Below are 144,179 nucleotides of genomic sequence, written 5' to 3'. Positions count from 1 at the left end.
CAAGCTCAGATTCGAGCTCTTCATTTTCTTTGTTGATCCGGGTTCCGACTCGAGATCTCTTTATTCATTCGAGCTCAGATTCGAGCTCTTCATTTTTCTTTGTTGATCCGGGTTCCGACTCGAGATCTCTTTATTTGTTCAAGCTTTGATTCGAGCTCTTTATTTTTTGTTGATCCGGGTTCCGACTCGAGATCTCTTTGAGCTTGTCATTCTCTTTTGTTGATCCGGGTTCCGACTCATGATCTCATTACCTTACTCGAACCCTGAATCGAGTTTTTCATTTTCTTTTGTTGATCCGGGTTCCGACTCGAGATCTCCTTATCTTATCCAAGCTCTAATTCGAGTCCTTCATTTTCCTTTATTGATCCGGGTTCCGACTCGTGATCTCATTATCTTATTTGAGTTATGATTCGAGCCTTCCATTTTCCTTTGTTGATCCGAGTTCCGACTCATGATCTCTGTATTTTATTCGAGCTCTGACTCAAACTCATTATTCTCCTTTGTTAATCCAAGTAATTTCAATCATCAGGGTCCGTCAATTGCTCAAATTTGATATTTTGTCCTCCAAATTCCAATTTAAATCTTCGAATCATGCAATTCTTCAATTTCGACCTTCGGGTCAACCAATTTCCATGTTTCGACCTTCGGGTCATGCAATTTCCAATTTTTGACCTTCAAGTCAATCAATTTCCAATTTTGGACCTTCGGGTCATCCAATTTCCAATTCTCAATTTCAATTTCCAATTTTCGACCTTCGGGTCAATCAATTTCCAAATTTCGACCTCTAGTCAAATTAATTCTCAATTTCGACCTTCGGGTGACACAATTTCGACCTTTCGGTCAACCAATTCTCAATTTCGACCTTTTTGGTCAAATCAATTCTCAATTTCGACCGTCAGGTCATCCAATTTCGACCTTCGGGTCATTCAATTCTCAACAACCAATTTTCCAATTTCCCATTTCGACCTTTGGGTCAATCAATCTCAATATCCAATTTCAATCATTTTCTCTTGCGAGAGACCCTTTTAGGGAGAGTTCGAGGGAGCTCGTTCTTTTCGCATGCTATACAATTCGTTCACTTAGCCCTTTTTCAGGGAGAGTTTGAAGGGACTCGCGTCTTTGTGAACCGTTTGCAAAACAATTTCCAATTTCACACGAGGAACCCTTTTTAAGGGAGAGGCTCGACGGAGACTCGCTTTTCTTGTGACCCCCCAATTTCATACTAGGCCATTTTTCGTCATGAAAGACCCTCTTTGCAGGGAGAGTGTGATGGACTCGTTCCTTTCATAACCCAATTTTCAGACCTCACTATTATCGGCCCCCTTTCCATAAGAGAAGCCTAATATTAGGGAGCTTTGACGAAAGCTCAATTTCTCTTCGAAAGTTCGTTTTGCAAACACCTCCTCTTTAGGGAAGAGAGGAGTATTTCCCATTTCCCATTCAGGTAAGGGCTAAGCCTGAGTCTCTCTTTTTGGGGAAAAAGAGAGGAGAATTTTCGTCACGGATGCGTTGAGCCGGATTTCAAATACTCACTTTCACTAAGGATTTCAAGAAAATTTTGTCAATTTGTCAAATTATTTGCTGATTTCAGAATCTTTATTGCACTAGTCAGTTTACCCTCAGCATTACTTCCAAAAGAGCGAAGCTTTTGCGAAAAGGGATTCAAACTTCAAATTCTTTCTATTGGCCAACCAAAAGGATGAAGGATAAATCCTCGATATGGCCAGAAAAGAAGATTCAATGATAGTAAAAAGTCATAAATGATTGATATTGATCACAGTCAATGGCACATCTTTAAAGACTATTCTTGCAAAGACGAGGCAATGAAAATATCCTGAGCGCTAGAAAAGAGAGCATTTACCCAAGCCCCGTTTCCTCAAAATCACCTAAGCTGCAATTAAGTATCCGCAAAAGGGATCTCTCACATGTCGTCAAGATGAAGGCGAATTAGGCGAGTAGACCCCCGGGGCCAAAGAAGATTCGAAACATCTCCAAGATGACGGAGTTTGTGACGAATCCTTCCAGGGAAAGTCCAAAGCACTGTCGAGATGAAGGCAGATGTGATGAACCTCTCGACAATCCCTAAAAGATATTTAATTTCAGCTATCGCCCAAAGATTTCCAAACCCATCATCCAAGAAGGATCGAAACATCTCCAAGTTGAAGGAGTTTGTGACGTACCCTTCCCAAAAGAGAGAAAGAGAGGAAAAAGAAAGAGAGAAAGAGTCAGAACATCTCCAAAATAAAGGAGAATGTAGCAAAAACCCAGAGAACCAAAAGAGTGCAGAAAGATTATCATGAGAGAAGCCCTCAGGATATCAAACTGCCAAATTTATCAAGAATCCTCTTTAAATTTGTGAAATTCTATTATCAATACTCTTTCATTAATTGCTTTCATAACATCAAATTTTCTTTCCTACTCATATCAAGGAAATTGATAACTTCCTTGAAGAAGGTCAATTGTAAACAATTTGGGTTTTCAAGTCTCGATTCTACAAAGTGAACCTTGTGTGGAGGTAATGCTTTGGATAGAAAAGAAAGAATATCTTTGCAACAATGTGCAACATTTTCAAAAACTTTGAATCAACAGCAAAATTTCAACATTTTGACAATACTTTCTAGCTATCCTGACGTAAAGTGAGAGCTTGATGTCCGTCTTTGATACATCCAGACACCAATTTTAAATCCCTCCTAAGGACTTGATTCCTTCCCTTCTTTGAGAGCATGAACTCTCAGATTGCACACTTCCCTGTGTCCCCACTGTCCCACCATAGACAGTCCCATTTCGGTTCGAGGTCGAACCACCAATCATTTCCCGCAAAAGGCAATTTCAAAAGCTATTTAGTCTCAGCAATGAGACGCCCAAAATCAATTCTTTTTCAAGCTTTAGGGATCCCATTTTCTTCCTTTTGCAAAACCCCTGTCGGATTTATTGTGCAAAATCCGAAGGTTCCATCATACCAATTTCATCTTCCGCCCGATTAGGATAAGGGTACAAACCTGAGCCTCATTTGATGAGGTATTCCATTTTCCGCCCGATCAGGATAAGGGTACAAACCTGAGCCTCATTTGATGAGGTATTCCATTTTCCGCCCGATCAGGATAAGGGTACAAACCTGAGCCTCCATCGACGAGGTATTCCATTTTCCACCCGATCAGGATAAGGGTACAAACCTGAGCCTCAATCAAAGATGTACTTCATTTTCCACCCGATCAGGATAAGGGTATAAACCTGAGCCTCAATCAAAGAGGTACTTCATTTTCCACCCGATCAGGATAAGGGTATAAACCTGAGCCTCAATCAAAGAGGTACTTCATTTTCCACCCGATCAGGATAAGGGTACAAACCTGAGCCTCAATCAAAGAGGTACTTCATTTTCCACCCGATCAGGATAAGGGTATAAACCTGAGCCTCAATCAAAGAGGTACTTCATTTTCCGCCCGATCAGGATAAGGGTACAAACCTGAACCTCAATCAAAGAGGTATTCCATTTTCCGCCCGATCAGGATAAGGGTACAAACCTGAGCCTCAATCAAAGAGGTACTTCATTTTCCACCCGATCAGGATAAGGGTATAAACCTGAGCCTCAATCAAAGAGGTACTTCATTTTCCGCCCGATCAGGATAAGGGTACAAACCTGAGCCTCATTCAAAGAGGTATTTCATTTTCCGCCCGATCAGGATAAGGGTACAAACCTGAGCCTCATTCAAAGAGGTACTTCATTTTCCACCCGATCAGGATAAGGGTATAAACCTGAGCCTCAATCAAAGAGGTATTTCATTTTCCGCCCGATCAGGATAAGGGTACAAACCTGAGTCTCAATCAAAGAGATATTCCATTTTCCGCCCGATCAGGATAAGGGTATAAACCTGAGCCTCAATCAAAGAGGTATTTCATCTTCCGCCCAATCAGGTTAAGGGTACAAACCTGAGTCTCATTTCAATGAGGTATTTCCATTTTCTCCCCAATCAGGTCAAGGGTTCAAACCTGAACTTCGTTCCATGCGACGTATTTCAGTCACATCCAGGTCAAGGGCATAAACCTGAACTTCGCGCTCATAGAGCAAATCTTTCCTCTTCATTCTTCGTTCCATATCTACCATCTTCCTCGGGCTAATTTCTTCACGCCTAGTCAAATCCTTCTAACTGGGGCATTTTTTTATAGCCCAAATTTGGTGTGTTTTCTTTGCCACTAAGCTCGGCCACAAGCCGGCTTAGTAGCAAAGAGGGGCATCTGTAAACACCCCAAATTTTCACTCACCTCCCCGACATTTCCACCAAACACCATCATCCAGCCTTTGAAATCGCCGGAGGGCAAAATGGTCATTTTCTGAGCCCGGACCTTGCAAAAGTCTAAATTTCATCTGAAACTCTCAAAATTTCTCTATTTTTTTATCTCAGATGTTTAAAATTTTACTCCTGGCAGGAGACAGGCATCTCCAAGTCTTGGTTCAAGATTATATTGCATAAGACATGACATTGCATATAATTGCATGAGCATCTCATATCACTGCACTGCACAGCATGTCATTTCGAGGTCCAGAACTCTTGATTTCAAAATTTTCAATCCAGATTAGAATTTTAACTCTTTTCAAAATTGATTTCAAAACCCTGGGTCTTCAAAGTTATCAATTCTTCCCATTTTACCCCCAGGACTCTGAATTTCAAAACATTTCCTCAGGAAAACAATCTGGATAATTTTCAATAAAGTTCAACTCAGATTTTGCTTTTTGTCAGCTATTTCAACTATCATTCTTTTACAAAATCGCCCCTGTGGGGCCAACTCTTCCCAAAAATTCCTGTTTTACCCATTAGTCCAGATTTTATGAAAAGTCCAAAAAGAAGTTGTGGTTTTATCCTTATTTCAATAAAGAAGCAATGTGGGACCCACACTGAGGTGGCGTCACACAAGCTTTCCTTTTGAAAATTTGAATTTTGAAAAACCCAAAAAAATAGGAGCCTTGTCCCCTGGATTGGTGCCACTTGTCTTTTTCTCTCTCCTCCCATTTCCATGCCAAGTGTCAGTGTGGGGCTACCTTAAGAAGCCGCCACATGTCATCCCATTTTATCTGCCATGTGTCACCCTATCCATCTTGCGCCATGTGTCATTCCAAGACTGCCAGGAGATGCCAAGTGTCATAGGTTGTCCTGTCTAGAAAAGTGGAGCTTGTCTCCTCTGAGGTGGTGCCACTTGAAGTGTGTCTCCTGCAGAGGACACGTGTCAACCTCTCCCTCCTTCAGAAAAAAGTAGCCTGACACATGTCTCTCCGTACTTTTCTCAAAAAAGTAGGAGACATGTGTCACTCCTAAATTCCTACAGAAAAGGTAGGCTTGTCTCCTCTGAGGTGGCGCCATCTGGAGTGTCTCCTGCAGAGGACACATGGCAATCTCTCAGTTTCTCAGAAAAAGTAGATGCCATGTGTCGTTTTCTGCTTTCTTCAGAAAACTAGAATTCAAACATTCAAATCTCCTCATAGGTGGCGCAGATCCTGAACTCCTACCTTTTCCATATTGTCTGAGATGGCGCCACATGGCTTGGCCCTCCTTCTCACCCCTCTGCCACGTGTCATCTTCTGCTTCTTTCAGAAAAAGAAGGTGACACATGTCTCCTTCTCACTCCTTCAGAAAAAGTAGAGGACACATGTCTTTTCCCTACTCTCTTCAGAAAAGCAAGTGCCATATGTCACTCCTGGCTTTCTTCAGAAAAAGCAAACCATTCAAAAATTCAAACAAAGCCTAGGTGGCGCAAATCCTGAGCTGTGACTTTTCCAGATGGCCTAAGGTGGCGCCACATGTCCTTTCCCTCCTTTTCCTCCCTCTTGCCACATGGCATTGTAGGAGCCACCCTGAGGTGGCGCCACATGTCCACCCTCCATTCCTCCAGGGCCAACCTCCATTTGAATTTCAAACTTCCCCCTGAGGTGGCGCCATCTGAAGAACCTCTCCAGCAGGCTGACACTTGGAACCATCCTGGACTGCCACATGTCCAGATCTCCTTTCACCAAAAAAAGCACAATTCAAATTCCTCTGAGGTGGCGCCTTCTGAGCCCACTGCTCTGTCCTCCTGACATGTGTCAAACACCTTTTGAGGTGGCACCATTCCAGGACTCCACTTGGCTCCATTTTTTTTATTTTTTATTTTATTTTTAATAAAGGTAGCCCACCATGAGGTGGCGCCACCTGAGGACTCCCTACAAAAGGTGAGTTTGAATTTCAAATTCCAAGAGAGCACCCTCTGAGGTGGCGCCTTCTGGGAGTTCCCTGCAGAGAGAATCAAGCAAACTTTTGAAAAATTCTAAATCCCCCCTGCTGAGGTGTCTCACCCACAAAATTTCCATTTTTTTATTTTTCTCAAAAATTAAAACACCTTTTGAGGTGGCGCCACCTGAGGGCTCTCTGCAAAAGCCAAATTCGAATTTCAAAACCCTCAGATAGCACCCCCTGAGATGGCGCCACATGGAGGGCTCAGATCGAGCCTGTTTGAATTTCAAAATTTTTCAGAAAATTTATAAAAACAAGGGTTCACGCCCAGCCTGAGGGGATCATTTTTTTTAGCTCTTGTGAACTTGAAAAATCCGACCTAGCCTTCCTAACATCTGATTTTGAACCTTGAAAATCATGCTCCCTTTGGCGCATTGAAGAAGGTGGAGTAAAGTTCGTGCCGTGGCCAATCCGATTCCAACAGAGCTCGATTTTGGTGGACCATCCGAAGCTCGGAGCGAAGGACGAAGGAAGCTCGTGATAGCTGCTCCTTTCAAGAGCTCCTACGCTGCGTAACGAAGCATAGTGCACTTCTTTTCCCCTTGATGTGATTCTATAATCCGAATCGGGAGTCGTTTGAAGAAAGAGCTCATCCGAGGGATGGATTGAGCTATTCTCATAAAACGACATATATAAAAATGTTTTGTTATGCTTCCTTGATGATTTTTAACATTCATATAGTTAGCTAGGTTTAATTTGCATTTTATTTCATTCATTTAGCATATTTCATGAATTAATTAGGATTAATTTAGCCTTTATTTCAATTCTGCTTATTTTCAGTAGGTCTCTGGTTTTGTCAGTCAGTCCACACGTCATTTCATGCATTTGTTTTTTATTAAAAATCCCAAAAAAATCACGGAATGCGCCCTTAGGTGCTCCTAAAATGTTTCCAAAAATTAGGAGCCATTTGAATTTGTTTACTGCGGTAAACATTCAAAATGGCAAGTTGGGTTTTGTTACCCAGGATACGTTTTGAAAATCATTTGCCGACTTGTAAAATCGAGATATCCCTCATGGAAGATCCGATTTTCGATCCGAAAGATGTTATGAACTCGGGAGAATGTCTAGTTTTTAATATGATTTTTGCAGATTTTTATGATTTTGTTTTATGGCTGAAAAAAATCCGAGAGTTCGGGACACGTGTCAGAGCCTAATTTGGGCCTCTGAGATCTTGGATCGACTTAGTGCTATGGTTTCTCTTTGTGTGTTGCTCCAAATCCGAAACTGTAAAAAGTGAAAGTGGTGTCCGAGATGTCCTCTATATGAATCTGAAAGCCTGTAATTTTTAGAATAGTTTTGACCCCTGCTTCGAATTTTTCTTGTCAGCCCACTGTTTTGCTACATTTGTCTGTTCTGTTAGTTTAGGCAGAAATAGTTATATTTTTATCTGTGTTTCCGTTGATCAAATGCCGAAGTCATAAACATGAAAGTTGTTCATGTAGGTGTCGTTCATAACTTTGATAAATTTCATAAATGTCCATGGCCGTTTTGTATTTCTTTAGCATTTTTTATCAGATTAGTGTGATTTTTACCTCTGTCAGAACTAAATCTCTGTTATTGAACTCACCATGGCTCAAATCCCGAGGCTATAAAGACCAAAAATGTTCCATTTCGGGTCTTTTAGCAGTCTGCAAAATATCAGAAGTTTCCATGGTGTAAATCTTGCATTATCATATTAGGCATTGCATTTGGTTCGGATCCATAGGCAAAATCCATCATTTTTAGGACTTTCCTTGAATTTTAGCATTTAAATCATATATCATTTCGTGATTTTTAGCATTCTAGATTGTTTATCAGAGTGTTTAGATGCTTCATACCGAATTTGATGCAATTTGGAATCCATTTGAGGTTCGGATGATCCATAATACCAAAACAGGGTCCAGCAGGACCCGGATCCAAGCGAAAAACAAGCGAAAATCATTATTTTTAATAAATTGCAAAATACCAAATTCTGATTTTACAGTCTTAATGTGTCTATCAGCATGTCATCATATCTCTTACTGCATTTCATCATCATTTGATTCAATTTGAACTTCAAAATCTCAATTTTACCAAGTTTTCCTTCAAAAAACCCTGATTTTAAAGGTATAACTTTATAATTAGGGGTATTTTGGTCATTTTGACCACCAATTCCGAATTTCAAACTGTTTTCCACAGAATTCTCTGCATTTACATCATTTCAAAACATCAAGGAAGCATGAGAATAGGGTTTATATCCAATTAAATCCAATAATTTCATAATATTATTGGAAAATCTTGGAAAAACCCACATATTTGAGCTAACTTTATTTCAAGCTTGGCAGGGACATTCCAAAGAAGGAGCTGAAGTCTGCAAATTTCTTTTATTTCTTTTATTTAGTGATGTAATAATGTAAATTTTGGAATAAGAGATTTAATTTCCTGCTTAGACTATGATGCATATCATATAGTTTGAATTTATGCAATATCCTGTTTCTATGATTCATGCATTTTATTTCAAAAGCACTATGGATGTTCACGAATGGCACGTGCACCAACTCTTAGGGAGTTGATGGACTCGGTGGGATCCATATTTACGGCCCTAGTCGGAATATGGACGAGACCCAGATCCATCATCTTTCTACTAGTCACATTGAGCCTACACTCTTAGGCTATCTTAAAATGCACATCATATTTCCAAAGTTTTCAAAATCATGTGCATCAAATCAACTAAATTCTGAACATATTCATGGCCACAGTCAGGATATGTGAAGGATTTATCTTGACTTAATGCATATCTTTCCAACAAATCTCTTAGAAGATCTTTTCAAAGTGCATTCATTCACTTATGTCATTTGCATCATAAAATCATTGATTTTCTCAAGATTTTCTCAAGAAAACTTCATTCTCAAGAAATCGATTTCTCAAGAAATTCTAAGGATTTTTCAAAATCGGTTTTCCAAAGACAAGTTTTTCCACAGTTTTCCCAGGAAAATGATATTTTCTTAAGATATTCAAAAGAGTTTTCCAATCTTTCTTTAAGATCCAAAATCGATTTCCAAGTATTTCAAAAGGTAAAATTCCCAGGATTTCGATTCCCCAAGCTTTGAATTTCCTTCTCCAATGAGTTTTCCTATAAATTTTCCATCATTTTCCTAAGAAAACTCTCAAAGTCCAAGTTTTTCTAAGAAGTGTTTCCCTTTTCAAAAGGTTCATCTTTTCTCAAGAATCACTTCCATTTCCCAAGATTTTCAACTATTTCTTATGTTTTCACATCTTTATAAGCTTTCTCATGTTTTCAAAAACCCCTTTTTTATCTGAGTTTCCTGAGAAATTGACCTTTTTCCTGAGAGATTCTTTCCAACTCCAAATGTTTTTCTAAGCATACATCATGTTTTCCAACTGGCATTTTCCAAAATCTCATAGCACATGCCTGAATTCTCTGTGCATTTAGGATAGAACATAACTTTGATAATTTCGCTAAGTCAAGCATAGTTTTGGTCCTTGGTTCGATTACCCCTGTTAAAGGCGGCAGGAACGGTCGAACCTCGCACCGACAGGTCGAGCCCCATCCCATGGATTTTCCCGCAATTTTCAAAAACGGAGGCGAGTATTTCAAAACAATTTCCAAAATCCGGTCAAAGTTTGAAGCGCGAAAGCGTTTCCCCTCTCTCTCTTCCGCAAGGAAGGGAAGGCGGGGGAAAAATTTCGCGACGATGACATGTTTGGCGACCGTGATGGGACTTGTCCTTGTCTGATCAAAAGTATGCTTGACTTAGTTCAATTATGAAAATTGTGTTCACAAAATGTCAGCTCTTTTACTTTCAATATCATGTGAGCCTAGGAGCCTAGATTCTGACCTAGCTGACATTGATTGCATATAGCTTAGGCGTGGTTTGGTAGGACCATATTGAGGAGAAATTTTCATGCTCACATAGACTTAGGTCTAAATACAACTCTCCTCAATTTAGGATCTGAATGCAAACAATGTATGCTTCTTCAAAGTTTTTAAAGTCTATCTCTCTAGGACTTAGAGCCATCTATTTCTTGCATGTGATCATTTTTCAAAATCTCCAATTACCTATCATTACCCGGTCTTCACGTTGCTGGGCTCTCTTCCAGAACCATAGTTCGGGACAGAGCCCCACAACTGGGCCAACTATTTGGGTTAACACCCCCCTACCACGTACCGCGGGCCACAGTCCGAAGTATATCGGTAGGCGCTCAAGGATGTTGGAAAACCTTACCTTAGAACCGGAGTTGAAATTCTATGCCACGTACCTCGGATTTCAATTCGGGTATATCGGCATAACTGGATCGGACAAAGATGATTTGAACCTAGAGTTAGGATTAAGGTCCTACAGCTGTTTTCAAAATGATGCATCTAGAGTCAGCCTTTTAGGGAGTGCTAAATGTGCATAAATGTTTGTGCGGGATGTGATTGTATGTATGATTTTCTCCATTCTTTATATTTCCCAATGTTTTTTTTTTCTCATTAGGTCTTTTTCAAAATATCTTTATTTTCCACAAGATCTTTTTCTCAAACCCTGGATGATTCTTCCAAATATCCCATTTCTTCCAAAACTCCAGGCGATTTTACATTCTACCTTTCTACTGGATCTCGAATTTCTAGCTGCATTTTTATCCTGCCTGCAAAATTTTTCAAAATTTCTCACCTTTTCCTAAGTCTTATTCTTAGTCTTTCTCTGTTTTCAGTTCAATGGCATCCAGTCAAGTCGATCCTATCTTTCCTGAAGGTCACATCTCCTTCGAGGTGCGACAAGGTCATCCTGAACATCGAGCCCTTAGCACCGGAACTTTCATTCCCCGGTGGTATTATTCTTGGCTAAAGAGCTTTTTCCGAATGTTCTCGGACCATTTGAGCGAGTGCGGATTGGAGCTGGCATCAGCAGTCGGAAAACAAACCATCAATGGCAACCTGATCCATGCAATGGCAGAGCGATGGAATCCTCGAACGTGTACCTTCTGGTTCCCGTGGGAAGAGATGACCGTTTTAATGGATGAATTTTCAGAAATCATGGGGTTGCCAGAACCAGCTGGTCGACCAAGCGACCCATTAGAGCATCAATTCCTTATCAATGTCAAGGGTTTGGACCCCCGAGACTCCTTAGCTCGTATGACAGGCCGCCGATCTTGGCCTCTAATCCAGTTAGAAAGAAATGAATATGTTGACCTACTTGAGTTGTACCGCCAGTACGGGACCTTCGTCGAAGTCAGCTCGCTTTCAAGAACAGCCAAAGAAAAGATTCAGAATGCAATGGTTCTATGCACTGTAGGACTGTCCCTTTTCCCAGATGGACAGAACTACATGGACATCAGGATAATCCAACTTATGAGAAGATGGGGAAGTCGGCAAACCAATCGCCTCTCCATAGCCATGGCAGCGCTCGCCTTCCTATATCGAGGTCTGACTCGATTCTCACTTGGAGAGTCCATTTTAGTTGAAGGATGCATCTACGCACTTCAGTCCTGGTTTTTCCAACACGTTCCAGCCCGAGCAAGCTCTTTCAGATACAATGGTCAAGAACTCCTTCCAGTGGCGTAGTACCGGTCTATGATCAACAACATTCAAGAGGATGACGTTGTTTGGGACTATTTTGATCGGCAAATATCTCCTCCCAGATATACCTACGCTTATGGCAAGCGGTTCAAGTTGCTAGGACCATTCTTCTGCACTTACTACCAACCAGAGAGATGTGTTCGGCAGTTCTCCCAAAGGCAGCAGTATGTCGAAGCCCGACTGTTATCAGGAGTTATGGCAGAGTTCGATCTCACTTCCGCACAATGGTCCGGGGCATATCATTCTGCCCGTTACGGCTGGGATTCCTTTGTCTCTCTCAAAATCTTTCTAGGTTCTAGAGTGTCTGCCGACTATCGTAAATGGTGGCAAATTGTTTGTCCCCCACCTCTTTGTCAAGATCAATAAAGTCATGTTTTCCCCATTTCAATAAAATTTTCTTTCTCTTTCCATTGTGGTTTGACGACCTCGCCTAGGTAACAAGGCATATTCTCGTTGTTTATTTCTTTTGCAGAAGGAATGACAACACAATTGTCGTGATTCCTACGATGACTCAGTCCCTAGTAATGGGACATCTTTTCCAAATTGTCTACCATATTTTCAGCAAATATTTCTTCCAAAAGCTAATTCCTTCATAATCTAATCAGGTCTTTGCCCTGTAGAAAGCATCCATACCATTTGATGGTCGAGACAAGGTCAGGCAAAAGAACCACGGCATCCCAGTACTCGTCAGCCTCGGAAGAAGAGATGGGTTCCCCTCGATCTGAGAAGAGTCGAGAGCAGCAGCAAGAAGACGATGGCATAGACCCTCAAATGTATGCCATGTTCAGAAAAATGATGAACAAAATGATGAATGAGCAGCCCGGGACCAGCTCAGAAAGAAATCCATTCAGAGAAAGGTTCCATGGTCGCAGGGGTAAGAAGGCTCCCAAGAAACAGATCCAACCAGAAGAGATTTTAGATGAATCTGATTCCACTGAAAACACAGATGAAGAATATGAGGTGCCTCCGGCATTTCAGAAGCGTGGCCAAAGTAAAAGCCGCAGATCAAAGAGCAGAGATAAAGAAGAGCCTTTGCAAGCGCAGTTCAAAGAAATGGCCCGAGTTGTCAAAGATCTGCAAGCCCGCGACAAGGGCAAGAAAGTCTTCACCAGTGAGGACTTTTATGACGGCTTAGAAGGGGATGATGATCTGGAGAATCTCCCCCGAAAATTCATCAAATTTGATGGTTCTGGCGACCCAAAAGCGCACCTCGCCACTTTCTTTGCTGAATGCTCTCGGTTTAAGAGGGATAACCGAGCATTGTTTCTATGCTTCCCCCGCAGCTTGGAAGGAGTTGCAGCTAAGTGGTATGCTGAGCATATCAACCCCATCGAGCTCAAGAAGTTCGACAAAGTTGTGAATCTCTTTATTGAACGCTTCTTGTTCAACACAGAAGCGCTGCCTACACTAAGTCATCTCTGCAATTTAAGGCAGAACGAGAATGAAAAAGCACGGGACTTCATTCACAGATGGAGATCAGCCTGTAATAAGATGAGAGATCCTATCTCGGAAAGGCATGCATTGTCCTTAATCCTCAACAATTTCTCGCAGCCGTTAAGAGGATTAATCTCCACAGCGCCGTCCAGGACCTTCATTGAGCTGACTGAACGAGCCGAATGGCTCGAGCTGAGTGTGGAAAATGGAGTCTATGAAGGCTTTACCTTTTCCAAGATCAACTCCCATGGTGAGCAGAAAAAGAAAGCTCACTTCACTTATTCTGCTAGCAACAACAACAAAGGCCGAAATCAACACAAAGGGCAGAAGAAAGATTACTACTACGGCACCGGCAGTTCAAACAACAAGGACCAAAAGGCAAAGCCTGCTCCTAAGTACAGCAAGCCTCCTCAGCAGGATCAAGGGCCAAAACTGCGTGAGAAGACCAAACATGAAGGATGGAGCTATGACAGAAAGTTTACTCCTCTTGACCAATCACTCGAGGACGTGCTCGAGTACATGCTATCAAAAGAGATGGTTAAGTTGCCTAGATTGGCTGATCCCCCTGTGCCCATGGGAAAATGGAAAGATCAGTTCTGCAAGTTCCACAGGACAGTGGGACACAACACTGAGAACTGCTTTGTTCTCAAAAACATCGTGCAAGATCTCATTGAAAAGAATTTATTGGTAGAAGGAGAAGAAGAAGAGAAAATGGACATTCTCAATCACCCCTTCCCTTCACACACCACAGCAGTAGTGTCTGCACAACCCTTTCTACCGCATGAACATATCAAGCCATGTTCTGCGCAAGATCTCCAAGTTCAGCATCAGGTGACGGTGCTACGACAAGCAGCTCCAGATTCTAAGAAGATGAACTTAATTTCAGCATTCGGTAAAATGAAAGTTGCAGGAGCACCTGTGAAGTCAGTTCCCAAATCAAAAGGAACTCCTGACTTCTTCAAGCAAATCGTTAGACCAAGGCCAGAGAATTCAAGTCAGAAGCCTCTGACCGCTCTATCCAATGTCTCCATCCTTTACTTGGCCAAGAATTCTAGCAAGCACCGACAAGTACTGGACGATCTACTCAGGAAAATCAAAGTTAAGCCCAGTACCACTCCTGAAGACATGGCACAGATTGTGAACTCTGCCATGACCAATGCACCAATCACCTTCTCAGATGAGGACCTTCCAAAGCCTCATTCCTTTCATAATAATGCCTTATACATTGTCGTTCGAGTCAGAGGAATGACAGTTCCCCATGTGCTGGTCGATGGAGGCAGTAGCCTCAACATATGTCCCGAAATGACCGCAAAGGCATTAGGGATCAAGGACGATGAATACATTCCAGATCCCATCACTATCTATGTGTTTGACAATCATGGTCAAACGGCCAAGGGCAAGATATTCCTGGAGGTGTTCATCAACTATTCGGTGCACTCCGTCCTTTTCCACGTGGTTAATGTACCACCAACCTACAACTTGCTGCTCGGAAGGACATGGATTCACAACGCTAATGCAGTGCCTTCTACCCTCCATCAATGTGTGAAGTGGTCAAAAGGTGGAATGATTACCACAATACTGGGAGAAGACCCAGAAGAAAGGCTCCCGCAGCCCATGATTCCCCGGCCATCATTCAATGCAGATATTTCCAGCATCAGGGAAAGTGAAGAGATCAATCTCGGGGAGAATCGAGAAATACTTAAGGCACCATCAGAGTCATCTCTACACACAGTAGCCACGATACGATGGAAAGGCCCTCAATTTTTCAAGGTTGGAGGTCGAATCGACTACAGCACCATTAGGGATCATCCCTTGTTTCCTCAAATCATGAAGTCAAGAAAGGGATTTGATTTACTCCTGAAGCATGGCTATCAACCCTTCAAGGGACTCGGCAAGAATGAAGATGGCTGCATCGAGCCAATGATCCAGAAACATCGTCCCCACAGAGCAGGACTAGGGTTTGCCGGCGGAAGCTCGTCAAAGGAGACTGTTTTTGTCAAAGGGGCACAATGAAGACCATTTGTTATTTTCTTTCTATTCTTTTCCAAATAAATGTCTCATTTTACCAATGTCATTGATCAATTCAATCAATAAAATTCTAAGTTTCTTTGTCTATCCGGATGCCATCTACTCCCTTTCTGTCTATCTCATCATTTTATAATTCAATGCCATTTTATGCATGGTTCTCTTCAAATGATTGCTTGTCTTACTATAGGCCGATTTGTCTGAACCAGATTTCTTCTCCAAAATTTCAGAATGACTTCTCGGACAATCAAGAAGCTCGTTCTCAATCCCAAGGCCTTTCAGAAGTCGACAGCAATTCACAGAATCAAAGCAAGCACCGGAATTGATAAGATTGCAAAGCAGTCAGATGATTGTGCTGAATACGATCAGTCTCTTCAGGAATTACCAGAGTTTGTTGCAGTTTAGAAGCAAGATGAACCATCTCCTCTAGTACAAGATCCAACTGAAAGTGTCAATATCGGTTCAGAGGAAGATCCCAAAATTCTCCAGATCGGAACCAGTCTGAGTCCGGAAGAAAAGAAAAGGCTTACAGATTTTCTCAAACAGCATGAAGAAGTGTTCGCATGGACGTATGAAGACATGCCGGGCTTAGACCCCAAATTAGTCGAACATCGTCTTGTCTTAAAGTCGGATGCTAAGCCAGTCAAGCAGAAGCTGAGAAAAATGGATCCCAGAATAGAACAACAAGTCAAAGAAGGACTTGAAGATCTGCTCAAAGCAGGATTTATTCGAGCTATTGACTACCCAGATTGGTTAGCCAATATCGTCGTCGTCCCAAAGAAAAGCGGCAAAGTAAGGATCTGCATAGACTTCAGAGATCTCAACAAGGCAACTCTGAAGGATGACTATCCACTTCCAAGCATCGATCTTCTAGTCGATAGCACGGCAGGCCATGCCATGTTCTCTTTCATGGACGGATATTCCGGCTACAATCAGATTAAGTTGGCCGCCCGCGACCAATCAAAAACTTCCTTCACCACGCCTTGGGGCACTTTCTGCTATACAGTTATGCCTTTTGGGCTCAAGAATGCTGGAGCAACATATCAACGGGCAATGGCTGTCATCTTTCACGATCAGATGCGCAAAATTATGGATGCGTATGTTGATGATATTCTCGTGAAATCTAAAGAGGAAGAAGATCACCTCGAAGCTCTTGATCAAGTCTTTACGCGACTCATCCTTTACAAGTTACGGCTTAACCCGCAAAAGTGTGTCTTTGGAGTCGAATCAGGCAAACTGTTGGGTTTTCTGGTAAGCAAAAAGGGAATTGAAGTTGACCCGGCCAAAGCAAAGGCTATCATTGATATGCCTCCCCCGAAGAATCTCAAAGAACTACGTAGCCTTCAAGGACGTATGCAGTCAATCCGGCGATTCATTTCCAATTTGGCGATGAGATGTGAGCCCTTCAACCACTTACTCAGAAAAGGAGTGAAGTTCGAATGGGGGCCAGAATGCCAGCAATTGTTCGATCGAATCAAGAAGTATCTTCTTAATCCTCCCATCCTGAAGTCGCCAGAATTGGGAAAACCTCTTCTGTTATACATCTCAGTCAATCAAGTCGCATGCGGCGGATTCTTGGCACAATACAAAGAAGGCAGCCTGATAGAGCACGCCATTTATTACGTGAGCAAGACTTTCATAGATTATGAAAAGAGATACTCTCAAATAGAGAAGACCTGCCTAGCTCTGGTATGGATGTGTCAGAAGCTAAGACACTACCTGCTAGCATCAGAAGTCAAAATCTTGTCTAAACTCAATCCTCTCAAGTATATCTTAGAGCAACCTTTCCTAAGCGGACGAGTCGCAAAATGGCAAGTCTTACTGATGCAGTATGACTTAGAATATGTCTCGCAGCAATCAATCAAAGGCCAAGCAATCGCAGATCAATTGGCGGATTTTCCCCTGGCCGAAGAAGTGAAAGCCGAAGATGACTTCCCTGATGAGCAAATTTGCAATATCCAGCAATTTCCAGTCTGGAATTTATTTTTCGATGGTTCTAAGAATATGGCGGGAATAGGCATCGGAATCCTATTAATTACTCCTGAGAAGGAGATGATTCCATTTTCTCTCAAGTTAGATTTTCAATGTACTCACAATATGGCTGAATATGAAGCCCTGATTCAAGGTCTAAAGATTCTACTAGACTTTAATGTCAAGAGAGTACATGCCTACGGTGACTCACTACTCGTTGTCAATCAAGTTCGAGCCGAATGGCAGGTCAAAGATCAGAAGCTATTTCCCTATTAGAAAATTGTTTCAGCTCTTATCAACAAGTTTGAAGAATTTCAGCTTTTCCATATCAAGAGAGATTTTAATCAAGTGGCCGATAGCCTAGCCAGTTTAGGCTCCATTATGGCATTCAAGAATGGAGAATCTTGTCGCTCTTTTGAAATTGGCAGACTTGACCAACCTGCCTTCATTCCAGCGGAACAGGTAAACCAGGCTGAGCAAAGGAAGAAGCCTTGGTATTACAACATCAAAACTTTCATAGAAACTGGCGAGTTTCCTCCAGAACTCTCAAAGAAAGAGCAACGAGCAATCCAGCATATGTCTACTCGATACTTCATTTTGGCCAATGTCCTCTATCGTCGCGGATTCAGTTCAGAGTATTCCAGATGTTTAGATGAAGACGAAGCCAAAGAAGTCGTGCGAGAAGCACACGAAGGCATTTGTGGTGGCCACGTCGGTTACCAAACCCTTGTCAAGCAAATCATCAGAGCAGGGTACTACTGGAAGACTATGCAACAAGACTGTTATCATTATGTGAAGAAGTGTGTGCAATGCCAGATACACGCACCTTCTATTCATGCTCCGGCAACTTATTTACAGTCTATTGTCTCTCCATGGCCATTTTCTATGTGGGCCTTCGATGTCGTAGGTCCCATCACTCCTTCAGCTTCAAATGGCCACAAATACTTCCTTGCCGCAACAAAATATTTCACCAAGTGGGTAGAAGCCATCACTCTTCGCACAGTAGAAGGCCGACACGTGGTCTCTTTTATTCACAAGAACATCCTTTGCCGTTTCGGCATCCCGCATGACATTGTGTCAGACAACGGCAGTCATTTCAAGAATGAAAAGATGAAAACATTCTGCTCAAAATTCAAGATCTATCACCATTTTTCCGCTCCATATTATCCTCAAGGGAATGGTCAGGCAGAGGCCACCAACAAGATTTTAATTCGTATTTTGGAGTGAACTGTGGAAACAGGACGTGACTGGCATGAGAAAATCCACGACGCACTATGGGCCTATCGGACCACCATTCGTACACCAACGAATGCTACCCCATCAGAACTGGTCTATGGAACAGAAGTAGTATTACCGCTACATGTTCAGAAGCCCGCTTTGAAATTTGCTTCACTTCTGCAATTACCTCTTGATTAATACCAGCAGCAGCGACTAGTGCAGCTAGACTTACTCGACGAGAGAAGGCTAAAAGCAGCAGAGCATGCTCAATCCTATCGCCAGAGAGTAGCCAGGCAATATGCGAAATCTATCATCGAAAAAAGATTCAAAGTCAATGATTTAGTACTTCGATCCACAGCTTATTTCAAGCATCGTCCCGGCGGCAAATGGTCGCCAAATTGAGAAGGTCCCTATGTTGTCAAAGAAGCATTACCCCGCAACTCATATCGACTCATCAATACCGATGGGGTAGAATTGCCAGATCCTATCAATGCTCGACACTTGAAAAAGTTTTATACTTGAAACATTTATCCTTCTCTTGTAATCCTTCATGTTCTTTCAAATAATGATCCAACTTTCTTTCCCAGTTACACGGGGCATTTTAAAATTTTGTTCTATATGCAGGCAGGATAAACAAATTCTTCATTTCATGCACATGTGCATTCATATGCATCAATTCATATTCATTTGCATTCAATTGCATTAACAACAATCTGGTCAGTATTGGGATTTCAACAAACAGTCCCATCACGATTCCTAATGATTCAAAATCGAAAGGTCATCACCAATACTGAACCAAAACCCAGCGCTCGAACTGGTATTATTTCAAAATCCAGTACTCAAACTGGCACATTTTCAAAATCCCAATTTTTCAGAAAACCGAGTTCCGACTCGGGTTTTTTATTCAAATCATGTTCTTTTGTTGATCCGGGTTCCGACTCGTGATCTCATTACCTCGTTCAAGCTCAGATTCGAGCTCTTCATTTTCTTTGTTGATCCGGGTTCCGACTCGAGATCTCTTTATTCATTCGAGCTCAGATTCGAGCTCTTCATTTTTCTTTGTTGATCCGGGTTCCGACTCGAGATCTCTTTATTTGTTCAAGCTTTGATTCGAGCTCTTTATTTTTTGTTGATCCGGGTTCCGACTCGAGATCTCTTTGAGCTTGTCATTCTCTTTTGTTGATCCGGGTTCCGACTCATGATCTCATTACCTTACTCGAACCCTGAATCGAGTTTTTCATTTTCTTTTGTTGATCCGGGTTCCGACTCGAGATCTCCTTATCTTATCCAAGCTCTAATTCGAGTCCTTCATTTTTCTTTGTTGATCCGGGTTCCGACTCGTGATCTCATTATCTTATTTGAGTTATGATTCGAGCCTTCTATTTTCCTTTGTTGATCCGAGTTCCGACTCATGATCTCTGTATTTTATTCGAGCTCTGACTCAAACTCATTATTCTCCTTTGTTAATCCAAGTAATTTCAATCATCAGGGTCCGTCAATTGCTCAAATTTGATATTTTGTCCTCCAAATTCCAATTTAAATCTTTGAATCATGCAATTCTTCAATTTCGACCTTCGGGTCAACCAATTTCCATGTTTCGACCTTCGGGTCATGCAATTTCCAATTTTTGACCTTCAAGTCAATCAATTTCCAATTTTCGACCTTCGGGTCATCCAATTTCCAATTCTCAATTTCAATTTCCAATTTTCGACCTTCGGGTCAATCAATTTCCAAATTTCGACCTCTAGTCAAATTAATTCTCAATTTCGACCTTCGGGTGACACAATTTCGACCTTTCGGTCAACCAATTCTCAATTTCGACCTTTTTGGTCAAATCAATTCTCAATTTCGACCGTCAGGTCATCCAATTTCGACCTTCGGGTCATTCAATTCTCAACAACCAATTTTCCAATTTCCCATTTCGACCTTTGGGTCAATCAATCTCAATATCCAATTTCAATCATTTTCTCTTGCGAGAGACCCTTTTAGGGAGAGTTCGAGGGAGCTCGTTCTTTTCGCATGCTATCCAATTCGTTCACTTAGCCCTTTTTCAGGGAGAGTTTGAAGGGACTCGCGTCTTTGTGAACCGTTTGCAAAACAATTTCCAATTTCACACGAGGAACCCTTTTTAAGGGAGAGGCTCGACGGAGACCCGCTTTTCTTGTGACCCCCCAATTTCATACTAGGCCATTTTTCGTCATGAAAGACCCTCTTTGCAGGGAGAGTGTGATGGACTCGTTCCTTTCATAACCCAATTTTCAGACCTCACTATTATCGGCCCCCTTTCCATAAGAGAAGCCTAATATTAGGGAGCTTTGACGAAAGCTCAATTTCTCTTCGAAAGTTCGTTTTGCAAACACCTCCTCTTTAGGGAAGAGAGGAGTATTTCCCATTCAGGTAAGGGCTAAGCCTGAGTCTCTCTTTTTGGGGAAAAAGAGAGGAGAATTTTCGTCACGGATGCGTTGAGCCGGATTTCAAATACTCACTTTCACTAAGGATTTCAAGAAAATTTTGTCAATTTGTTAAATTATTTGTTGATTTCAGCATTACTTCCAAAAGAGCAAAGCTTTTGCGAAAAGGGATTCAAACTTCAAATTCTTTCTATTGGCCAACCAAAAGGATGAAGGATAAATCCTCGATATGGCCAGAAAAGAAGATTCAATGATAGTAAAAAGTCATAAATGATTGATATTGATCACAGTCAATGGCACATCTTTAAAGACTATTCTTGCAAAGACGAGGCAATGAAAATATCCTGAGCGCTAGAAAAGAGAGCATTTACCCAAGCCCCGTTTCCTCAAAATCACCTAAGCTGCAATTAAGTATCCGCAAAAGGGATCTCTCACCTGTCGTCAAGATGAAGGCGAATTAGGCGAGTAGACCCCCGGGGCCAAAGAAGATTCGAAACATCTCCAAGATGACGGAGTTTGTGACGAATCCTTCCAGGGAAAGTCCAAAGCACTGTCGAGATGAAGGCAGATGTGATGAACCTCTCGACAATCCCTAAAAGATATTTAATTTCAGCTATCGCCCAAAGATTTCCAAACCCATCATCCAAGAAGGATCGAAACATCTCCAAGTTGAAGGAGTTTGTGACGTACCCTTCCCAAAAGAGAGAAAGAGAGGAAAAAGAAAGAGAGAAAGAGTCAGAACATCTCCAAAATAAAGGAGAATGTAGCAAAAACCCAGAGAACCAAAAGAGTGCAGAAAGATTATCATGAGAGAAGCCCTCAGGATATCAAACTGCCAAATTTATCAAGAATCCTCTTTAAATTTGTGAAATTCTATTATCAATACTCTTTCATTAATTGCTTTCATAACATCAAATTTTCTTTCCTACTCATATCAAGGAAATTGATAACTTCCTTGAAGAAGGTCAATTGTAAACAATTTGGGTTTTCAAGTCTCGATTCTACAAAGTGAACCTTGTGTGGAGGTAATGCTTTGGATAGAAAAGAAAGAATATCTTTGCAACAATGTGCAACATTTTCAAAAACTTTGAATCAACAGCAAAATTTCAACATTTTGACAATACTTTCTAGCTATCCTGACGTAAAGTGAGAGCTTGATGTCCGTCTTTGATACATCCAGACACCAATTTTAAATCCCTCCTAAGGACTTGATTCCTTCCCTTCTTTGAGAGCATGAACTCTCAGATTGCACACTTCCCTGTGTCCCCACTGTCCCACCATAGACAGTCCCATTTCGGTTCGAGGTCGAACCACCAATCATTTCCCGCAAAAGGCAATTTCAAAAGCTATTTAGTCTCAGCAATGAGACGCCCAAAATCAATCCTTTTTCAAGCTTTAGGGACCCCATTTTCTTCCTTTTGCAAAACCTCTGTCGGATTTATTGTGCAAAATCTGAAGGTTCCATCATACCAATTTCATCTTCCGCCCGATTAGGATAAGGGTACAAACCTGAGCCTCATTTGATGAGGTATTCCATTTTCCGCCCGATCAGGATAAGGGTACAAACCTGAGCCTCATTTGATGAGGTATTCCATTTTCCGCCCGATCAGGATAAGGGTACAAACCTGAGCCTCATTTGATGAGGTATTCCATTTTCCGCCCGATCAGGATAAGGGTACAAACCTGAACCTCAATCAAAGAGGTATTCCATTTTGCGCCCGATCAGGATAAGGGTACAAACCTGAGCCTCAATCAAAGAGGTACTTCATTTTCCACCCGATGAGGATAAGGGTATAAACCTGAGCCTCAATCAAAGAGGTACTTCATTTTCCGCCCGATCAGGATAAGGGTACAAACCTGAGCCTCATTCAAAGAGGTATTTCATTTTCCGCCCGATCAGGATAAGGGTACAAACCTGAGCCTCATTCAAAGAGGTACTTCATTTTCCACCCGATCAGGATAAGGGTATAAACCTGAGCCTTAATCAAAGAGGTATTTCATTTTCCGCCCGATCAGGATAAGGGTACAAACCTGAGCCTCAATCAAAGAGATATTCCATTTTCCGCCCGATCAGGATAAGGGTATAAACCTGAGCCTCAATCAAAGAGGTATTTCATCTTCCGCCCAATCAGGTTAAGGGTACAAACCTGAGTCTCATTTTAATGAGGTATTTCCATTTTCTCCCCAATCAGGTCAAGGGTTCAAACCTGAACTTCGTTCCATGCGAGGTATTTCAGTCACATCCAGGTCAAGGGCATAAACCTGAACTTCGCGCTCATAGAGCAAATCTTTCCTCTTCATTCTTCGTTCCATATCTACCATCTTCCTCGGGCTAATTTCTTCACGCCTAGTCAAATCCTTCTAACTGGGGCATTTTTTTATAGCCCAAATTTGGTGTGTTTTCTTTGCCACTAAGCTCGGCCACAAGCCGGCTTAGTAGCAAAGAGGGGCATCTGTAAACACCCCAAATTTTCACTCACCTCCCCGACATTTCCACCAAACACCATCATCCAGCCTTTGAAATCGCCGGAGGGCAAAATGGTCATTTTCTGAGCCCGGACCTTGCAAAAGTCTAAATTTCATCTGAAACTCTCAAAATTTCTCTATTTTTTTATCTCAGATGTTTAAAATTTTACTCCTGACAGGAGACAGGCATCTCCAAGTCTTGGTTCAAGATTATATTGCATAAGACATGACATTGCATATAATTGCATGAGCATCTCATATCACTGCACTGCACAGCATGTCATTTCGAGGTCCAGAACTCTTGATTTCAAAATTTTCAATCCAGATTAGAATTTTAACTCTTTTCAAAATTGATTTCAAAACCCTGGGTCTTCAAAGTTATCAATTCTTCCCATTTTACCCCCAGGACTCTGAATTTCAAAACATTTCCTCAGGAAAACAATCTGGATAATTTTTAATAAAGTTCAACTCAGATTTTGCTTTTTGTCAGCTATTTCAACTATCATTCTTTTACAAAATCGCCCCTGTGGGGCCAACTCTTCCCAAAAAAATCCTGTTTTACCCATTAGTCCAGATTTTATGAAAATTCCAAAAAGAAGTTGTGGTTTTATCCTTATTTCAATAAAGAAGCAATGTGGGACCCACACTGAGGTGGCGTCACACAAGCTTTCCTTTTGAAAATTTGAATTTTGAAAAACCCAAAAAAATAGGAGCCTTGTCCCCTGGATTGGTGCCACTTGTCTTTTCTCTCTCCTCCCATTTCCATGCCAAGTGTCAGTGTGGGGCTACCTTAAGAAGCCGCCACATGTCATCCCATTTTATCTACCATGTGTCACCCTATCCATCCTGCGCCATGTGTCATTCCAAGACTGCCAGGAGATGCCAAGTGTCATAGGTTGTCCTGTCTAGAAAAGTGGAGCTTGTCTCCTCTGAGGTGGCGCCACTTGAAGTGTGTCTCCTGCAGAGGACACGTGTCAACCTCTCCCTCCTTCAGAAAAAAGTAGCCTGACACATGTCTCTCCCTACTTTTCTCAAAAAAGTAGGAGACATGTGTCACTCCTAAATTCCTACAGAAAAGGTAGGCTTGTCTCCTCTGAGGTGGCGCCATCTGGAGTGTCTCCTGCAGAGGACACATGGCAATCTCTCAGTTTCTCAGAAAAAGTAGATGCCATGTGTCGTTTTCTGCTTTCTTCAGAAAACTAGAATTCAAACATTCAAATCTCCTCATAGGTGGCGCAGATCCTGAACTCCTACCTTTTCCATATTGTCTGAGATGGCGCCACATGGCTTGGCCCTCCTTCTCACCCCTCTGCCACGTGTCATCTTCTGCTTCTTTCAGAAAAAGAAGGTGACACATGTCTCCTTCTCACTCCTTCAGAAAAAGTAGAGGACACATGTCTTTTCCCTACTCTCTTGAGAAAAGCAAGTGCCACATGTCACTCCTGGCTTTCTTCAGAAAAAGCAAACCATTCAAAAATTCAAACAAAGCCTAGGTGGCGCAAATCCTGAGCTGTGATTTTTCCAGATGGCCTAAGGTGGCGCCACATGTCCTTTCCCTCCTTTTCCTCCCTCTTGCCACATGGCATTGTAGGAGCCACCCTGAGGTGGCGCCACATGTCCACCCTCCAGGACCAACCTCCATTTGAATTTCAAACTTCCCCCTGAGGTGGCGCCATCTGAAGAACCTCTCCAGCAGACTGACACTTGGAACCATCCTAGACTGCCACATGTCCAGATCTCCTTTCACCAAAAAAAGCAAAATTAAAATTCCTCTGAGGTGGCTCCTTCTGAGCCCACTGCTCTGTCCTCCTGACATGTGTCAAACACCTTTTGAGGTGGCACCATTCCAGGACTCCACTTGGCTCCATTTTTTTTATTTTTTATTTTATTTTTAATAAAGGTAGCCCACCATGAGGTGGCGCCACCTGAGGACTCCCTACAAAAGGTGAGTTTGAATTTCAAATTCCAAGAGAGCACCCTCTGAGGTGGCGCCTTCTGGGAGTTCCCTGCAGAGAGAATCAAGCAAACTTTTGAAAAATTCCAAATCCCCCCTGCTGAGGTGTCTCACCCACAAAATTTCCATTTTTTTATTTTTCTCAAAAATTAAAACACCTTTTGAGGTGGCGCCACCTGAGGGCTCTCTGCAAAAGCCAAATTCGAATTTCAAAACCCCGAGATAGCACCCCCTGAGATGGCGCCACATGGAGGGCTCAGATCGAGCCTGTTTGAATTTCAAAATTTTTCAGAAAATTTATAAAAACAAGGGTTCACGCCCAGCCTGAGGGGATCATTTTTTTTAGCTCTTGTGAACTTGAAAAATCCGACCTAGCCTTCCTAACATCTGATTTTGAACCTTGAAAATCATGCTCCCTTTGGCGCATTGAAGAAGGTGGAGTAAAGTTCGTGCCGTGGCCAATCCGATTCCAACAGAGCTCGATTTTGGTGGACCATCCGAAGCTCGGAGCGAAGGACGAAGGAAGCTCGTGATAGCTGCTCCTTTCAAGAGCTCCTACGCTGCGTAACGAAGCAAGGTGCACTTCTTTTCCCCTTGATGTGATTCTATAATCCGAATCGGGAGTCGTTTGAAGAAAGAGCTCATCCGAGGGATGGATTGAGCTATTCTCATAAAACGACATATATAAAAATGTTTTGTTATGCTTCCTTGATGATTTTTAACATTCATATAGTTAGCTAGGTTTAATTTGCATTTTATTTCATTCATTTAGCATATTTCATGAATTAATTAGGATTAATTTAGCCTTTATTTCAATTCTGCTTATTTTCAGTAGGTCTCTGGTTTTGTCAGTCAGTACACACGTCATTTCATGCATTTGTTTTTTATTAAAAATCCCAAAAAAATCACGGAATGCGCCCTTAGGTGTCCCTAAAATGTTTCCAAAAATTAGGAGCCATTCAAATTTGTTTACTGTGGTAAACATTCAAAATGGCAAGTTGGGTTTTGTTACCCAGGATACGTTTTGAAAATCATTTGCCGACTTGTAAAATCAATATATCCCTCATGGGAGATCCGATTTTCGATCCGAAAGATGTTATGAACTCGGGAGAATGTCTAGTTTTTAATATGATTTTTGCAGATTTTTTTAATTTTTGTTTTATGTCTGAAAAAAATCCGAGAGTTCGGGACACGTGTCAGAGCCTAATTTAGGCCTCTGAGATCTTGGATCGACTTAGGGCTATGGTTTCTCTTTGTGTGTTGCTCCAAATCCAAAACTGTAAAAAGTGAAAGTGGTGTCCGAGATGTCCCATGTTTGAATCTGAAAGCCTGTAATTTTTAGAATAGTTTTGACCCCTGCTTCGGATTTTTATTGTCAGCCCCCTGTTTTGCTACATTTGTCTGTTCTGTTAGTTTAAGCAGAAATAGTTATATTTTTATCTGTGTTTACGTTGATCAAATGCCGAAGTCATAAACATGAAAGTTGTTCATGTAGGTGTCGTTCATAACTTTGATTAATTTAATAAATGTCCATGGCCGTTTTGTATTTCTTTAGCATTTTTTATCAGATTAGTGTGATTTTTACCTCTGTCAGAACTAAATCTCTGTTATTGAACTCACCATGGCTCAAATCCCGAGGCTATAAAGACCAAAAATGTTCCATTTCGGGTCTTTTAGCAGTCTGCAAAATATCAGAAGTTTCCATGGTGTAAATCTTGCATTATCATATTAGGCATTGCATTTGGTTCGGATCCATAGGCAAAATCCATCATTTTTAGGACTTTCCTTGAATTTTAGCATTTAAATCATATCATTTCGTGATTTTTAGCATTCTAGGTTGTTTATCAGAGTGTTTAGATGCTTCATACCGAATTTGATGCAATTTGGAATCCATTTGAGGTTCGGATCATCCATAATACCAAAACAGGGTCCCGCAGGACCCGGATCCAAGCGAAAAACAAGCGAAAATCGTTATTTTTAATAAATTGCAAAATACCAAATTCTGATTTTACAGTCTTAATGTGTCTAGCAGCATGTCATCATATCTCTTACTGCATTTCATCATCATTTGATTCAATTTGAACTTCAAAATCTCAATTTTACCAAGTTTTCCTTCAAAAAACCCTGATTTTAAAGGTATAACTTTATAATTAGGGGTATTTTGGTCATTTTGACCATCAATTCTGAATTTCAAACTGTTTTCCACTGAATTCTCTGCATTTACATCATTTCAAAACATCAAGGAAGCATGAAAATAGGGTTTATATCCAATTAAATCCAATAATTTCATAATATTATTGGAAAATCTTGGAAAAACCCACATATTTGAGCTAACTTTATTTCAAGCTTGGCAGGGACATTCCAAAGAAGGAGCTGAAGTCTGCAAATTTCTTTTATTTCTTTTATTTAGTGATGTAATAATGTAAATTTTGGAATAAGAGATTTAATTTCCTGCTTAGACTAGGATGCATATCATATAGTTTGAATTTATGCAATATCCTGTTTCTATGATTCATGCATTTTATTTCAAAAGCACTATGAATGTTCACGAATGGCACGTGCACCAACTCTTAGGGAGTTGATGGACTCGGTGGGATCCATATTTACGGCCCTAGTCGGAATATGGACGAGACCCAGATCCATCATCTTTCTACTAGTCACATTGAGCCTACACTCTTAGGCTATCTTAAAATGCACATCATATTTCCAAAGTTTTCAAAATCATGTGCATCAAATCAACTAAATTCTGAACATATTCATGGCCACAGTCAGGATATGTGAAGGATTTATCTTGACTTAATGCATATCTTTCCAACAAATCTCTTAGAAGATCTTTTCAAAGTGCATTCATTCACTTATGTCATTTGCATCATAAAATCATTGATTTTCTCAAGATTTTCTCAAGAAAACTTCATTCTCAAGAAATCGATTTCTCAAGAAATTCTAAGGATTTTTCAAAATCGGTTTTCCAAAGACAATTTTTTCCACAGTTTTCCCAGGAAAATGATATTTTCTTAAGATATTCAAAAGAGTTTTCCAATCTTTCTTCAAGATCCAAAATCGATTTCCAAGTATTTCAAAAGGTAAAATTCCCAGGATTTCGATTCCCCAAGCTTTGAATTTCCTTCTCCAATGAGTTTTCCTATAAATTTTCCATCATTTTCCTAAGAAAACTCTCAAAGTCCAAGTTTTTCTAAGAAGTGTTTCCCTTTTCAAAAGGTTCATCTTTTCTCAAGAATCACTTCCATTTCCCAAGATTTTCAACTATTTCTTATTTTTCCACATCTTTATAAGATTTCTCATGTTTTCAAAAACCCCTTTTTTATCTGAGTTTCCTGAGAAATTGACCTTTTTCCTGAGAGATTCTTTCCAACTCCAAATGTTTTTCTAAGCATACATCATGTTTTCCAACTGGCATTTTCCAAAATCTCATAGCACATGCCTGAATTCTCTGTGCATTTAGGATAGAACATAACTTTGATAATTTCGCTAAGTCAAGCATAGTTTTGGTCCTTGGTTCGATTACCCTTATTAAAGGCGGCAGGAACGGTCGAACCTCGTACCGACAGGTCGAGCCCCATCCCATGGACTTTCCCGCAATTTTCAAAAACGGAGGCGAGTATTTCAAAACAATTTCCAAAATCCGGTCAAAGTTTGAAGCGCGAAAGCGTTTCCCCTCTCTCTCTTCCGCAAGGAAGGGAAGACGGGGGAAAAATTTCGCGACGATGACATGTTTGGCGACCGTGATGGGACTTGTCCTTGTCTGATCAAAAGTATGCTTGACTTAGTTCAATTATGAAAATTGTGTTCACAAAATGTCAGCTCTTTTACTTTCAATATCATGTGAGCCTAGGAGCCTAGATTCTGACCTAGCTGACATTGATTGCATATAGCTTAGGCGTGGTTTGGTAGGACCATATTGAGGAGAAATTTTCATGCTCACATAGACTTAGGTCTAAATACAACTCTCCTCAATTTAGGATCTGAATGCAAACAATGTATGCTTCTTCAAAGTTTTTAAAGTCTATCTCTCTAGGACTTAGAGCCATCTATTTCTTGCATGTGATCATTTTTCAAAATCTCCAATTACCTATCATTACCCGGTCTTCACGTTGCTGGGCTCTCTTCCAGAACCATAGTTCGGGACAGAGCCCCACAACTGGGCCAACTATTTGGGTTAACACCCCCCTACCACGTACCGCGGGCCACAGTCCGAAGTATATCGGTAGGCGCTCAAGGATGTTGGAAAACCTTACCTTAGAACCGGAGTTGAAATTCTATGCCACGTACCTCGGATTTCGATTCGGGTATATCGGCATAACTGGATCGGACAAAGATGATTTGAACCTAGAGTTAGGATTAAGGTCCTACAGCTGTTTTCAAAATGATGCATCTAGAGTCAGCCTTTTAGGGAGTGCTAAATGTGCATAAATGTTTGTGCGGGATGTGATTGTATGTATGATTTTCTCCATTCTTTATATTTCCCAATGTTTTTTTTTTCTCATTAGGTCTTTTTCAAAATATCTTTATTTTCCACAAGATCTTTTTCTCAAACCCTGGATGATTCTTCCAAATATCCCATTTCTTCCAAAACTCCAGGCGATTTTACATTCTACCTTTCTACTGGATCTCGAATTTCTAGCTGCATTTTTATCCTGCCTGCAAAATTTTTCAAAATTGCTCACCTTTTCCTAAGTCTTATTCTTAGTCTTTCCCTGTTTTCAGTTCAATGGCATCCAGTCAAGTCGATCCTATCTTTCCTGAAGGTCACATCTCCTTCGAGGTGCGACAAGGTCGTCCTGAACATCGAGCCCTTAGCACCGGAACTTTCATTCCCCGGTGGTATTATTCTTGGCTAAAGAGCTTTTCCCGAATGTTCTCGGACCATTTGAGCGAGTGCGGATTGGAGCTGGCATCAGCAGTCGGAAAACAGACCATCAATGGCAACCTGATCCATGCAATGGCAGAGCGATGGAATCCTCGAACGTGTACCTTCTGGTTCCCGTGGGAAGAGATGACCGTTTTAATGGATGAATTTTCAGAAATCATGGGGTTGCCAGAACCAGCTGGTCGACCAAGCGACCCATTAGAGCATCAATTCCTTATCAATGTCAAGGGTTTGGACCCCCGAGACTCCTTAGCTCGTATGACAGGCCGCCGATCTTGGCCTCTAATCCAGTTAGAAAGAAATGAATATGTTGACCTACTTGAGTTGTACCGCCAGTACGGGACCTTCGTCGAAGTCAGCTCGCTTTCAAGAACAGCCAAAGAAAAGATTCAGAATGCAATGGTTCTATGCACTGTAGGACTGTCCCTTTTCCCAGATGGACAGAACTACATGGACATCAGGATAATCCAACTTATGAGAAGATGGGGAAGTCGGCAAACCAATCGCCTCTCCATAGCCATGGCAGCACTCGCCTTCCTATATCGAGGTCTGACTCGATTCTCACTTGGAGAGTCCATTTTAGTTGAAGGATGCATCTACGCACTTCAGTCCTGGTTTTTCCAACACGTTCCAGCCCGAGCAAGCTCTTTCAGATACAATGGTCAAGAACTCCTTCCAGTGGCGTAGTACCGGTCTATGATCAACAACATTCAAGAGGATGACGTTGTTTGGGACTATTTTGATCGGCAAATATCTCCTCCCAGATATACCTACGCTTATGGCAAGTGGTTCAAGTTGCTAGGACCATTCTTCTGCACTTACTACCAACCAGAGAGATGTGTTCGGCAGTTCTCCCAGAGGCAGCAGTATGTCGAAGCCCGACTGTTATCAGGAGTTATGGCAGAGTTCGATCTCACTTCCGCACAATGGTCCGGGGCATATCATTCTGCCCGTTACGGCTGGGATTCCTTTGTCTCTCTCAAAATCTTTCCAGGTTCTAGAGTGTCTGTCGACTATCGTGAATGGTGGCAAATTGTTTGTCCCCCACCTCTTTGTCAAGATCAATAAAGTCATGTTTTCCCCATTTCAATAAAATTTTCTTTCTCTTTCCATTGTGGTTTGACGACCTCGCCTAGGTAACAAGGCATATTCTCGTTGTTTATTTCTTTTGCAGAAGGAATGACAACACAATTGTCGTGATTCCTACGATGACTCAGTCCCTAGTAATGGGACATCTTTTCCAAATTGTCTACCATATTTTCAGCAAATATTTCTTCCAAAAGCTAATTCCTTCATAATCTAATCAGGTCTTTGCCCTGTAGAAAGCATCCATACCATTTGATGGTCGAGACAAGGTCAGGCAAAAGAACCACGGCATCCCAGTACTCGTCAGCCTCGGAAGAAGAGATGGGTTCCCCTCGATCTGAGAAGAGTCGAGAGCAGCAGCAAGAAGACGATGGCATAGACCCTCAAATGTATGCCATGTTCAGAAAAATGATGAACAAAATGATGAATGAGCAGCCCGAGACCAGCTCAGAAAGAAATCCATTCAGAGAAAGGTTCCATGGTCGCAGGGGTAAGAAGGCTCCCAAGAAACAGATCCAACCAGAAGAGATTTCAGATGAATCTGATTCCACTGAAAACACAGATGAAGAATATGAGGTGCCTCCGGCATTTCAGAAGCGTGGCCAAAGTAAAAGCCGCAGATCAAAGAGCAGAGATAAAGAAGAGCCTTTGCAAGCGCAGTTCAAAGAAATGGCCCGAGTTGTCAAAGATCTGCAAGCCCGCGACAAGGGCAAGAAAGTCTTCACCAGTGAGGACTTTTATGACGGCTTAGAAGGGGATGATGATCTGGAGAATCTCCCCCGAAAATTCATCAAATTTGATGGTTCTGGCGACCCAAAAGCGCACCTCGCCACTTTCTTTGCTGAATGCTCTCGGTTTAAGAGGGATAACCGAGCATTGTTTCTATGCTTCCCCCGCAGCTTGGAAGGAGTTGCAGCTAAGTGGTATGCTGAGCATATCAACCCCATCGAGCTCAAGAAGTTCGACAAAGTTGTGAATCTCTTTATTGAACGCTTCTTGTTCAACACAGAAGCGCTGCCTACACTAAGTCATCTCTGCAATTTAAGGCAGAACGAGAATGAAAAAGCACGGGACTTCATTCACAGATGGAGATCAGCCTGTAATAAGATGAGAGATCCTATCTCGGAAAGGCATGCATTGTCCTTAATCCTCAACAATTTCTCGCAGCCGTTAAGAGGATTAATCTCTACAGCGCCGTCCAGGACCTTCATTGAGCTGACTGAATGAGCCGAATGGCTCGAGCTGAGTGTGGAAAATGGAGTCTATGAAGGCTTTACCTTTTCCAAGATCAACTCCCATGGTGAGCAGAAAAAGAAAGCTCACTTCACTTATTCTGCTAGCAACAACAACAAAGGCCGAAATCAACACAAAGGGCAGAAGAAAGATTACTACTACGGCACCGGCAGTTCAAACAACAAGGACCAAAAGGCAAAGCCTGCTCCTAAGTACAGCAAGCCTCCTCAGCAGGATCAAGGGCCAAAACTGCGTGAGAAGACCAAACATGAAGGATGGAGCTATGACAGAAAGTTTATTCCTCTTGACCAATCACTCGAGGACGTGCTCGAGTACATGCTATCAAAAGAGATGGTTAAGTTGCCTAGATTGGCTGATCCCCCTGTGCCCATGGGAAAATGGAAAGATCAGTTCTGCAAGTTCCACAGGACAGTGGGACACAACACCGAGAACTGCTTTGTTCTCAAAAACATCGTGCAAGATCTCATTGAAAAGAATTTATTGGTAGAAGGAGAAGAAGAAGAGAAAATGGACATTCTCAATCACCCCTTCCTTTCACACACCACAGCAGTAGTGTCTGCACAACCCTTTCTACCGCATGAACATATCAAGCCATGTTCTGCGCAAGATCTCCAAGTTCAGCATCAGGTGACGGTGCTACGACAAGCAGCTCCAGATTCTAAGAAGATGAACTTAATTTCAGCATTCGGTAAAATGAAAGTTGCAGGAGCACCTGTGAAGTCAGTTCCCAAATCAAAAGGAACTCCTGACTTCTTCAAGCAAATCGTTAGACCAAGGCCAGAGAATTCAAGTCAGAAGCCTCTGACCGCTCTATCCAATGTCTCCATCCTTTACTTGGCCAAGAATTCTAGCAAGCACCGACAAGTACTGGACAATCTGCTCAGGAAAATCAAAGTTAAGCCCAGTACCACTCCTGAAGACATGGCACAGATTGTGAACTCTGCCATGACCAATGCACCAATCACCTTCTCAGATGAGGACCTTCCAAAGCCTCATTCCTTTCATAATAATGCCTTATACATTGTCGTTCGAGTCAGAGGAATGACAGTTCCCCATGTGCTGGTCGATGGAGGCAGTAGCCTCAACATATGTCCCGAAATGACCGCAAAGGCATTAGGGATCAAGGACGAGGAATACATTCCAGATCCCATCACTATCTATGTGTTTGACAATCATGGTCAAACGGCCAAGGGCAAGATATTCCTGGAGGTGTTCATCAACTATTCGGTGCACTCCGTCCTTTTCCACGTGGTTAATGTACCACCAACCTACAACTTGCTGCTCGGAAGGACATGGATTCACAATGCTAATGCAGTGCCTTCTACCCTCCATCAATGTGTGAAGTGGTCAAAAGGTGGAATGATTACCACAATACTGGGAGAAGACCCAGAAGAAAGGCTCCCGCAGCCCATGATTCCCCGGCCATCATTCAATGCAGATATTCCCAGCATCAGGGAAAGTGAAGAGATCAATCTCGGGGAGAATCGAGAAATACTTTAGGCACCATCAGAGCCATCTCTGCACACAGTAGCCACGACACGATGGAAAGGCCCTCAATTTTTTAAGGTTGGAGGTCGAATCGACTACAGCACCATTAGGGATCATCCCTTGTTTCCTCAATTCATGAAGTCAAGAAAGGGATTTGATTTACTCTTGAAGCATGGCTATCAACCCTTCAAGGGACTCGGCAAGAATGAAGATGGCTGCATCGAGCCAATGATCCAGAAACATCGTCCCCACAGAGCAGGACTAGGGTTTGCCGGCGGAAGCTCGTCAAAGGTAGGCTTGTCTCCTCTGAGGTGGCGCCATCTGGAGTGTCTCCTGCAGAGGACACATGGCAATCTCTCAGTTTCTCAGAAAAAGTAGATGCCATGTGTCGTTTTCTGCTTTCTTCAGAAAACTAGAATTCAAACATTCAAATCTCCTCATAGGTGGCGGCGCAGATCCTGAACTCCTACCTTTTCCATATTGTCTGAGATGGCGCCACATGGCTTGGCCCTCCTTCTCACCCCTCTGCCACGTGTCATCTTCTGCTTCTTTCAGAAAAAGAAGGTGACACATGTCTCCTTCTCACTCCTTCAGAAAAAGTAGAGGACACATGTCTTCTCCCTACTCTCTTCAGAAAAGCAAGTGCCACATGTCACTCCTGGCTTTCTTCAGAAAAAGCAAACCATTCAAAAATTCAAACAGAGCCTAGGTGGCGCAAATCCTGAGCTGTGATTTTTCCAGATGGCCTAAGGTGGCGCCACATGTCCTTTCCCTCCTTTTCCTCCCTCTTGCCACATGGCATTGTAGGAGCCACCCTGAGGTGGCGCCACATGTCCACCCTCCATTCCTCCAGGACCAACCTCCATTTGAATTTCAAACTTCCCCCTGAGGTGGCGCCATCTGAAGAACCTCTCCAGCAGGCTGACACTTGGAACCATCCTGGACTGCCACATGTCCAGATCTCCTTTCACCAAAAAAAGCAAAATTCAAATTCCTCTGAGGTGGCGCCTTCTGAGCCCACTGCTCTGTCCTCCTGACATGTGTCAAACACCTTTTGAGGTGGCACCATTCCAGGACTCCACTTGGCTCCATTTTTTTTATTTTTTATTTTATTTTTAATAAAGGTAGCCCACCATGAGGTGGCGCCACCTGAGGACTCCCTACAAAAGGTGAGTTTGAATTTCAAATTCCAAGAGAGCACCCTCTGAGGTGGCGCCTTCTGGGAGTTCCCTGCAGAGAGAATCAAGCAAACTTTTGAAAAATTCCAAATCCCCCCTGCTGAGGTGTCTCACCCACAAAATTTCCATTTTTTTATTTTTCTAAAAAATTAAAACACCTTTTGAGGTGGCGCCACCTGAGGGCTCTCTGCAAAAGCCAAATTCGAATTTCAAAACCCCCAGATAGCACCCCCTGAGATGGCGCCACATGGAGGGCTCAGATCGAGCCTGTTTGAATTTCAAAATTTTTTAAAAAATTTATAAAAACAAGGGTTCACGCCCAGCCTGAGGGGAACATTTTTTTTAGCTCTTGTGAACTTGAAAAATCCGACCTAGCCTTCCTAACATCTGATTTTGAACCTTGAAAATCATGCCCCCTTTGGCGCATTGAAGAAGGTGGAGTAAAGTTCGTGCCGTGGCCAATCCGATTCCAACAGAGCTCGATTTTGGTGGACCATCCGAAGCTCGGAGCGAAGGACGAAGGAAGCTCGTGATAGCTGCCCCTTTCAAGAGCTCCTACGCTGCGTAACGAAGCAAGGTGCACTTCTTTTCCCCTTGATGTGATTCTATAATCCGAATCGGGAGTCGTTTGAAGAAAGAGCTCATCCGAGGGATGGATTGAGCTATTCTCATAAAACGACATATATAAAAATGTTTTGTTATGCTTCCTTGATGATTTTTAACATTCATATAGTTAGCTAGGTTTAATTTGCATTTTATTTCATTCATTTAGCATATTTCATGAATTAATTAGGATTAATTTAGCCTTTATTTCAATTCTGCTTATTTTCAGTAGGTCTCTGGTTTTGTCAGTCAGTCCACACGTCATTTCATGCATTTGTTTTTTATTAAAAAACTCAAAAAAATCACGGAATGCGCCCTTAGGTGTCCCTAAAATTTTGCCAAAAATTAGGAGCCATTTGAATTTGTTTACTACGGTAAACATTCAAAATGGCAAGTTGGGTTTTGGTACCCGGAATACATTTTGAAAATCATTTTCCGACTTGTAAAATCGCGATATCCCTCATGGGAGATCCGATTTTCGATCCGAAAGATGTTATGAACTCGGGAGAATGTCTAGTTTTTAATATGATTTTTTAAGATTTTTCTGATTTTTTTTTTATGTCTGAAAAAAATCCGAGAGTTCGGGACACGTGTCAGAGCCTAATTTGGGCCTCTGAGATCTTGGATTGACTTAGGGCTATGGTTTCTCTTTGTGTGTTGCTCCAAATCTGAAACTGTAAAAAGTGAAAGTGGTGTCCGCGATGTCCTCTATTTGAATCTGAAAGCCTGTAATTTGTAGAACAGTTTTGACCCCTGCTTAGGATTTTTTTTGTCAGCCCCCTGTTTTGCTACATTTGTCTGTTCTGTTAGTTTAGGCAGAAATAGTTATATTTTTATCTGTGTTTCCGTTGATCAAATGCCGAAGTCATAAACATGAAAGTTGTTTATGTAGGTTTCGTTCATAACTCTGATTAATTTCATAAATGTCCATGGCCGTTTTGTATTTCTTTAGCATTTTTCATCAGATTAGTGTGATTTTTACCTCTGTCAGAACTAAATCGCTGTTATTGAACTCACCATGGCTCAAATCCCGAGGCTATAAAGACCAAAAATGTTCCATTTCGGGTCTTTTAGAAGTCTGCAAAATATCAGAAGTTTTCATGGTGTAAATCTTGCATTATCATATTAGGCATTGCATTTGGTTCGGATCCATAGGCAAAATCCATCATTTTTAGGACTTTCCTTGAATTTTAGCATTTAAATCATATCATTTCGTGATTTTTAGCATTCTAGGTTGTTTATCAGAGTGTTTAGATGCTTCATACCGAATTTGATGCAATTTGGAATCCATTTGAGGTTCGGATCATCCATAATACCAAAACAGGGTCCCGCAGGACCCGGATCCAAGCGAAAAACAAGCGAAAATCGTTATTTTTAATAAATTGCAAAATACCAAATTCTGATTTTACAGTCTTAATGTGTAGTCTTAATGTGTCTAGCAGCATGTCATCATATCTCTTACTGCATTTCATCATAATTTGATTCAATCTGAACTTCAAAATCTCAATTTTACCAAGTTTTCCTTCAAAAAACCCTGATTTTAAAGGTATAACTTTATAATTAGGGGTATTTTGGTCATTTTGACCACCAATTCCGAATTTCAAACTGTTTTCCACTGAATTCTCTGCATTTACATCATTTCAAAACATCAAGGAAGCATGAGAATAGGGTTTATATCCAATTAAATCCAATAATTTCATAATATTATTGGAAAATCTTGGAAAAACCCACATATTTGAGCTAACTTTATTTCAAGCTTGGCAGGGACATTCCAAAGAAGGAGCTGAAGTCTGCAAATTTCTTTTATTTCCTTTATTTAGTGATGTAATAATGTAAATTTTGGAATAAGAGATTTAATTTCCTGCTTAGACTAGGATGCATATCATATAGTTTGAATTTATGCAATATCCTGTTTCTATGATTCATGCATTTTATTTCAAAAGCACTATGAATGTTCACGAATGGCACGTGCACCAACTCTTAGGGAGTTGATGGACTCGGTGGGATCCATATTTACGGCCCTAGTCGGAATATGGACGAGACCCAGATCCATCATCTTTCTACTAGTCACATTGAGCCTACACTCTTAGGCTATCTTAAAATGCACATCATATTTCCAAAGTTTTCAAAATCATGTGCATCAAATCAACTAAATTCTGAACATATTCATGGCCACAGTCAGGATATGTGAAGGATTTATCTTGACTTAATGCATATCTTTCCAACAAATCTCTTAGAAGATCTTTTCAAAGTGCATTCATTCACTTATGTCATTTGCATCATAAAATCATTGATTTTCTCAAGATTTTCTCAAGAAAACTTCATTCTCAAGAAATCGATTTCTCAAGAAATTCTAAGGATTTTTCAAAATCGGTTTTCCAAAGACAAGTTTTTCCACAGTTTTCCCAGGAAAATGATATTTTCTTAAGATATTCAAAAGAGTTTTTCAATCTTTCTTCAAGATCCAAAATCGATTTCCAAGTATTTCAAAAGGTAAAATTCCCAGGATTTCGATTCCCCAAGCTTTGAATTTCCTTCTCCAATGAGTTTTCCTATAAATTTTCCATCATTTTCCTAAGAAAACTCTCAAAGTCCAAGTTTTCCTAAGAAGTGTTTCCCTTTTCAAAAGGTTCATCTTTTCTCAAGAATCACTTCCATTTCCCAAGATTTTCAACTATTTCTTATTTTTCCACATCTTTATAAGCTTTCTCATGTTTTCAAAAACCCCTTTTTTATCTGAGTTTCCTGAGAAATTGACCTTTTTCCTGAGAGATTCTTTCCAACTCCAAATGTTTTTCTAAGCATACATCATGTTTTCCAACTGGCATTTTCCAAAATCTCATAGCACATGCCTGAATTCTCTGTGCATTTAGGATAGAACATAACTTTGATAATTTCGCTAAGTCAAGCATAGTTTTGGTCCTTGGTTCGATTACCCCTGTTAAAGGCGGCAGGAACGGTCGAACCTCGTACCGACAGGTCGAGCCCCATCCCATGGATTTTCCCGCAATTTTCAAAAACGGAGGCGAGTATTTCAAAACAATTTCCAAAATCCGGTCAAAGTTTGAAGCGCGAAAGCGTTTCCCCTCTCTCTCTTCCGCAAGGAAGGGAAGACGGGGGAAAAATTTCGCGACGATGACAAGATGACAGCGAAAGCACTGGGATTAAAAGAGGAAGAATATGTGTCTGACCCCATTACCATCTACGGTTTTGACAATCACGGGCAGACTGCAAAAGGCAAAGTCTTTTTAGAGATTTTCATCAACTACTCAGTGCACACCGTCTTATTCCATGTCGTCAATGTGCCGCCAACTTACAATCTTTTGTTGGGACGAACATGGATCCACAATGCCAATGTTGTTCAATCAACTCTCCACTAGTGCATTAAGTGGTCCAAGGGTGGAATGATCACTACCATTTTGGGCGAAGATCCTGAAGAGAGGCTGCCACAGCCTATGATTCCTCGTCCAACATTCACAACTGATATTCCAAGCATCCGAGAAGCGAATGAGATCAACCTCAGTGACAGTCTAGAGATGCTGAAACTGAAAGATGTCATGGAAGAGGAAAATATTGCAGCTACGGTCCAATGGCAGGGACCTTGTTTCTTCAAGCTAGGAGGCCGCATTGATTATGCCTCCTTCAGAGATCATCCTTTATTCCCTCAGTTTTCCAAAACCAGAAAGGGGTTCGATCTGTTGATAAAACATGGATACCAGCCATTCCGAGGCATGGGGAAAGATGAAGACGGCATGATAGAGCCCATCATTCCAGTTCGGCATGCGGACAGTTCAGGGTTGGGGTTCACCGGCCAGGATTACAGCAAAAGGACAGTTTTCGTCAGGGGAAATAAGTGAAGATGATGCCTTAGTTTTCCTGCTTTCTTTTCTTCTCTTTTTGTAGGGACAATACAGTCCCATCTTTTGTTAAAGTCTTGTAAATACTTTACCTCAATCAATGAAAAATCAAAACTTCTCTTCAAGCGTCTATCATTTTCTTCTTATACTTTGTCTATGTCATTGTTCTTTACTTTATACAAGAATTTGATTTGGCTCGTACTTTCTCTTAAACAACCTTTCTTACATTTTCAGGACCATTAACTCCTGAGTCAATGACAAGATTTGTTATCAATCCCAAGTATCTAAAAATGGCAAGGTTTCCTGAGATGAAAGAAAGAGCAGAGGTCAGTCAGGCAGCAGAGCAGACTGAAGAGCCAACCGAATTTGATTCAACCATTCAGGATTTGCCAAAATTTGCCCACATTTTGAAGCAGGATGAACCCTCATCTTTGGTTCAAGATCCAACTGAGGATATCAACATTGGGTCGGAAGATGATCCAAAAATTCTCAAAATTGGGTCGAGTCTAAGCGAAATTGAAAAAGCTAGACTCATCCAATTCCTTGAAAAATATCAAGAAGTATTTGCCTGGACTTATGAAGATATGCTAGGATTGGATATCAAGCTGGTTGAGCATCGACTCAAGTTGAAACCAGAAGCCAGACCAATCAAGCAGAAATTGAGGAAATTAGACCCTCGAATTGAGCAACAAGTCAAGGAAGGACTTGAAGATTTACTGAAAGCGAGCTTCATCCGAGCCATTGATTATCCAGATTGGTTGGCAAATATCGTAGCAGTCCCTAAAAAGAACGGAAAAGTTCGAATTTGTATTGATTTCAGGGATCTCAATAAGGCCACCCCAAAAGATGATTATCCGCTTCCCAATATTAACCTGTTGATCGACAGCACAGCAGGTCATGCCATGTTTTCCTTCATGGACGGATATTCAGGTTATAATCAGATCAAGCTGGCCGTTCGTGATCAGTCCAAGACTTCATTTACTACCCCATGGGGAACTTTCTGCTACACAGTCATGCCATTTGGACTCAAAAATGCTGGGGCGACCTATTAAAGGGCAATGGCCGTTATTTTCCACGATCAAATGCACAAGAATATGGATGCATATGTGGATGATATTTTGGTTAAATCTAAAGAAGAAGAGGATCATCTCGATGCTCTTAGTCAAGTTTTTGAAAGACTTATTCTTTACAAATTAAGACTTAACCCTCAGAAATGTGTTTTCGGAGTTGAGTCCGGCAAATTACTCGGCTTCATTATCAGCAAGAAAGGGATTGAGGTGGATCCGGTCAAGGCAAAAGCCATTATTGACATGCCGCCTCCAACTAATCTCAGGGAACTGCGAAGCCTTCAAGGGCGTATTCAGTCTATTTGCAGATTCATCTCCAATTTGGCCATGAGATGCGAGCCTTTCAACCATTTGCTAAGAAAAGGAGTTAAATTTGAATGGGGATCAGAATGTCAGCTCTCGTTTGAGCGCATCAAGCAGTATCTCCTTAATCCACCAGTTTTGAAGCCGCCTAAGCTGGGAAAGCCTCTCTTGCTATATATTTCAGTCAATCAGAATGCTTGTGGTGGATTCCTCGCTCAGTATGAAGAAGGCAGCCTGATAGAGCACGCCATCTACTACGTGAGCAAAACTTTCATTGATTATGAAAAGAAGTATTCTCAGATGGAGAAAACTTGTCTAGCTCTGGTCTGGATGTGCCAGAAATTGATACATTACCTTTTGGCTTCTGAAATCAAATTTCTATCGAAGCTTAATCCCCTCAGATACATCTTGGAACAACCATTTCTCACTGGACGGATTGCAAAGTGGCAAGTCCTTCTGATGCAATATGACTTAGAGTATGTCTCTCAAAAGTCGATTAAAGGCCAAGCGATCGCAGATCAGTTGGCGGATTTCCCCCTAACTGAAGAAATTAAAGCAGAGGATGATTTTCCTGATGAGCACATCTGTAATATCCAACAGCCCCCATTTTGGAATATGTTCTTAGATGGCTCTAAAAATATGTCTGGCATCGGGATTGGAGTCTTGCTAATCACTCCAGAAAAAGAAATGATCCCTTATTCTCTTAAGTTGGGTTTCCAATGCACTCATAACATGGCCGAGTATGAAGCTTTAATACAAGGCCTCAAAATTCTGCAAAGCTTCAACGTCAAGAGAGTGCATGCTTTTGGCGATTCACTACTTGTTGTCAGTCAAGTTAACACTGAATGGCAAGTGAAAGATTCCAAATTGATCCCGTATCAGAAGATCGTCCTAGATCTTATGGACAGCTTCGAAGAATTTCAGCTCAATCATATCAGAAGGGAGCATAATCAGATAGCTGATGGTTTAGCCAGTCTGGGCTCCATTCTATCCTTTAAAGATGGTGAGTCATGTCGTTCTTTCAAAGTTGGCAGACTCGAGCAACTTGCTTTCGATTCAATTATGCAAGTAAACCAGGTCGATCAGAAGGAGAAGCCTTGGTACCAAAACATCAAAAAATTTATTGAGACGGGTAAATTTCCACCAGAAATGCCTAAAAGGGAGCAACGTGCGATTCAACGCATGTCTACCAGATATTTCATTTTTGCCAATGTCCTCTACCGCCGTGGGTTCAGTTCTGAGTATTCAAGGTGCTTAGACAAAGAAGAGGCTATGGAAGTTATCCAAGAGGCGCATGAAGGGATTTGTGGTGGCCATGTCGGCTATCAGACTCTCGTCAAGCAAATCGTTCGAGCAGGGTACTATTGGAATACCATGCAGCAGGACTGTCATAGATTTGTAAAGAAGTGCGTCAAGTGCCAATTACACGCACCTTACATTCATGCTCCGGCCGCATATCTACAATCAGTTGTTTCCCCTTGGCCATTTTCCATGTGGGCTTTTGACGTCGTCGGCCCAATTACCCCTTCTGCTTCCAACGGCCACAAATACTTCCTGGCCGCAACAAAGTATTTCACGAAATGGGTTGAAGTTGTTACTCTACGCACAGTAGAAGGCCGCCATGTGGTTTTTTTCATTCATAAGAACATTCTTTGCCGCTTCGGCATACCACATGACATTGTTTCAGACAATGGAACCCATTTCAAAAATGAGAGGATGAAAACCTTCTGTTCTAAATTTAGAATTTGCCATCATTTCTCAGCTCCCTATTATCCTCAAGGGAACGGCCAAGCAGAGGCTACCAATAAGATCTTGATTCGTATTTTGGAAAGGACTGTGAAGACAGGTCGAGATTGGCATGAGCAGATTCATGACGCACTTTGGGCATACCGGACCACCATTCGGACTCCGACTAATGCCACTCCTTCAGAACTTGTTTACGGAACTGAAGTGGTGTTACCTCTCCATTCCAGAAGCCCGCTCTCAAATTTGCTTCACTTATAGAGTTGCCACTTGATCAGTATCAGCAGCAAAGATTGGTGCAGCTAGATTTACTGGATGAAAAGAGGCTCAAAGCAGCAGAGCACGCTCAAGCTTATCGCCAGAGGATAGCTCGACATTATGCCAAGTTTGTCATTGAGAGAAAATTTTGAGTTAATGATTTGGTACTCAAATCAGCGGCTCATCTCAAGCATCGACCACGGGGCAAGTGGTCACCCAATTGGGAAGGCCCTTATGTGGTTAAGGAAGCACTTCCTCGCAATTCATATCGTCTAATCAATGCAGATGGAGTGGAAATGTCAGATCTCATTAATGCTTTGCATTTGAAGAAGTTCTATACCTGAAATGTTCATTCTAAGCCTTTTGTACTATTCAAAGAGTCATTTCAATAAAACAATAATCTTCTATCAATTCTTACATTCTTCTCCATGATACTGGGGCATTTTTATTTCATTTTTTATAATCGTCTTCTTCCATCATATGCAGGCAGGATTAGACGAAAGCTCTTTTCCTCAAATTTTGTTAAATCTTAATTAGTCTTACGGTCTTTATTTTTCGTTTCATTTAATTCATTTTGGTTTGATCAGATTTACATCAAGCTAATGCTCATCCCTGTCAAGTTTTGACAAATTTTTCAATCTTATTAAAATTTCATCTACCTTTATCTTTAAAATGTACCCTTTCAGGTTAAGGGATAAACCTGATACCTCCTCTCAATGAGGTATTTCTTTTTACTATTTTCCCCCGTTCAGGATAAGGGGATAAATCTTGAATTATCTTCTAAAAACTCATTTTGAAAATCTAGCTCATCTTCAAAACCCAGTTCTCGCACTGGTTATTTTTCAAACTTTTTCAATCATATATTGAGCTCATTTGAAAAACCCGGTTCTCACACCGGTAACCTTTTAAAATCAGTCTTCTGACCAAAGACCTTTCTCCTTCTAAATTCAAGTTATGACTTAAATCTCCCAAAACTTCATATATTTCCAAAAGATCCAACACTCGTTGGTCATGTATTTTCAAAAGATCCAGCATCTCGCTGATCATGTATTTCCAAAAGATCCAGCATCTCGCTGGTCATGTATTTCCAAAGAATCCAGCATCTCATTGGTCCTGTATTCCAAAGAATTCAGCTCCCGCTGGTCGTGTATTCCAAAAGATCAAACCCTTAGGGTGCGACTCCTCAATTCTATCATTTCCAAGATCTTCCACCTTTCAAATTCTATCAGTTTCCCAACCTTCGGTTGTAATATCTTCAAAATCTTATCATTTTCTCAACCCCCAAGTTATAATCTCCCAAATTCAATCACTTTCGAACCATCAGATTAAATCATTCATTTTTTAAATCCAGTTGTCATAACTAGTCGGGATTTGAAATCCAGTTTTCATAACTGGTCGGGATTTAAAATCCAGTTGTCATAACTGGTCGGGATTTAAAATCCAATATTTTTCACTGGTCGGGATTTGAAATCCAGTATTTTTCACTAGTCGGGATTTGAAATCCAGTTGTCATAACTGGTCGGGATTTAAAATCCAGTTTTCATCACTGGTCGGGATTTGAAATCCAATGTTTCACTGGTCGGGATTATCAAAAATCCAGTTTCTCATAAACTGGTGAGGATTTCCAAAACCTAATATATTTCATCAGTCCAGTTTTCTTAAGTCTGATTTCTTGCACCATTTCTTTAAATTATAGCTAAGTGTCTCATCAAAATCTATATTGAGTGATTATTTCACAAGAAATTCGTGAAAACTTTGACAATTTGCTAAAAGCATTAGCTGATTCCAAAAGTCTGACTACACAAAAAGAATTTCCTTAGATTACCTCTATTATTTCCTTCCAAAAGGTGAAACTTTTTGCGAAAAAAAGGTAAAATTTAAAACCTTTTCCTGTTGATCAACCAAAAGGATGTAAGAAATGTCCTCGATATGATCAATGAAAGAAATCTTCAATGATGTTGAAAAGCCGGAAGCGAATTGATATTGATCTTGGCTATGGCGCATGTTTAAAAAATGACTTTCTGGCAATCAGGCAGTGGAAATATCTTAAGCTACAAAAAGAATCCACCCAACCCATATCTTCTCATCCTAAAGCTGCAATCAAATATCCGCAAAAGGGATCTCTTAATTGTCGTCAAGATGAAGGCGAATTAAGCGAGTAGACCCCCGGGGCCAAAGAAGATTTGAAACATCTCCAAGATGACGGAGTTGTGACGGATCCTTCTAGGGAAAGTTCGGATCACTGTCAAGATGAAGGCAGATGCGATGAACCTACCGACAAACCCTAAAAGATATTTGATTTTTTGCTATCACCTGAAGACCTTTTTGAGCCAATATCATATAGAATCCCTGAGATAAAAGAAGAATCGGAGCATCTCCAAGATGAAGGAGTTTGTGACGTACCTTTCCCCGAAAAAGAGAGAAAAGTCAGAACACATCCAAATGAAGGATGATGAGAAAAACCGAGAAAGTTCAGTGACTCAAAAAGAGTGCAAAAAAAAGATCATCGTAGGGAAAACACTCAGATATCAAACTGCCAGAAGTTGTCTCTTCTCATGCAAAATTCTTTTATCAATATCTCTTTATTTTCTGCTTTTATGAAATTAAGAATATTTCTTCTATTCTCATATCAGGGAAATGGATAGCTTCCATGAAGAAAATCATCAGCATTAATCTTTTGAATTTGACTCTTAAAGTTGAGGAGTTAACCTCATTGGAGGAAATACTCTAGGTAAAAGAGGGAATATCTTTGCACATACGTGCACGTTCCCAAGCATTTGAATCAGCTATAATTTTATCTTGTTGGCAGAATTTTCTAGCTATTCCAAAAATGAAATAAACATTCAATATCCATTTTGATGCAACTTAACGTTGTCTATATCTTCCAGAAGAGTTGCCTCATTCAGTTGAAGTATCTCTTCCTGTCCCATCGCGGTTTCTTCAGTCAAGAATTCTGTATGGTAGATTTTTTTACCCACTCGGGATAAGGGTCAAACCTGAAATTTCTGCGAAAGATCATTTAATTTCAAAAGTTATTTCAGTCTCAGCAATGAGACGCCCAATTTCTTCCCCTTTTCAAAGCTTTTGGGACTCTATATTTCCTCCATTCGCAAAAAACCCTCTCGGATTTGTTCGTCCAAATTCTGAAAGTTCCATCATGCTTTCTCCATTTTCGAGAAACCTGTATGGTAGATTTCCCCACTCAGGATAAGGGTCACACCTGAATCATTTGCGAAAGATTCTTTGATTTCAAAAGCTATTTCAGTCTCAGCAATGAGACGCCCAATTTCTTCCTCTTTTCAAAGCTTTAGGGACTCTATATTTCCTCTTTTCGCAAAAACCCCTCTCGGATTTGTTCGTCCAAATTCCAAAGGTCCCATCGTGCTTTCTCCATTTTTGAGAAACCTGTATGGTAGATTTCCCCCACTCAGAATAAGGGTCAAACCTGAACCATTTGCGAAAGATCATTTAATTTCAAAAGCTATTTCAGTCTCAGCAAAGAGACGCCCAATTTCTTCCCCTTTTCAAAGCTTTAGGGACTTTATATTTCCTCCTTTCGCAAAAAACCCTCTTGGATTTGTTCGTCCAAATTCCGAAGGTCCCATCGTGCTTTCTCCATTTTTGAGAAACCCATATGGTAGATTTCCTATCCAGATTAAGAGTTAACCCGGAACCTCGCTTCGCGAGGTATCTTCCTTGCAGGTTTGGGTTAAACCTGAGTCACATTCCAATGAGATTCCTTATTTTTGACGAGATGTTTTCTTCCAGTCTCATCATGGCTCCTCTCATCAAGGAACCCATACTTCATACATTCATCCAAAGAAAGGATCATACTCGGGCTTCATTTCACAAAGTATTTTCCAAAATGTCCCATCAAGGTCCCCGTGTATCCCTTTCCTCAGTTCAAATTCATCTTGATATATTTTCGTCTCATCCAGGTTAAGGGCTAAGCCTGAATCATTCCGATAAGAGTATCTTGTCTCACCCATGAGACCTGATCAAAATTTTCATTTCCCACCATTTCAGAATTTTCATCTAAAGTCCCATCACGATTTCCTCATTTTCTACTCAATCATATCATCTTCGAGGATTTTGTCTCCCCAAAACCATTCAGGATAAGGTTTCAAAGCCTGAAAAATCAAATTTTCAAAATAATTCTTCCACACCCAGTTCAGACCTGCTGACTGGGGCATTTTTCAAAATTTAGAGTGTTGTCTTTGCCACTAAGCTCGGCTTTCAACCAGCTTAGTAGCAAAGAGGGGCATCTGTGAACACCCCAAATTTTTCAAAATTTTGTAAAAATGACCCTTTTGCCCCTAACCCCGTTTTCTGAGAAAATCAAGTCATTTCTTTAGATTCTCTGAATTAAAATCCATATTGGTATATTCAAAATTAATTCTGGATCTGAATCCAGTACTTTAAATACATATTTCCTCAAAATCCGGATCAAAAACCCATTTCTGAGGAAATTTTCTCGAAATAGTTTTTAAATTCTCAGAAAAATTCGTTTTTGTAAATATTTTTGCAAAAACACAAAAAATTAGTTTTAAACCTTTGATTTCTCGTAAAGCTTTAAGATTTTATTCTAAAAATACAAAAAAAAAATAAATTATATAGAAAAATAACATAAAGAACCAAAAAAATGAGAAAAACTACAAGGAAGACAAATAATCCTCAAGGTTTTAAAAAAAAAAGCTTTTTGCTGAAAACCTCAATTCTGAACTATTTTACAAAAATTTCTTTTTAAGGGGAGCCTCTTTTAGGAAATATTATAAAAATTCCAACAGAATCCTCCCGCGCGTTTTCCCCTCCTCTTTCCACCCTCCATCTGCAAACCGCATGCTCTCTTCTCCACCATCAATCCTCAACGGATTGCCCTTCTCGAGTATTCCATTTTTTTTCTGGAGATCGGTTTTTCACTTCAAGTACCCATCAATTCCCTCCATTGAAGCATCAAGCTCCCACCATCGATCACCTTCTTCCTCTAATATCAGCTTCATTTTGAGTACGATCGGCTTTTCTCCTGAACATAGTGAAGCAACGCCTCTTCCCTTTAAACCGAAAGCCTCCATCACGGGTTCCTATCCCACAAGCATCTGAAGAATAGGAGCCAGCGTCATCCTGGTGAAAGGAAGTCGACTTCATATAAAAGCAATTCCTCTTCCCCCTTTAAATCTGAATCTCCATCAAGTGAGTATTTCTTTTTTTTTTTCCTGTTCTCCAAATCTTCCAGCACACTTTTTTTATGAACGCAACCACGGTAACACTGGTTTGCATAGAGCAAATCGGATTACCTCAAATGCAACAGTGATGGAATAATCCAATTTCGATATTTTATTTTATTTTTATGCTTACCTCTATACTTTTTTTTTTATTATTTACAATCTATCCTTGGTATTATGTTAATTCCCCCTTTTCTTTTCTTTTAATTTCTGCTTTAATACCACAGCACCGCATTGCTTAGTTTCCCATATGTCATTATATTTTTCATATCTCTGATTACATTTTGTCATCTTCATTTTCATGACCGTGGCTTAGCACTTTCTCTCTCGCATTTTCCTCTCTGGTATCTCATGTTTATACTTTTCTTGCATTTCAATGGTGGGGATTTTGTATATCTATGATTAATTATTAAATTTACAGTATGTTGCGATTTCAATTGGTCATTTCCTCTACTACATTGCACCATGTCCTCTGCATTCCCGCTATACCCTTCATCTGACCTCAATTGGATCTACTGACCATTCGTCCAGTTTGTTAGAGAGGCGGCACAAGTTAGGAATTCCCTGCATAACAATATTCGAGATTCTGAGAATACAAATGGATCTCAGAAATTGAAATCTGAATCTGGGTGATGATCAGGAAACTAATATCACTTTTGATGAAGATTTAGCATCGGATGAGGTTCTGAACTTTCTTCAATCAGATGTTCAGTTTCTGCAACACAACTTGCTACAAAAATTTTCTTTCTTATCTTTCACTGCAGTAAGAACCATTGATTGCTAAATACAGGATGATCATAAATAGACTTTGCAAATGATGTCAAACATATTTAGCAAAAGGCTTTCTTCAAGATGATGTTACGTGATAGACCATGTCCAGATAGAGAGATTTGTAATTTTTCTTTTATTGATGATCTTGAGTGTCAAGGTGACATTGATTCAGTGGACGAATTCCCTGCAAAGGTGATTCAAAAAGAGTTTGGATCGATTCTTGGCATCATGATAAGCAAATGCTCGTGTGGCATGCTGTAGCAGAGTGTTCTTTTTTTTTACTTTTTGACTAACATCATCTAAACTAAGGATCTAAGTGGCTATCCAATGATGCTGTCAAGGGTTCACGATTCATGCTTTTTTTTTATGAAGATTATGTTTTGAAATGTTATATACACTGGTCAACAAGCAAGGAAACCTTGAGAGACAGCATGTTTAAAAGAGGGTTTCGTGTCAAAGTAATTGCAATCAGCAGTAAACCCTGAGCATTTCTGCAATCTCATGGCGGGAAGAAGTTTACTTGTTCTTATTAACTCACCTATTTGGCTCAGGTCTGTTAAAATCCTGAATAAAGGCTGGCCCAGGTCTATTTTTGAATGAGGTTACCATGATTAAGATAACCATCGTTGCTGTCTCAACAGTTCTGGCTGCTCCCCTTCCTATGATAGTTGTGTCCAAGTTCCTTTCCTAAACATCAACAAATTTCGACAGGTGGTTCTGTCACGATCTCCAGCCATTGCCTGCACTCTTCATTCATTCGTTATTCATTTTTTTTTTTTTGGATGCCCTGCATACATTATGATGTAATCTCTTTTCAGTACTATTATGGTTGTTATTTTTATTATTTCTCATTGACCAGGATTGTTAGTTCTGTTTAGTTTCCTCGCCCCCTGAACTGATTATGATGCCAAAATGAAGACTCAGGAGCGTGATCAGAGCTACTTACATTTCTAAATAGAGAAGACACGTAGATATCACTGTTTATCATGGATGGATTCTGAGTTTACTTTGAGACAAGATATCACGACCAACAACAGGATCGTGGAATGTAGCGTTCCAAATTGGGTTTATCCCCTGTTACTAAGGCTATTTCAAAGGCATAGGATTGAATTTTTTTTTTTTTTTGAGCCCTCAATGTTTCCTCGGTTGTGGGTAGATTGACAACCTATCTTGCTCTTTATGTCCAAGGTAGATGGGAGTTTTAAGGGTAGTTCTATAAGCATGAACTTCTAGATAGAAGCTGCAATAGTTATTTCTGCTACTCGTCTCAGGCTATGCATCAGAAAATGCAGGAAAGACCTCTTCTTTCCGACTCGAACTTTGGGCCAGCTGCCCATAGCAATGTCCTCCCTGTAGTGCCAGACTTCCTCTATGCCATCAATAAGTTGGCATACACTATCCACTTCCATATCACATTTCATTCATATCTGCCCATTTCTGTAATCATTTATAGTCACCTGGTTGTCAACTCAGATGAATGTCCATTCTGCATCATGTATACCCTCTCCAGTGACAATTTCCACTCAGCAGCAAGATCCGACCGAAGCTTCTGCTGACATTCACAGTATCTCTGCTGTCATTGGCAGCACAGCAGCCCCATCATGCTGTTCCCACAGCCTCCTGCTGCATTTAGGCTTAGCCCTTGTAGCACACACAATTGCCCACATTTTATCTCATCTTCAGTTTACAGCCCCCCCTGTGGCTATGTCCCTCCAGCACTATTGACCCATGTATATCTTTTCTGCAAACACCCACCTCACTTATCCATATCTTCAGCTCAGGTTGCAAACATATCATCACCTGCTGAAACCTCCACACCACTTTCTTCATCATCAACCATTATAAACCTCCTGGGTCAATCAGTTTGTTAAAATCAGAGCATATGTATATAGTTCAAATGATGGAATTGAATGAGGATGCCAAACTGTTACCTTTACCTTCGTGAGGTTTTGTGTATAACCTAAGGTAGGATATCTCCATTTCACAATGCCTATGAGCTACAGTGATCAAATATGCCTACTTACCAGTCACTTTAACTTGCTGCTTGTATATCTACTGTTGTTATATTTTCCAGTCACTTTTAGCTCCTCCATCAAACTTTAGATATCATATTTAGATAAATATGTGTGAGTTCAATCTTTGCAATGGGTTTTAAAATCTGGACATCATCATTAATCTGGGTATCTCCATCATAGAGTAAGCATGATCATGTGTCCTTCTTCATTAGGCCTAAAGTCTTGTCTTTCAGCATGTATGTTCCTCTTTGTATATACATATATCTTAAAAATCCATTTTACTACTTGCTTTCTTGATTCCATAAATCATCTTTCCTTGTGATTGTACTAACCCGTTTGTTTTGCAGGAAATATGTGGATAAAGTTCTTATTTAAAGTTGTAAATTTAATTTTATGAGTTGTAATAGCTAGACTTTAATGAGAATTTACATTTCCTGCTTTAGGTAGAATGAATGAGCATTGTAAATATCATAAATGACTTGTTTTTCATGCATTTTGGCTTTTATTTCTCAAATTCTCACAAAATGGGAACACGAATGCCACGTCCACCATTTCGTAAGAGGTAATTGATACTAAGTTGATGATCCACATCAATGGCCATAGTCAGGGTGTGGACAAAACTTAACATTTTTATCTTTTACAAAATAACATTGGAACCACACTGGATCCATTTTTCAAAATTCATCATATTTTCCTAAAATACTTTCTTCTTTTATCAGAATTTAATTTAAAATTAACTCAAAATATATACCAATGGCCATAGTCAGGGTATATTGAGGGTTAATTTCATTTTAAATTCTATAAAAGCACAAAAAATATATATTTTATTCCTCACTTGAATTTAAATGTGGTTATTATATAATATATCCAATGACCATAGTCAGGGATATATTATACCTTCAACCCCATTCTTAATTCACTTAATGAATGAAATAGCTTTTCAAAATCCAATTTCAAACTTATTCAAATTCATTCATCATATAGGATGGAATTGCATCATATTTTCAAAATTTATTTTTCAAAATTCCAAGTGATTCTTCTTCTTCATTTCTCAGATCAGATCTTATTCCAATCCAATTCTATTTCATTTCAAGATTCAAGAATCCAATTTCAAAGTCCAATTTGACTTTGAAATTCCAAAATCACTTTTATATTCAAATTTCCAACTCAAATCAAAATTCAAGTTCAAATTCAAAGTTCAATTTTAACTTTGAAGTTATCTTCTGATTTCAAAACCAAGTTCATCCCCTTATCTTCAATCAAGGTTTGGATTTGAGTCTCAAGTTTAAATTTGGGTTTCTAAAACCCAGATCCGTCTTTAAAGGTCCTATTCGGACTTCTCAAAACCCAAATCCAAAGACAAATCCTAGTCTCAACTTGGATCCAGATTTCCAAGTATAAACCCCATTCCATTATGGATCTCCCATCACAGATCCAAATTCCATTTAGGATCAAAATCCTTATCCCACCTTGGATCTCCCATCACGGATCCAAATTCCATTTAGGATCCAAATCCTTATTCCACTTTGGATTTCCCATCACAGATCCAAATTCCATTTAGGATCCAAACCCTTATTCCACTTTGGATCTCCAATCATAGATCCAAATTTCTTTTAGGATCCAGATCCTCATTCTACCATTGGATCTCAGATTCAGATCCAAATTCCAATTCTTAGGATCCAGAACCCAATTCTACATTGGATTTCAGACTTTAGATCCAAATCCATTCTAGGATCCAGAATCCAATTCTACTTTGGACCTCAGATCCAATTCCATCTTAGGATCCAGAGTTCAGCTCTATCTTGGATCTCAGATTTCAGATCCAAATACCATCTTGGATTCCAAGTCTTGAATCCAATTCCCCTCAAAATTCCAAATCCAAATCCCACTTTAAATTTCAAAACCAATTCCATTTCATTCCAGATTTCAAATCAAGTTCTCATCTTAAATTCAAAACTCAACTTTGAACTCTGTTCAGAATCTGGATCTTGGATTCAGATTTCATCTTGAAATTCCAACATTTGCAAATCTCATTTCTCAATTTCTTTAGATTTCCTGCATTTTCTTCTAATTTTAAAACTTCAAAATTAGAATTCAATTCCATTCCAAGTATTCATCTAAGTTCAAACTCCTAAATTCAAAGTCCATTTCTGACAATGAAACTTCATTTTCTTTCATTTCAAAGCTCCAAGTCATTCTTTCTCATTTATTTTTCCAAGCTCTTGATTATTCCCCAAAACTTAGAACTTTAAATCATAAGTTCTAAGTTAGAAACCATTTCTTCACTACTATCATCAATACTTGGGAATTTTTCAAATCATTTTTCGAAAAGAGCATACATCTTTGTATTTGCACAAGCATGATTCTTTGTGCATTTAGACTTAGGATAAATACTTAGATAAATTCTTTGCAAAGCAAAAGGCATAAAATTCGACCCTTGGTTCGATTACCCCTGGTAAAGGCGCCAGGAACGGTCGAACCTCGTACCGACGAGCGGATCCCGTCTTCCAGTTTTCCCGCAAATATTTCAAAAACGGAGGCGAGTTATTTCAAAATTCTTCAAAATTAAGGTCAAGTGAAACTCGCAAAAGAGTTCATCTTCTCTTCTCTTCTTTCTTTTCTCTTCTCTCTTTTTTTTTCGTCTTTTATCTTTCTCCCTTCAAAAAAAAGGAGGAAAATAAAAGGTTGGAAAGGAAAAGAGAAGGAAGAGAGAGAATATTACGAGAGGAAAAATTTTGCGATGATCACAGGCATGGAGATTGTTTGATACGTTAGCAGAAAATTCATTACATCATGTCTCTAGCTCTCGTATCGAGAGACCCACACCCAGCATTCCAAAGAAAGGTGGTGTTCTAGAGATTGGTCTGACTGTTGCACTGCAAAGCAAAGTAGATATGCTTTCGCAAAAGCTAGATCAACTTCTCGCGGGCCCCTCCCCCATTCAACAAGTGTGTGCTCTTTGTGTCTGTCCGGCACATTTTGTTACTGAGTGTCCTTCGGCATCTCAGTACCCTGAATTTGTTCATGAACAAGTTCAGGCTGCTCAGAGGTTTATCAATCCCTCGAATGACCCATTTTCTTCTTCATGCAATCCAAGTTAACGAAACCACCCTAATTTTTTATAGAAGAACCAGCAATCCCCAATCCCTGCCCCTCCATCTCACCAGGTTAGGCCTAGTAATTTCACTCAGACATTTGATAGGCCGAATTACCCCTAGCCCTCTCCTACATTTTCCATGGTTACCCCTCAGAACACAACTTCACAGTTGTCTTTTAAGGAGAAGATTCTTCAAGCATTGCAGGAGGTGAAAACCTTTAGTCACAATGGAGAAATGTAACCAAATGCTCAACTCCCATACCCATTATATAGCCAAGCTTGAAACGCAGATGGGTCAGTTAGCAGATGCATTTATGAGGAGAACCGAGGGTAGTCGTCTAAGCTAACCTGTGATTGTAAACACCCCAAATTTTCACCCTCATCTAGTGTTTACATTTCATATATCATTGCAATATCATTTCATCCAATTGACATGTCATTTCACTGCATTGCATGGCATTGCATGTCATTACATCTCATTTTCGAGATCCAGCACTCCTGTTTTTAAAATATTCAATCCAGATTCGGGTTTTTGAAACTTTTCTTTCAAAATCAATTGTTAAAACCTGAGTTTTTAATCAGCATTCTGTCATTTGCCAACCCCCAGGACCTTATATTTTGAAATGTTTTCTCAGAAAACAATCTGGATTTGTTTTAAACTCAATTTTCAATCGATTTCAATTCTCAGATGAGACCCATTTAGGTGGTGTCACTTCTGGATTTCTTTACTTTACAAAAATCTCCAAAAAATTCAGAGTCCTAGTTGGATCAGAACTCTTTTTTCAGAGTCCAGTTGGATCAGAACTCTACTTTTCACTACCTTTTTACCTGTTTTCGGAGAAAACCTTTGAAAATCTTCTATTTTGGCCAAAATTTTAAAGTCTTAGTTGGATCAGGACTCTTTTTCCAAGAGTCCAATCGGATCAGGACTCTTCTTCAGAGTTTTAATCGGATTAGGACTCTAATCTTTTACAGCTATTTTATCTATTTTTAATCAAATCTTTCAAAATCTTTCAAAATGAGTCAAAAACTCAGAGTTTTAGTCAAAACAGGACTCTGTTCAGAGAGTCCTAGTTGGATCAGGACTCTGATCCTGATTTCAATTTTGAAAGAATCTTTTAAAAATCTTTTCATCTATCAAAATTGTTATATTTTTATCAAAGAATTTCAAAATTCTGAGGTTTTATCCCAGAGTCTTGATCAAATCAGGACTTTGCCCCAGATTCCTAATCGAAGTAGGACTCTATTCAAAATTGATTTTCTCACTTCATTTTCACTAGTTTTCAAAAGCTTTGTTTAAAATTCATCATTTGCTTACCAGAAAACCCAAAATTCTTAGAGTTCTGATTGAATCAGGACTCTTTCTCAGAGTCATAATTAGATCAGGACTCTGAACCAAAACTTCAATTTCATCCTGTTTTCACTTGTTTTTCAAAATCCTCTCATTTGATTTCTCAGAAAATCCAAAAATTGGAGAGTCCTAGTGCAATTAGGACTCTATCCTCAGAGTCTCAGTTGAATCAGAACTTTGTTTTATTTCAATATTTGTTATTGCTTTCACTGTTTTCACAAGTTCATTCATCTGTTTTTCAGAAAAATACAAAAAAAAATCTAGAGTTTCAGTCCGATCAGGACTCTGTCCTAGAGTCCTAATCCAGTCAGGAGTCTGTTTTTACTTTCATTTTCATTTATTTCCAATTGTTTTAAAAAATTAGGTTATTTTGTAGAGTCCAGTTGATCCAGGACTCTATTTCAGAGTTCTGATCGAGTTAGGAGTCTAACCCTGACTGTATTTTCTGACTTGTTTCACCATTTTCGAATAAATCTTTTCAAAAACTCCTTCATTTGACTTTTAAAAACCAAAATCGCAGAGTCCTAAAAATCCAGGACTCTAACCCGGAGTTTCAGTTCGCTTGAGACTCTACTTTCAAAACTTTGAATTTCAACTATTGATTTTAACCCCTTTTCAAAGCCATTTTCAGTTTTTATTTCAAATTTTCAAAACTCTGATGTGGGGTTCACTAAGTTGAAGCCATATCTAGAGGAGTTCTGACCCAGTTGGAACTCTATGTCATTTCAAAACTTTTGATTTCAAGTCTACTTTTGAATCTCTTTTCAAAAACCTCTCATTTTCAAGTTTTAAAATCATTTTTGAAAATTCAAGTGGAGCCCACTCGGGGTGGTGCCACATTTGAAGAAGACAAGGTTAGACTAGGGTTAGTCATTGTCCTAGTTAGGTTAGGGGTTTAGATGATTCAAAATCGATTTTAAAAATCCATTTTATTTAAGTTTTAAACCATTGGTTTTTAAAGGTTTTAAATTCAAGTTTTAAAAACCAAATGTGGGTCCATACTAGGTGGTGCCACATTTGGATTTTCTAGGGTTTAATTAGGTGTTAATTAGGGATTAATTAGAGTCCTACCTAGGCTATAATTCTTCAAAAAATCGTTGCCCCTTTATTGGATTTATTAGAAAGAGTTCTAAAAAAATAAAACTCCTTAATTAACCCTAATTAAGGAGGTTTTGAAAACCTATAAAAGGGGGACTTCAAGAGGTCAAAAGGGGCTCTTTTTCTCTCAAATTTTCATGGTCTCCCTCCTCTCTCCAGCTCCTCTCCTTTCTCCATTGTTGCATCCCCAAGGTAAGGAGTTATTTAATATTATTTTATTATTTTTTATTGTTTTTTTTTTATTTTTCAATAGATTTCACCATGGAAACTCCCCTTTCATGGATTTAACCATGGATTCAACCTCAATAACCTCAAGTTCAATTCAAGAAGATGATCTAACCCTGTTCCATGTTGTTTTCCATGATTTTAATCCATTAGAATTGATTATTGCATTATTTTTTATATTCTTAACCAAGAAAACATGAGATTTATCCGATTAAATGGAATAAATTCATGGTTTCAAAGGTAAATGCAATTTCAGTCATGAATTCCCTGCTTTTATTTATTTTTTTTACTTATTTATGTTTATTACATGTGTTTTAGCATAGAAATTAATTTTGTTTTGTTGTTTGGTATTTTTTATTATTATTTTCATTAGTTAAAGCATGATTTATTAGGTTTTATCAAATTTTTGTGTGTTTTTAGTTTAAAACAATAAAGAGCATGTTATTTCGAATTGAAATACTCACTGTTAATTTTTTATTTTTTTATATGTGATACATGGATGTGTAGATAAACTACTGTAAAAAAATCAGAGGTTTTGGGATTCGGAAACCCTTGTCAGAAAAATCAGACATCAAATCGGGATTTTCAAGCTCTAAAATCGTTGTTAAAATCAAAAGGAAAACTTTCTGTTATGTTATTTTCCTCATTCGAAATCCGATTTGAGATCCGTAAAATGTTGTGGATTCATGTTGAATGATCTATTTACTGTGAAATTTTGGTAATTTTTGGCCTCTTTTTAATATTTTACCTCTGACAGAAAGTCTGATTTTAAATTTAAAACTCGTTAGGGTTTACCAAAACCCTAATCAGACTTGTAATGACCATAGATCTCAAACCACAGATCCGATTCACGACTTGTAAAAAAGGAGTTTCATTATTTTTCTGTACTATTCACTGATAAAATTTCAGAAATTTTTTATTAAGTTTGCTATTTATTTCTGTATTTTCAGTCCTAAGTAGTTGTTTTAACCCTTGTTAGATTTGTTATATTTTAGTTCAGATTACCGGAAGGGTTTCTTCCTAACCGGAGATGATTTTTCTGATCTGTAAATTTAAAAATCTCTGTTTTTCTTCCTAGTTTATCTCTGTAAAAATTCAGAAGTTTTCATGGATGATTGACCCCTGATTCGGGTCTAACTCTGAAACTGGTTTGTGGCCTAGGTTAAAAATAGCTTATTTTAGGGTTTTAATGCAATTTTCGGATTAAAATAATGTTAAAAAATTATTTTTATGATTTCAATCTGACTTCAAAGACATAACAAGTGCAGGTACCAATTTTTATGAAATTTGGAATCCGTTTGATGCCTAAATTGATCAAATTGCAAAACAGAGCCCCGCAGGATCCCGAAGTATTTTGGTCATTGTGACCCTAATTTCGAAATTTCAAACATCATTTTCATATTTCTTCTATTTTATTTCATATTTTATTAAGTTTATATCAGGGAATCATGAAAAATGGCTTATGTCTAGCAAAAACCAGTAATTTCTACATATTGTTGGATAAATCTAGAAAAGCCAACATATTTTCACTAACCAGTTTTTCTAGTTTTGCAGGAACATTGAAGACTTTATTTTCCTTTATTTCCTGTCTTTAAATTTGATTAGTGATGTAAATTGTAATTAATTTTGGAATACGAATTTCAATTCCTGCATAGAATAGGATGCATTGCATATAGTTTTAAACTTTGATATATAACTGTTATGTATGCCAATTCATGCATATTTTTACCAATTCACTATGGTCTACACGAATGGCACGTGCACTAGCTCTTATGGAGTTGACAAACTTGGTGGAATTTGTATTTATGGTCATAGTTAGAATACAAATGAGACCCAGATTTGTAATCTTCGTATTAGCCACATTCAACCTACACTCTTAGGCTAACTTCAAAATGCACTACATTTCTCAAAAATACAAAAAGGATTTCCTCAATTTCTCAAAATCAAGTCTTTCAAATCCATATTTATTCAATTCATTCATTTGCAAATTCCAATTTCAATTCAGAGAAATCAATTTTCTCAAAAATTTTCTAAGTCTTATTCTAAAATCGATTTTCCCAAAACTCTAAGTTTTCAAATGATATTTCAAGTATTTTTCAAAGTTCAAAATTTGATTTTCCAAGTTATAGCTTCAATTTCCAAGTTCTAATTCAAAGAAATCAAGTTTTCCAAGTTATTTAAAATTCCTTAGAAATCAATTTTCATAAAACCTCTCGATTCTTCAGAAATCGATTTTCATTTTCCTCAGAAATATTCTCTCACAAAGCTCACGATTTTCCAAGAATCTCCAAATATTTTCCAATATTCAAAGCAAACATCATGTTTTCAAATATGCATTTTTCGGAAAATTCATAGCATATGCCTGATTCTTTGTGCATTTAGGAAATAGAACATGATTTAGACAAGTTGAGCAAAGCTAATCACACTTTTGATCCTTGGTTCAATTACCCCTGATAAAGGCGTCAGGAACGGTTGAACCTGGTACCGACAGGCGAGTCCCATTCTTCGGAATTATCCCGCATTTTAAAACGGAGGCGAGTTATTTTCAAAAACTTTTTCAAAGGTCAGTTTGACTCGCAAAAAGTAAAAATTTTGCGATGATAACAGGTTTGGCGACCGAGATGGGACCTGTCTTCGCATGATCAATTATGTGCTTAACTTAGTTTAAATTGTCAAAATCGTGTTCCATGTAATGTCAGCTTTTATTTCATGATATCATGTGAACCTAAGAGCATAGACTTGAACCCAGCTGACATGGATTGCATGTAGACTAGGCATGGTTTGGTAGGACTATATTGAGGAGAATTATTCATGCTCACATACACTTAGGTCTAATATAACACTCCTCAATCTAGGAATTGTATGAAAACAATGTTTGCTTCTTCAAAAATTTTAAAATCTCTATCTCTTTAGGTTTTAGAGCCATCTGTTTGCTTGCATGTGATCATGTTTTCAAAAACCACCCCACCTATCTTTACCCGGTCTTCACGTTGCTGAGCTTTCTTCCAGAACCATAGTTCGGGACAAAGCCTCACAACTGGGCCACTTATTTGGGCTAACGTCCCTCTGCCACGTACCAAGGGCCATAGTCCAACGTATATCGGCAGGCGCTCAAGGATGTTGGAAAACTTGAACCTAGAACCGGAGAAATTGATTTTATGCCACGTACATTGAGCCTCGGCTCGAGTATATAGGCATAGCATGATTGGACACAGATGATATGAACCTTAGAGTTAGGATTAAGGTCCTAAAGCTATTTCAAAACTTGTGCAACTAGAGTCAGCTTTTAGAGAATGTTGTATGTGCATACTTGTTTGTACAGGATGTGATTGAATGTCAGTTTCTTTCATTACATTTTTTCACAAGTTTTTCCAAAAACATTGGACGATTTACAAAAATCCCAAATTTTCCCATTTGTTTCTATATACTGTCTAAAATTCTTGTTTTATTCAAACCCTGGACGATTTTCGGAAAATTTCTCTATTTCCTTCAAAACTCCAGGTGATTTTCATCCTTTCATTCTTCTGGATCTCAAATTTCCTGCTTTATTTTCATCCTGCCTGCATCTTTTTAAAATCCTTATATTTTCCCAAGTCTTATTCCAAAATTTCCATGTTTTCCAGTCTAATGGCATCCAGTCAACTTGATTCAGTCTTTCCTGAGGGTCACATCTCCTACAAGGTGCGACAAGGTCTTCCAGAACATCGAGTCCTCAACACCGGATCCTTCCTTCTCTGGTGGTATTATTCATGGCTCAAGAACTTTTCTCGTATGTTTCCAGACCATTTGGACGATTGTGGATTGGAACTGGCATCCACAGTGGGAAAGCAGACAGTTAACGACAATTTGATCCATGCACTCGCAGAGCGGTGGAATCCGAGCACTAGTACCTTCTGGTTCCCATGGGGGGAAATGACTTTGTTGATGGACGAATTCTCAGAGATTATGGGATTACCTGAACCAGTTGGTCAGCCTGAAAATCCATTGGAGAAACATTTTTTTATCAATGTCAAGGGTTTGGATCCCTGAGACGCTTTAGCCCGCATGACAAGACGCAAGTCTTGGCCATTGATCGAGGAGAATGGAAACAAATATGTGAACTTGCTCGAAATCTACAGACAGTATGGGACATTTGTGAAAGTCAGTTCCTTATCTCGAACAGCTCGAAAAAGAATCCAGCATGCAATGGTCTTATGCACTGTGGGATTAGCTCTCTTTCCAGATGGAAGGAACTACATGGATATCAGGATAGTTCAACTTCTACGAAGATGGGGAAGTCGATAGACCAGCCGCCTCTCCATAGCCATGGCTGCACTTGCTTTTCTATACCGAGGGTTGACTCATTTCACACTCGGAGAATCAATTCTAGTCGAAGGGTGCACCTATGCATTGCAATCTTGGTTTCTTTGGCATGCGCCAGTTCATTCAAATACAATGGTGAAAAGCTCCTTCCAGTTACACGATACCGGTTTTTTATCGACAATCTTCAGAAGGAAGAAGTCGTGTGAGACTACTTTGATCGTTAGGAATCACCTCCCAGATATACTTATGCATATGGCAAGCGATTCAGGCTACTTGGCCCATTCTTCTGCGCATACTACCATCCAGAGCGGTGTGTCAAGCAGTTCTCTCAGAGACAGAAGCGCATAGAAATTCGCCCACTATCAGAGATCTTGCCAGAGTTCGATCTCTCATCAGATCAGTGGTCCGGAGCATACCATTCTGCCAGACATGGTTGGGATTCTTTTGTTACCCTCACTATTTTTCCTGGTCCTCGAGTGTCCTCTGATTATCCGAAGTGGTGGAAAATTGTTCGACCCCCTCCCCTTTGTCAAGTTTATTATTAATGAAATCATGTTTTTTCTTCAATAAAATATCTTTAAATTTCATTCTATCTTGGTTTGACGACCTCGCCTATGTAACAAGGCATATTTTCAGTTGTTTATTTTGCAAAGAATAGCAGCGCAATTGTCGTAACTCCAGCGATGACTCAATCCCTAGTAATGGGATATTATTTCAATTGTCTATCAAAATTCGCAACAAATATTTTTCTCCAACCAAATTTCCTTCAAAAGCCTAATCATCAGTTTTGCCTTGCAGAGAGAGCATTCGTGATACACAATGATTCATACAAGGTCCGGAAAGAAAACCTCAGCAGTTGAAGGTGTTGCATACTCAATCGCTTCAGAAGAAGAAATGGACTCTCCCTGATCAGCCAAAAGTCAAGGACAGCAGGTTGAGGATGACATTGATCCTCAAATGTATGTTATTTTCAAGAAAATGATAACCAAGATGCTGGCAGAGCAAGCTGAGGCCAGTGCTGAGCAGTCTCAGATCAAGCAAAAGGTTAGGGGTCACACAGCCAAAAATGTGAAAATCAGTAAAAAGCAGAATCGCCACGAGGAAGTATCTGATGAGTCAGAATCAGCAGATGATACTGATAAAGAGTATGAAACCCATCAAGAATTCAAAAGGATGACTCAGGGGCAGGGGTCGGCTTACAAATCCAGAAATCAGTCCGTTGACGACCCTACTCAGTCACAACTCAAAGACATGATGAAAATGGTTAAAGATCTGCAGGCCCGACAAGGGCAAGAAAGTCTTCACCAGCGAAGACTTCTATGATGGTCTGGATGGGGATGATGATCTTGATAATCTCCCCAAGAAATTTATCAAGTTTGATGGTTCGGGCGATCCAAAAGCACATCTCGCCCTATTCTTTGCAGAGTGTTCTAGGTTCAAGAGGAATAACCGAGCCTTATTTATTTGCTTCCCTCGCAGTTTGGAGGGTATCGCAGCAAAGTGGTATTCAGAACATGTCAATCTGATTGAACTGAAAGAATTTGACAAGGTGGTAAACATGTTCATCGAGCGATTCCTTTTTAATGCTGAAGCACTTCCCACCCTCAGTCATCTTTGTGGCCTCAAACAGAAAGAAGATGAGAAGGCCCGAGATTTCATTCATCGATGGAGGTCAGCTTGCAACAAGATGAGAGACCCGTTATCAGAAGGGCATGCATTGTCACTAATCTTGAATAATTTTTCACAACCCTTGAAAGGTCTCATTTCCACGGCACCGTCAAAAACCTTCATCGAACTGACAGAACGAGCCAAGTGGCTCGAGCTAAGCATGGAAAATGGAGTTTATGAAGGCTTTATCTTTACACAAGGTAACAATCAGAGTGAGCAGAAGAAGAAGGCTCACTTCACTCTTTCTGCCAATGATAGCAAAAGCAACAAGAAAAATCATGATCACTATTTAGAGGGATCCAAGGGCCAAAAAAGAAAGTTCTCCAACAATGATAGGCCTCTTCAATCTAGTCCTCAGCATAAAGAGAAAGATCAAGAAAATCCAAAGCGCAAGGGTTGGAGTACGGATCGAAAGTTCACCCCTCTGGACCAAACACTAGAGGGTGTTCTGGAATACATGCTCGCAAAAGATATAATTTGTTTACCTAAAGCAACTGATCCCGCAACAATCATGGGCAGATTCAAAGAAAGATTTTGCAAATTTCATCAGGCAGTAGAACATGACACTGAGAATTGTTTCATCCTGAAAAATATCATTCAAGATTGCATCGACAAGAATATCCTTATTGAAGATGAGGAAGATACCAGTCGACCATCTTGAGCAAGTTTTCTAAAAAATTGACAATGTCGAGACTATGTTATTTTCATCATTTTGTCATTTTGAAGGGACAATGCAGTCCCAATTCTTTTATCAATTTGTTATTTCCTTCTTCAATGCATTAATAAAATTGTCAATCTTTCTTATGGCCTGGCGTCATCTTTTATATTCCTCATTTTTAAATGTTTAAATGTCTTCTTACAAGGGGTAACCTCTTTCAGAGTGCCTCTCTGATCAACCAAGAAGCTCATTGTCAGTTTTTTACCTCGTTATCTTCAGAGAATTCTCATCAAATATCAATTGCTTATCCTTTCATCCAGCATCTTATTCCCCAGTTACACTAGGGCATTTTTCTTGAAAATTTGTTTTTTTAAAAATATTCTATATGCAGGCAGGATCAAACAAATCTCCCATTTTGCACGCATGTGCACCCATTTATATCATTTTACATACATTTGCATTCATTTGCATTTGCATGCATTCATTTGCATTCATCTGCATTTGCATCAAGCTTCCTCGCTCAGGAGAAGGGGTTAATCCTGAAAATAGGCTTTGAAAAGCTAACTATGATGGTCCATTCAAATCATGAACTAAGAATTTTTATTTCCCAAATTCAAAACCCATAAGTTGAACTCTTTCTTCTTAAACTGTGATCCTTAGGTTAAATCTCTAGGAAATTGATAGTTTGTAGGCTGAATCCCTATTGAACCCATGTCGTTTCCAGTGAACCAATGTCGTTCTCAATTGAACCAATGTCGTTCTTAGGCTGAATCCCTATTGAACCCATGTCGTTCCCAGTGAACCAATGTCGTTCTCCATTGAACCAATGTCGTTCTTAGGCTGAATTCCTATTGAACCCATGTTGTTCCCAGTGAACCAATGTCGTTCTCAACTGAACCTATGTCGTTCTTAGGCTAAATCCCTATTGAACCCATGTCGTTCCCAGTGAACCAATGTCGTTCTCAACTGAACCTATGTCGTTCTTAGGCTGAATCCCTATTGAACCCATGTCGTTCCCAGTGAACCAATGTCGTTCTCAAATGAACCAATGTCGTTCTTAGGTTGAATCCCTATTGAACCCATGTCGTTCTATTGAACCCATGTCGTTCTCAGTGAACCAATGTCATTCTCAATTGAACCAATGTCGTTCTTAGGCTAAATCCCTATTGAACCCATGTCGTTCCCAGTGAACCAATGTCGTTCTTAGGCTGAATCCCAATTGAACCCATGTCGTTCTCAATTGAACCAATGTCGTTCTTAGGCTGAATCCCTATTGAACCTATGTCGTTCCTAGTGAACCAATGTCGTTCTCAATTGAACCAATGTCGTTCTCAATTGAACCAATGTCGTTCTTAGGTTGAATCCCTATTAAACCCATGTCGTTCCCAGTGATCTAATGTCGTTCTTAGGCTAAATCCCTATTGAACCCATGTCGTCCCCAGTGAACCAATGTTGTTCTCAATTGAACCAATGTCGTTCTTAGGCTGAATCCATATTGAACCCATGTCGTCCCCAGTAAACCAATGTCGTTCTCAATTGAACCAATGTCGTTCTTAGGCTGAATCCCTATCGAATTCATGTCATTCCCAATGAACCAATTCCCAATTTCAACCCTTTTGGGTCACCCAATACCAATTTCAATCATCTTCTCTTGCGAGGGACCCTTTTCCAGGGAGAGTTCGAGGGAGCTCGTTCTTTTCGCGCATCTTTATTGTTTGTTCTTTGAACCCCTTTTTCTAAGGAGAGTTTGAAGGGACTCGTGCTTCACGAACAGTTTGCAAAACAATCTTTATTGACATATAAAGAACCTTTTTTCCAGGGAGAGTTTCGACGGAAGCTCATCCTCCTTGTAACCCTAAATGTCTTTTGTTAGGCCACCCCCGTCGTTGAGGACCCTTTTTCCAGGGAGAGTGTGATGGACTCGTTCCTCTATGATATCCTTTCAATCTTTGTTAGCGGCCCCCTTTCCATAAGAGAAGCCTAGAAATAGGGAGTTTTGACGAAAACTTTATTTCTCTTCGAAAGTTCGTTTTGCAAACACCTCCTCTTTAGGGAAGAGAGGAGTATCTTTTTATTACCCGTTCAAGTAAGGGTCAAGCCTTAGTCTCTCCTTTGGGGAAAGGAGAGGAGAATCTAGCCACGGATGTGCCATTTAGATCTCAAGTGATTTCTTTCACCAAGGATTTCAGGAATATTTTGCCAATTTACCATGAAAAATAGTTGTTGATTTCAAAAGCTTTATCGCATAAAATTGTACCTCAGAATACCTTCAGCATTACTTCTAAAAGGACAAAGCTTTTGCGAAAAATTATTCAAAATTCAAAATCTTTCTATTGGCCAACCAAAAGGATGAAGAATAAATCCGCGATATGGCCAGTAAAGAAAATTCAATGTTGTTGCAAAGCCATGAGTGGTCGATATTGATCGCAGTCAATGGCACACTTTTAAAGATTATTCTTGGGAAATTAAAACAGTCGAAATATCCTGGGTGATACAAAAAAATCCACTCAATCTCCATATCTCCTCAATCACCTAAGCAACAATTAAATATCTGCAAAATGGATCTCTCAATTGTCGTCAAGATGAAGGCGAATTAAGCGAGTAGACCCCCGGGGCCAAAGAAAATTTGGATCATCTCCAAGATGACGGAGTTTGTGACGGATCCTTCCAGGGAAAGTCCAAAGCATTGTCGAGATGAAGGCATATGCGATGAACCTCCCGACAATCCCTAAAGGGTATTTAATTTCTGCTATCACCAAGAGATTTTCAACCAAAGAGCCAATAATCGTCAATATAATCCCTGAGAGAAAAGAAGGATCAGAACATCTCTGAGATGAAGGAGTTTGTGACGTACCCTTCCAAAAAAAAAAAGGAGAGAGAGAAAAGTCAAGACATCTTCAAAATGAAGGATGATGTAATTCCCGAAAAATCTAAGAGAGCTCCAATTCTGTTGAAAAGAGAGTGCAGAAAGATCATCATGAGAAAAGAATCACAGGATATCAGACTGTTGAATCTATCAAGAATCCCCTTTAATTTTGTGAAATTCTTTTATCAATATTCTTTCACCAATAGCTCTCGCACTATCAAGAATACATTCTTTTCCATCCATATCAAGGAAATTGATAGCTTCCTTAAAAGAAAGTCAATGAAAATGATATTTGAATTCGAATATTGATTCTACGGAGTTAAGCTTAGTCAGAGGTAATACTTCGGGTAGACAAGAGGGAATATTTTTCATATATATATGTGTTTATCATTCTTGAATCAACTAAAAATTTTTTTATCCTATTGGCAATCTTTTCAAGTTATCCTGACATGAAGTGAGAACTGGATGTCTATTTTGATGTATCCAGACATTGTTGTTATCCCTTTTAGGATCGGATGATGGGAGTTGTCCAAGATTCTTCCCTTTTTGTTTTAATCTGAGTGCCTGGGCTCTCAGATTCACACACTTCTCTGTGCTCCCCACTGTCCCACCATAGACAGTTCCCGTTCAAGTTAAACCTGAATTTTCTGCAAAAGGTCATATGTTTTAAAAGTCATTCAGTCTCAGCGATGAGACGTCCAAGATCAATCCCTTTTCAAGCTTTAGGGAACCCCCTTTCTTCCTTTTGCAAACCCCTCTCGGATTTATTGTGCAAAATTCGAAGGTCCCATCATAGTTTCTTCATTTGAGGATTTCGTTTATCGTCCCCTTTCAGGTTAAGGGTTAAGCCTGAGCCTCGTTTTTCCATGACGTATCGTCACCTTTCAGGTTAAGGGTTAAGCCTGAGCCTCGTTTTTCCATGAGGTATTGTTCCCTTTCAGGTTAAGGGTTAAGCTCGAGCCTCGTTTTTCCACGAGGTATCGTCCCCTTTCAGGTTAAGGGTTAAGCATGAGCCTCGTTTTTCCATGAGGTATCATCCCCTTTGAGGTTAAGGGTCAAGCCTGAGCCTCGTTTTTCCACGAGGTATCGTCCCCTTTCAGGTTAAGGGTTAAACCTGAACCTCATTTTTCCATGAGGTATTTCATTTCCCATCCCATCCAGGTTAAGGGCTAAGCCTGAGCCTCACTTCGATGAGGTGATTCTTTCTTCTTTATTCTCCATCCTATCATGATCATTGTCAGAGTTAATCCCTTCATACCCGGTCAGATTCTCCTAACTGGGGCATTTTTTTATATATATAGTCCAAATTTGGTGTGTTTTCTTTGCCACTAAGCTCGGCTTACAACCGACTTAGTAGCAAAGAGGGGCATCTGTAAACACCCCAAATTTTCACCCTCATCTAGTGTTTACATTTCATATATCATCGCAGTATCATTTCATCCATTTGACATGTCATTTCACTGCATTGCATGTCATTACATCTCATTTTCGAGATCCAGTACTCCTGTTTTTAAAATATTCAATCCAGATTCGGGTGTTTAAAACTTTCCTTTCAAAATCAATTGTTAGAATCTGGGTTTTTAATCAGCATTCTGTCATTTGCCAACCCCCAGGACCTTATATTTTGAAATGTTTTCTCAGAAAACAATATGGATTTGTTTTAAACTCAATTTTCAACCGATTTCAATTCTCAAATGAGACCCATTTAGGTGGTGTCGCTTCTGGATTCCTTTACTTTACAAAAATCTCCAAAAATTTCAGAGTCCTAGTTGGATCAGAACTCTTTTTCCAGAGTCCAGTCGGATCAGAACTCTACTTTTTACTACCTTTTTACCTGTTTTCGGAGAAAACCTTTGAAAATCTTTTGTTTTGGCCAAAATTTTAGAGTCTTAGTTGGATCAGGACTCTTTTTCCAAGAGTCCAATCGGATCAGGACTCTTCTTCAGAGTTTTAATCGGATTAGGACTCTAATCTTTTATAGCTATTTTATCTATTTTTAATCAAATCTTTCAAAATGAGTCAAAAACTCAGAGTTTTAGTCAAAACAAGACTCTGTTCAGAGTGTCTTAGTTGGATCAGGACTCTGATCCTGATTTCAATTTTGAAAGAATCTTTTAAAAATCTTTTCATCTATCAAAATTGTTATACTTTTATCAAAGAATTTCAAAATTCTGAGGTTTTATCCCAGAGTCCTGATCAAATCAGGACTCTGCCCCAGAGTCCTGTTCGAAGTAGGACTCTATCCAAAATTGATTTTTTCACTTCATTTTCACTGGTTTTCAAAAGCTTTACTTAAAATTCATCATTTGCTTACCAGAAAAAACAAAATTCTTAGAGTTCTGATTGAATCAGGACTCTTTCTCAGAGTCCTAATTAGATCAGGACTCTGAACCAAAACTTTAATTTCATCCTGTTTTCACTTGTTTTTCAAAATCCTCTCATTTGATTTCTCAGAAAATCCAAAAATTGGAGAGTCTAGTTCAATTAGGACTCTGTCCCCAGAGTCTCAGTTGAATCAGAACTCTGTTTTATTTCAATATTTGTTATTGCTTTCACTGTTTTCATAAGTTCTTTCATCTATTTTTCAGAAAAATACAAAAAAAATCTAGAGTTTCAGTCCGATCAGGACTATGTCCTAGAGTCCTAATCCAGTCAGAAGTCTATTTTTACTTTCATTTTCATTTATTTTCATTTGTTTTCAAAAATTTGGTCATTTTGTAGAGTCCAGTTGATCCAGGACTCTGTTTCAGAGTTCTGATCGAGTTAGGAGTCTAACCCTGACTGTATTTTCTGACTTGTTTCACCATTTTCGATTAAATCTTTTCAAAAACTCCTTCATTTGGCTTTTAAAAACCAAAATCACAGAGTCCTAAAAATCCAGGACTCTAACCCGGAGTTCCAGTTCGCTTGAGACTCTACTTTCAAAACTTTGAATTTCAACTATTGATTTTAACCCCTTTTCAAAGCCATTTTCAGTTTTTATTTCAAATTTTCAAAACTCTGATGTGGGGTCCTAGTTAGGTTAGGGGTTTAGAAGAGTCAAAATCAATTTTAAAAATCCATTTTATTTAAGTTTTAAACCATTGGTTTTTAAAGGTTTTAAATTCAAGTTTTAAAAACCAAATGTGGGTTCATACTAGGTGGTGCCACATTTGGACTTTCTAGGGTTTAATTAGGTGTTAATTAAAGATTAATTAGAGTCCCACCTAGGCTATAATTCTCCAAAAAATCATTGCCCCCTTTATTGGATTTATTAGAAAGAGTTCTAAAAAAATAAAACTTCTTAATTAAGGAGGTTTTGAAAACCTATAAAAGGGGGACTTCAAGAGGTCAAAAGGGGCTCTTTTTCTCTCAAATTTTCGTGGTCTCCCTCCTTTCTCCAGCTCCTCTCCTTCCTTCATTGTTGCAGCCCCAAGGTAAGGAGTTATTTAATATTATTTTATTATTTATTTATTGGTTTTTTTATGATTTTTCAATAGATTTCACCATGGAAACTCCCCTTTCATGGATTTAACCATGGATTCAACCTCAAGAACCTCAAGTTCAATTCAAGAAGATGATATAACCCTGTTCCATGTTGTTTTCCATGATTCTAATCCATTAGAATTGATTATTGCATTATTTTTTATATTCTTAACAAGGAAAACATGAGATTTATCCGATTAAATGGATTAAATTCATTGTTTCAAAGGTAAAAGCAATTTCAGTCATGGATTTCATGTTTTTATTTATTTTTTTTACTTATTTATGTTTATTACATGTGTTTTAGCATAGAAATTAATTTTGTTTTGCTGTTTGGTATTTTTTATTATTATTTTCATTAGTTAAAGCATGATTTATTAGGTTTTATCAAATTTATGTGTGTTTTTAGTTTAGAACAATAAAGAGCATGTTATTTCGAATTGAAATACTCACTGTTAATTTCTTATTTTTTTATATGTGATACATGGATATGTAGATAAACTACTATAAAAAATCAGAGGTTTTGGGATTCGGAAACCCTGTCAGAAAAATCAGACATCAAATCGGGATTTTCAAGCTTTAAAATCGTTGTTAAAATCAAAAGGGTAACTTTCTGTTATGTTATTTTCCTCATTCGATATCCGATTTGAGATCCGTAAAATGTTGTGAATTCATGTTGAGATGATCTATTTACTATGAAATTTTGGTAATTTTTGGCCTCTTCTTAATATTTTTCCTCTGACAGAAAGTCTGATTTTAAATTTAAAACTCGTTAGGGTTTACCAAAACCCTAATCAGACTTGTAATGACCATAGATCTCAAACCACAGATAAAATTGACGACTTGTAAAAAAGGAGTGTCATTATTTTTCTGTCTGCTATTCACTGATAAAATTTCAGAAATTTTTGATTAAGTTTGCTGTTTATTTTTGTATTTTCAATCCTAAGTAGCTGTTTTAACCCTTGTTAGATTTGTTATATTTTAGTTCAGATTGTCGGAAGGGTTTCTTCCTAACCGGAGATGCTTTTCCGATTTATAAATTTGGAAATCTCTGTTTTTCTTCCTAGTTTATCTCTGTGAAAATTCAGAAGTTTTCATGGAGGATTGACCCCTGATTCGGGTCTAACTCTGAAACTGGTTTGTGACCTAGGTTAAAAATAGCTTATTTTAGGGTTTTAATGCAATTTTCGGATTATAATAATGTCAAAAAATTATTTTTATGATTTCAATCTGACTTCAGAGACATAACAAGTGCAGGTACCAAGTTTTATGAAATTTGGAATCTGTTTGATGCCTAAATTGATCAAATTGAAAAACAGGGCCCAGCAGGATCCCGAAACACTGCCAAAATCACAATTTTTGTGATATTTCTTGATTTTTGTGCATAAGTGTGTGTTTTTAGCATATGTTCATGTTTATAATCATATTAGGATGTTTCATGTTTGATTTTATGTTTATTTTAATCATAAATCCCAAGTTTTTACCAAAATCTATTTCAGAAAACCCTGATTTCAAGGCCATAGTCTTGCCATCAGGGGCATTTTGGTCATTTGACCTAAATTTCGAAATTCTAAACCCTAATTTTCATATTTTTAATCATGTCACATCATATTTGGTTTAATTTATCTTCATTTTAATTTTAAAACTTGCATTTTACAAAATATCTTTCTGAAAACCTTGATTTCAATGCCATAGTCTTGCTATCAGGGGTATTTTGGTCATTTTGACCCTAATTTCGAAATTTCAAACATCATTTTCATATTTATTCTATTTTTTTCATATTTTATTAAGTTTATATCAGGGAATCATGAAAAATGCTTATGTCTAGCAAAATCCAGTAATTTTTAGATATTACTGAATAAATCTAGAAAAGCCAACATATTTTCACTAACCAGTTTTTCTAGTTTTGCAGGAACATTGAAGACTTTATTTTCCTTTATTTCCTGTCTTTATATTTGATTAGTGATGTAAATTGTAATTAATTTTGGAATAAGAATTTCAATTCCTGCATAGAATAGGATGCATTGCATATAGTTTTAAAATTTGATATATAACTGCTATGTATGTCAATTCATGCATATTTTTATCAATTCACTATGGTCTACACGAATGGCACGTGCACTAGCTCTTATGGAGTTGACAAATTTGGTAGAATTTGTATTTATGGCCATAGTCAGAATACGAATGAGACCCAGATTTGTAATCTTCGTATTAGCCACATTCAGCCTACACTTTTAGGCTAACTTCAAAATGCACTGCATTTCTCAAAAATACAAAAAGGATTTTCTCAATTCCTCAAAATCAAGTCTTTCAAATCCATATTCATTCAATTAATTCATTTGCAAATTCCAATTTCAATTTAGAGAAATCAATTTTCTCAAAAATTTTCTAAGTCTTATTCTAAAATCGATTTTCTCAAAACTCTAAGTTTTCAAATGATATTTCAAGTATTTTTCAAAGTTCAAAATTTGATTTTTCAAGTTATAGCTTCAATTTTCAAGTTCTAATTCAAAGAAATCAAGTTTTTCCAAGTTATTTAAAATTCCTCATAAATTGATTTTCATAAAACCTCTGGATTCTTCAGAATTCGATTTTCATTTTCCTTAGAAATATTCTCTCACAAAGCTCACGATTTTCCAAGAATCTCCAAATATTTTCCAATATTCAAAGCAAACATCATGTTTTCAAATATGCATTTTTCGGAAAATTCATAGCATATGCCTGATTCTTTGTGCATTTAGGAAATAGAACACGATTTAGACAAGTTGAGCAAAGCTAAGCACACTTTTGATCCTTGGTTCAATTACCCCTGGTAAACGCGCTAGGAACGGTTAAACCTCGTACCGACAGGCGAGTCCCATTCTTCAGAATTATCCTGCATTTTAAAACGGAGGCGAGTTATTTTCAAAAACTTTTTCAAAGGTCAGTTTGACTCGCAAAAGTAAAAAATTTGCGATGATAACAGTGATGAATCCCAAGGACAGGGAACTTTAGGATAGCATCTAAGCAGAGATAGTGTACCATATGTATATAGTAGGAATAGGATTTTATTTGTGTTGATTTCATTTTGACTTGGATTTTCTTTTTGTCATGCAGGTATGTGTATCATTTGGTGCTTCACTTTATGAGTTGTAGGTTAACGGACATAGAGTATGGCTTCAGGAACAGACCATTGGCCAGATCAGCAAAAAACTATGCATTCGTATATGCATAGTGGTGGTACAAAGTCAAGGCAATCATCAACTCAAGAGGCCTTGCACATATCAGGTTGTATCTATCTTTTCTCTCATATTTATTTTATTGTTCTTTAGTGTACATCTGCATTGCATGTTTATATTTTTTGTATGCCACTAGGGACAATGTCATTCAAGCATAGGAGATGGTTTAGATGCACACTATTTTTTTTTGTTCAGGTGGCTAAAAACTCATAAAATTAGGTCTTTAAGAAACAACTTTGTAGTATATATGAATGTTTTTGACATAATCTGACAATTTAGAAATTTTTTTAAGCCCCATGTGGAATTTTTTTTCTGAACCAATCTAAAAAATGAGTAGTTGTTTATGTAGATTTAAAAAAAAAAGATAGTATTTGAATGTTAAAATTGTTTTGAATCACTAAAGTATAAGTATGAACAATATGTTTTTGAAAAACTAAGCAAATGAAATAATATAAAGAAAATGAGCTTAAAAGAAAAAGAGCATGCGTTTAGTTTGTGATGTATTCGTGATCCTTAGTAGCTAAACTTAGACACAAGTTGAAGTGTTTGAGTCTCATGACGAAAAGGATAACGAAAGAGATCATCTTCTTGTCTAGTGGATATATGTGGCCTATTTTGTTAAAGTAAGTAGAGTCTGAGGAGTGTTTACACCTAGTGCCCTAAAGCCATCTGGTTTGGGAGCCACCGGCTTGAAAGCTCATTACATGGACTTCATAGAAAGCCTAATAGATATAGACATTACACATGACAAGAAGAAGACTATACGTAAATTATTAAAATAGAAAGTCTAGTGACTCGAGCAATTAAGTCTGAGGGATGTTCTATATCTGGTGCCCTAAGGTCGTCTGCTTTGGGAGTCACTGACCCAAAGCTCACTACACGGGTCACGAAACTGGATATTTGAAATAGTACTCAACTAAAAATTTGAAAAATGTGAAATTTGAAAATCGAAAGAAAAAGAATGAGCTTAAGAAAAAATTCATTGCTTAGAAGTAATTATGAAATACTGTGTAGAAAACATATAAGTGATGATAAATGAAATAACATGATAATACTTGACCTTCTGAGGAAAAATCATAGATAATTGCAATTTTTAGAAAAGTGAAAGGAAAAAAATTTTACTATAGAGGCATGAAATTCTAAATATATCAAGAGAATGTAAATTACATAAAATATTTACTTAAACTAATTTCTCAATTGCCTAATATTTTTGAAAATGAATTTTTATTTCTTGGATGACATCGATGTTTGTGGGTAGCATCTCTATAAACCCTCACGAGACTTTACTCGTCCACTGGGGTAACTCAGAGGTTTAAAGGACTTGTTGCATAAACTAATTGCAGTCGTGATTCCTACGAAAGTGAGTTAGGTCATTTAAGCATTTTATTTTCATATTTGTTTATTTTCTAGTTTCATAACTTAGATAGTTTAGTTTAGTTTAGTTTGTTAAGGAACTAACAAACATTCAAGCATGGAGGTATTTGATGATGCATGAAATGCAAATCATTTTTATAGGATATTAAAGCATTTTCACGTATTTTAAAGGCTTAGAACCCATGTATTGATGTAATTAGGTATAAAGAGGTCTCGGTTCAAAATTCACTCGAATCAGAGATAAAATGAGGAAAATAATGCATTTTTAAGGTTTTGGATCGGTTTTCGAGGACTGGATCCAGTTCTGACCCAAGAGCTCTAATTTGGATCTTGGACTGAACCCAAACCCTAAAGATCCACAATCCTACATACCCTAGTGTTGAACCTTTGATTATTTTCTGAAACCCACCTATTCATAATGCATCTAGGTACTTAGGTGTAAATAGTAAAGAGTTTTAATACTTAGCTAAAATTAAATAAGCTAATAGGTAGTTTTTGGAATTATGACACAATAATAGTTTAAATAGTATAATTTTGTTTAGGTCAACATTTTTTGAGGTCTAGAAAAAATGCTTCCCTTTAGACCACTTCTCTCTCTCCCTTCCACTTTCTTAGCTCTTCACACTTTTCTTTTTCTTTTCATCTAATTTCCCTTCTCCTTCTTCCTTTTCTTTCTTCCATTTTGTATTGTGTGTTTTCTTGTGTTGCTGTGTTTTATTTTGCAGGTGGTGCAAATCTGTTCGAAGAGCTTCCCAATCAGATTCGACGTGTCATCTACCAACACCGAGGCCTGATCGTGAACCCTCTTCAACCACGCCTCATTCTTTGCTTCCACCATCGAGCTCCCTCTCCGCAACTCGGTTCCTGGTAGATTGCAACAACTGGAAATAAGGTGCAGCCATCCCAAGACATGTTGGGCATATTTTCAATCTCTAAAGACCACTCGTGTTCTTCCTCCATTCGTCGGATGAGCCGAAAGGTTGATAAGTTCACTACAGGTCAACATGTGTATTCATATTGAGAGCGCGAATGCAGTTGTGGTGAAAAGATGAAAATGCCCTTGATGATCTGGAGAAGACTTTAGTAACTTGCTTAGGAGTTAATTTTTATTCTTAGTTGTCACTTAATTAGAGTTATAGTGTTTGACTTAGTTGTAAATATTTATGATATTAATAAATTAAATTTTTTAGATTTAATTTGAATATTCTTCTATTCCCTGAGGATTCGACCCGTACTCGCCACATTCGTGGAAAAACAATTTTTATACTTTTGGTTGACGATTTTCCAAATGTTTTATTGAAAAATATCTTTTAAAATATCACTGCAACAAAAACATAAAATAAAAATTAACATAGAAAAGTAGATCTACATTGCTATTTATGAAATTAGAAAATGAATGAAGGAAAAGAAAAGATCTAACTACAAAAATTGAAAAATTATAAAAGAAAAGAAAGAGAAAAGAGAAAAAAATCAAAAGGGAGAAGAAAGGACTTACCTTTGGCTGAAGAGGGAGGTCTTCTTCTCCTCAATTGGCACCAATCCCAAGGAGGAAGGAAGGAGAGAGAGAGGGAGAACATGAGAGAAAGAGAGAATTTTTTTTTATTCTCTCAATTTCTTTTTTATAGCACATCTTGGGGTCTTTTTAGAAACTTCAAAATGTAGATATTTTGGAGGCCTAGGGCTGAGGTGGCAAAGGGGGTTCAACATGGGGTTGGCGCCAACCCCATGTGGGTCTTTTCTTGGTTTTTCAAAATGCTAGTTTAGGTATTTTGCCAAAATATTGACATGTGGCACCACTTTGCAAGTGGTGCCCATGTGTGTTTTTTAAAAGTAAAGGGGATTTTGAAGACAACCTTTAAAAACAAGGGTTTTTTGAACTATAAAGAAGTTTTAAAATGAAAATCTATTTCAAAAATTAAAAATGACAAGTGGCACTTCTTTGAAAATATATATTTTTTGTCTTTTTTATTTTAAAATTAAGATGAAAAGTGAAATAAAATATGAGAAATAAAAGGGAGAATTTGGAAATAATTGGATTCAAGAATCCAATTTTGAATTTCGAAATCCAAATTGGGTTAAAACCGGATCCAGGTTGAATTTTTAGAATTTTTGCAAAAATATTGAATTTGAAATTCAGAGATTAGTTTTTGAAATTGAGATAAAAAATGGATTTTGATTTTGAATTTGAAATCCCCAAATTGATTTTGAAAAAGAATTGGATTTTGAAACTAGATTTAGATTCATTTTGATATTTCGAAATCCAGATTGAATTATGAATTGGATCTAGGGTATTTTTCAAAAGATGTTTGCAAAATGATGGATTTGAATTTGAAATCCAAAGATTGATTTTGAAATCAAGATAAAATTGAATTTTTAAAAAGGATCTGAATCCGAGGTTTTGAAAAAGATTGGATTTGGATCTCGATTTAATAGAAATTGGTTAAAAATGAGAATCAAACCTTGAATATGGATTTCTGAAGAATTGAAAATAAAAAACCCAAAATTCATAACAAAAATTGAGATTTTGGATTTGGATCTTGGATCTAGCTCAAAAAGTGAGATTGGATCTTGGATCTAGATCATAATCCAAGAAGTGAATATTGGATCTCAAATGTTAGATGAATCTAAGTTTAGAAATTGATTCAATTAACCTTTTGAGTGGATCAGAAGGTGGATCCAAACTTAAATGGATCCAAAATAATTAATTGGGTCCTGGATATTAAATGTGATATTCCAGGTTTAATGAATAAATTGGACTCTGAATATGGATTATAGAATGAATCAGATGAAAAATCTAGGTCCGGGATGAAAATTGAACACCAGATCTAGCATTGGATCCACTATCCAAATTAAGATAGATTGGATCTCAGATATTGATGAAATATCAGATGAAAGAATTGATCTGAGTCTCAATTTGGAACTTGTCTCAGTTCAAAAATTGTTAGAAACGATGTTCTGAAGAAATTTTTATTTTTTGGTTTTTGCCCTACAGGGGTAGAAACACGGTATTAGACTGGTTTGAACTAATTTGAACTGGATTGGAATGAACTAAATTTGAAGCCAGTTATACTCAGGTTAACTAAATCTAGAGCTAAGACACTAGCTCAGCCTGCTGGAGTTAGCTCAATTTGGACTGAATTGAGCTAAAATGAAGGTTCGAGTATATGAAAAGTGACTTTGAACTAGAACTGAACCATTCAAACTCTTAATGAACTCAGGTTAGACTCCTGGGGATAGGATCTAATGGATTTGGCTGACTCAGGGATAGTCTGGCTAAAATTCAAGCTAAAATAAGCTTATTTAATAAAAAAATAAACTAATTTTAGCTGAAATGGTCAGAAATGATCATGATTCGCTCATCGTGAGCTCAGAGGAGCTAGAAATGACAGACATTCTAACTATTTTGAACTTAAAAATAAACTTGGCTAGGTCTGACTGACAAAAGTCTAAGGGTGACTTAGGAGTAAAATGGTAAATTTATTGTCAAAACGGGGCAAACTGACCTCTGGACTGGGACAAACCTAGGGGCGAGACTCTACGTTGCCCTGCAGGGGTTTGGTATCTGCGAAAAGAATATCTTAAATAGACCTAAAAAATTGGGGTGTTTACAAATGCCCCTCTTTGCTGCTAAGCCGATTGAAAGTCGAGCTTAGTAACAAAGAAAAACAAACCAAATTTTCAAAATAAAATGCCCCAATTAGAGAAATCTGACAGGGTATGAAGGAATTGATTGTGAACATGATCCTCACGAAGTGAAGTTGTAAAACATGAGAAGAATTAAGATCCCTAAAGCTTTGAAAGGGAAAATTGATAAAGGTGAAGTCTCATGATTGAAACAAAATAAGCTTTTGCAAAAATTCAAGTTTTAGCCCTTAACCTGGATGGGACGAAAAATACCTCATGAAATGAGGCTCAAGTTTAACTTTTATCTGAATGGGGAAAAAATATACCTCATCAAAATGAGGCTTAGGTTTAACCCTTACCTAAACAGGAACAAAAAATATACCTCGTCAGAATGAAGCTCAGGTTTAATCTTTACCTGAACGGGGACAAAAAATATACCTCGTCAGAATGAGGCTCATGTTTAACACTTACCTGAACGAGAACGAAAAATATACCTCGTCAGAATGAGGTGCAGGTTTGACCCTTACCTGAACGAGGATGAAAAATATACCTCGTCAGAATGAGGCTCAGGTTTAACCCTTACCTGAACGAGGATGAAAAATATACCTCGTCAATGAGGCTCAGGTTTAACCCTTACCTGAACGGGGATGAAAAATATAGATTTCTCGAATAAAGAAACCATGATGGAGCTTTCGAATTTGCACAAAGAATCCGAAAGGGGTTGCAAAAGGTATGAAAAATGCGGGTCCCTAAAGCTTCGAAAAAGGGATGCAGAAATAGGGCGTCTCATGACTGAGACTAAAATGAGCTTTTGAAATGACCTTTTGCGAAACCAGACTAGATCTAAAACCTAAAAATAACTGTCTATGGTGGGAGAGTAGGGAAAGCAGGGAAATATGCGGATTTGAGAGCCTAGGCACTTAGACCAAACAGAAGGGAAGGATCTCAAAAATTCCTGTTACCAAGTCCTAAAGAGGGATAAATGAGGTACCAGGATATATCAAAAGAAAATCAAGTTTTTATTCCATGTCAGAATAGCCAAGAAATATTGCTAATAAGATAAAATTGTAGTTGGTTCAAATGATGGAAAATGTGCATGTGTGTGCGAAAGATATTTTCTCTTTTACCTAGAGTATTTCCTCCAACGAGGTTAACTCTATAGAGTCAAGAGTCAAATTCAAATTAGTTGTTTTTGAGTTTCTTTAAGGAAGCTACCCTTTCCTTAATATGGAAAGAGAGAAATTATTCTTAGTTTCATAAAAGCAAATGATGAAAAAACATTGATGAAAGAATTTTGCATAAGTAAAAATAATTTTTGGCAATTTTGGTAGTTTGATATCTGGAGTTTTCCCATGATGATCTTTTTGCCTTCTTTTTTAGACATAGAGATTGAGCTCTCTTGGGGTTTTGACAGGAAGTTCGATTTATCAACCTTCAACTTGGGGATATTTCAAGGCTTCTCTAGAAAAGTACGTCACATTCTCCTTCAACTCAGAGATGAACGAAGTCTTCCTTGTCCATGGGAATTAGATTGATGATATTGTCTCTTTGATTGGGAATCTTTTGATGGTAACATGAGTTAAATATCTTTTAAGGTTTGTTGGGAGGTTCGTCGCATCAACCTTCAACTTGGCGATGATCTGAATTTTTTCTTGAATGATACGTCACATGTTTCTTCAACTTGAAGATGATCTGAATCTTTTTTGTCCCTGGGGGTCTAACTCGCCTATCGATCTTCAACTTGACGATAGTAGAGAGATCCTTTTTGCAGATAATTAACTATGCTTGCATTATTGAGAAAATTGAGTGGATTCTTTATCGCTCAGGATATTTCTACTACCTTATTGCCAAAAAAATATTTAAAAAAAAAATGTGTCATGGCTATGTTCAATATCAATTCATCTCTCACTTTTCAACATCATTGAATTTTTCTTTATCGGTTATATCGAGGATTTTCCTTCATTCTTTTGGTTGACCAATAGAAAAGGTTGAATTTTTCCTTTTTCGCAGAAAGTTTTACCTTTTTGGAAAAGAATATTGGAGGCAATTTGAGGTGATTCTTTTGTGTAGTGAAATTTTGAAATCAACAAATAATTTTAATAATAAATTGGCAAAATGTCATGAAATCCTTGGTGAAAGAATTACCTGATCTCAAATTGATAAATCACGGTGGGAAATTATTTCTCTTTTCCCTAAGAAAAGTTCAGGTTTAACCCTTGGCCTGAATGGGGCGGCGAAAAATACTCTTTGTTTCCCTAAAGGGGAGGTGTTTTCAAAACAAAACTTTTGAAGAGAAATTAAGTTTTCGTCAAAACTTTCTAACCTTAGGCTTCTCTTATGAAAAGGCGGTCAGAAATGGGTCAAAAAATATATCATAAAGGAGCGAGTTCATCACACTCTTCTTGAAAAAGGATCCTCTATGACAGAGAGGCCAAAATGAAAATTTGGGGGGCTATAAAAGAAAATGAGCTTCCGTCGAAGCTCTCCCTGTAACAAAGGGTTTCTTTATGTAAAATAAGAAATTGTTGTTTTGCAAACAGTTCACGAAGAAACAAGTCCCTTCAAACTCTCCTTGGAAATAGGGTTCTTGTGAACGAAAAAAAAGAAATGGGTTGCCTGAGAGGAACGAGCTCCCTCAAACTCTCCCAGTAAGAAAGGGTCCTTCGCAAGCAAAATGATTGATTTGAGATGTTGGGCCAATTTGAAAAAAAAATGGGTTCAACTCGAAGGTTAAAAAAAACCATCATTGGCAAAATTACAACCCAAAGGTCAGAAAAATGATTAAAATTGATAAAATTGTAACCCGAAGGTCAGAGAATGATTGAAATTGATAAAATTGATGACCTGAAGGTCTGAAAAATGATTGAAATTGAGAAATTATAACCCGAAGGTTGAAAAATGATTGAAATTGAGAAATTATAACCCGAAGGTTTAGAAAATGATCAAAATTGAGAATTTATAACTCGAAGGTTTGGAAAATGATCAAAATTAAGAAATTATAACCTGAAGGTTGGAAAATGATTGAAATTGAGAAATTATAACCCAAAGGTTTAGAAAATGATTGATATTGATAAAATTGTGACCTGAAGGTTGAAAAAAATGATTTAAAATTGATAAAATTGGTGGACCCAAAGGTCTGTTTGTAAAAACATGGCATTAAGCACGAAGTTGAATTTGGGAGTTCGACTCGAAGGTCAGAACTCATTTTTTAGGGAAAGTCTGAGTCGAAACTCGGATTTCCGAAGGATAGCATTCAATCTAAAAATCGAATTTTTAAAAAATGCCAGTGCGAGGACTGTATTTTTTTTTTAAATAAGGGTTTGATTTAAGATCGAAGATTTTGAAAATGACCAGTGTTGGGACTGAGTTTTAGAAAATGATTCGATCTATGATCAAAAATTTTGAAAATGGCCAGTTCGAGGACTGGGTTTTAACTTGTAAGTTGAATTTTGGTGAAAATATTAGTGCTCTCAGAATTTTTGATGATTGTAATAATAATTTTGCAAAAATTCTGCGCCCAAAAAGATTCGCAATTTGAATGAACCATTATAGAGAGTTGTGTTGCTTCTATGAATGGTCTCAGGATTATCCCTTATCCTGAATGAGAAAAAAAAAGGAGATTGATGAAAATTGTTGGAAATTGATGAAGAATTGTTGACAAAAGATTTTGTTTGATCACGCCTGCATATGAAATCTTTGAAGTAAAATGAGAATGTTCAGTTTGAAAACCAGTAAAAATTCATTTTTGAGAAGAGGATCAACCCAAAGATTGATTTTGAAAAAGACCAGTAAAATATAATTTTTGAAAAGAACGATCAAACCAGGGGCTGATTTTGAGAAGATTATCAACATGAGGGTCGATTTTGAAAATTGATCAATACGAGAGTTGAAAAAAAATGATCAACACGAGAGTTGATTTTGAAAAATGATCAACATGAGGGTTGATTTTGGAAAATGATCAACATGAGGGTTGATTTCGAAAAATGATCAACATGAGGGTTGATTTCGAAAAATGATCAACACGAGGGTTGATTTTAGAAAATGATTGCAAAGAGGAATAAGGAGAATTCAAAATTTTCTAATTGAATGGGACAATGAAGGAGAAGCATCCGCCACTTGGGAATGGGATTATAACATGAAGAATAAATATCCAGATTTTCATCCTAGAGGACTAGGAAAGTTTCAAGAGGGAGGGATTGATACGAGCTACATTGAAAATGTTGATAGTGAAGTGGCCGAATCAAGTAGAATGGGACAGAATCAAGCCAAATGTATTCAAGAGTCAGGATGATTACACCGAGCAGTAGGATACAGGTTACAAGGGTAGCAAGCAACAGGGTTATACGGATTAAGTAGAGCAACTTATCAGATGGACATGTGCAGCAAGCAGCCATGGTTGTATGGTTTCAGCAGTATTCTTAAGATTGACATCAGTAGGGCTTGAAGCTTGGGTTGCCTGTCTCTTTTGGCGCCATTCACTTATTCAGCTTATAAATAGCTGAGTCTTTTGTAACTTCAGCATTCAGTCATTTTGTAATATGAAGATTAGATCAATAAAGCTATTCTCTTTTGGCTCCATCTATCAGCCTCCTTGTGAGGAATAGGCTCTTCCTATATCATTCATGATCTAGGCGAGATAATCACATCATCTCATCTTCTATCGACTATCACTTTAATTTATTTCTCTGAAATTCTTCAATTATTCAATATCAAGAATTAAGTGTGAACTTGAGGAGCACAACAACAATAGCAAGCACAGTCGGCTATTGAAGAATTGCTTCTGGCATATCTAAGAGTTCTTTGAACTCTTGATTATCAAATTATCCTCTGCATCTAAGTGCATTAACATCTAATGCTTGAATTTTGTTTGTAACAAGTACTGCTAAATACTTAATCCTTTGCAGTTGAAGGCAATCACTGAACATAATTCATCTACTGCAATTTGGAAGGAGCTTGAGCAGTTGAATGAGTCTTCCAATCTCCAGTGATAATGAGCGAAAGCTCACTTCACTGAATCAACCCCATCAGCTAAGTGCATAGATCATCGCACAATATCTGATTGCTTAAATGTCATTTATCTTCAACCGCCTGTTTCTATGACAGATTGGAACCAGGCTTGAGCGACGTGAAGCGTGATCCTCACTCAACTGACACCTGATCAAGTACAGCTAGCTTGTGACTTAATGCACATTCCATTACGTGACTGTAATAAATTTTGCAACAACGCCTGCGAGCGTTGGCCTTGATTTGTGCCTGTGTGGCTAAGCCTTTGTATTGCGCCTTCGCGTGCCAGTCTGATTGCGCCTGCATGTGTTGTGGACTAAAGAGTTGACTATAGCGTGCAGGCAAGGCTATACTTGAGTCGGCGGTGACAATCTTCAGCTAGGGCCCTATCACAGGGCACCCGAGGCAACATCGGATGCTTGCTTTAGTAGAGTAGACCTACTAGAGGCCTTTTATGTGGGATGATATTGAGGGTTATGTTCGCACTTACCTGATCTGCCAACAGGATAAGCCGAGTAATCAGAAGCCTGTAGGACTACTCGAGTCTCTTCCTATTCCAAGCCGTCCATTGGAGAGCATCTCCATGGACTTCATTTTGGGACTACCAAAGGTGAATGACTGTAGTTTGATCTTTGTGATGGTTGATCGATTATCAAAGTATGCTATATTCATGTCGATACCGCCCACCAGTACAGCCGAGCGAGTCACAGGTTTGTTCGTGAGGCATGTTGTGACCAACTGGGGGATTCTAGAAAACAATGTCAGCGCAAAAATTTTTGGCAGAAAGTGTTTCGATTGTTGGGGACGGAGTTGCACTTTTCAACATCCTTTCACCCCCGACAGATGGCCAAACAGAGAGAACCAATGCTCTCCTTGAAGAATATTTGTGGCACTTTGTAGGTGCAAATCAGAAAGACTAGGTAGATCTTCTGGACGTTGCTCAATTCTTCCACAACATGTAGAAGTGTGAATCAATTGGTCATAGTCCCTTTGAGTTGGCAATGGGAAGGCAGTCCTAGACATTGCACACCATCGCGGCGAATTATAAGGGCATGACGCAACTTGCCCATTATTTTGCTCAAGACTGACAGGACCAAACAGAGTTGGCCAAGGTGTTCCTGCACAAGCTGCTAAGAGGATGAAGAAGTGGGTGGATCAGAAGCGTCGTCCTGTGGAGTTCAAAGTCGGAGACCTAGTATTGGTCATTGCATCCCGAGAGAACCAAGATCTTTCGGGGTCTACATCAGGGCCTCGTCCGCAAATACGAAGGCCCTTTTTTTATCATCAAGCATGTAGACAAGCTTGAAGTTCCTCCGCACTTTCAAACACATCCAGTCTTCCACGCCAGTAACCTAAAGTTATTCTTTGTCGATAAAGAATACAACATCCACAACCAGTTGATGCGAGTGCCAAAACCTCTACACAACTGATGCCAAAGAAGTAGAATACATCATGGATCATATGTGCAATTATCAAGGACAGATCAAAGAGTATCTTGAAGTGGAAAGGATTGCCAGAAGAAGCCCATTGGGAGAAAGCGAAAAATGTCCATCAATTTTCCTCAACAGTGGACAACTTAGGTGGAGAAGAATGTTACGCCCAAACTTTTTACTCAGTTTTTGCCTTGTACTAAGCCTATCAAAAGCCCTCCATGGCTCATACGAGCCTTTCGGCCTTGTAATATTTGTACAACTTTACATACCTGTAATTTGCATTTTCCTTAATGAGATTATGGTACACGACACTACTGCATTTACCTATGTTTAATGAATTGATTGTTATTGAACGTTCCTCTCTCTCTCTCCCTCTATTTTCTCCTTCTTTCTGCTCTATGTGATTATTGTCTCCTTGTAATTATGTGTTTGCATGCAATACTCCATGCACACTTGTTGCTTCGAAAGATCTACTGTGCTCGCTTTTGAAACTCGCTAAAAGGCTTGATGAGTAAGGTTATCCAACACCGCACAAGCATCTAAAATTTAGCCCGTGACAAAACCACCCAAACAGCCACCAAACTCTCTGCATGAGACAGGAAGTGCTAAAAAATAAAGATCATGACAATACTGGCATAGAGCAAACTCATAAATGACACAAACAGTCCTTCCTCAGCGTGGGAGTCCAAATCTTTTGACTTGGCACAAGATGCATCATAGATTAAACCACCCATCGCCACCAACTGCATTACATACAGGCCCATTAGAAGCATCATATGGATGCCATGTAAAGATACTCGAAAAGCTTATGGATAGACACCATAATTAGCGCCAATGGCCCCATACCCAGTGGTGGGATGTCACCATAACTAGTACAAGAATCATAGCTTTCACCTCTAGGGGCCAGAGACTCAATATGTGTTTGGAACCTCAAAACAACACCCAAAAACTGATAATGCAGAGCATTGGGAACGGGCACATGGGTGTCCAAACCAAATAAAAAGAAAAAACGATCACGAACTATGCCAGGAACTCACCATCATAGAGGAGATGCAATGAGGAGACCAGCCAACGCAGGTCGCTGTCCTTCAATCATAGGCAATGGCCAACTTACCAGATTTTAGCCAGTGGCACCCCCTTACTGTCACAGAAATGAAAGCCATGGTGGTGGGCCCATGGCATAAGGAGCTCCCAGCAGCAACTGCCATGCCACTTCCGTCTTGCTGCTGAATTCCCAGCAGATAGGAGCACTCCAACCAGTGGCCAGGGATGGCCCCTGCTTGCACGGCTGGTGGCAACCCAATGGCAATCAATCCTTGCTTCCAATACTACTTTGATGTAGATCAAAGAGGAATTGTGAATCCACGCTACAAACTATTGCACACTACTGTAAGTTGGACTAAAATTCTTATGAAAATAAAAGGAAATAATAGGACAAAGAAAAGATAATTTTGACTAATCAATCACATCATTTGAAGGGTCTCACGTAAAAAAATAGATCCCTAAAAAAAGTCTAATTTTATATATGGATCAAATATAAACCCAAGATCCAAATATGCATGTCTTATGAAAGATTGGTCATAATTCACATTGAATGCATACATGCCATGTGAAGCAGCATAAAGCAATCCACTACAAATAAATATATCAAAATAAAAGTACAAGATGTTGATAGTCAAAATCAGAGAACTTTTTATTGATGCAAGCTGGAAACTGATCAGCTGGCCTTAGAAGAGCCACGCTTTTCAACCAAACAACAAATTTTAGAGAATCATATACTGTATAACAAGCAAACAGGTTACATAGTCAAGTGAGAAGTATGCAAGTCTAAACCAAAACGGGAAAAAAAGAAGCAAAGCTACCCCAAAAGAAAAACCAAGAGGGGTAGAAGGGGGAAAAAACTCTTCCACTCAAAGGCTAAAACATAGGAGTCATCACTCAGTTACCAGAATGAGAAACAGTAGTAGTTACAAACTGACCATCCTTGAATACATGAACAAACTGATGAGGTAAAGCATGCTCCGCCTGCAACCATTCATGAGATTTAGTGGACAGCTTCAATAAAAAGATGCACACAGCCAAAAGCAATTTTAACTGAAAACCAAATCCCAACAGTGTGCTACTATATGTACAAAACCAGAAGATGTTTGAGAAAAGATATGATGGCGTGTAGTGGCATTACATTTTTACATAGCCGGCAAAAGTAATCACTTAAACATGAAAAAAAGACTACCATATGTAAAGTTACAGAACCCCGATACAAAGATAAATAGAAACACAATGTTCTAAATTCTTATAAACAATAGACGAAAAATATCCCCAAGTAGCAGTCAAACGGGGGCGTGAATGCGAGATGCCAGCAGAATGATCGGCCAGACAAAGGCTAGAGCTGCTTGGAACACACGAACAACCCGATAATTATTCATCTAGAGCTCGATCACATATAGAGCTTTAGCCTAGCCATCAGTAAAGGCTTATTGGTTGTGCCACAGTTTGGGAGTCGCTGTCATTCCGGTACCAGAGCCTGCTAGGCAAGAAGCTCCTCCACCAACACTGATAGTCAAGCCTTGTCCAGGTCAAAAAAAACAAGTGAGAGAACACTGTGAACCAGAAGTCGTGGGGAATGATACCCCCTTGAATCGGTCATCTGGACCGGACCGGAAGAAAAGAAAGATGATACTGATGAGATGCGTTTAAGTCATTTTTTAAGGTTGCCTTCTCCACTCTGGAATGAATAAGTGAGTGCATAGAGTTAGATAGATAAAGAGATCAATCAATGTTGCATTTACTCTCCCTCGACCCCCTTAGAAGTGTGCCAAGATGCACCACTTATGCTCAAAAATAGCTCATTCAAGGTAGATTTATACTTGCTCCCAGTCAAAGGTGTTGACACTTCATACAGGCCTAGATCATTTGTACAGCAATAGTGAATGAGGCTCATATGTTAAGATCCAAAGAATGGCATGTCCCATGCTACGGACAATCGTGAGAGGCTTTTTTCTACCTTTTACATCAGCGGGTGGAAGGAAGAGCCATCCATTTGGCAAACCAAGTGCTCGTAGCTCAATCAGAGGTAAGGAGAAAGGTCTAGAAAGGGAGGAACAACATCCATCGTCCATCAGTGAAAAACTACAACTTTCGGATTCGCAGCCTCATCTTGAGTCTAAAAATAAGGAATAAGTTCTCGAAGGAAGCAACCAAGTCACACTATGGAAAACAAATTATCTTTGTTTGGATGACAAACCATTTAAGTTTTAACCAATTTTCTATATAAGCGTGTTTAGATGCATATGGTTGGCATCTAAGTTAAACCCATCTGGATCAAGTGAGTTTAGTATGTCCGAAATTAGCATCATGAATCTCACATAGGTCCCAACCATGAGAATCCAAGTCGAAAGTAGATGGGTTCATGTTTTATTTGCTTGGGGTCAAAAAGATCCAATTCAAGCCCTTGTGGGGCATGTTTTATCCTACTCAAATCTATTAGTAATTGGATGTGTTTAGGCTGATTGAAAAGCTAAGTAGATTCATACACAATCTACATTAGACCCAAGCATTAGATCTGGTTAATCCCATGGAGCATAATAATTGGGAGTTGAACTAAATGGTTCTATGTCAACCCGTTTTAGATTGTACTAGGATCCTTTATTGAACTAAAAATAAACAGAAAAACTAAGCACATTCCCCCTAATTTAACAAAAAATGTCGCACTTTCTGTTTGTGTTTATTAAAAGAAAATAATAAGCAATCCATTCAAAGAACAATTTTCCTGCTTGACATAAACATAAATTGAATAAAATTGAATACTATCACAAAGACTGTGTGATTATGGCAGAATGTTATTAACAAGACAAGATCCTCATAATAAAAAACATCTTTTTACTTTGTTTAATAGGCAAGCTCAGAGATACCCATTGGTGTGGTCCAAACTTTATCTATCCGGTCAGATCTTGTGATTCTACTGTACCAAACATCATGCAAAAGTAGACAGCTCCATATTTATAATGTTGACCAAAGTAATTGGTCAAAGAAACAAAACATATCCTCAAGTACCAACCTATGGCTTCTTACGACTACATATAACATATTTGACCATTAGTTTATTGCTTTCCATTGAACTAGTTAGTTTTCAAAAGGATCGAGGATAAGGACTTTTAAGTTCATAAGATCAGGATTTGGTTTCCACAACTGTTTCTTGTTGATATCATCCCAATGGATACTGCCCATGGATCAATACATAGGGCTGCACAATGAGTCGAGCTAGCTCGAGCTCGGCTGATTTAGAGCATCCGGATCATCAATTCAGCGAAGATGAGTTGGATCCAAACCCAACTCACCATCCCCGATCCGAGATGCAATACCCTCGAGGATCCCATGTCATGCAGGACTATCCGAGTCCAATTGGATCTTCGAGCAAAATCCATTTTGATTATTGTATTCCAATTTATGAGATTTTGCTTTTACCTTCTCAGAAATTCCATTTTGGTAGTGTCGATTCCATTTTGTCAAAGTAAGGAATCATATTAGATATTTTAATTTTATTTTTATTTTTTTTAAGTACTGGATTCTACGGATCCGGATAGTTCTAGTGCCCTGTAGGATCTTTTTGTGATACTAGAGGGTGTATGGGGCTTAAGGGTAGTTTTTATTTTTATTTGCAGTTTTATTTTAATGCATTGTGGTGTGAGAGTCCAGTTCACAGCATGTTTGGATCTTGCCCAAGATCCAAACCCATATTTGACCCTAGTTGGCGCCACCCATAGGTGGACGAGTTCAACCTTCATTTGAAAATTCTAATTTGACTTTGAAAGTCAAAATAGCTATTGAAGCTAAGGTAAATGCTTTCTCAAATTCAGCAATGGAGAGGCTAAGTTTGGGTGGTTGCATTGGTAAGGCTCTTCCCTTCGTAATGACACTCCAATTTTGGAGTTTAAGAACCCAAGGGGGGGGGGGAGGGGGAGAGGGTCCAGCAAGAAGCTTTTGCTTTCATTTGAAAAAAAAATCTGGGAAGAAAGTTTGAGATTTGTGGAAGAGAGATTTTCATCTTGTGGCAGCAGCAAGCTTGGATGATAGCTGTTGTGCATGGATGCTGGCTGAACTCGTGGAAGTGTTCTTCGATCTTGTTGCTGCAAACAAGATAACAATTTCCAAACTTGTTATCTCTTGTTTGTTTTATGTCTTGCATAGTTGTTGTTATTCGTATGCTAGATTTTGAAATGAAATGAGGATCTTTCAAACACGAACTAAGATTCGTAAGAAAGAGTGTCTTAAAAGGACACTTAAGCATAACCCTTAAAAGGGTATAAAAGAAAACAAAAAAAAGAATAAAATATATTCTTTATTGAAGCTGGAGAACCTAATGCTTAAGAAGCATTGGAATTATTTTACAAGAGGGGCTGCACCCTTATATATACAAGTTTGAAAAAGGGAAGAAGAGGAGATCTCTTAAGGAGCTCTCCTTGTAGCCGTTGGAATAGTCCAACGGTTAGAAATGTAACCGTTGGACCATTCCAACAGTTACCTTTCTAGTTAAGTTCCAAGTGGAACTTAACTAGATAAGGTTAGTCTAATTCTATTAGAACTAGACACTAAAAAATACAAAAATAAATACAGAAAAATAAAATAAAATTACAGAAAAATATAGATATAATAATAATATTTTTATTTTTATTATATCTATATGTTTTACATTTTAACACTCTCCCTCAAACTTACAGTACAATGAGTGAAAGTTTATCTAAGAGGAAGTGAAAACGAAGAGCAGCAAGAGGCTTTGTAAAGAAATCTGCTAACTGATATTCTGAAGTAACATATGGCAGATCAATTGTCCCATATAGATATTCCTCTCTGACGTAGTGACAATCTATTTCGATGTGTTTGGTACGTTCGTGGAATGTTCTGTTACTTGCAATGTAGATCACACTTTTGTTGTCACAACACATTTGTGAAGCTTTTGTTGCTTCAGTTTCCATGTCAGCAAGAAGACGTCAGAGCCAAACTACTTTCATGGTCGTGGTTGCCATGACTCTGTATTTAGCTTCAGTGGATGATAGAGAGACCTTCTGCTACTTTTTGCACCTCCACGAGATTAATGATTCACCTAAGAAGACACAAAAACCAATGGTTGAGTGTCTGTTATTGGGATCACCTCCCCAATCAGCATCAGTATATACAAATCAAAAGAGGAGGAGGAAGACAAGAAAAGTCCCTGTGAAAGAGAGGATTTGATGTATCTGATAATACGCATGACAAATCCCATATGAACAGAGGTAGGAGCGTGCTGAAACTGAGTGCTATGTCTGGTCTGGTAATAGATAGATAGGAAAGTGCCCCGACAAGTTGTCTGTAAGGGGTAGGATCTGCAAAAAGTTCTTCATCATCAATCTTCATTTTAACATTGACAACTTCTGGAGTGTCTACTTTCTTGTCATCAGTAATATCAAACCTGGAAACAATGTCAAAAGCAAATTTAGTTTGGGACAATAAGTATCCTCTAGGGCAATAGGCAACTTCAATGCCTAAAAAATATCTCAATAAGCCTAAATCAGTCATTTCAAAGTGAAATTTAAGAAGTGTTTTGATCGTTTCAACTCTCTGTTTATCGCTTCCAGTGATGATCATATCATCCACATAGAAAAGAAGCACAATGATTCCTGCATCAGAATTCTTAATAAACAAAGCAGTGTCAGTTAAACAAAATTGAAACCCAATATCAATCATAACACGACTAAACCTATCATATCAAGCTTTTGGTGTTTGTTTAAGTCCATAAAGGGTTTTTTCTAAGCGAAGGACTTTATCCTTAGGAATATTGAGACCTGAAGGGGGTTCCATGTATACTTTTTCAACTAGCTTTCCATTTAGAAATGCATTTTTGACATCCATTTGGAAGATGGACCATTTCTTGATGGAGGCTAAGGCAATTAAAGTTCTGACTGTTGTCATACGAGCCACAGGGGCAAAGATTTCTTCATAATCAATGTCATATTCTTGGGCATACCCTTTGGCTACTAATCGGGCTTTATATCTTTCAAGAGTGCCATCACCCCTTGTTCTCCTGTGCAGACCTGTCATCGAACGGGAGAGAGAGATGGGAGAGAGAGAGAGAGAGAGAGAGAGAGATTTCAAAGAAAGGGCGTCAATCCATCGTGGTTGCACCTTTCATTATATTAAATGTTAAGTGTATAAAACTAGGGTACAGAAATACCCCTTAACAACATGCTAATTTACATTATACACTAATTGGATCTGGACCCGATCCATTATATAAGTGGATCGGGTCAGACATATACATAATGACGACTTCTTTTCAGCCTCCCTCAAGTTGTGCATGGTGTTGAACCATGAACAACTTGTGTTTCAGAAACCAAAATCTATCCTTTCTCAACCTTTTAGTGAGGATGTCAGCAACTTGTTCTTCAGTTGGCACATACATGGGGCTCAATCTCTTTGTCTTCAACCTTTTTTCTAATAAAATGTTGATCTATTTCAATGTGCTTTGCTCGACTATGGTGGATAAGATTGAAGGACATGTTGATGGCACTTTGATTGTCACACAGCAACAGTGATCGAGCAATCGGTTCTCCCATTTCTGTCATGAGATGTCTTATCCATGTAGCCTCGGTTGTGGCAGTGGCCATCGATCTATATTCAGCCTCAGTGCTTGATCTAGCAACCGCCTTTTGTTTTCTACTGCTCCAGGATACCAAGTTTGGCCCAATGAAGCTGCAATAACCGGATATTGATCGTCGTTCGTTTGGATCACCCGCCCAATCAGTATCAGCATAAGTGACGATCTCATGGCCCTCACGGCCCCCGCCTGGATCTAAGTCTCTTTTCTTGTATACCAGCCCATCACCAACTGTACCCTTCAGGTAACGAAGTATATGTTTGACTGCCTCCATATGTGACATACGAGGTTCATGCATAAACTGGGATACCTGATTAACCGAATATACTATGTCAGGTCTAATAAAAGTCAGGTATTGCAACATGCTAACTAAGCTGCGATACTTAGTGGGATCTCCATATATATCCCCTTCCTTTGAACTCAGTTTCTGATGAATGACACTTGGAGTTGTTAACGGCTTACAATCTGTCATGCCTGCTCTGCTGAGAATGTCCAACATGTATTTGTGTTGAGTAAGGGTGAGTGTATCATTTCTTTTATCAACTTCTACCCCAAAAAAATATCGCAGCTCTCCCAAATCTTTCATCTTAAATCTCTGATTTAATAACTTCTTCACCTGCTCAATGTGACTTTTACAGTTCCCTGTGATGATAATGTCATCTACATATATTAATAGAAGAGTAGTGACTCCTTGTTCATTGTGAATAAATAATGAGTGATCCAGAAGGGACCAAGAGAAGTCATGCCGTTGTATTTCTAGAGAAAAACTGTCGAACCAAGAACGAGAAGCTTGTTTCAAACCATAGAGTGCTCTCTTTAACTTGCATACATATTTTTTGGCGTCCCGTTCTGCATATCCAGTGGGTTGTTCCATGTAGACTTCCTCTTTTAAATCCCCGTGCAGAAACACATTCTTTACATCAAGCTGGCTCAATGTCCATCTATGTTTAATGGCTAGACTCAACACAATGCGAATGGTCCCCATTTTCACTACAGGACTGAAAGTTTCATCAAAGTCTTGGCCTTCCTCTTGTGTGAATCCCTTGGCTACAAGTCTAGCCTTATACCTTTTGATGCTCCCGTCTGGTTTATACTTTATCTTGTACACCTATTTTGACCCAACAACATTTCTGTTTAGTGGTCTAGGTACAATCTCCCATGTCCCACATTCATGTAAGGCCTCCATTTCTTCATTCATTGCTTCTACCCATCTTCTAGAGCTCGCAGCTTGATAGAACATGAGGGGCTCATCCTCTTTACTTATGGATGTCAAGAACAACTGAAAATCCAGTGAAAATTTTTTATAACTTACCCACCTGTCAAGCGGATGTCGAATCTGTGAGGATCTTCTGATATCCATCGTCTGCGAAGCGGATGGTCCAGATGGATCTGTACTCGTGCAAGAAATGAATGAGGGCTCTTTCTCTCGCCGGGTGTACACAATACCCTTATACCTTGTTGGCTCCAAGTCATGTGTAACAGTCTCCTCCGTTTGAGTTTCATTGGCTGATTCCTCATGTGTCTCCTTCTGACTGCAATTTTCTGGACAGTCTACTTTACCATTGGAAAAGAGTTCTGAATTTAACCATGGGTAGTATACCTCAATGTTGGGGCTTGAGTTATCAGCATGAAGGGTTGAATTAGCATCCTGATCATCAAAGTTCATTTCATCGAAAATTACATTCCTTGATATTTTGACACGCTTACTCAAGGGATCATAGTACTTGTACCCTTTGTAGTCTTCTGCATATCCTATAAACCTGCATTTTAAGGCTTTATCTTGGAACTTGTGCCTGAGTGAGCTGTCAATGTGAACATAGCAAACAGACCCAAACACACGTAATTCATGATAATTAGGTTGTATACCAAAAAGAGAGAAATATGGTGACTTATTTTCTAAGATACTCATGGGCAATCGATTTATCACATGAACTGTGGAGTGAAAAGCCCCAGTCCATAGTGATACAGGGAGGTTGCTCCCGTGCATCATGCTCATTGCAGTCTCAACAATATGTCGATGCTTCCTCTCAGCAATCCCATTTTGTTGAGGTGTATGCGGGAAAGACACTCTTCTCTTTATCCCATTATGTTGAAGGAAACTAACAAAGTCACTCGAGGAGAATTCACCTCCTCCATCACACTGGAAATTGAGAATGTTAGTAGAGAAATGATTTTGAACAAAAGAATGAAATCTCTGGAACAATCCAAAGAATTCTGATTTGTGCTTCATAAAAAATATTCAAGTATAACGTAAGTAACTATCAATGAAAATAAGATAGTATTTGTTAGATTTTGAATCTCCAGGTCCTTCCACGCGTGAGAGCTAAAAAACAGAGAGAGAGAAAGGGAGAGAGAAGTTGGGAGAAACCGATGCCCATCAGTCTTAGGGTCGGCTGTTGTGTATTCCTTTATATTAACATGTGATTACAAAATTAATTAGGGTACTAAAATACCCTCATTACAATAATCAGTATTATATAATGCCATTAATGAAGAAGTGGATGTCACGGGTCTGGACCTTCAGATCCATGACCCGTAACCAGAGAAAACACTTCTTTTCACCCTCCCTCAAGTTGTGCATGATCTTAAATCATGAACAACTTGCCTTTTAACGTCCAAAATCTGTCTTTTGTCAATCCTTTTGTAAATATACCCGCCACTTGATCTGTAGTTCGAACAAATTCAGGCTCAATCTCTTTCTCTTCTACCTTTTGTCTCACAAAATGCTGGTCTATTTCAATATGTTTGGCACGACTGTGATGGATTGGATTAAAAGACATACTAATGGCACTCTAGTTGTCACACAAAAGAAGTAATCGAGATATCGATTCGCCGACTTCTGTCAGTAGATGTCTAACCCAAGTAGCCTCAGCAGTGGCAGCTGCCATTGACCTGTATTCAGCCTCTGTACTGGATCTGGCAACAGCCTTTTGTTTCTTACTACTCCAAGAAACCAAATTCATCCCAACAAATACACAATAGCCGGATACTGATCTGCGTTCATCTGGATCTCCCGCCCAGTCCGCATCAGAATAAATAGTGATCTCATGTGCACTTTGCCCATTTGTCTTTCGCTTATATATGAGACCATCCCCAACCGTTCCCTTCAGATATCGTAGTATCTGTTTAACGGCTTCCATATGCCCTTCACATGGGGCATGCATAAACTGAGAAACTTGATTCACCGAGTAGACTATATCAGGGCGAGTAAAAGTGAGGTATTGTAACATACCCACTATGCTACGATACTGTGTGGGATTATCAAATGGATCTCCGTCTTGAGAGCTAAGCCTTTGATGAAGAATGCTAGGGGTGCTCAAGGGCTTGCAGTCTTTCATACCCGCTTTATTGAGAACATCAATGGTATACTTATGTTGAGTGAGAGTCATTTCTTCAGAGGAACTGTCGACTTCAACTCCAAGAAAGTACCATAGTTTGCCAAGGTCCTTCATTTTGAACCTCTGATTCAAGAGATGTTTGACTTCTTCAATGTGCTCATTGGAACTGCCAGTGATGATGATATCATCCACATATATCAACAACAGAGTAATTGTGTCTTGGTTCTTAAATATAAATAAGGAGTGGTCAAGAAGAGATTTCTTAAAACCATATTTTTGTATTTCAAGAGAAAAGTTGTCAAACCAAGATCGAGATGCCTGCTTCAATCCATATATCGCCCTTTTTAGTCTGCAGACATATTTTATAGGATTACCTTCTGCGTAACCAGTGGATTGTTCCATGTAAACTTCTTCTCTCAAATCTCCATGAAGAAAAGCATTCTTCACATCAAGTTGGCTAATGGTCCATTGGTGTTCAACAACTAAAGTATGACTCGGATTGTCCCATCCTCACCACTGGACTAAAAGTTTCATCATAATCCTGTCCTTGCTCCTGTGTAAAACCTTTGGCCACAAGTCTCGCCTTGTATCGCTCTATAGTCCCATCTGGTTTATACTTTATTTTGTACACCCATTTCGAACCAACAACGTTTCTGTCAGGTGGTCTTGATATGACATCCCACGTACCACATTCATGTAGAGCTTCCATCTCCTCATTCATTGCTTCAATCCATCTTCTGGAATTTGATGCTTGAGAGAACGTTGTGGGTTCATATTCTTTATTCAAGGCTGTTAGAAAGAGTTGAAAATCTAATGAGAAATTTTCATAACTGGCCCACCTTTCAATTGGATGGCGAGAACGTGTGGATCTTCTAGTATCAACAATGTTGGATGTTGAGGATGTGTCCATGTCTGAATCAACTATGGTGGGTGACTCTCTTTCTCGTCGAGTGTAGACAAGGCCTTTATACCTTCCTAGATTCAAAGTTGAGTTTGTATTTTCATGATCAATCATTCCATCAGTAGACACAGGTTTCTTATCCTTTTGAGTGCAATTTGAGCAAGCATCACTAGCTCCTGAGAGAAGTTCATAATTCAACCAAGGATAATAAGCCTCAACTTTATGTTTTGATTCTGAAGAACTAGTACATCGACAATCAAAATTCAATTCATCGAAGATGACATTTCTTGATATTTTGATGCGCTTGCTCACCGGATCAAAGCACTTGTACCCTTTATAGTCATCAGCATAACCCACAAACCTGCACTTCAAAGCCTTGTCCTGAAACTTATGTCTCCTTGAACTGTCAACATGAACATAGCATAAACATCCAAACACATGCAAATCGTAGTAGTTGGGGTGTATACCAAAAAGAGACAAGTAAGGAGACTTGTTTTCCAAAATAGTCATGGGCAATCGATTTATCACATGAACTGCAGAATGAAAAGCCTTTGTCCATAAAGTGATCGGAAGATTACTGCCATGCATCATGCTCATCGCACTCTCAACAATATGGCAATGCTTCCTTTCAGCAATCCCATTCTGCTTAGGTGTGTGTGGGCAAGACACATTTTTCTTATCCCATTACTTTGAAGAAAGTTAGTAAAGTCAATGGAAGAGAATTCACCTCCTCCGTCACATTGGAAACTTAGGATGTTTTCAGAAAATTGGTTTTTGACAAAGGAATGGAAGTTACAGAACAACTTGAAAGTCTCAGATTTATGTTTCATGAAAAATATCCAGGAATAGCGAGAATAACTGTCAACAAATAAAAGATAATATCTAGTTCCAGTCATGGAAGCAACTGGAGCAGGCCCCCAAACATCAGAACAGATAGTCTCAAAAGGTCTTGAAGTTCTTTTATTGATAGAATGAAATGGTAAAACATGACTCTTACATAAGAGACAACTAGAACATTTGTTGTCATTGACATTTATTCCTAAACTTGACTTGGGAATGAGGTTATTTGAAACAAGCTTTTCAATGAAACTACTACTGCAGTGACCTAGACGACCATGCCAAAGGTTTGGCTTATTGATTTCAGAGACACTAAAAACGCAAGTAGGATTTTCAGAAGACAACGATGATTGGAGCTTCAAGTTTGGGTCTGCAGAGCGAATATGTGTTGAAGGATCTTCTTGAAAAACATACATATTGCCTTGCCGTTTTCCTCTAGCGAACGTCTCCTTCGTGCAGAGATCCTTAACAAGAACAAAAGAGGGAGTAAATTCAACTGAGGCTTTGATATCATCAACAAGTTTAGAAACTGAAACAATGTTTTTCTTAATATTAGGAGCATAAAGAACATTTGAAAGATTGATGGAAGATTCGGGCAAGGGTATGATGGAGTTTCCAATATGCGAGACAGAGTGGTGTGATCCATCTCCAGTAACTATACTACTTCTATCAATGTAAGGAACAAGTTTTAGGAGCTTACCTGCATCACCAGTAACGTGAGTCGTTGCGCTAGACTCCACATACCAAGACAACAACAACTCTTTTACTTCTCCGTTGGTCCTTGTACTGTCTGTGCCTCTTTTTGCTTCAGTTTGTGTTGATTTTCCTTTATTTAGGGGATTGAACCAACAGTTAGCTTTGATATGCCCCCTTTTATTACACAGAAAGCAAGTAGGAATTGGCCTCTGTCTTTGTGGGTTGTATATGAGTTGGGTGTAGGCAATAATCCACGACCTCCATGACCACTTCTCCCTTGTGGTCCTTTTCCCTTGATATCATAGCTTCCTCGTCCTCGTGCATAAGTAACCCCTGTAGCAAGAACTTCTTGTGCCCCAATATGCATAGATGATTCTTCAGAAAAGCCCTTTAGATTCATCTCATATTGTAACAATTTTGCGCGCAGATCTTCAAAGTTGGGCAGCTCAGGTAAACATAACAGGGAAGTGACAATCATATGATAGTCGTGTCCCAATCCACTGAGGGTTTGTTGTACCAAATCTTTATCAGAAATTGTACTTCCAACAACTGCTAACTGATCTGTGATAACCTTCATTTTGTTCAAATATTCCATGATGGTCATGGAATCCTTTCTTAACATTTGAAATTTTCTTTTAAGAAACATAATCCTGGCCTGAGAAACCTGTGACTATGTCTGAACAAGTCTGTTCCAAAGTTGCATGGCAGTGCAGTCATCTAGAATGGCTACTAAAACCTCTTGTGACAGTGTTGATGTAATATAAGCAACAAGCGCTTGGTCTCTTTTTATCCAAGCCACAAATTCAGGATTTCTAACATATACGGTAGTAGATTCCCCTTTGTTGTCCCTTTCTTCTTGTGATATGAACTTAGGAGGAACTGGAATAGATCCATCCAGATGTCTAGAAAGATCCTGACTCCTAATGAAAGGTAGGATTTGTCTCTTCCAAGTCAAGAAGTTACCATTATTTAATTTTTCAGACACGAGTTGGCTGAGGAAACTTGAAGAAAGAACTGACTGGCTAGGAAGTGAATTCATGTTTCACAGAATTAAGAATGTATTCAGCACAATCTGCTTACACCTGCAGTTTTTTTTTTTGCAGGAACTAATTCAGATCGATGGCTATCAGACTGCAGAAACTAATTCAGATTGCTGATATGAAACAGAAATTGAATGTCAATCAGATTTCTGATTTGTATATGAAATGGAATATCGGGTATGAAAATCCAAAAAAAACAAAAATCAATGTGAATATGAATTCCTACTATGTATTAACACAATGAGAATGTATCGGCTTGATCAAGGATGCAGCTGAATCAAAATAGGGCCCTGCGTGATTAGATCACGCTGCTATCAAGAGCGATAAACTGGGTATGTGAGTGATAGAATGAGGAAACCGAAAGAAAACTGTGGGGAAACCGAGGTTCGGCCACCACCGAAGTAAAAGAAAAATAAAAAGAGATGAAAAGAAAACTGTGGGAAGAAGAGATCAGATCTGAATCAGATCTGATTATCTTCAGATCTGATTGATATCAGATCTGATTGAGAAGAAAAGAATGTAGGGAGACCAAAGATGGGTCAGACGTGAACCAAAAAAAATGAAATAAGGGGACTGAAAAATATTTTCTTGACTTAGAAGAGAAAATTGAGAAGTGATAGATCTATCGGACGTACCTTTGAGATCAATTCCAGTTTCAACTGAAGCGTGGCTCTGATACCATGTTAGATTTTGAATCTCCAGGTCCTTCCACGCGTGAGAGCTGAAAAACAGAGAGAGAGATAGAGAAAGGGAGAGAGAAGTTGGGAGAAACCGATGCCCATCAGTCTTAGGGTCGGCTGTTGTGTATTCCTTTATATTAACATGTGATTACAAAATTAATTAGGGTACTAAAATACCCTCATTACAATAATCAGTATTACATAATGCCATTAATGAAGAAGTGGATGTCACGGGTCTGGATCTTCAGATCCATGACCCGTAACCAGAGAAAACACTTCTTTTCAGTATTTATTGCCAGAAAGAGAAGTGGGGCAGGACCCAGACATCTGAACAAATGACCTCAAATGGCCTTGAAGCTCTTTTATTAATGGAAGTAAATAGTAAAACATGACTCTTACATAAATGACAACTAGAACACTTTGTATCAACGACTTCTGAACTCAGACGGGACTTAGGGATGAGATTATTCGAGATAAGTTTTTCAATAAAATGGCGACCACAATGGCCAAGACGACTATGTCAAAGTCTTGGCTTATTACATTCAGAAATAGTAAATATAAAATCAGGATCAAAAAATTGACGTTGGTGAGGCTTCAAGGATGAATAGTCGGAATGAATGAATGAAGGATCTTCTTGAAAGATGTACATATTGCCCATCGTTTTCCTTCAGTCAATGTCTTCCTCGTGCGAAGATCCTTGACATAAACAGAAGAGGGAGTAAATTCAACTGAAGCATTAGCATCATTAACAAGTTTTGAGACAAACAATGTTCTTTTGAATATTAGGTGCATGGATGAGACTTGGAAGTTTAAAAGAGGACTTTGACATGTGTATAATGGCATTTCCAGTATGTGAGATTGCGTGATGAGATCCATCTCCTGTGACTATGCTATTCTTACCAACATAAAGAGTAAGAGTCAAGAGTTTACCTACATCACCCGTGACATGAGTAGCTGCTCCGGAGTCAACATACCAAATTCCTTTGTCATTTTGCTTCATATTCAATCCTGCCAAGGCTGCCAACAACAACTCTTTTACTTCTCCATCTTTCCTAGCCTCTGCTTGTGGAGCTTTCCCTTTGTTTTGAGGGTTAAACCAACAATTTGCTTTAATGTGCCCTTTCTTGTTGCATAGGAAACATGTGGGAATGGGTCTTTGTCCTTGTATATTGGGTGTTAGAAGTATGCCATGACCTCCATAGGTATTTCTCCCTTGGCCTCCTTTTCCTCGAAAAGAACTTTCTCGTCCTCGACCATAACTCATTCCCATAGCCAGCACATCTTGTGTTCCTGAATGCCCATGAGAATCTTCAGAAGATCCTTTCAGAGTCATCTCATATTTTAATAATTTCGCACGAAGATCTTCAAACTTTGGAAGTTCTGGTAAACATAGTAAGGTTGTTGTGATAACATGATAGTCTGGCCCCAATCCACTCAAGGTTTGTTGTACTTTATCTTTTTCACTGACAAGACACCCAACAACAGCCAGTTGGTTTGTGATGCTTTTCATTTTATTCAGGTATTCCATAATGGACATGGAATCTTTCTTCAGCATTTGAAACTCTCACTTAAGAAACATAATTTTTGCCTCAGAAATTTGAGAATATGTTTGAACTAGCGTATCCCACAGTTCCTTGGCCGAACAATCATCAGGAAGAGCAATAAGGACCTCTTGTGAGAGAGTTGAAGTGATGTATGCCACTAGCGATTGATCCCTTTTCATCCAAGCAACATATTCTGGATTCTTGTGAAGAACAACAGATTGTTCTCCTTTATCGTTTGCTTTTTCCTGCGAAAAGAATTCTGGAGGAGGTGGAACCGATCCATCCAGATGACCAGAGAGGTCCTGACTCTTTATAAATGGGATGATCTGTCTTTTCCAGGTTAAGAAATTGAAGTTATTCAGTTTTTCAGAAACTAGTTGACCGAGAAAACTTGATGACAGACATGATTGTGCATGAGTAAAATCCATTTGAGGGAAAATCTGAACTAACACTTAGGTATATAAAAAAAACAAAACAGAGGGTTCGGCTAACAGGACACTCGGCTGACAGGTGACAGAGAGAAGACAAGTTCACGTGATTTCTAGGTGCTGCAGAGAGCTCGGCTAACAAGCTGATGTACCAGGTGATACTCGGCAGTCAGAAAAACAAAAAATAATTTCAAAACCAACGAAAACAGCAGAGATTAACAGAGGAATCACAGATTAACAGAAATTTCAGAAGTGCATATTGTAGAAAATCAAAGGGAATCACAGTGATCTGAAATAAAAACAGATTTACGTCACCACAGAGGTCGAGTTTTCTCACAGCAAGAAAGAGGAGGACTCAGAAAACTGCACTTTACGTTTCCAGATGTACTCGACTGAAGGATGATGGAGGAGGACTCAACGACTGACGAGAGATCAACCTGCTTAGGGGAGAACTCAACTGAAAAGAAAAAAGATCGAAAACAGATGTGACAGGCTTGGCTTGTCTGATTGGAAAGGAACAGGCGTGATTCTGGGTGACTGAAGGCAAAGCAGGTGCGATAGGTCGTGGAATAGTTCCTTTCACGTTCCCTGATGAAGAAATAGGCTCGGTTCTAGGTGGAGAAAACTCGATCAGACTTGGCAGATCGTGGCTGAAGAAACAGGCTATCGATAGGTCGTGGAATAGTCCCTTTCACGTTCCCAGATGAAGAAGCAGGCTCCGTTCTGGGTGGAGAAAACTCGATCAGACTCGACAGATCGTGACTGAAGAAACAGGCTCGGTTCTGGGTGGAGAAGACTCGGCAGATCGTGGCCTTCTAAAACAGGCTCTAATACCATGTTAAAAAGGAGCCCTTGTTCTCCTGTGCAGACCTGTCATCGAACGAGAGAGAGAGAGAGGGGAGAGAGAGAGAGATTTCAGAGAAAGGGCGTCAGTCCATCGTGGCTGCACCTTTCATTCTATTAAATGTTAAGTGTATAAAACTAGGGTACAGAAATACCCCTTAACAACATGCTAATTTACATTATACACTAATTGGATCTGGACCCGATCCATTATATAAGTGGATCGGGTCAGACATATACATAATGACGACTTCTTTTCACCAACGACATCCTATAGTTTTCTTGCCTGGAGAAAGATCTTGAATATTCCATGTAGAAGCCTTTTCGAGTGCATCTAATTCAGCTTTCATGGCTTCTATCCATTTGACATTATTTTTTGCTTGAAGAGATGTGGATGGTTCTTCATATGAGTGAATTAATGCAATGACTGCCCTATACGTAGGTGAGAAGGACTCGTATGACACAAACTTTCCTGGAGGCCTCGAGACTCGGGATAACCGTCTAGTTGGAATGTCAGAATATATTTCAAGTGCACATAGAAGATTAGGCTCTCATCGCCTGGAATATTGTATACTAGTGTCTCTATGAACTTCATTGTCAACATTATGATCAAGATCAATAATTCCTTGATCATTATCAAAGTTATAGTCAAGATCATATTCATCAGATTTTGATGCCAGATCTAACAAAAAAGAGTACTCAGTGACTTCCTTTGGTTTTTCATAATCAAAGAAGCTCTCCTTTTCGAGAAAGGAAACATTTCTAGACACATAATCTATTATTTTTTAGGTCAAAACACCTATAACCTTTTTTATTTTCAGCATAACCTAAAAAGGCACAAAGAACCACACGAAGAGAAAGTTTATCATTTTTGTCGATAAATATAAAGCACTTGCATCCAAATATTCTCAGTCTAGAGTAATCTAGAGAAACGTTCATAAGTTTTTCAATGGGAGTTATATTTTGCAAAGAAGAGAATGGCATCCTATTAATCAGATAGGTGGCAGTTAAGGCAGCTTCTGCCCAAAAATCTTTCGGGACTTGATTTACTATTAATAAAGTCCTAGTAGTTTCCATCATATGGCGATGTTTACGTTCTGCCAGCCCATTTTGTTGAGTTGTGTATGGACATGACCTTTGATGTGTGATGCCATGTAAATTAAGATAATTTTTAAAATCTGTGGATAAAAATTCTCCCCCTGAATCTGTGAGAAAAATAGTAATATCATTTTGAAACTTGTTTTTAACCATATTATGAAATGTTTGAAAGTATGAAAATACTTCAGACTTATGTTTAAGAAAGTAAATCCACGTATGTAGGAAAAAATCATCGACAAAAATAACGTAATAAGCAAGTCCTCCTTTAGAAATTACTGGTGCAGGACCCCAAACATCCGAGTGTACTAATTCAAGTGGTCTTAAAGAGATAAAAGTTCTGTTCTGAAATGGTAATCTTTTCATTTTGCCAAGAATACAATCTTTACAATCAAATGATTCAGAGTTACGAAATTTTCCTAGATTTGAAAAATGTTGGATTTTGGCTATATGTGGATGACCAAGTCTTTTATGCCACAGTTCCAACTCAATTTTCTGAATGTTATAGCAAAAGGCATTCTTCGGCATTTCCAAAAAATCCATTTAATAGAGTTCTCCTTCTCTATGGCCTTCCCCAATCAGCTTTCCTGACAGACGATCATAAACCCAACAACCATGAGAAGAAAAGGAAATATTACATCCATAATCAGATATTTGAGATACAGATAAAAGATTTACATTTAATTTGGGAATATATCTAACTTCTAGGATAGAAAATTTCTTAGTTTTATGAATTTTTTCAAAATTTCTTATTCCTTCTATTTCAAGAGAAGTTCCATCAACTATAAAAACTTTTGACACACTTGTTTTATTTTTAACACATTTGGATAGACTTTGATTATTTGGGGTCATATGGAAAGAAGCACCAGAGTCAAGGAGCTAAGGAAAGATACCTGGATCGGAAAAAAATGAGGCAATTGTGCCAGTTGAAGCTTCAGATGAAGAGGAGGCTCTTTTGATGAGAGGTTGGAGAATTTCCATTAGTTGAGCCGTGGAAACCGATGCATCCTGATCTTTAGGCTCTGATCCAGCAATCGCAACTCTTTTATCTATCAGCTCTTTAAGCTTGGGACATTGTGGCTTGTAGTGTCCAGGTTCATGACAATGATGGCAAATAACCTTTTTCTTGTCATAGTCACCACTTTGTCGGTTAAAATGAGGAGGTCTATAAGATCGTACATGATTCCCCGGTCTAGATACAGCTAGCACAGAATCATCTTCAGTCTTTGGAGTATTCTTCTTGATTCTGTTTTCCTCTATAGTATCGACAATAGAGGGAACTTTTCCCCAATGAAGAAGGGTCGACTTAATCGACTCGAATTCTGGTCTTAGACCATTTACAAATTGATAAAAGTGCTCTGTGTCAAGTTGCTTTTGCCGAAGCTCAATGTCCTCGGGACAATGCCATTTTGGCTCTAAAATAGCCAATTCACCCCAAAGTTCCGATAGTTCATTATAGTATTCACGTATAGTTTTAATACCTTGGGTCAGTGATCTCACTCTTTCTTGAAGATTGCACACATGTGCAATATCTTTTAGGGAATACATATTCTTGAGATATTCCCATGCCTTATCGGCATGCTCAAACTTGGCGAGACTAGAGCATTTCTTTATGTCAACACTACTAATTAGCCATGACATAATTTTAGCATGCGCTATTCGCCATTCCTTCCAACTTTTTTCAAAGTTGGCTAAGGCTTTGTTTTTCTCCTCTTCTGTTAAGAGAATTTTTTTATCACCTTTCATTTTGGTGAGGACAAGTTTAGGTTCCGAATCGGAACCATCTACTATGCCCCATAATCATTTTCCCCATATGTGGTGCTTCATTATTGAAGCTCATATTACAAAATTTGTGTCGTTTAGCTTCATGGGTATGATGGTAATTTTATCTTGATCATCCATCTTTTACAAAGATGATAAAAGGAGAAAGAAAAAGAAATAAAGAGGAAGAGAGGGTAAAAGAGAACAAACACAAGATTTTAATGCAATGAGCCTTCCTCTTTTCTCCTTCCTTCAAAGGGAGCTTCAAGGAACCCAACCAAGGTGATAAAACACCTTTGTAAGCTTGGCACGGAAAACGAGGCAAGAAATTCTCACAACGTAGGATGAACCTTGCTCTGATACCATGAAATGAAATGAGGATCTTCCAAACACGAACTAAGATCCATAAGAAAGAGTGTCTTAAAAGGACACTTAAGCATAACCCTTAAAAGGGTATAAAAGGAAACAAAAAAAAGGAATAAAATATATTCTTTATTGAAGCTGGAGAACCTAATGCTTAAGAAGCATTGGAATTATTTTACAAGAGGGGCTGCACCCCTATATATACAAGTTTGAAAAAGGGAAGAAGAGGAGAGCTCTTAAGGAGCTCTCCTTGTAGCCGTTGGAATGGTCCAACGGTTAGAAATGTAACCGTTGGACCATTCCAACAGTTACCTTTCTAGTTAAGTTCCAAGTGGAACTTAACTAGATAAGGTTAGTCTAGTTCTATTAGAACTAGACACTAAAAAATATAAAAATAAATACAGAAAATATAGATATAATAATAATATTTATATTATTATTATATCTATATGTTTTACATTTTAACAGATTTTCTGTTAGAACTTGTGAAACTGTTCTCCAAAGTGCTAAGGAAATTATTTATGTAATTTTGTTGTTCTGCATCTCGTTTGTGGTTGTTGCATGTTTGGTTTGATTGCATCTCGTTTCTGCAAAAAAAACTTGTTTCTCAACTCGGGTTTGTTCGACACAGTCCGAGTGTTTGGGGAGATACGAGTCCAAATCGTATGATCTTTGGCTTGTTGAAAAGCTAAGATCCTACCCGTCAACTTTGTTGTTTACTGTTTCTCTTGAATTGTCGTTGTTTGGCAGTGAAAATTCCTGAAAAGTTTTTAACGTCTAGACAAGACCTGAGTTTTGTCCTGTGCAAAACAACTCTACTATTGTTTCGTATTTTCAACATATATTTTTTATTAGTGCATAAAAAATTGCAAATCATATCTTGTTGAAAAGATAACATCATACGTTGCATCGTTCATGTTTATGATTTTTCATGAATCGAATTTGTTGATAGCCTAAAATAGCCGACAATCTCTGCTTGCCGATAGCTGTTTTTTTTTTAACTGGCCTGTCTGTTATTTGCTTGAAAGCCTGTCGTATTTGTTATGTATCTTCATCATCCATGCTTAGTTTTTTCGAATTGAAACCTGATCTGAAAAGATAGTTGTTTGCTTGAGAATATTCATATTCTAAGTTTTTGTTGATTCGATCGTCTGATATATCGAAAAGTTGTTTGTTTTGCTGCATGCTAGAAAATCTGCTTTGCATTTCGGATAGTCTAAAACAGAAAATACAGCAACTTGATTTAAGCCTAAGTCGCAAAATATTATTCCAAAATTTACAAACTTTGGTTTATTGGAAAGTTAGGAAAATTTCGTAGAACTTTTTAGTTCTGAGTTTTCCCAAATCCGATCGTCAGAGAGATCATAAATCCCCTCGAAACAATCAAACTGGTCACCTGTCAGTGCAGGGTGATTTGTTCATCCACCTCGTTGAATCTGTCGTAACTTTGTCTACGCAGATCCAAATCCAATGTTTTCAGATCCGTTGGAAAACTGTGTCGCGCAACTTTTCCATGTTGGCCACCTCTGTCGAAACAGATTGCCCAGACCTCGAATAGCCGATTGTTTGAGTCTTGGTCGGACTCACCTACGTATTTAGCTTCCGCGTATAAAGATTCATTTTGGATCTCGAATAGTGAATCGACTCATACGTCGATTTTACACCATTTTGGTATCAAAGCTTCTGCTGCCGCTACACCATTTTTGGTATCAGAGCGAGGGTTGCCAGATTTCTTAATTCGAGACACGATTCCGTCGTTGTTAGTGGTCATTCCAATTTTTTTTAGGAACTATTCATCATGGCTGGACGAATGGGTGGTTGAGGTCGGAATGATTATAATTTTGAAAATGAAAGTCGAGGTCAGAGGTATGAAAATCGTGATTTAAGAGAACTTGAAGAATCTAATAGACGAGTCGAGGAATTGAGTCAAAGGATAGGAACTTACAAGGGAAAGACCGAGCGAGCGTAGGATGCACGGGTCCTGAGGAACGCGTGATACAAGTTCCTATGATTCTGATGATGAATTTGAGTCAAATCATAAAGGTCAGGATAATAGAGATTTTCACCAGCCTAGAAGATCTCATTGAGATTCCGGGTTGTGATTTGAAATCCCCAAATTCAAGGGAACAGGAACTCCCAAGGAATTCCTGGACTAGATTAGCGAAGTTCGCGAAATCCTTGAGTTTAAGAAGTCCCTGAAGATCGTCGTGTGGGATTAATTTTCCTAAAGCTTAAGGGTCGAGCTGCAGCCTGGTGGCACTAGCTTAAACAAATGCGCAGGCATCAGGGACGTGCTCTGATTGAGCGTTGGGAGCACATGGAGCAGAAGTTGCGTGCTCAGTTCCTTTCTCTTAACTACCATAGAGAGTTATATCAAAAATATCAAATCCTGAAGCAAGGAACCCAATCGGTGGATCAATACATTGAATAATTTCATGACTTAGTTGCACGAAACGATATTAGGAAAAGCGAAGAGCAACTAGTGTCAAAATATATTGGAGGTTTGAACTTCCAATCGCAGGATATGTTGAATTTTGTTGAGTATTAGACTGTGTCCGAAGTTCATCAAAAAGCATGCCAATAGAAAAGGTCTACTCAGCGAAAGACCTTGATTAAATCTAGTCAGACTACTAAACCCCCAATGCGAGCCCCTGTAGTTCAAAGTGCTAAGGTTGACCCACCCTACCGACACCCCAATACGACTAACCCCTCTAGGGTTGCGAACCAGAATGCCTCGGTAGGAACCCAAGCGAGACCCACTAATTCTAATGGCCCTATCAAGTGTTATACGTATGGGAAATCCGATCATAAGTCCACTGAGTGTCGTGGCAAGGCCTTATTCATTGAGGGATTTCATGAAGAGGAAGATTCCAAATTGGATCTAGAATCCAATCCTGTTTATGACCAAGATAATGAAGATTTTGAAGAAAGAAGTGAAGAGAAGGAAACTGTGGATGTGTTGTTGCCCGATAGAGAAAATGCGCTTATCTCGAGAAGAGTGTGTTTAGCCTCGCTACAAGAGGCAAGTGACAACTGGCTTAGAACCCATATCTTTGAGTCAGCTTGTACTATTGGCGGAAAGGTGTGTAGGTTTATCATTGATTCTGGTTGTTGTGAAAATGTTATATTCGTCAAAGCCATGACCAAACTGAACCTGAGTTGTAGGACACACCCCCGTCCTTACTAGATGTCATGGCTCCAAAAGAGCATTGACGTCTGCGTTTACCAGTAGTGCTTGGTCAAATTTTCCATTAGAAACATATATTTTGACCAAGTATGGTACAATGTGCTCCCTATGGATGCGAGCCATATCATCTTAGGAAGGCCCTGGCAATATGATCGTTTTGTTATTCATAATGGTTGAACCAACTCTTATTCATTCACCTTCGAGGGACGGAAGATTCAATTGAAGTCGTCTAAGGAGTTACCACCGTTATCTCCAGCCTCATCTTTCGTAGTACCATCCACTGTTACACCTCCATGTCCGTCTGTTATCCCCATTTCTCCTCATGCTTCCCTTAAGATAGCAGCATCTCAGATAAAAGGGTCTAGTGCATTCATCACCAGACATGAACTTCAGGATCAACCAAAATCTAATATCATCACCGTCATGAAGGCTCTAGCAGACCCTTCTCCTGCAGTCTGTGGAGATACAATATTCTTCGAGACCAATAATGAAAATGAAGAGGAACCCATCCTCGATAGAGAGTCTGATGAGTTGTCCGACATTTCTTCCCTTTCTGACATAGAAAATCGTAAAGAACTGTCTCATATCATTTTTGACAACCCCTTATTCGTTGAGAATCTTGAAGGTTGTCTATTCTTGTGTGAAGATAAATTCATCTTTGATAATCCACTTTATGAAGAGAATGATTGAAACATCCAAAATGAAGAAGCATTTGTATGTGAGGATGTCGACAATGACCTCACACTAGTCATTAATAATCCCATCTTCAAGGAAAATGTCCAGATTGAAATGTCCTATCAAAGTTTTAATGAGCCTGTTGGAATGTGTGTCAATAAGTACCTAGACATTGAAAATTCTCTTAGTAAGCTGTTAGAAAATTTGGAGCCTCATGTGAGCCTTGAATGTGAATCGGGTAGAGATGAAATGACGATCGTAAAATCCCCAAATTTCTTTTGAGACCATTAGGGTTTAGTAGATAATGTTGATTCAGAATCTTTGATAAATTTTGATAGTAAGTTTGCTCTATTATTATATTGTGTTGTTTGGGAATTGTCTTGTGATTGCCAAAAATTTTGTGAAAAATTTAATAAATTGAATAGCATGATACGTAGACAATTTTTATCTGTTACTGATCTGAATTTTGTTGCAATTGTTAGAGCCCTGATGCATGGTCAAATTATTATATCAAGTTCTGAAAAATTTTGTGCTTCAATCTAATTTGTCTGAATTATATTGTGCAAGGAATGTTAATTTGCATGTTTTTGCTCAAACCATAAATATTTGTGAGAATCCATGTAAATCTTTGAGTGAAGACCCAAGTATGTTTGCCTTGCGTGATAAAATTGTTAATGTGTTAATATCTGACAGCAAATTAAAATATTTGCAGAGCATGCATAATTGTTCAATTATATATCTGATCTTGTTTGCATTGCATGGTACATTTATTTTTTCGGTGGACATACTCTGCGTTGATTTTATTTTGAATCTTTGCAAGGATTATGGAGCTTTGCATGTAAAGGACCAGGCTCCAAGGACGAAGCCTTTTGATCCAGGAGGGAATGATGCAGAGCATCCTGATCTTCAATTCAAAGAAGATGAGTTGGATCCAAACCCAACTCATCATCCCCGATCCGAGATGCAATACCCTCGAGGATCCCATGTCATGCAGGACTATCCGAGTCCAATTAGATCTTCGAGCAAAATCCATTTTGATTATTGTATTTCAATTGCTGAGATTTTGCTTTTACCTTCTCAGAAATTGCATTTTGGTAGTGTCGATTCCATTTTGTCAAAGTAAGGAATCATATTAAATATTTTAATTTTATTTTTATTTTTTTTAGGTACCAAAATCTACGGACCCGAATAATTCTAGTTCCCTGTAGGATCTTTTTGTGGTACTAGAGGGTGTATGGGGCTTAAGGGTAGTTTTTATTTTTATTTGCATTTTTATTTTAATGCATTGTGGTGTGAGGGTCCAGTTCACAGCAAGTTTGGATCTTGCCCAAGATCCAAACACATATTTGACCCTAGTTGGTGCCACCCATGGGTGTACGAGTACAGCCTTCATTTGAAAATTCTAATTTGACTTTGAAAGTCAAATTAGCTCTTGGAGCTAAGGTAAATTCTTTCTCAAACTCAGCAATGGAGAGACTAAGTTTGGGTGGCTGCATTGGTAAGGCTCTTCCCTTCATAATGACACTCCAATTTTGGAGTTTAAGAACCCAAGGGTGTGTGTGGGGGGGGGGGGGGGGGTCCAACAAGAAGCTTTTGTTTTCATTTGAAAAAAAAATCTGAGAAGAAAGTTTGAGATTTGTGGAAGAGAGATTTTCGTCTTGTGAAGGCAGCAAGCTTGGATGATAGCTGTTGTGCATAGACGTTGGCTGAACTCGTGGAAGTGTTCATCGATCTTGTTGCTGCAAACAAGATAACAATTTCCAAACTTGTTATCTCTTGTTTTGTGTCTTGCATAGTTGTTATTTGTATGCTAGATTTTCTGTTAGAACTTGTAAAACTGTTCTCCAAAGTGCTAAGGAAATTATTTATGTAATTTTGTTGTTTTGCATCTTGTTTGTGGTTGTTGTATGTTTGGTTTGATTGCATCTCGTTTTTGCAAAAAAAACTCGTTTCTCAACTCGGGTCTGTTCGACACAGTCCCAGTGTTTGGGTCGTATCTCCCTAGATACGAGTCCAAATTGTATGATCTTTGGCTTGTTGAAAAGCTAAGATCCTACCCATCAACTTTGTTGTTTACTGTTTCTCTTGAATTGTCGTTGTTTGGCAGTGAAAATTCCTGAAAAGTTTTTGACGTCTAGACAAGACCTGAGTTTTGTCCTGTGCAAAACAACTCTACTATTGTTTCGTATTTTCAACATATCTTTTTTATTAGTGCATGAAAAATTGCAAATCATATCTTGTTGAAAAGATAACATCATACGTTGCATCGTTCATGTTTATGATTTTTCATGAATCGAATTCGTTGATAGCCTAAAATAGCCGACAATCTCTGCTTGCCGATAGCTATTTTTTTTTAACTGGCCTGTCTGTTATTTGCTTGAAAGCCTGTCGTATTTGTTATGTATCTTCATCATCCATGCTTAATTTTTTCGAATTGAAACCTGATCTGAAAAGATAGTTATCTGCTTGAGAATATTCATATTCTGAGTTTTTGTTGATTCGATCGTCTGATATGTCGAAAAGTTGCTTGTTTTGCTGCATGCTAGAAAATCTGCTTTGCATTTCGGATAGTCTAAAAAAGAAAATACAGCAACTTGATTTAAGCCTAAGTCACAAAATATTATTCCGAAATATACAAACTTTGGTTCGTTGGAAAGTTTGGAAAATTTCGCAGAACTTTTTAGTTCTGAGTTTTCCCAAATCCGGTTGTCAGAGGGATCATAAATCCCCTCGAAACAATCAGACTGGTCACCTGTCAGTGCAGGGTGATCTGTCTATCCACCTCGTTGAATCTGTCGTAACTTTGTCTACGCAGATCTGAATTCAGTGTTTTCAGATCCGTTGGAAAGTTGTGCGTGTCGCACAACTTTTCCGTGTTGGCCACCTTTGTCGAAACAGAGTGCCCAGACCTCGAATAGTCGATTGTTTGAGTCCTAGTCGGACTCACATGCGTATTTAGCTTCCGCACGTGGAGATTCATTTTGGATCTCGGATCGTGAATCGACTCATACATCAATTTTACACCATTTTGGTATCAAAGCTTCCGCTGCCGCTACACCATCAGCTCGGGTTCAACTCGTCTAAACCCGTCTCGGACTCGTCCGAGTAAATAAACAAACCGAGCTTGATCAGGCGTTCGAGCTTGATTAAGCTCGATTAATAGTGTCATATGGGGACTACTTTTAGGATGTGTATCATTTTTGTTAGATAATAAGCACATAACTTTCCCTTAGTCGAGTGGTTAACATCTTTGCAAGCATGTGTGAGGTCCTACGTTCAAATCCCACCTCTGACAACTGATTTTTTTTTATGTAATTTAATGCGGCTTAACCCAAGCCAGGCTTGAGCCAAGCCGAGCCAGGCTCGAGCTTGAACTCGGACTGAGTTCGTACACAAATTTTCAAGCTCGGCTTGTGTGCACCCCTATCAACACATTTAACAAGAGATTCAGTTCCTGTCAAAACAAACCTGTCAATGTAGAAATTTAGGCTTGTCACATGCTAATCATAGCTTATGCCATTCTGAGGCTTGTGGACTTTCAGGGGATTATGCATCAAATGAATCAGTGGTAAAGACAGGTTTTTCTCCAGGGGGTATCAAAGATTGAAATTTGAAAATGACCAACAGAAACCAGGTGTGGGGGTGTGTGTGTATGAGAGACAGAGACAGAGACATAATGCAAATAAAGAAGTGCTTGAGCAACTTGTTCCTAAGTTGATTATTGCATAAGGAGAAGTTTTAAAAGAACAAATCTACCATGCAAAGCAAATAGGGAAAGCCATAAAAAATCATATTAATAATCGTGACCAAACCAATGATTTAGGAAGATTGGGTGTCGCAAGTTCATGTATGTGTGCTGAAAGAATAATACCAAAAAGTAAAAACTAATACAAAATAATATTAGATGATGCCCTGAAGCACATTATATGGGCTGACATGGTCAACATAAATACAGGGGTCATACTGGTCAACAGATCAAAAAATCTGGATACATGTTTGGTACTGGGGAAGCGTGCATGTGTATGTAGAGGTTATTTAAAAATTATATTAGTTTAAATCTGTCTAATAACAAGAGTACTGGATGTTGGAACAAGAATTGGAGAAACAAGACATTAACTATGAGTTTTCGAATAATGATTTGAAATGGAAAGGAACCTCTGGCTGATCTATCAACATTCTTGAGGACCAGTAAGCACGACCTTAACCAGAAGACCAGGAGAGGTGGTAAGCAGAGGCAACGCTCTGCAGTCACAATTTAGGAGAGGTGGTAAGCAGATCCATTGAGATTAAGATATCTACTTTTCTGCTATTAGTGTGCAAGTAAACTGGTGAGGGTCAGGCGTGCATAGACAAGATAGACTTTTGATGGTGAGAGCTGGGGTTCAGAGATAGATTTTTCATGATTTCTTTTTATATCAATTCAGAGAGCCTAAATGCAATTCAGTTTTGGATCACTAGTATCTGGTAATTTGGACATAATATTAGAGCAAGGACCAAAGTCCCTTGTCTAATTGGAAACAAACCACAGCTGATCACCAGGAATGATGTAAAAGAGAGGATATGCCCATCTTAGATCACAGGCCAGGAGATGCATTACCAAGTTACACAATTCAAAAGACCATGATGGATCACAGTTAACGGATCACTCTTACAAATTTCCCTGATCTCAACTCTTAGGGTGATTATTTTATCATGGTGTGTTGGGTCACAATTAATAGATCTTTTTTTTGGCATTACTAGAAGAGTTTGTGGAAACATCTCATAGGACATTGACAAGTGAGTCATTTTCAGCTGAAATGAGTCAATGACCGACTGGATGGTACAGAGGACTTTTCAGTTAGCATTGAACATCTTGTCAATTGAGTTCTTTGATAAATGAATATAAAGATATTCATCAGCGACTTCAAAAAATCAAGAACAGCAACAACAACAATGATGATGATGTGGAACATTTAAGATAAGTCAAGCAAAGTATCACCTAGGCCCTTAAGCGATGCAAGTTTCATAAGTCTCAGAAATATATTGGCCTATATTTTTGAGATCTGTACATAAATAAGCTTATAAGAAAATGTGAAGTTCTCTAAAATAGAAACCAAGCATTATGAAATTTGGCCAACCACTTACTGAACTATAAACCAACTATAACTACAAAAAAGATAAGATAACATTACATATAAGAGGGGTTAATCAATGACTTTCTATTGCAAATGCAATTTTTTCTCCAACTTTAATTTTATGTCAGCTTTACAACCCCATTCGTTTCACTGGAAAAGATAGGAGAAATTACAATCTCGAAATACAGTTCATGGACAACCAAGCTGAGGACTCATATTTGAAAGCACTAAAACCTTAGAGATTTCAAATATGAAATATCTATCTGGTAGAAATATTGAGGTCCATGAACTTGCAATGCTTCAAGTGATAGGTAAAACATGCTATATACTTCTGACGTTGTTTCTAAAATCTAAAAATTGGCACCATAACAAAGTCCAGGAATCCATGTGTGCCTTCTTGGAAAAAAAAGGAATCAATCACTTTAAGCAAATATACCAGAACATTCCTGGGAAAATATTGGAAAATTCTGAAGGGAATAAAGAATTAGGAATTGCTCGACAAGAAAATCATAAATATTCACATTTCCAGCCTGCAAAGAAGCATAATGAAGAGATATACCCAGTCCTTGTCAGTGCCACCCTCAGGGACTAGCACATTGATTTCACTTGATTTGGCTGTTGTTATGGACGTCCCTAAAGAGTCTTTGCTTAGATACAATTGGCAGCCTGCTGTATTGTCCACCGCAAATGTTGGGGCCATACCCTGCAAGGTAACCAAGAATACACAGATATTAAGTTATTAACCTCAGACGAGCTTATATGTGTGATGTGAATGCTACCCATACTAACCAGTCTATCAAAGAAAATTAAGCATTTTGCAATTTCTGATGCTATATTAAGCAAAACATACGTACCTGACATTGTACCTCAACAGAATTGCAGTTCACAATCTCACAAGCAGCCACAACATCCTGCATGAAGTGCAAAGACCATTAAAAATGCATGAAATTGTATATCCAAATTTATGTCAAGCAGTGTTGTGAAAGGCGTTGAGGCGTAGCGAGGCGCTCCACCAAAAACCAAAGGCGTAAGCCTCGAGGCGTAAAGCATAAGCCTCAATTTTTTTTTGAAAGCTTAAAAAAAATTATAAAAAAATATCTAAAAATAAAAAAAAATAAAGAAATGCTTTATTGATTAAATAACAATCAATAAGAAATAGAAAATCTCAAATAAGCGCTAAAAAATATGAGATTAACATATAAAAGTAACTAAAAACTGATTACATAACTGGAAAATATATGCGATTAACCAAAAAAAGTTAAAATATACTAATAAACTGATTACATAACTGAAATAACTGGAAAATATATGAGATTAACCTACACAAGTTAAAATATATGAGATTATTCTAAAAAATATGAGATTAACATATAAAAGTGACTAAAAAAATGATTACATAACTGGAAAACACATGAGATTAACCAACAAAAGATAAAATATATTAAGAAACCGACTACATAACTGAAATAACTGGAAAATATATGAGATTAACCAACAAAAGTTAAAATATATGAGATTATTCTAAAAAATATGACATTAACATATAAAAGTAACTAAAAAACTGATTACATAACTGGAAAATATATGAGATTGACCAAAAAAAAGTTAAAATATACTAAAGAACAGATTACATAATTGAAATAACTGGAAAATATATGAGATCAACCTACAAAAGTTAAAATATATGAGAAACTGATTACATAACTGAAATACTGGAAAATATATGAGATTAACCTACAAAACTCTTATTGATTATGTCTCATAAGTCTTGTTGTAAAAAAAAAAAAAATTGTGCCTTGAGGCACAGAGGGCCGCGCCTCAAGGCGAGGCGCGCCTTTTGCGCCTCAAGGCGCGTTTTTTATAACACTGATGTCAAGATTTTGTGAGTCTCCATCCACATGAATTGGATTTTGCACGGCATACCGTGAACACTACTCCCATCTTGGTACACTTGTCAATTGTAATGTTGTTCACCTTCCCTGCAAATTTATATAGTAATGAGTCCATACCTTAAGGGAAGGTTGATTCGAAAAGCAGAAAATAATAAAAAAGATGCAGGTGATAGTTGAGAGAAAATTCACTGAACCACATAGGCGAATGCAATTAGAAAACAACAAATGCATTATCAACAAAGTATGAAACAATATGGAGGTGGCAGGTGTTCCACCTTTTACTTGCAGAACAGAATCTTTGCATCCAAAAACATACACCGACTGTTTTGCATCACAGTCATCAATAAGCAAGTTCTTTCTGCCAATTTGATTCTCAACCACCCATCTGAGAAACAAAAGGATAATGTTTCAATTTCAGTGACTTGTAGTCCCACCATTTTTATAATCTACTGATATAAAAAGCTCTTATGCTAAATAATGCATGTATAATGCACAATAGGATATTGATATGGCTGGTATGACATGGGCGTTTCTCAAAGAATGGATATGCCAGAACAAGTGTGCAATGTGTGTGTGAAGAACTTTAATTAAAATCAAGTAAAGAATGTAGAAACTAAAAAAAACATATAAGAAAATACAAGATCTATATAAAATATGTGGTATATGTGCATGAGGTATACGATAATATTTGGCAGCATCAAGAGCACCATGTACCAGCATCAAGACAGTTATGCTGGGCATGATGAAGCACCTTTGTTACACAGCAGCCTATGAAAACATGTTACATCATTGTTTATGAGCAATTATAATGGCACAATTACACACTAAACATTCTATCTGGGCAAAATGATAACACAAAATAATTCATAAATGTTCCAACAGGACTGTAGCAAAAGGGTTGCTCACTTGCGTCCCACTTGAAGCTCCAATTTGGGCGGCCCTGTTTTAGAAAATGCAGGTGAACTTGGGTGACTGGATTCCTTTCCAACTCCACTGACAATTCCAGTTCTATCAGCACGATTCTTTGTTTTCATGTCAGCAGTTACTTTTCTCAATCCTGTAAAAATGCAAGATACAAATTTCACCATCCCAATTCTCAAAACTCCAAAACCCACCATCTAATTGTTCAACTAAAAATGTACAAAGTCTCACCTGCAGTAATAGGCCCACCAGAGCTGATCTCTTGAAACACAGCAGTCATTCCTTGCTTTGGGAGTGAAGTTGATGTATCAGAGCTGAAGAGGGATGAAGGAGGAGGAGGGGGCGGAGCAGGTGCTTTTGATTGGGATTTTGGAGGAGTAGAGGTTGATGCAGAAACAACCACATTTCCGGTAACACTCCACACAGGACCCAGAGGATAGAAACTCTTTACATAGTTCCTCAAGCCAGGCAAATAGAGTTCCTTTAAAGCTTTGGCCCATTCAACATGATCTGCATCATTGTTTCTATACTCCACAAGTACCTGTATATAAACATGAGAAAGGAACTGCAGGGTCTACACAAACAAGACAAAGTACCTACAAGTATTTCAAACGATCCAAATCAATCTCATGAATCATAGATGCAAATAAATTAAATGGATGTACCTACCTGCAAATTTCAAATGTTTGTTTAAAGAAAATTATGTTGTATGGAGGTTCTAACAGAAAAAAAAAAACTACACAATATGAAACTTATGCACTTGATAACACAATAAATTTGAGAAAAGAAAAAGTGAGAAACGTGAAATTTTGAAGACAAGGCATCAAAAGATGAAAAAAGAATGAGTTAAAAATAAGGTTTCTTTCAAATTGATAAACACTTTGACTTACTACTATAACATGGTGCATCCAATTTGTGGGTCATCGTCATCATCCAGCCTTATCACCTGGCTGAACCCAGATCTTTCCTGGATTTTAGTCCCTCTTGGCTACAAATAGATTAAAACTTTTTTCATTTGTTAGTGACTGTTCATCACCAGAGTCCTATTTTGTTACTGCACCTTACTGACTTTCCTCGCACTCAACTTTCAAAAGAAAAAAAACAAAAATAAGAATGTCTCCAGTAAATCTGGTATACCATGATATTAAGGTAAAAGCTGCAAAACATGATATTACTGATGGTATCATTGTAATCGGTCAATTTAGCAAGATGGAGATTTGGTTATTGCCATAATAATTATTTTCTTAGCATTTGTCTTTCAATGTTGATCTAGCTATTGTCATAATATTTCTTTTTCTTTTTCTTTTTTTACATTTTTCTTTCCAATAGTAGGTGGCTTGATGAACCTGTTAATCAACAAGAGGCAAAAAGGCTTGAATGCTGTATTTTCCCTCTAATGAAACTTCAAAACTTATCCCAATTTTCTGGACAAGTGAGTAAATCCAACCACCCCCTACAAAAATGTTGATTTTTATGGAGACTATTCTCTTTTACAATTTATATGAATGAATGATTCTAAATAAAATTCGGAACCCTGTCCAAACTTGATTATCTAAAACCACCAAACATAGAAATTGAAAAATTAAAAAGAAAAAAAGGAAAAAAGAAAAAGACCCCCCACCACCACACACACACAAGCATCAAAATAATAGGAAGAGGGAGGAAAAAGATAATGTTTTGGCCTTTTCGTTTTGGTTTAGTTAATATATAGTCACTTGATAGCCTGATAGGCATAAGTTTTTGACTAATATTTCACATGGATAGCCAACAGTTGACGAATGATGGCAAGCTGGTAATAGTTAATTTAATAATCAATATGGCAACACACAGAGAAAATAAATTACATAATCATGACTTTTTTTTCTTTTTTTAATGCATATTTTGTCTTTTCCCTTTTATCATTCTTCTTTTTACCATTAGACATATTTTCCTGTCTTTCATACAATATATTCCCCATTTTCTTGACAAAAGCTGAGACAGATTGAATTTTTCCAACATCTAAAATGAAGATGAGTTCAAAGCCAAAAAATGACATTTTACGAAAATAGAAAAGCATAGAAAAGTATACCTCTATTCAAAAAGACAAAAAATAACTAAGAAATGGCCTGAACGGAAAAGCATACAAAATATGCCAAAAAATTGGATATATGGCTTGCTATCGAAATGGCCTGAACGGAAGTATATAAAGCATACCTTGTTGTTGTAGAACTCTGCCATTTGCCAACTTTCTTCTACGTGGGCTGTAGGAAGGCTCAGACCTTTGGTGAAAAAAAAAATGAAATGCTTAGCGTACTCAACTTTATATACAAAAAAGGAGATATCGCAATCGTGTAGAACGAAATCTTTTTCCACACAGCCAAACCCTTAGTGATCTGTGCTCACCACAATCCTTCCCAGAGTAAGCAATCCAAGCCAAAGCCGTCAGGCTGTCTGCTGCCGCCTTCAAATGGTTGAAAAAATCGGATCGCCTTCCTTCTATCAAGGCATTTGCTTTCAGAATCGCTTCATTCAGAGGCTTCAGGAATTCTGACAACCCAGCATTATCAGGTTTCTGGAACATCAATCACAGCAAAGGGTCAAATTCCCCTTAACTTGAGTTCAGATTGAACAACCAGTCATCCAAAATTCTAAAGACAACAAACTGTCATCGATTACCCAGTCAATCAATCGCAACAAAGAAATTACAGCAACAAGAAACTAATAATCCAGTAAGAAATATTCTTCAGACATTGACAATGCAAGCTAAAGTCAAATCCGTACAGAATTATTCCCGGATTTCGATTCATTTGATCTTGCTTCTGAGATCGACTTTGAGCTCACGTAGATCAAGGTTTTTTCAAGTTAAACCAACGTCGAGAAGAGTTAAAAGAGTAATTAAGAACAGATAAAATTTCACTGGGGCTTGCAATAGATCTGATCCAAATCACATCAACACGCCAACACAGTGCGTAACGTCGTCGACATAGGTAAGAAAAAAAAATACGGATGATCAACCGCTAGCCTCGATCAAGCCGCTGGTATACAGAAGTTAAGTGCTAGTGGCAATTTTGTTTTTTTTTTTTAAAGGAGAGGAAAAAACAAAGGCAGAACGGCAGGTTAGACAGGATGCTGAGGAGAGAGTCAACCTGGCTTTGCTTGGCCTTGATCAGGAGATCCTTCTGAAGCAGAAACGCCTCTTCCAGGATCTTGGTCGCGTCGAGGACTTGGCCGCCGATCTTCTGAGCTGTTGATAAAAGCCTTCCGACGGATTTCTCGATCTGCTCGTCGTAAGCGACGATGGCCGGATCAACTGATCCCGGAGACTCATCTACCAGCGATGCTGATGTAGCGGGAGGAGGGAGTTTTGCATTGAAGGCCTCCAGGCGGGACACCGCTGCCTCCAATCGCCCAACCAGTTTCTCCATTCCTTGGAGGGGAAGGGACCTAGTTTGATCTCTTGCGAGGGAATAATGCGATCAACCACTTCTTCTAACCTTCTCCTCGCAATTGGAATCGAAAGCGTGCTTCTCTCTCAATGGATTGGGAGATGAGGATCGCTGCTTGTGTGCTTCTGAGGGTGAAACCGTTAAAGAGAAAGAGGGAGGTTTTCAAGAGGACGAAAAGCGCAGGAGAATCATACACTACTTCCACATTTCGCGGTTCCCTCGCATCCTCTCCCACTCTCACCTTTGCTTTTTTTTTGGTATTTTGCACGTAGGGATGGCAGTGGACTTGGGAAAAACGGGGCCCCACCCTGCCTCGCCCCGTTTGGACCGGAGATGAAAGGCAGGAAACGGGGATGAAGGCTAAAATCCATCCCGGTGCGGGGATGGAGGTGGGGATGGACTTACACTTTCTCCCACCTTGCCTTCCCCAGCCCATCCCCATCCTTTTAAAAGATGACATAGATTGAGGGGAAACGGGCCCCACCCCCGTTTGGACAGGGGATGGAGGTTCGAATTTTGAGATGATGCGGGGGGTGAAGACCTTGTCCCCCGCCCCCACCCCAGTCCACCGCCATCCTTATTTGCACATCTTAGGATTGCAAACAGATCGGATATTTGATCCAAATTTGACACATCATTTTAAAATTCGGATCCTTACATTAAGTTCTGCAGGTAGAATCGAAATGGATTTACTAAATCGGACTTTTATGGATTGAGATCGGGTACTCAAATCAGCATTTCAAGTCACTTATTTCAATATAATTTCATTTTGTACAAGTAAATAGCTCGTTTTTTATTGTTTTACTGGATCACTTATTGTTCCTTATGTTTTGGATTGAGATTCAACCTTACTATATTGGATCTGGTTCAGATCTAGATTCAAATTTTGAATCTATATGGTACATTGCCAATTCAAATTCCGATGTGACAAGATCCAGCCCGTAGACAATCCGTTTGCTGCCCTACAAAACATGCCGTCGTCTGTTGTGTGTAAAGAGCACGCACCTCCCTCCATCAGTGCTGCTGGGGTGTCCCTTGTCGCAAGGTGTGCTTCGTACTAATGGGTAAAGGGAAATTTAAGGAGCTTTTTACACCAATAAATTGACGAGAAAGTGATGTGTTTTTACATAAAGACAAAAAATAAAAAGTGCACCAAGCGGCCCTACCACCGGGGCTCGAGAAAATTGGTTGACAGAGAGGGTAAGGTCAGGGGTATCACTTGGATCCTCAACCCAGAGTTTTACCTCCCAGGGAGGCAGGCCCAATAAGTGACCTGGTTTTCCTTTGTCATCGAATCACTTGGTCGAACATCACAAGAATGCAAATAAATATTTGGTTTGTGTCTCTATTGGACTCTCAGTAAACCCAACACGATGCATGATAAGGCCATGATGCAGTTGCCTTAGTTTCTTTCAAGTCATGACTCACCATATGGCTCAAACTACCTCAAATTAATTACAAGTTTGTAAAGTATGACACCACTTTTGAGAGTATTTTCGTAATTTGGAGGCAAAGGAATTTTTTTAATGATAAAACAAAACAAAATAAATAACATACACACACTCACAAGATATAAATTACTACATGCTAACCAAATTATCATCCAAACCATCCTAACTACTTCAAAAGATCATAGTTATAATAAGAAACATGCTTTATATGGAAATCATTTAATGAAAATGTTGTTTGTTATCATGTAGTTTTAGACTTGTAGTGCATTATGAGATGTTGATTTTTGAACTATCTGATAATCTAATCTATGTTTTTCTATGCTAGCTATAAATAATGCGTTTGCAGATTCAACTCATAGTAAAAGTCTCGTATTCGGGATATTCTCACAAGGGAACACACATGCACACATATGTTTGTGTTGTAGAACATCTCATAAAAATATCATTATACGAAAAATGCTAAAATACTAAAAAGTTAATTATGCTGGCTTTATTATATCTTAATTATGTCCTAGCTTTTGTAGATTCAACCAAACCAATTATAGCATTATTTTTTTCGACAGAGAAAGCTGGGGTTAGGCAGACCCCTATGAGTTATACAACCATGTATCATTGGGATTCGAACTTGCAAAGTCCCAACACAAGGTGACGTGCACTAACTGCTCCTACCAGACAAAGTGACGTGCCCTAACTGCTCCTACCAGACAAACGGAGACCCATTGGTGTAATTATAGCATTCTTGTTGCATTGTGTGGTGCCTATGTGTTATGTGTTGGGACTAGCCCTTCTATGTGCCAGAAATAAATTCATACTGAAGAATTCAATGAGGGGAGGCCCTCCCTCAGTTTATAAAAAAGGCCCTTCCTTTCTTTGTAATACATAGAAAATAGTACAGGTACGTGAAGACTTAATTGAAAGGTTGTGAGGAAATTTGTATTTGAAACGGATATTGACAGGATTAGGGGGGTGATAAAAGGGTCGAAGTGTAGGAAGATGACGACAACTTTATTGAAATTCAGTTTTTCTCATTATGCATCATACAGGTTACAAGATACAACTTATATATATAGGCCATCAGCCAGATTGACTCTTAACGTTATCTATTGGCAGGTAACAAGATTTGATAACTCGGACAAAAATTGATAACTCGTTATCCGAGTTACATAAAAATAGGAAATATTGTTATCAAAAGATAACGGATAACACAAAGGCGTAACCATTACCACGTATGTAGGTAAATGGTTATCAAATGTAACGATTTGCCGATAAACCATTACCACGTATGTAGGTAAATGGTTATCAAATGTAATGACTTGCTGATAAAACTTAATGCATAGGTGATAACTCATTATCGAGTTATCTAGAACAACTAATACACCCCCTCAAGTTGGAGCATGTGGATCGAGCATGCCCAACTTGGTCTTCAGAAGTGATAGTTGTGCACTGCCCAAGGCTTTTGTGAAAATATCGGCGCACTGTGAATGGGTAGGAACAAATTGAGTTAAGATTAGCTCATTTTGAATTTTCTCCCAAATAAGGTGACAATCAACTTCGATGTGTTTGGTGCATTCATAGTAGACAGGGTTAACAACAATATGTAGGGTGGCTTGATTGTCACAAAATAGAGTCATGGGCTGAGGATGAGAGATCACAAAGTTAGTCAATAAAGATTTGACCCAAATAAGCTTACAAGTTGATATTGCCATGGAACAATACTCGGCCTCTACAGATGATCGAGATATGATGGACGATTTCTTTGATTTTCAAGAAATCGGACTCAGACCGATGAAAATACAATATTTAGAGATAGGCCTACGAGTTATTAGGCAAGAAGCCCAATCTGAATCAGAATAGCCGATAACGGTTAACTTACTTGATGCATTCATTAAAATCCCTTGGCCCAAGGTGCCTTTGAAATAGCGCAATATGCCAAGGGATGCGTCCATGTGAGGAGTGTGTGGTTGGCTAGAGAATTTGCTTAAAATGTGGACAACATATGAGATGTCAGGGCGCGTGATGGTGAGATAGATTAAGCGACCAATCAACCATCGAAAAAGACTCGGGTCTTCCAAAAGTGAACCATCTGTATTATTGAATTTGGAATGTTGCTTCATTGGAAAGTAGCATGGCTTCAAACCTAGATATCCCATGTCTTCCAAGATATCTAATGTATACTTGCGTTAAGAAAGAAAAATTTTGTGTTTGGATCGAGCTATTTCAATGCCCAGGAAATATTTAAGAGTGTCGAGATCTTTAAGACAAAATTGTTGGTGAATATTTTGTTTGAGGGCACAAATCGGATCAAGATTATCACTTGTGATAATAATGTCATCTACATAAACCAAGATGAACAAGTGGTAAGCAGTCCTAGTTTTAGAGAACAAAGAGTAGTCGGCCTTGGATTGAACGAAACCAATTTCTTTAAATAGGAGGAGAGCTTTGCAAACCAGTTCTGCGAGGATTGTTTGAGACCGTAAAGGGACTTATGTAGGTGGCAAACTGGGTGTGCCCCTTGACGAGAGAATCTGGGAGGAAGCCGCATGTAAAACTCTTCATCGAGATCACCATGAAGAAAGGCATTGTTGACATCAATTTGAAAAAGATGCCAATGATGGATAGAAGCAATGGCTAGAAGGCAACGAATGGTGACCATCTTGGCCACTAGAGCAAATATCTCATTGTAATTAAAACCTTCGATTTGAGTGTACCCTTTGGCAACCAAGCAGACTTTATAACGTTCAATAGAACAATCAAATCAAAATTTAATTTTATAGACCCATTTGTAATCGATAACATGCTTACCTTCAGATAATGTCGTCACCGTCCAAGTGTGGTTCGCCTCAAATGCTCAAATTTCAGCAGCCATGGCATCACGCCAATGTTGGTATTTCATGACTTGAGAAATGGCGGCAAAGAAGGTTTGATGGGAAGGAGAGAAGCATTGATATGCAAGGTAATGGTGGAGAGGATGATGAGTACTTGGAACCACGTCACATGAAGCATCTGATTGGAATACGAGGGCTACAGAGTAACACTTGAAATCCTTGAGATAAGAAGGGGGTTTGCAAGGACGACCAGATCGACGAAGTGGAGGCATGTCTTGGGTGTTTAGGGTGTCGAGAGGAATGGGCGGGTCGTTTGAAACAAATGGCGGCGCGGGAGAATTGGGAGCATTTGGGATGGGGGACGAAGGCTCAACGACATGAGACTGTGGGTATAATTCTTGGGATTTAAAAATGGGTATGAATATGACATTATTGGCATCAATAGGAGGGTCTTTTATATCTTGAAATGGAAAAATATTTTCATAACATTTAACATCTCTACTGACAAAAATCTTTTGAGATTTAAGATCATAAACTTTATAACCAACTTGACCATATGGATATCCTACAAAGATGCATTGTTTGGCACGTGTGTCAAATTTGTGGGTATGGTTGATGTTAAAAGCATAACATAAGCATTCAAATATGCGTAAATGAGCATAATTAGGCGTTTGGTTGTATAACATCTCATAGGGGGTTTTACCCATCAAGGGTTTTGAGAGGAGGCGATTAATAAAGTATGTGGAAGTAAAAACACATTCTCCCCAAAACTTGAGCGGTAAATTTAATTGAAATCGGAGGGCCCAAGCTATATTTAATAAATCTCTATATTTGCATTCAACAACACCATTTTGTTGCGGTGTTGCTACAGAACTATGCTGATGATTGATTCCATTTTCTCTAAGAAAGGTTTGCATTTCATTTGAAAAGAATTTTGTTCCATTATCGGATATAATGCTTAAAATGTTGGTTTGAAATTGATTATGAATTAATGCGATAAAATCTTTGATAACATTGAATGTCTCAGACTTATACCTCATGAGATACACCCACGTGCATCTGCTATGGTAAAGAAAAAATAGTCCCCTAACATAGAGAGAGTATGATATGCACCCCATATGTCGCAATGCAGTAACTCGAATGGTTTGTAAGAGGATATGGTCCCATGAGGAAACAGTAGCCTAGTTTGTTTAACTTTATGACAAATGGAACAATGTTCATGAGAAATCTTGTCATTGACTTTATTAGAATTGATAAGAACTTGAAGAGAGGAATTTGATAAATGTCCAAGTTGAAGGTGCCAAATAGAAGGAGATGAAAAAGTCAAGGCATGGTTACCACCACCCTCAAGAATGTAAAGGTTCCCTTGCAGCCTACCTGCTCCAATCATCATCTTTGAGTGCAGGTCATGAAAAACATAATGATTTTCTTTAAACACAATGTCATATTTCAAATTATGAATTAATTTACTAAAGAAAATAAAATAAAAATTGAAATGAGGAACATATAGGACATTATGTAAAGTGATTGTAAAAGTCAATATAACACTGCCAGTATGAGTGACAGGGGCAGATGTCCCATCAGAGAGGTTGATGGGTGGAAAGAAAATTGGCACTGGGGAGGAAAGGTTGGATATGAAATTTGTGATATGATCTGTGGCCCTTGAATCTATAATCCAACTCTGAGATGCAAATAGGCAAATTGATGGTTTGAGGATATTACCTGCAAGGTTGGCCATAGATGGAGCATTTTGGTTACCTAGATTAACAATGGTCATAATCTTATCACATTGTTCTTGGGTAAGTTTAGGAAGAGGAGAACTGAAAATTGGTTTTTCGGGTTTGGTAGTGGAGGAACATGCATTAGCCTAGCTGGTGAAGCGAGTGATGATGCATGAAATGTATTTCATTTTTATATATTATTCATGCATTTAGGCATATTTTAAAGAATAAAAATCCATGTAAGTGTACTAAATCAAAACCCAAAAATATTTCAAGGAAGCCATAGTTTAAATTTCACCCGAATCCGAGCTAAAACAAAGAAAATAGAGAATTTCAGGGCAATTGGAGTGAAATCCAAGGTAAATCGTATCCAGATCTAATCTAAAGGTGAAAGATTGGATAGTGAACTAAATCAAAACCCAAAATATTCATAAACCTACTGATTTAAGGTGCACTCCATGAACTTTTACCAAAAACCACATCTTTATCAAGCAATTAGGTAGTTAGTTGTAAATAGTAAATAGTTTTAGCATTTAGTTAGAATGAATTTTGCTTTTAGGTAGCTTTTAGAATTAGGAATAGATTTTAGTAAGATAAATAGAATTATAAACCCTAATTCAATGTTTTTTGGAGTCTTGGAAAAGGCGCCCCCCTTATCCCTTTCTCTCTCCCCCTTCCACTCTCTCTCCCTTCCACCCTTTGTAGTTTTTCATATCTTCTTTATTCCCTTCTCCCTCCTCCTTTCATTCCTCCAGTTTGTTTATTATTTCTTAGCTTCTAACTTAGAGTCAGTATGCCGACTACCAACACCGAGGATCCGACTGTGTCCTATCTTCAACCAGGCCTCCTTCTATACTTCCAACACCAACCTTTCTCTCCACAATTCGGTTCCCGGAAGAGTGCAGCAATTCAAAAACAAGTTACAAACCTCCAAGATATGAAGGGTGTGCTTTCCAAGCCCCACTAACCAGTCGTGTTCTTCTTCAACTCATAGGACAAGCCGTGAGGTAAGTCTTCTCCTCTCGTTCTTCTAGTTAGAATTGAGTCAAGAGTCGTGTCGTGGTCGGGTCGTAGGTCATCCTTTTAGTTATTTTGTCAGTCCAATTTCTGTTGTGTTTGCAGTCTAAAATCATCTATTTTTTTATTGAGTTCTTGCATGAGCAAGAACCGATCTTGGCCTTTCTAAACAGTCGATCAGATCAAGCAATATTGATTCCATCTCTATGAACCAATCAACTGATTAATGTGTATAGTGTACATATATATATATATATATACATACATATATATATATATTATTTTACTTTTAGTTAATTGAATTTTGATTATACATATTTTTCTAATCTGGTCATGATCTAGCTACAACTAGATCGGGCTATTAACAATCAGTTAGTGTTTGGTTAGAGTTAATCAATTTGAGTTAGGTTAGTGATTTTAATATTTTTAATTTTGTTTTTTTTACAGTAGGTTTGATTATTAATAGTAGGTTAATCATAGTTTAATTAGGTTTTATTTTATGTTGTTAATCATTTAAGTTAAGGATAGATACTTAGTGTATTATTTCATGATAGGTAATTTTAGAATAGTCAACTTTTGTAGCTTACTTTCTTTTATTTATTTATTTTTGTCATTAATTTTGATTTAATCTAATTAGATTAGAGTAGGTTAATTAGATTTAGGTTAACGTATTTTTATTTAGTAATTAAGCCATTAATTAGCATATAGGATGTGTGCATCATTTTTAGCATTAAGTGATTAGTAATTAGGGTTAGGTCATAGAAACCGTGTAGTGTATTTTAGGTAAGTCATTTGATTGCTTTCTTTAGCCTTAGGTAAATTTTGTATTTTGATTTTTTAGGTTAATTACTATATTTTGATTCCTTGTTTTAATTTTGGTAAGTATTAACTTTTGGTAGGCTTAAATTAGTATTTAGGGTTTTCCTAGAAATTGCCCATTATGATAATTTAGGTAATTAATTTATTTTCTTTTTAATCTTAGGTGAGCTGCTTGTTTTAATTTCTTAGGATAGTTTCAATATTTTGTTTAAATTGTTTTAAGTAGGGTAAGTAATTTAGGAAATTGTTAATGAGTTTAGACATTTTTTTTTCTTTCATTCTTGCTTTTCAATGCTATCCTTTCTTATTAGTTGAATCAATTTTAGTAATTGTTTAATTGTCTTCTTTACTTATTAGTTTAAATTGATTTTTTTAGTAATTAGTAATTAGTCTAGAGTGGGGTCCACTAAGGGGCATGAACATTCAAATCTCAATCCATTCCATAATCGACCCTTATGCCCTAATTAGTTTTAAGTAGGTTAGTTTATCTTTAAATTCAAGTTAAGTTAGTATAGTTATGTTAAGTACATTAGGTTAGTTTACCTTTATTGTTTTGAATTAAATTCATTCTTTGCTTAGTGAATGTTAGTTAGACCATGCCTTAATTAATTAGTTAATTGTGTAGATCTCTTTCTGGTATTTGCTTCAATTAATTTAGTTTCACTTATTGTAGTTAGGTAGTTTCCTGTCATTTACCTTTCCTCCATGTTTGAGTTCAGTAGTACTTAACTTTATTTGGTCATTAATTAGTCCAGTTTAGCTCAGTTAGATTTACTCGATTGACGTTTAGAAATGTTATTGTAAGTAGTTAGTATAGTTAGTGTATTAGATATTTTCGTAAATTGCTTAATTATTTCCTTCAATTTCTTTGTTGTAGTTTAGATTTTAATTCTTGTAACTTTTGTTTTAGCAGTAGGTAATTTATAACTAATTGATTTTCATATTTGTAGTTAATTAACTAGTTAAGCTAAGTCAAAATAGTAAACTCGGCAGAATTCAAATTTTTAGTCAACTTAAGGTGATTATTTTATGTATGATTTCAATGAGTTTTGACGTGAGATTTTTTTATTGTTTTAATCAGTGTACCTATTGTATTTTTGCCATTTTTTGTGAAATTTCATGTTGAATTGGTTAGGTAATTAATATGATTTCGAAAATCGGTTTTGCAAAAATTACTGTTTTACTTAATTGCAGTTAAGGGGCATTTCTATAATTTCAAAAATCATTTTCTAAATATTTTGGTGGAATTTTTAAACTTTGTAAATTGGCTCTGACTCTTGAGTGTTTTCACAATATCTCTGTAAAAATTCATTGCCATCTAACCCCGTTACCCTTTTAAAATTGTAAATTCCCACAGTCTGCCCTTGTATTCTCTGCTTGACTAGTATTAGGGTAGCTTAGTAATTTCTCTTAGAATTAAATTTTAATTTTTAATTCATTTTTTTTATTATTAGTAGTTAGAGTAGGTTTTGTATTTTTATTAGAAAGTAGAAAATTAGATTAGCAAAATTTAGATTATTAGTAGTTTATTTATTTGCTTGAGTATTCGATTTCCTTGCTTGTGTAGTTCAATTAGATAGTTAATCACTTAGTGTAGTTGTTTATTGGTTTAGCATTAGTAGCTGGTTTCTTTTGTTCTCACTCGTGCTTTTACTGCTCTATTAGTTAGATAATTTAGTTGCTAACATTATTAGTTAAGTCTATATAGATTAGGATATTTTGTAGGTTCAAAGGCATATGGAGGAGGGCGGGTAGTGAAGATTGAAGTTTTACTTCTTCATTTGACATTGAAGTTCCAGAGCATAGATTATGATTTTATTATTTTTATTTATTCATTAAAATTGCATTTGTAACCACTATAATTTCTTTCTTTTTTGAGATATCAACAAAATGTGCAATTCAAGTGAATTATGTATTGCCTTATTCCGTTCCTTGAGTTCGACCTGGTCTTATCACTAGTATAAGTTGGTTTATTTTATCATTTGGTGTACGATTTACACAAGATTTTTATTGAAAAATATTATTTTAAAAATTGTTTTTATAAAAGATACACAAATTTTTTGTCACTGTTGCTGAGAAATGGCAAAAGACAAATAGTTCACTTACTACTTGCTTTATTAATATCCATGTAATTAGTTTTTGACATAGTTAGATAGATTCAGGATTAATATAGTAAGTACATATAGGTTCATGATTATGCATATATTTTGCATTTTATTCATGATATTTTATGCATGATCCATAAAAAAATGGCATTAAAAATTCATTTTTATCATTAGTTTCGGGAAACCGCATTGAAATGAAAATTATCAGAAAATTGCCAAATTCAAAGCTTGCCCTACATTTTTTAGTGTTTTATTTAATTTAGGAGTTTTTAATTTGTATCTTAATTAGATTAGGAGAGTAGTTACTAATTTTATTTAGTTTAGGAGAAACCCCTTTTGAAAAACACATTTTTGAGGAAGACCTATTTTGGAATTTTTGAAAATATTTTAGACTTCCACAGAAAACATGTTTTTGACCTAATATTTTTTATAAATGGATTTTTTCTAGCCGTGGAGGTTGTTTTTCCCTCTTGAAAAAATGAAGCATCTTCTCCCCTCACTCTTCTCTTCCTCCTCCTCAATCCCAATCGGTTCTCCCTTGATTTCTTCTATTTCCCCATTGATTCATCTTGCCTCTAACCTTCTTTTGTCGATGATTCTTCTTGCCGTACTTGACAAAAGCGTGCGCTGCTCAACAAAAAAACCAGTCTTCTTCTCAACCCCTCCATCAGATGTGGATCGTATGGTTTGTGTCTTCTTTCCCATCTCCGTAGCTTTTAGGATCATATCATTGCATATAGCATAGTCTGAATTTTATTTTAGCATATTGTAATAGTGCATGTTCATCATAGCAGAAAGATCTGATGTTTTATTTTGATCATTGTAGATATTGGATTAAACAATTAAATCCCTTTTAGTTGTTGTTGTTGTTTCTTTTTTTATTATTTTAGTTATTTCCATAGTCAGCTTCAATCACAACGGTGTGTTGCAATTCACGTTTATTGGCTATCGACTGAAAACGTACAGACTAGTCGTAAACTTGAGCATCATCTCATATTGCACCTATGACTAACGTTCATTAGATGACACACTGTCCAGCGTGATTGTTTGACAATGATCTCTCACGTTTCAATCTAGAGCAGCATCGTTCGAGTTGTTGGATTCCATGCGGTAGATGAATTGAAAACAAAGTTCACGGTTCCAGCAGACGCAAGCTGAATATATTCTAATTTTGCCAAACAACGTGCAACCACTATGTTTTTTTTAGCCTAAACTTCAAACAATGTCAATCACGTTGTTTGAAGCACAAACCATATTCAACCAGCATATGAATGTGAGTTGATTTTTAAGTTTATTAGGTACATTAGATATACATGCTTATCTTACATTTTTGTAGTTAGATAGTGTAACGCCCCAAAATCCCAACTTGGAAAATCTATAGATTTTTAGAGTAATTTTTTTTTTGAAATATTGCGCAAAGCGGAAAACCATAAGGGAAAATAGTTGGAAATTTTGAGCGTGTTACAGGATGAACCAACAAGTAGAAACAACACATTGCCATTGGTTTACAAAATGAGACAGAAAGATGTACAATTCATTTCTTTACAAAATGTCTCTCAAAAGATGGGATTTCCCCAAACTAACTGCCAAGATCGCAAAAGTCCAAAGTGTGGGTTCAATTCTCCGCTGCACATCGGTCACCATCGCACCACTAGCAACCAACACCTGCATCCCCATAAAATGGGGTTAGTACTCTTGCGAGTTGGTAAGATAAACCATTCATAATATATCATTTTCAAGAAAGCATGAACATGAATCAAAAGTACGTAATAGAACTACGACTAATATGATGAAACTGCTAGAAACATGCAACCAAAGTATATGTGCATGTGAGCATATGTGCGCATCATGCGACAAGTACAAGAACTAACAAAAGTAGCAGTACAAAGCTATGTGCATCATGATGAGACTGTTAGAAACATTTAACCAAAGTAAGTCATCTTTAGAAATGTATAACAAGATATATACTAATAAGGAAAAACACATGTAGCTACACATTTCTAACATAAAGAAACATGTGTAACTGGTAAGTCAGAGTCAGTATGTGATAGTTTTCTGTTTATGTTCTTTCTTGCTTACTCCTTTAGGTACGCGAAGGAAACTCGCATAGGTAGCGGATTTCAAACTACACTCTTCAAGGCAAACCGATTTGTGAAATGGGCGACAGGGCAGTGAGACTTATAGCAACATTCCCTCATTTTGAGGTATTTAGGCCCATCTGGCCCTGTGTTTTCCATAGAGCAACACAAACAACATATAAAGATCTAGCCCGCCCATTTACGTGCTCTAGCACAAATAAGCTAAGAAGAGCACTTCGCCGGTGAAGGCGACATAACACCATTTTAACATTCAATAGGGTACGTGAAGCTCACTCACAGTCGAAGGCACATTGCCCAACACAACTCCTTGGGGTTCATAATGACAATTTGGAAATAGTAGCTACCCTAACATGGTGTTCTTTGTCTCAAACATCGAGACACATCAAGTGTACGTAGAACAATATGTATTTGTGTAATGTGAAACGTACATGAGTCGAGTTCTAACATAGCATGTTGGAAAAATACTATCATTTATTTCTACACTTGAGGATGAGTATGTTTCTTTGAGCCATAGAGTGATCATGTGCATGTGATGCTCTAATGCCATAAAACAAGCTCCAATCCATTCAGCACACATGCAAGAAGAATATCTTGCACAATCAACATGATGCATGCATCACACGATGTATTGTGACATTTGTGCAAAAGTGAGCAAGGGTGTAGCTACGACCACTTACAAGCATTCATGATTCAATACGCTCACACCTCACCACGTATGTTATGCGGCACATATATTCTCACACATGTATTTTTTGCATACACTCGTAATTCATTCCACAATGAGCTATTGCATATATTAACACAATAGTTGAGTCTAGTGACATGGTGTGCCCAAAGTGTGAGTGCAATGACGTATAACATGTTTCCATTATCTTTGCACACATACAAATATGTAAATTGTAGCATCTACACATGTCACATACGATTTGGAATTGCATTCGTGAAAATATGTGCAAGTGTCATTGGTCAACAACTAACGATACATAAGAAAATACGTATTTCCAGAAGTTACGATAATATAAGCATTTACATTTCATGTGCCACATCACATGCCATTATGCATCGCATTAGGTGCCCTTAAGCGCAAAAGGCGATTCACATAATCGTAATGCATCGCGCCATCATTCATACGCAATTTAATGAAGGATTCTCATGCACGTGTTATGATATGCAAGTGATGTACGATAACCTGCAAAACATGATTGCGAGAATTACATTTGCATGCTTTTCTTTTGCAAGGATTCAAACATTGAAGATTGAGCTTCAACGACACCTAAGCAAGGTTGATGCAAGGGACCACATGTCACAGCCATGCCATGGGTAACTGTAGCCTACGAGGTTGCAACGAGAGTGTCATACCACCCACGGCTACAACAAAACGAGGGTCATGACTAGCTGCAGGTGGGTCACCCAAAATGAGCAGCAACCTGCAGCTCGTTGACCACCTCCCTGCTGCCATGACGCAACAACGAGGTACAACAAAGGTCCAGCAAAATGGTCAGCACACTAGCCCTTTGCGGTCAACGTGCAACAACCATGACCTAACTCAAACTGGGTGCAGGTCGCAATAACAATGAATAGCTCAGGTCTAGACTGATTGGTCCAGACCTATGCTGGAATTGCTCAGACCATGAGCAAAGTCTGGACCGGGGTGTCCAGACTCGTTGTGTCCCTACCACAATAAAAAAAATGATGCAGACCCGTCGCCTGTACTAGGACACAACACACCTGCTGCAACCAGGTTGCAACAGGCAACTGGACACCAGCCACAGTGTGGCTGCAGGGCGAGATGCCTCTGTCCGAACCCTGCTCGGCCCAAGGACCCCTTGACAGGTCTGGACCAGACTCGGTCAAGACCGTGTCAGGCCGAAGAAAAGTAGGCTACAACCAACCCGAGTTGGGGGCGCTGCTATAGCAGGCAGCAACCGAGCAAAATAGAGGGAGGTGAAGGTACCAAAACTGCAACCCTGGCAAGGGTGCATCCCAGCAAGCCACACCATACTTTTTCCTTCAGCTAGAGCTCCACACAGTCACAGAAAAACCATGGAAACCCAACTCAACGGGAAAAAGAAATGAAGCATGGAAAAGAAAGAAAAATACAACGTAAAACTACCTCTAATTCGCCAAAAACTCCTTGCATACATCGGATTCAAAGGAGGTTGAAAGCTGAAATTCCACTAGAGGGGGGGTGAATAGTGAAATACGATGCAAGTTGATATAATAAAAAATAAAGCAATAAGGCACAACACAATAAACACAGGATTTATACTGGTTCGGTCAAAACCCTGACCTACATCCAGTCCCCAAGCAAAACACTTGAGCTTTCCACTATAACATCCGAGTCACCAGATAAATAGTACAACACCCTCTTCCTCAGAGGTCTTCTTCTCTCAACAGAGAAGGGGCACACCTTCTTCCAGAGAGGTCTTCTTCTCTCAACAGAGAAGGACAACACCCTCTTACACAGAGGTCTTCTTCTCTCAACAGAGAAGGGCAACACCCTCTTTCTCAGAGGTCTACTTCTTTCAATAAAGAGGGAATACAGTGAATAACAGAAAGTTACAATACTTCCTATAGAACCTTCAGGATGATATGAATGCACGAATGAAGGATTCTCAGAATGTTCTGTTTGTCACTCAGAAGATACTCTTTGTCAAAGAGTTATTTTTGACTTTTTCTCTTTCTTTTCTCTTTCTTTTTCTAGGTTCTCTTTCAAATATCGAATAGGTATTTTTCTCGTTGTAAGCTCACTTGTCTATTCCATTCCCTTTTGTCTTGAATAGTTCATTTGAGTGTGTTTTTATAGCTTAAAAAAATAGTCGTTGGCTTTTTGAAATCGTAGCCTTTTTGAGATGTGAAATGTCATGTCATTTCAAAAAACATCTTTAGAGAAATTCGAGAAAGTCTTCTATCCATAAAAGTAAAATATAGGGTACACTAGTCGTTGTAATATTTTAGGTAATATATATTTTATGTAAAAGGTCTATTTCTTACAATAGTACATTGAACGTTGGATTGTAGGTTGTCATGTGGTTTTGTCTTTATTCTAATTAATGATTTGTGGTACATAGGTACTTCTTTACTTTAAATGAGTGTAAGTATAATAAATGCTTTGAGATATTTATTTGTACATAGTCATGTCAAGAGTTTTCTTTATGTTGTGTTTTTCAAAGTGTACAGAGAGAATGAAGACTACAAGTAAGTCGACATTCTTGAGAAGGATATTTAACAAGGATTCTTTACAGAAGGTATTTAATGCTATACAAAGAGAATGATGACTTCAAGTAAGTCGACATTCTATGAGTTTGTAAAAAGGTAATTAGAGTCGTTTCAAAACCAATATTATATTTGTTTTCTTTGTGTAGCCGATTTCATGTTTTGTCTTTTTCCTATATTTGAAATCATTTCTTTAAAGAAGGTAACTAGAGTCTTTTCAAAACATATTATATTTGTTTTCTTTGTGTAGTCGATTTCATGTTTTGTCTTTTTCCTATATTTGAAATCCTTTCTTTAAAGAAGGTAACTAGAGTCTTTTCAAAACCAATATTATATTTGTTTTCTTTGTGTAGCCGATTTCATGTTTTGTCTTTTTCCTATATTTGAAATCATTTCTTTTCATGTTGTCTTGTATATGATATAAGGTACAATTATTACTTTTTGAAATCATGTCAAAATACCTTTTTCATAAAGGGTTGTAAGAAGGTACAATTATTTGTTTTCAAAAAGGAGCTTTTTGAAACTATCGTATACTTTTATGAAATAGCTTTTATGAGTGAGTATGTAATATGCAATATGCATCCTTCTGAAGGTTCTGTTACATATGACTCTAAAGAAAAAAATCTTCAACTTGTGGAAGCCGATCTCTTTAGATGGTCTTTAGGAGTGCATGGCTCAACAAGCTTTTTCTTCAAGGAGTATGATTGCATCATAGTTGTACTTGAACAAGAGGTCTCCATCCTTTTTGAGTGAGATATCCTTGCATCAAATACTCGTTAGATATATGGCAAAACATATCCAGTCATTATATAACATTTTTCAAGAAGACATATTATCATATCATATGAAATCAAATAAGATAGTGTATCATATTATGTGACATCAAAACAGAGTTTCTCAACATTCTCCCCCTTTTTGATGATGACAAAATATGCTCTCCCTATCAAAAAGACATTATGCATAGAAATAATACTTATCATAATAATATTGAAAAAATGTTAAATACGAGTATTTTTCTCCAATAATGGAGACAGGATTTCTCCCCATTTGTCATGGACAAAAAGGAAGGGATCAGAGTAAGAGAGTTATTACAGACCAAAAAATAATGTAAAGTTATTACAGACCAAAATTAATTAAAAGTTATTACAGACCGAATAAAGTACAACTAGTACAGTCTAAAAGATAAGTTGTTGGATGTTGGAGCATCTTCATCAGAGCCGAGAAGGTGCAGGGACCTTAGATTGAAAGAAGTAGCATCGAGAATCTGATAGGGATAGAGGAGAACTTCGTTTTGAAGGGGTACTTTGAAGTATTTTAGAATGGGAGTTATAAAACACTCGAAAAGAAGAGGCTGAAATTTTTGATAACGAATAAAAAGGTCGAAAAGAATGTTGGACCAGTTTATCGGAGTAGAAGAAAAAATTGCGTAGAGAAGGAGAGAGATTTTTCTTGGTACTAATCCCTTGCGTGGAGGCTTGGGATAGATATTGTGGAGAAGAATCTGGGCAAGCAGTTGAGCATGAGGTTGGAGATTCCTCATGTGCCAGGGAAGTTTTGAGCAGTTGGTGCAGAGAAGAATTTTTCGAAGTACCGACCGTTCGAGTGGTACTATGTTGTTAAGATTTATGCCGGTGGAAGAAAGGTTAAGAATTTTGCCTAATGAGGAAGCATGAAAGAACATCAGGCGTCCGCGTACTTTGGTGGTGATGGTAGTTTGCTCATGATCAGAGGAAAAATTTGTGTAGAAGAGTCAGACGAGTTCGGGATAGTAAGTAGCTTGGGATGAAGATCCTAGTAAGTGTTTAAGTTCGAGGAGAGATCTTTCTAGGTCAAATAATATGAAGTCGTCGTAGTTAACCAATTTACCTTCATGAATTGGTCGAGAGCAAAGGGAGTTGTAGAAGTGAAATAGATCGGGATACCTTAGGTCGGCGGCAGTGATTGCAGTGTTTGAGGAGGAAGCCATGGCAAGGGCTTAGAAAGAACGAGCAAGAGAGAAAGGCTTGGAAAGGAGTAAGAGTTTGAAAGAGAATAGAGAAAATCGTGGGAATGAGATATGAATCAATCTAATAAATAGAAGAAGAAAAATAATGGTGATAAGAAATGAATGACATTGGAAGTGAAGGATTTTTAGATTTTAGTGGAAAGAGGAAATGTGTGAGTTGTAAAATAAGAGACTTATGAATGACAAATCAAATCAATTTTGGAAGAGAGTATTATATTAGTATAGATATTAAGAAGGACATAGTTTCGAAATAATTTTTCTGTATATGTAACAAATTTACTATGGGCAATCTTGTTGGATAGTGAGAAGAGTCATGAATTGAGTATGGAGTGTCATATTAAACATAAGAGAAAGAATGATTCAAGAGTTTTTAAAGATTTTTGTGAAGATCATGAAGAATAGAGAGTGAATAATGGCCTAATAAGAACAAGCAACTTTTTCAAGAATTTACTTTATGTGAAAGCATTCCAAAATCGTGAAGAGGGAGTTTGGAATAAGACAAACATGAAAGTATGAGGAAATGCAATAATTTCTTATTTAAGAAGTGTATATTTTGATATACGTGAAAGGAGTGTGAATAGATATAAAGGAGGGTGATACAGATATGTGAAGAAATGAGAGTGGTCATAAAGGACACCAATCACTTGAAGTTGGATAGGAGATGTATGACATAAAGTGGAGTGAAGGACAAGGTTTTAATGAATCTCGATTGGAGAGAGATAAAATATATGAGAGAGTCATGGTCACAGATGAAAAGGAACTTCGTATAATGTAGAGAGAGAGAGATAAAAAGGTGATACAAATCGTACTTATGAGTGGAGTACAAGTTTTTGAAAAGAGAATTTTACAACACTTTTTCGTAAAAGATGTAAAGCATGAAGAGATGATAATAGATTGTTCTTAGGCTATGATATAATAGATGATATAGTAAAATTTTTATGTAAAAACATAGCAACTAGATCTTTAGAAGAAGGTAAAAAGAACCAAAAAAAAAAATAATCATTCGATTTTGACTAAAATTTGAAAAGCAAGATTTCTCATAAAATAATATGTTATCATGTTGAAGGTGAATCAACTTATCGTAAGAGAAGTTTTCACAAAAGGACAAAAATAATAAAGGAGTTATGAGATGAGTGATGTGAACAATGTCATGATAGCTTTTAATATAATTAGTTCTTATGGATATGAGTGAAAGGAGATAGGACAAGGAGTTATTATGGATGTGTACTTGAAAGATGACAAGTTGAAAGACATAAAGAATGTGTCTTATAAGAGTTTAGAGTATACGTGAATATGGAAACCTAGTTTGACTAACAAAAATCGATAAGAAGAAAAAAAAACTTTTAAAATAAGATTTTAACAAAACTTATAAGAAGTATTATAATAAGTGTGATTAATTTATAAGTCACTTAGTTTGCATATTCCTAGTTCTCTTCTAATTCGTGTAAAGTCTTCATGTTTCAATGGTTTAGTGAATATGTCTGCTAATTGTTGATTAGTGGGTATGAATTCGAGTTTAATTATGTTGTTTAAGATTTGTTCTCTTAAGAAGTGGTGTCTTATTTGAATGTGCTTAGTTCGTGAGTGTAAAATAGGATTCTTAGATAAGTTTATAGCACTAGTATTATCACAGAAAATAATTGTATTTTCAAAATTTAAACCAAAATCTTTTAAGGTTTGTTTCATCCAGATAACTTGTGTACAGGCTAGGCTAGCAGCAATGTATTCGGCTTCAGTAGTTGATAAGGATACACAGTTTTGTTTCTTACTGAACCATGATACAAGTGAGTGCCCTAGCATATGACATGTTCCATTTGTGCTTTTTCTATCAGATTTACTTCCAGCAAAGTCAGCATCGTTGTATGAGATTAAATCAAATGTAGAGGATTTTGAATAGAATAATCCAAAATCAACTATGTTTTTTAAATATCTCATTATTCTTTTTACAGCTTTAAGATGTGATTCTTTTGGATTTGACTGAAATCTAGCACACAAGCAAACACTGAACATAATATCTGGACGGCTAGCAGTTAAATATAGTAGTGATCCTATCATACCTCGGTATACCTTTGTATCCACAGACTTACCATCTTCATCTTTGTCCAAAACAGTAGTAGTGCTCATAGGAGTGGTTTTTGAAGCAGTTGAGTTCATGTTGAACCTCTTCAGAAGTTCATGAGCATACTTAGATTGATTGATGAAAACTCCATCCTTGGTTTGCTTAATATGCAGTCCAAGAAAGTAGTTGAGTTCTCCCATCATACTCATTTTGAATTCCTTCTGCATGGACTTAGAAAATTCTTCACAGAGAGTGCTGTTAGTAGATCCAAAGATGATATCGTCTACATATATTTGAACAATTAGGGTATGATTATTCACTATTTTCACAAATAATGTCGAGTCTGCTTTGCCTATAGAAAAACCAGTTTTTAATAGAAAGGTTTTGAGTCTGTCATACCAAGCATGAGGTGCTTGTTTTAGGCCATATAAAACATGTTTTAGTTTGAAAAAATGATCTGGATATTGTTCATTTTCAAATCCTGGAGGTTGTTTTACATAAACTTCTTCATTTATAAAACCATTTAAAAAGGCACTTTTAACATCCATTTGATATAATTTGAAATCCATATAGCTTGCATATGCTAAAAACATTCTAATAGATTCAAGTCTAGCAACAAGAGCAAATGTTTCATCAAAATCAATACCTTCCTCCTGGTTGTAACCTTGAGCTACTAGTCTGGCCTTGTTTCTTATAACATTACCTGTTTCATCTAGCTTGTTTCTGAAGATCCATCTTGTCCCAATGATCGGATGATCCTTTGGTCTTGGTACAAGATCCCAAACTTCATTCCTTTGGAATTGATTCAGTTCTTCAGTCATGGCTAGCATCCAGAACTCATCGATGATAGCTTCATCAATCTTCTTTGGTTCAAGTTGAGAAATGAATGCCATATTTGCAATCCGTTCTAGCTGAGCTCTAGTATGAACCCCCTTTGTCAGTTCTCCCAAAATCTGCTTTTGAGGATGATCTTTGATATCGATAAATGTTCTTTGATGATCATCTTCATTTGACTTAGCTGTGTTATCTAAAAATAAATCTGTACTTTCAACATCATCATCGTTAGTTTGCTTATGAACAAATTGGTCAATAGATTCACAGAAACTAACATGCATAGATTCTTCAATAGACTTAGAACTCTTATTGAAAACCCTGTATGCTTTACTATGACTTGAATATCCTAAAAATATGCCTTCAATAGATTTAGCATCAAATTTATCTAGGCTATCTTTTGTGTTTAGGATAAAGCATTTACAACCAAAGACTTTGAAATAGTCTATTCTTGGAGTTCTGTCATAGAATAGTTCATAGGGAGTTTTATTTAATAAGGGTCTAATGAGAACTCTATTCGTTATGTAGCATGCAATATTAACAGCTTCTGCCCAAAAAGATTTAGCAAGATTATTGTGTTGGAGCATAGTTCTAGCAGATTCCTGAAGGGTTCTATTCTTTCTTTCTACTACACCATTTTGAGGTACAGCTCTAGGAAAGGCAAAGTTATGAGAAATACCATGCAAGTTACAAAATTTTTCAAAAAGTTCATTTTCAAATTCTCCTCCATGGTCACTACGGATTTTAACAATAGAACAAGATTTTTCATTTTATAATTTTTTACATAAAATTTTAAATTGACAAAACGTATCACTTTTGTTTTTCAAAAATATTACCCAAGTAAATCTTGAGTAGTCATCTACAATGACAAAAACATATTTATTATGATTATGACTAGCTACTCTAGAAGGACCAAAGAGATCCAGGTGGAGAAGCTCTAGAGGTCTTTTGCTTGAAATGATATTTTTTGATTTAAAAGATGATTTAGACACTTTTCCTAATTGACATGCATCACAAAAATAATCCTTTTTAAAAGATATTTTGGGTAACCCACGTACTAACTTATCTTTAGCTAATTTAGACATGTACTTAGAATTGACATGACCCATTCTCATGTGCCATAAATGTTGAGAATCATTATTAGCTATGAGGCAATGTTCTGTGATGTTTTCTAGGTATAGTTCATATATATTATTTTTTCTTATACCTTTTAAGATAATATTTTCGTTGGTGTCTGCTATAAGACAAGCATTATGATTAAAGCTAACATTATAACCTGTATCACACATTTGACTAATACTTAGAAGGTTATGTTTTAAGCCTTTAACCAGAAGAACGTCTTTGATAAGAGGTTTATCTATATTTCCAATATTACCAATACCTATTATCAAACCTTTGTTGTTATCTCCAAAGGTGACGGTTCCTCCTTTTTTATGAAGAACAACAAAGAGATCTGAATGTCCAGTCATGTGTTTTGAACATCCACTGTCTAGTATCCATCTGTTCTTCTTGTTTGGAGCCTGCAAAACATTAAGTAAAATTTCTTTTTGGTACCCAGTCGGGTCCCTTTTTGTTAGACTTTGGAACCCATATCCATTTAGATTTGGGTTTGTCTACAGCCTTGGAGGAGTTCAAGAAGTTAAAATTATAATGCTCATTTTTAGGTTCAGAAGAACTTTTCACAAAAGTGGTCTTTTGATTCATACAAGAAGGCTTGTTGAAATGAGAGTAGCCAATACCATTCTTGTAAAAAGACACTTTTTGAGAGGATAGGAGTTTATCCAAGTTCTCTTTTCCTTTAGTAAACTTGAAAACCGTTTTCATAAGGTTCTCAGTTTTACTTTTTAATTCTGAAATTTTTACTTGCAGATTTTTAGTCTTGGAGCTGGTAGAAGAGATTTCAGAAGTAATAAGAAGATTTTTCTTTTGTAACTCAGAGTTTTCAATACTGAGTTTTTCATTTTTCAAAATGAGCTCTAGATTCTCATATTTCAAATGTTTATTTTTGAGAATCGTTTTCCTTGATTCTTCAAAAAGTTCCTGAAAGGCATTTTGAAGTTCTTCAAAGGAGAAATCAAGAGATTCACTTACAGAGCTTTCTGCCATGAAGCACATGTTGGCGATTTCTGCTTCATCATCATTTGACTCTTCACTGGTGGATGGTTCTGAATCATCCCATTGAGCATGCAAAGCCTTTTTCTTGAAGAACCTTTTTTTTGGTTCCTCAGTCTTGGATTTTCTTTTGAGAAGAGGACAGTCACGTCTCAGGTGACCTGGCTTATTACACTGGTAGCACATAGAATCTTCTTTTGGGTCTTTTCTTTCTTTGTGCTTATTTGGAAGCCGGTTCCTTCTCATAAAGCGCTGGAATTTTTTGGTGAGTAGTGCAATCTCAGTTTCTTTTTCTGAGTCCTCATCCTCAGAAAGGGCTGGGAAGGCTAGAGTTTTCTTCAAAGGTTGTTTTTCTTCCCTTCTTTCCTTCATATGGACTTCATAGGCCATAAGATTGCCTATTAAATCATCCAGAGTAAGTTTGGACAAATCTTGAGCTTCTTCAATAGCAGTAGTCTTTTTCTCCCAATCAGTTGTGAGAGATCTCAAGATTTTCTTCAACTTTTCTGTCTGAGAGTGGGTTACATCCAGAGATTTCAGATCGTTGGTGATGTTGGTGAATCTGGTGAACATCTCTGTGATGGGTTCATCTTTGTTCATTTTGAACAACTCATATTTTCTGACAAGAGATGAGATTTTGGCTTCTTTCACTTTGTTGGTTCCTTCATGAATGACCTCCAAAGAATGCCAAATATCATATGCAGATTCACATATAAATATTCTATTGAATTCATTCTGATCGATGGCACAATATAAGACATTCATAGCCTTTGCATTTAGGTTTGCCATTTTCTTTTCTTCATCAGACCATAAGTTATAGTCTGCGGAAGGAGATGTGTATGGATGCTCAACAATTTTCTGTAGATTTAAGAAATATAGCCATTTTGCACTTCCAGTATCCATAGTTGGAGCCGTTGAAGAAAGGAGGACGAGATGCGTGTTGACCTTCAATATCACGAGCATAAGAGGTAGATGCCATATGTGCTGGAAGACTTGTTATGTCGAAACCAGCAAACCTGCTCTGATACCAAATGAAACTCTACTAGAGGGGGGGTGAATAGTGAAATACGATGCAAGTTGATATAATAAAAAATAAAGCAATAAGGCAAAACACAATAAACACATGATTTATACTAGTTCGGTCAAAACCCTGACTTA

General features: G+C 38.1%; 1 protein-coding gene across 1 annotated transcript; it reads right to left on the bottom strand.

Annotated features, from left to right (window-relative positions):
- Positions 1–86,063: 86,063 nt before the first annotated feature.
- On the bottom strand, positions 86,064–121,324 carry LOC149834923 (cyclase-associated protein 1-like). Its single transcript, XM_090010336.1, has 10 exons — positions 120,462–121,324; positions 119,719–119,887; positions 119,530–119,594; positions 117,568–117,877; positions 117,322–117,472; positions 116,691–116,800; positions 116,447–116,502; positions 115,378–115,434; positions 115,083–115,226; positions 86,064–86,416 (listed from the first exon to the last, which is right to left on the bottom strand). Exons 1-10 carry the CDS (start codon positions 120,738–120,740, stop codon positions 86,330–86,332), a joined length of 1,428 nt encoding a protein of 475 aa, XP_089866462.1. The 5' UTR covers positions 120,741–121,324; the 3' UTR covers positions 86,064–86,329.
- Positions 121,325–144,179: the final 22,855 nt, after the last annotated feature.

This window comes from Nuphar pumila, chromosome 6, assembly GCF_984573655.1.
Source record: "Nuphar pumila chromosome 6, dmNupPumi1.hap1.1, whole genome shotgun sequence".
Taxonomy (NCBI): domain Eukaryota; kingdom Viridiplantae; phylum Streptophyta; class Magnoliopsida; order Nymphaeales; family Nymphaeaceae; genus Nuphar; species Nuphar pumila.
This window is presented reverse-complemented; position numbering and strand designations above follow the sequence as displayed.

What these genes read in the sequence shown, in the direction of transcription:
- LOC149834923 (XM_090010336.1), bottom strand. Translation starts at nt 120,740, where the DNA reads ATGGAGAAACTGGTTGGGCGATTGGAGGCAGCGGTGTCCCGCCTGGAG. An exon ending in TGGTGGGCCTATTACTGCAG is followed by an intron (nt 117,473 to 117,567) that starts GTGAGACTTTGT and finishes GCATTTTTACAG; the next exon opens with GATTGAGAAAAGTAACTGCT. An exon ending in GTGGCACTGACAAGGACTGG is followed by an intron (nt 86,417 to 115,082) that starts GTATATCTCTTC and finishes GAATGGTTGCAG; the next exon opens with GCGGAGCATGCTTTACCTCA.